The following is a 137,356-nucleotide window of genomic DNA, read 5'->3' as shown; positions in this document are numbered from 1 at the left end:
CACAGAAAGGAACATCTCAGAGGTGGAAGAGGGGTTTATTTCTCCTCTCTTAACTTTTTTTTCTTTTTACCTTCCTCCCCTCCCCTTCTTTCCTCCTCTCCCCTCTTTTCCCCTCCTCTCCCCTCTTTTCCCCTCCCCTCCTCTCCCCTCTTTTCCCCTCCCCTCCCCTCCCCTCCCCTCCCCTCTCCTCTCCTCTCCTCTCCTCTCCTCTCCTCTCCTCTCCTCTCCTCTCCTCTCCTCTCCTCTCCTCTCCTCTCCTCTCCTCTCCTCTCCTCTCCTCTCCTCTCCTCTCCTCTCCTCTCCTCTCCTCTCCTCTCCTCTCCTCTCCTCTCCTCTCCTCTCCTCTCCTCTCCTCTCCTCTCCTCTCCTCTCCTCTCCTCTCCTCTCCTCTCATCTCCTCCTTTCTTTTCGAGCCACGCAGGCAATGCTCAGGGGTTACTCCTGGCTCTGCACTCAGGAATTACTCCTGGTGGTGCTCGGGGACCCTATGGGATGCTGGTCACAAGCGCCCTACCCTCTGCACGGTCTCTCTAAGCCCCATTCTCCCAAGGTTTTCTTGACAGTGAAGTCGCTCGCCGCTCAGGGCAGCTAGAAAGATCTCTCTCCTACCTAGGAAGCACTTTGATATTTAGAAAGAGCAAAAGACTGGTATTGATGTTAGGGCCTTTGACTAATTGCCAGGCCGCCTGCCACCCTTCCTAGGATGCCTGGGAGTGGCGGAGTCGCGTGGAGTGCTCACGCCCTCTAGTGGTGTTTTCGAGAAATGCTGGAAAGGGGGAGGAGAAGGCTGGCAGGACAGTGCCCCTCAGGCTGCTGAGAGAGAACTGTCCACAGGCTCCCTCCCTGGGAGAGCAGCCCACCCTCCCTGCCAGGCGCCTGTGGGTGAAGGGCTTCAAACAGGAACCTCTGGGACTCCTCTGGGGAGAGGGGGACGGGAGCCAGCCATCACTGCCATCAGGAACGGAGAAACGCCTGGTGTTGGAGCTGATGGGGCCCTACTTGCTGGAGAGGCGCTGGCTGACCCTACTGGACTTGTCTTGTGGCCACGAGGACGTTTCCAGGTTGTATGTAGACACACTAATAACATGCTTCGGGTCTCTGGGCTTGATGGATCGTAGAAAGAAGCTCCACAAGTAAAGGTCACTCAGAACATCTATGAGAGGGCCCAGAGATAGCCAGGGGTCAAGGTGCTGGCTCTGTGCAGTGATTCCCCAGCTTGGAGCCAGGAGTAGCCCCTGAGCAACACTGGGTGTGGGCCCTCCCCGCCTCCCCCATCCTATGAGAGTAAGAGGCAGCTGCGGAATGTCTCTTTCTTTGATTTGGAATCTATTCTGTTTCCCTTACTGGAATTTGTCCTGTACTCCCTGGCTAGAGACTCTCTTGCCTGCGCTCCTGGCTATCTTCCCCAGGGACCCTCAGAGGGGGTGGGCTCCAGCTTCCCTCCCAGCCCCAAGCAGTGCTCCCATGGCCGAAGACCTCCAGAGCCTAACCACAGCAATGCTCAAGGCCCCTCTCCACACATTCGGACAAACCTCATGCGTGAGGTCAGAGGAACCCAGCTGTGTGGGACCCGAGGCTGAGACCTCCAAGCCTGCTCAGATTGGGACTGGGCCTCTTCTGCACAGATTTCCCATTTTCCAGTAGCTAGGCAGTCACACCCAGGGATTGCCCCCGGTGCAGTGTAATCCCACCAATGGACCGCAGACTTAAAACCAAGCTCCTGGAAGCATGTGGCTGCGAAGTTTATAACCTCGTTATCCCTCTGGTAGTAACTCACTAGCTACTGAGAGTTTCCTGCCCACATGGGAGAGCCTCACAAACTCCCCATGGTGTATTCATATGCCTAAACCAGAAACAATGCTGGGTCTCATTCCCCTGAACCTGAAAGAGTCTCCAATGCGGTTCGGCATTGTTGGGAAGGACGAGTAAAGAGAAGCTTCTGAAATCTCAGGGCTAGGACGAAAGCAGACATTACTGAGACCGCTCGAGGAATTTGAGGATCAATGGGATGATGATGATGATGATGATGATGATGATGATGATGATGACGATGATGACTCCCTGGCTAGTTCACAGGGCCCTGGTCAAAGCCCTAGGCACTCCGCAGGCAGGGGGTCAGCTGGCTTTGGAAGCCATCAGAATACTCAGGGAGGGGGTGTTGGAAAGGCTCCTCCCCACCCCGGGGTCACGGCATCTCCAGGGTTTGGACTCAGACCTTCAGGGGACTGGACCTCGGTGCTTACTTATTGGCCCTGGAGAGTGGCTTGGTTTCCCTAAGTCTTTGTAAAAATGGGTTATGAGAGTCAGAGAGATAGTCCAGGGGGGAGGATGCTTGTCTCACACACACTCGACCTGAGTTTGACTCCCAGCACTGCTTATGGTCCACCAGGAGTGATCCCTGGACACAAAGCCAGGAGTAACCCCTGATAACCGCCAGGTGTGGCCTCAAACTGCAGAACAAGCCAGCGAAAAGCACATACACAAAGAAAACAACAACAGTTGTGATTTTTTAAAATTGAATCACGTGAATTACAGTTACAAGGGTATTTATGATCGGGGTTCAGGCATATGTTGTTCCAGCTCCACTCTTTTCACCAGTGCCCGCTACCCTCCGCCAGAGTCCCCAGTTTCCCTCCTCCACTTGTACTTGTTAACCAAGACAGTATGAAACTGGGGCTGAGAGTTAGTCCACGGGGTAGGGCACTAGTCTTGCATGTGGCCGATCCTGCCTTGATCCCCGGAACTGCATATGGTGCTCTGAGCACTACCATGAGTGGCCGCTGACCACTGAGCTAGGAGTAAGCTCTGAGCAGTACCTGTGTGAACCCCCTCCAGACACAAGTTTTACAATGATCCTGGTAGTACTAAGAGCAGCAAAAGTAGTGGCAGAAGTAGTAATAGTGGAGGTGATATGATGGTGCTTGTGGTGGTGGTACTGATGGTAATGACAGTGGTGATGACAGTGCTATTGGCGCTGATGATGGTTATAGTGGCGGTGAGGATGGTGAGGATGGTGGTGGTGGTGGTAAGGATGGAGGTGATGGCGATGGTGGTGAGGATGTTGGTGGTGGTGCTGGAATGATGGTGATGGTGGTGAGGTTGGTGGTGCTGGTACTAGTGGTGATGTTGGTGATGGTGGTGAGGGTGGTGGTGGTGGAACTGATGGGGAGGGTTGGGGGTGAGGAACTGATGGTTGTGGCCTTGGCCTTGACTTTGCCATGGGCGCCAGTGGCCCTGGTCTCAGGTCTGTTGGCTTCCTGAGGGTGTCTGAAGAAGGCAAAACCCTACTGGCTCCAAACTATGAAAGAAAACTTTGGAATCGACATTAAGAAATATTTGAGTGCCTAAGAAACTTAATGTCACTGTCATCCTGTTGCTCATCGATTTGTTCGAGTGGGCACCAGTAACGGCTCTCATTGAGAGACTTATTGTTACTGCTTTTGGCATGTCCAATACGCACGGGTAGCTTGCCAGGCTCTGCTACGCGGGCTCCATACTCTCGGAAGCTTGCTGGGCTCTCCGAGAGGGGCGGAGGAATATTGTCATGTCAGCTTCATTAACCATTAAATGTGGGCTCATAAAGATTTCATTCTATTTGAGACAATTGTCAGCTTTCCTCACTTGGCAGGAAATTCAGCCCATGCACGGTTGCTCAGAAATAAATAAATAAATAAATTGCTCAGAAATAAAGTTGTAAATTCAATGAGTTCCTTGTAGTCCAATGAGTCTGAAAGCCAAATTAGTAAAATTCCTTTCAAAATGTTTAAGGCAAAAAACTTAGGATTCATGTGGGCTGTGATTCTACGTTAGTTATTTTGAACTGAGAGCATCAGGCTCCAAAAATGCACTGTCCCCTCCTGTGCTACCTCCCAGTGTGACTCGGCCTGCTTGGTGCCAGCCCATCAGCGGGGGTGCCCAGAGCCAGTGGGCAGCAGGCACGTCCCTCAGAGGAGGACAACGTACAGGTAGTTCCGGGCGGGTGCACACGGGCAGTGGAAGGCCACCACGGAGAAGAGCTCCTGGCTGCCCACGGTGCCCAGGGCCACCAGCCCATTGTAGATCATCACATCCTTGCTCTTGAAGAAGAGCGACAGGAAGCGGAAGATCTCAGCGAGGAGGGCGGCCATGGTGTCGGGCAGGGGCTGCACTAGGAGGAAGTGTGGGCTGGTGGGCGCCTGGCGGCTGTGCCAGGCTGGACCATCACTGTCACTGTGGTGGCTGCTGGGCACCTCCTGTGGGACAGCAGGAGGTAGAAAGGTGTCTGCTCTGAACCCGACCCCAGGGCCAGCTCCTGGGGTCAGGCGGACCAGGAAGCAGCCCCAGGGCCTGGGGGCAGTGATGGTGGCCCGCATCCTACTCAGCCATCATTCCTCATCCTCGGGACCCCTCGGTGGGCTGTCAGCCCCCAGACTCGCGGAGAAGGGGCAGTGGCCCCAGGGTGGCCTCTCAGGGGCAGAGCTGTGGGTCCTCCTCCTCGGATGCTCAGACCTCCTGGCTTCCACCAGCTTCTTCCTGGGGGCTGAGGAGGGCCCCGTGGCCTGCCAGCAGCGACAGGACGCTCACTTCCCTTCAGACTGCGGGTTGGGTCCGGGCAGTGGTCTGTTGGGCCAGTGTCCTGATGTGGGAGGGGACCTGCGCCCCCAATGGGGGGAGGTGACCCTGTGCTCTCTGCCCACTCGGGCATCTCCTCTGGGCCCCTGTCCTCTCAGCGTGGCTGGAGGGCCAGGGAGGGAGTGCAGAGGCCTGGCCATGGCCCTCTATATCTGTCACCTGCTGTGCCCATGGTGATACGCAGAGAGGAACACAAAGGGGTCATGCTCCCTTTGTGAAGAGTAGGAAATATTCCCAGGGAGTTCTGGAGCCTGGGGTGGTGGATGTGGCCCAAGGCAGAGCTCAGGCCTCTTCCCTGTGAAGACTGGGTTCAGACCCTCCCCTGCAAACTGCAAACATGGAGGTGCCCAGCAGGACTTTTGAGCAGGATCTCAGGAGGCCTGGGCGGAGTGAATTTCCATCTTGCCACTTGTTGCTGCCCTTGCTCTCTGCTCACCCACAGGTCCTGGAGAACCTTCTCTCCCCTGATTTCCTCTTCCCGACTCGGCAGCCCTGACCACCAGACCCTGGAGCTAGGCCCCCTAGATGCCAGCGACAGGAAGTCTGGGCCCCAGGACACAGGGTACTCTGAGGTTCACTTCCCACACAGCTGAGCCGGGCCCAGGGTGTGGCCTGTCTCCCCATCATTCTCTCCATCTCTGTGAGTTAAAGCCACAGTCCTCAGGCAGGGGCTGGGTTGGCGTGAGGGGTGCGGGCAGCAGACAGGTGGGGCATCTGCCCAGTATCACCCCAGGGGCCTCCTCTCTACATGTGCCCCTTCTGCTAGCTGCCAAAACTTCCAGGCCAAGGTTTCTGGGTGCCAGAACCTAGGGGTCGGGGCGAGCGGGGGAGAGGAGAGGAGAGGCGAGGGGAGATATCTGACCCCCACCTGGAGGGATCCTGGCTCATTCCTGCTCCCCAGGAAGGGAGTTTGTGGGGACGCGGGAGCAGGCGCCAGCCCTCTCTCTGCCTCTGCCCTTCTTGGCTTTAAGGTTCCCGTGAGCGCAGACTCTGGGTGCAAAGTGCCCAAATAGGGCTCCAGAGTCCTGGCCATGATGGGGGTGACCAGGCCGCCTTCTGAGACTACAGCCGGTCCAGGGAGGGGCACCCCAGACTCTGCCAACAACTACAGGAGGGATGGGAGACTGGGAGACGGGAGTGGGGACCAGCCCCACTCTGCCCGGGGAAAACTCACACCCAGGGCTGGCGCCTTGCTTACCCAGAGCAGCTGGGGGGCTCAGGCGAGCGGCTTTGTCCTCTCTGGGCTCCCGGACAAGAGGCTCCCTGGGGTGGGGGCTGCAGGTGCTGCCCTCCGCCTTCCTGCTTTGCTTCTGTGCTGGAGCCTGATCACTTCAGAAAGTTTCAGTCCCGAAAGAGGATGTCAGCCCCGCAGTGGGAAGCTGCAGGGCAGGGGGCGGGAGGAGCTGGGAGCAGGGGGGTAGGAGGGAGGGAATGGGCCCTCTGCTGCCTGCAGGGCTGACTCTCAGGTCACCTTCCCAAGGCTTGACCCCCACCTTGCACAGCTGCCCCAGCTGGCAAGGGAGGGAGAAGGCAGGATCCCCTCTCCCCTCCTGCCCGCCCTGGCTGGAACATCTTCCTGGGCAGCCCCACCCCCGTGTCAGCTAACTCGGGTGCTGCTTCAGACCTCGGTGGAGGGGGCTGTACAGCGGGTAGGACACTTGTCTTGCATGGGGCCAACCTGCCAGGAGTCATCCCGGAACACAGAGCCAGGATACGCCCTGGGCCATGCTAGGTGAAGCCCGAAGATGAAAAACAAACAAACAAAAAAACTGGGGTGGAGGGAAAACAAAAAAAAGCCAGCACCCCGGGGCCTGGGAGCTGTGTGATGGCTGGAAGAAATGGAGCACAGGTTCTGCAGGAGTCCTGGGGTCCGGTCCTCAGTGCTGCTCACCCTGCAGGATTCCACAAGCATCTCCTGGAGCCACCCCTGAGCACCAAGCCAGAAGTAAACCCTGAGCACCACTGGTGCAGCCTCTTCCCCCCTCCAAGTAACCAAAGGAAAAGTAGAGCCCAGATCTCAGGAGTGCTGGGAGGGGAACTTCAGCATGTGGGACCCTGAGCTCTGAAGGCGTCAGAGAAAGAAGTTGGAGCAGGGTGTTATCTTTTGTTTTCTTGCCCACACCCAGCTGACTCCGTGCCTTTTTTTTGGCTCAGGGTTCACCCCTGGGATATGGGGTCCAGGGTGTCAAACCCCAGTTAGCCACATGCTAATCTCAGATCCCTGCCCTCTGGACTATCTCTCCAGCCAGTGTTTGCTTGTTTATTTATTTATCTTACAATTTTTAGATGTTTTATTTTCATAAACTAGTTCACAATATTTTATTGCAGATAATATTCAAAGACCAATCCCACCACCGAGTTACCTTCCCACCACAAGAAGAGTGTGTATGAAGTTTGTTGTATTTCATTCTGGAGCCATTTAAGCACGAATATAAAAGAACACAAGCAAGTATGTTAAAACCAAACAAACGTGTGCTACTTTTGGTATATAAGTGAGTTAGAGTATAAGAGGTCTTGGACCACATTAGGAAATTCGGCGACTCTCTCTTCCAGGAGCTTTAGTCTGTAGTCTCTGGGTCTGGGCCATTGATGAGATTACATGGCGCATGGAGGGGGCGGGGCAGTTCAGTTTGTGGGTGTCACTGCCAAGCTACTGGAAAACTGGGGAGCTGGGGGGAGGAGTCCCATTTCCAATTCGAGCACGCTTAGAGATCTTCATCACGGGTTCCCGCATACCTGGGTTTTCCTGCCAGTTCCCACTAGGATTAGGCTCGTCCCAGTGTGTGGAGAGTGACCGTGATCATGGCGGCAGTTGGGTTCTGGAGGTTTTTGGCTGCCGGGGTTCTGCTTGGGGCTGTGCTCGGGAGTCACTCCCAGGTGATCTTTGGGCAAACTTGGGGCTGGGGTTGCATCCAGGGCTCCTGCCTGCGAAGCCTGAGCTCAGCCTGGCGAGCCATTGCCCCATACTGCAGGTGTTCCATCAGGTCCACAGGCCTGTCCTTCAGGGGCGGCCAGGTCCGCTGCCCTGTCTTCCACACCCCATACCTCTGAACCTCATTCTTTCTCCAGAGCCACTGGTTGGGGAGAAAGGATGGTGCTTCAATGGTCGGAGGTTGGGCTGGCAGCACCATGGGGCTGAGGATAGAGAAGTGGGGTCATATTGAACTCTGGGTTGATGCCAGACTGCTCGATGGCCCACTTGTGCAGGCGGCTGTAGGGGGGGATTTCAGGCTTCTCCTGATACTTGGAGCTGTCAGTGATTTTGTCCCAAGGTAGACTCCGCTGTGTGCCTTGCTGGGGGTTCTTGTCCATCAGTCCCTCGTTCCTCTTGTTGAGCTCCATGAAGCCGAAGAACTGCTTCACGTTATTGGCTGCCAGCGTGAGCGAGTGCGCCTCGGCCGTGAGTCGGAAGAGCTGCTTTTCGTTGGCGAGGTAGCGGGCCCTGTAGGCCTCCTGTTGGTAGCCGAGCTTCAGGCAGCAGGCCTTGAGACACTTAACCAGGAACACCACCACGGCCACTGTGCAGATGAGCAGCCACCCAAAAAACTGAGACACAGAGGGCCGGTCAGGGAAAGGGGCAGCTGAGGGGGTCCGGAAGGTCGGGGTGGAGCTGGCCCTAAGCACCCCCAGCCAGCCGGCTCTGCATCGCCCGGCTGCAAATTCTGCCCCTGAAGGAGAAACCAGCATTCCCAGCGGGATTCCATCCCTCTGCCCTCACTCTGGCACCTGCTGTGTGCTTAGACTTTGCAGACCCCTGCTGCCTTCCTCTCCCCACACCCCAGGGCCTCCTTCCACATCTCAGCCTCCAAGTCTGGCTCAGACAGAGAGACTCAGTCCCATGCCACCTCGGGGAAGCCTTCAGAGACCCTCTGGGAGCCCCTACATGCCTGCTGCCTCCTCACCCTCATTATCTTATAGGAAAATTACCTCATGCTTGTCTCAAAGGCTCCCTGGGGTGGGTGTCCCTCCATTTGGCCCTGTACAGCTCTGAGCAACGGAATCCCATTCCTGTGTCTCCACACCCATCTCTTGGGATGCCCACACTCCTCTCTCTGTAGCTTCATATGTGTGTGTGTGTGTGTGTGTGTGTGTGTGTGTGTGTGTGTTGAACCTGGGTCACTGGTGATACTTCAGCAAACCTGGCTCATAGTTTAGCCTTAAGGCCTGAGGGATGTGGTGCTGCCCGAACCCTGCAGGGTAGGGGATGACCAAGTTTCCCCAGTGACGCCTGGGACACACCCAGTGATGCTTGGGAGCCTCTAGGGCTGTCCCTGGCTGTGCTCAGGGACCGTGTGGTGCCAGATTGATCGAGAATAGGCTGGGTGCACACCAGGCTTGCACCCTGGCCCTCTACTGTCCCCAGCCACAACTGGTGTTTGCCATGTCCCGACACTAGGTCAGTGCCTCCTTGCTGCTCCCTAGCCTCCTCTCTGCCCCTTCAGGCTCGAACCAGGCACCTTCCTTTACTCTGCCCTTCATTCATTCATTTATTTATTCTTCTGCTGCCTTGGAGCAAAGCCAAGGTGAAGGTAGGAGGGAGCAGGAGACGAATTTCTCAGAGGCAATAGGACCAAGATGGGATCTAAAGCAGCGGTTTCTGCCACAGACAGACCTGTCCGTGTCGGCACGGGGGTCAGATGCCTCACTTCTCACTGCCCGACTGGGGCCCGCGTGCAGGGGAGACTGTGGGCGGGCATGAGAGGCTGGAGAGCTGCTCCAAAGCTGCAGCATCACCGGCCCTACCAGAGCCCAGGGCCCGGGAAAGGGCCCCTTTGTGGTGCAGACACAGGCCCCGTGAGACCCGGCTGGCACAGGTGGTGGCCCAGGAGAGAGGTGCCAGCAGGAACTAGGGCTGTGATGAGCTGCAAGAAGACTCCCCCAAACTCTGCCCTTGACAAGACCCTAACCACAGACTAATTTGTTCTGTTTTCTCTTTTGCTTTTTGGGTCACACCCGCGGTGCTCTGGGGACCATACGGGATGCCCAATTCAGGTCTGCCGTGTGCAAGGCCAGCACCCTCACCGCTGTACTAACACTCTGGCCCCCACTACAGATTCTTATCTGCATGGAAAACCTCAAGCCGGGCAGTTTGGGGCACTTTGTGAGCCAACGGGGAGCCTCCTCGACTGGGTAGCCGCATCCCAGCCTGAGTGTGTAAATCCGCTTTTACCTTGGGGCATCCCCCACTCTCTCCCCTCTGCTCCTGTTCCCTTTGAAACTCTGGCTGATTCCCTCCCTCTTCCTCTCTCCCTTCCCTAACTAAAACGATTGGAGTTAAGTTTTAAGCATTCATGGGGTCTGCTGGGTTTCACCAAAACCCAATACATCAAAGTTCTTATCTGGAGGGGCTGGGAAAAGACTTTGGCAATAGAGCACTTTCTTTGCATGTGTGAGTCCGGGTTCCACCCCCAGCACTGCAAAAATGAACAAAACTCTCTTATTTGAAATGGGACAATGATTATTTTTTTTTTTTGGTTTTTGGCGTCACACCTGGTGATACACAGGGGTTACTCCTGGCTCATGCACTCAGGAATTATTCCTGGCAGGACTCGGGGGACCATATGGGATGCTGGGATTCGAACTTGCATGCCGTATGCAATGCTAATGCCTACCCTCTGTGCTATTGCTCCAGCCCCAAGAAAATGATTCTTATCACACTAAGAATCTTGCTTAATGGCTGCCACTGATTACGGGAACCCAGGATCTGGATGGGCACTGAGCACCGCACCAACTCCCAGGGAAGGGATGAGCATCCCTCAGCACAGCCTTACCTGAGACTCAAACTTGAGCCTGCGGCTCACCTCCTCCCGGAACCCAGACAGGTTGTCAGGGCTCTCCCCGCAAGGGAACCTGGCCAGGATCTGCGTGGCGTGGGAGAGAGGGAAGCTCTCTTTCTCAGCCGTGAGCGAGGACGGGTCCACAAACTCGCTGAATGCACAGACGTAGGCGTCCCCGCGAAGCAGGGAGATGACCAACCAGGTGAGGGGGGCCACGAGAGCGCGACCCCCGATAGAATATAGGATGCCTGGGCATTGCTTGATCCTGAAACACCGGCACCCGTCCACCAGGTTCCTGGTTTGGTTGTTGAGGATGATGCTGATGAAGAAGAGCAACAAGGCGGGCCCCAAGGTGGCCATCAGCCCGTACCAGAAATTCTGAACTGGTGCGCAAGGGCACTGGAAGGCCAACAAGGAGAAGACCTCCTGGCCACCTGTGGTGCCTAGAGCAACCAGCCCATTTAATATCACCAAATCGTTGCTCCTGAAAATGCGCGACAGGAAGCGGACGATGGGGTTAGCCATGGTGTTGGGCAGGGGCTGCACGAGGAGGAAGTGCCGGCTGGCAGGAACCTTGCAGCAGGGCCAGGCTGGTCACTCCAGTGGCAGCTGGGCATCTCCTGTAGGACAGCAGGAGACAGAAGAATGTCTGCTCTGAACCTGACCCCCAGGGGCAGCCCCTGCAGTCAGGATGACAAGGGGGTAGTGATGGTGGCCCGCAACCTACTCAGCCATCATTCCTCATCTTCGGGACCCCTCAGTGGGCTGTCAGCCCCCAGACTCGCGGAGAAGGGGCAGTGGCCCCAGGGTGGCCTCTCAGGGGCAGAGCTGTGGGCCCTCCTCCTGGATGCTCAGACCTCCTGGCTTCCACCAGCTTCTTCCTGGGGGCTGAGGAGGGCCCCATGGCCTGCCAGCAGCGACAGGACGCTCACTTCCCTTCGGACTGCGGATTGGGTCCGGGCAGTGGTCTGTTGGGCCAGTGTCCTGATGTGGGAGGGGACCTGCGCCCCGATGGGGGGAGGTGACCCTGTGCTGTGGAGTGGCGCTGGGGAGAGTCCCGGGAACCATCGCCCACCTGAGGGCCTCAGGTGGGCTCCCGGCTCCCGCCCACTCGGGCATCTCCTCTGGGCCCCTGTCTTCTCAGGGAGGCGGGAGGGCCAGGGAGGGAGTGCAGAGGCCTGGCCATGGCCCCCGCATCTCTCTCCTGCCGGGGCTCCAGAGAAACTGTCAGAGTGGGCAGAAGGGGTCATGCTCCCCTTTATGAGGAGCAGGAAATGCCCCCAGGAAGTTCTGGAGCCCTCGGTGGGGGATGTGGCCCAAGGCAGAGCTCAGGCCTCTTCCCTGTGAAGACCTGGGTTCAGCACCCTCCCCTGCAAACTGCAAACATGGAGGTGCCCGGTAGGACTTTGGAGCAGCATCTCAGGAGCCTTGGGTGGTTGGGTGAAGTGAATTTTCCATATCGCAGACTCTGCTGACCTTACTCTTTGCTCACCCTTAGGCCCTAAGGAACCTTCTTTCCCCCAATTTATCTTTCCAACTCGGAAGCCCTGAGCACCAGACCCTGGGCCCAGGCCCCCCAGCCTGCCAGCTACAGGAAATCTGGGCCCCTGGACCCAAGGTTCTCTGGGGTTCACTCCCCTGGCACCACCCACACGGCTGAGACGGGGCCTGGGTGTGGCCTGTCTCCCCATCTGTCTCTCCAACTCTGTGAGCTAAAGCCTAAGTCCTCAGGTTGTGGGGTGGGGAGAGCAGACAGGTGGGGCATCGCCCAGAGGTGCCCCACGCGGCCCCCTCTCTACACCTGTGCCCCATCTGCTAACCGCCAAGACTTCCCCATGGGTCAGGGCTGAACTCGATCACTGCAGGGGAGAGATCTGACCCCCACCCAGAGGGAGAGTGAATTGGTCTCTCTCCCAGAGAAAGGAGTTTGAGGGGACTCTGGGGCTGGTGCCCGCATGGCCCCTCGCTCTGCCTCGGCCCTTCTTGGCTTTTAGGCTCCCGTGAGTGCAGACCCTGGGTGCAAAGTTCCCAAGTAGGGTTCCAGAGGCCTGGCCACCAGTGGGGGTCACTGAAGATGGACCAGGTCCTCTTCTGAGAGCGAGGCCCAGGCCAGTGAGGGGCATCCCCAGATTTCTCCTACAAAACCGGGAGGGGTGGGAGTGAAGACCGGCCCGACTCCGCTCTGGGTCAAGTCACACACCGCAGGGCAGGCGCCTTGCTTACCCAGAGCTCCAGATCAGGCGGCCCGGGGTGTGGAGGCCTCCCGCGACGCCCTTCGCCTTCCTGCTTTGCTTCTGTGCCCGAACTGGGTGGCTTCAGAAAGTTTTGCTCCAGAAAAGAGGAGGGTCAGCTGATCAATGTCTCGCATGTCAGCCCCAACTTGGGAAATGGGCAGGGCAGAGGGTGGGGAGCAGGGGTGCAGGAGGGAGGGGATGGACTCTGCAGATTACACTGTAAGATCTCAGCAGGTCAGGGCCAGGCCCAGCCACCCTGAGAGGCTCCCCCCACCGTGCAGAGCTGCCTGGCTGGGGAGGGAGGGATCACCTCTCCCCCTCCTGCCCTGCCTGACTCATATTCCCAGAAGGTCGCACCCCTGTTCCAGCTAACTCTGATATGGCTTCAGACCTCAGGTGGAGGGACCCATGAGATAATACAGCAGGTGGGCACTTGTCTTGCACAGGGGCACTGAGGTGCCCAATCCCTGGCATCATATATAGTCCCTTGAGCCTCCGCAGAAGTCAGCCCTGAGCACAGACCCAGGAGTAAGTCTTTAGCAAAACTAGGTGTGATCAGGTCTCATAACTAAGAAAAAAAAAAGCAAAATCTTTTTTTGTTTGTTTGTTTTGTACTTTTTGGTTCATACCCAGCAATGATCAGGGGTTATTCCTGGCTCTGCATTCAGGAATCACTCCTGGCAGTGCTTAGGGGACCATATGGGATGTTGGGAATTGAACCCGGGTCAGCCGTGTGCAAGGCAAACACCTTACCCACTGTGCAATTGCTCCTGCCTCCAAAAAGCAAAATCTTAGGTGGAGGGAAACAAACAAAAACAAACACCTAAGGGTCTGGGAGACGTGTTTTCTGGATGAACTCGGGGGCAGGTTCTGCAGGAGTCCTGCGGTCCGGTCCTCAGCGCTATTCGCTCTGCCTGGTCCTACGGCATCTCCCGGAGCCACCCCTCAGCACCAAGCTGCATGCACACCCTGAGTATCACTGGCGCAGCCTTTACCCCCCCAAACTGATGAAACCAGAGTAGAGCCCAAATCTCAGGAGTGTTGGGTGGGAACTTCAGAATGTGGGAACCCTGGGCCAGGAGGGCGTCAGTGGGTGGATTTGGAGCAAGGTGTTGTTTTTTGTTTTTTTTGCCAAACCCAGCTGAATCCTTACATTTTTTTTTTTTCTCAAGGATCATCCCTGGGGTATGTGGTGCCCGGTCAATGTGCCCCAGGTCAGTCACTTACAAGGCAAGAGCCCTTCAGCCAGTGCTTATTTATTTATTTTACAATTTTTATATATTTTATTTTCATAAAGTAGTTTATAATAGTTCATTGCAGATAATATTCAAAGACCAATTCCACCACCGAGCACCTTCCCACCACAATAGGATAGTGTATGAAGGCCGTTGTATTTCATTCTGGAGCCATTTAAGCTCGAATATAAAAGAACATATGCAAGTATGTTAAAACCAAACAAATGTGTGCTACTTTTGGTATATAAGTGAGTTAGAGTATAAGAGGTCTTGAGGCCAAATTAGGAAATTCGGCGACTCTCTCTTCCAGGAGCTTTAGTCTGTAGTCTCTGGGTCTGGGCCATTGATGAGATTACATGGAGAAGGGGGGGGTGGGGGAGTTCAGTTTGTGGGTGTCACTGCCAAGCTACTGGAAGACTGGGGAGCTGGGGGGAGGAGTCCCATTTCCAATTCGAGCACGCTTAGAGATCTTCATCACGGGTTCCCGCATACCTGGGTTTTCCTGCCAGTTCCCACTAGGATTAGGTTCGTCCCAGTGTGTGGAGAGCGACCGAGATCATGGCGGCAGTTGGGTTCTGGAGGTTTTTGGCTGCCGGGGTTCTGCTTGGGGCTGTGCTCGGGAGTCACTCCCGGGTGATGCTTGGGCAAACTTGGGGCTGGGGTTGTATCCAGAGCTCCTGCTTGCGAAGCCTAAGCTCAGCCTGGTGAGCCATTGCCCCACACTGCGGGCGTTCCATCAGGCCCACAGGCCTGTCCTTCAGGGGCGGCCCGTTCCGCTGCCCTCTCCTCCACACCCCATACCGCTGAACCTCATTCTTTCTCCAGAGCCGGTGGTTTGAGAGAAAGGGTGGTGCTTCAATGGTCAGAGGTTGGGCTGGCAGCAAGTTGGGGCTGAGGGTATGGAAGTAGGGTCATATTGAACTCCTTGTCGATGCTAGACCGCCTGTTGGCCCACTTGTGCAGGCGGCTGTAGAGGGGGATGCCCAGCATCTCCTGGTACTCGGATATACCAGTGATGTTGTCCCACGGTAGACTCAGCTGTGTGCCTTGCTTTGGGAACTTGGCCATCAGTGCCTGGTCCCTCTGGCTGAGCGCCACAAAGCCGAAGAACTGCTTCACGTTGTTGGCGGCCAGAGCGAGTGAGTGCGCCTCGGCTGTGCGTTGGAAGAGCTGCTCCTCGTTGGCGAGGTAGCGGGCCCAGTAGGCCTCCTGTTGGTAGCCGAGCCTTGAAGAGCAGGCCTTGAGGCACTTGGTCAGGAACACCACCACGGCCACTGTGCAGATGAGCAGCCACCCTAATAGCTGAGACACAGAGGGCCGGTCAGGAAAAGGGGCAGCTGAGGGGGTCCGGAGCGGTTGGGGTGGATTGGCCCTCAGCATCCCCCAGCCAGCTGGCTCTGCATCACTTGGCTGCAAATTCTGCCCCTGAAGGAGAAACCAGCATTCCCAGCGGGATTTCCATCCCTCTGCCCTCACTCTGGCACCTGCTCTGTGCTTAGACTTTGCAGACCCCTGCTGCCTTCCTCTCCCCCCACCCCAGGGCCTCCTTCCACATCTCAGCCTCCAAGTCTGGCTCAGACAGAGAGGCTCAGTCCCATGCCACCTCGGGGAAGCCTTCAGAAACCCTTTGGGAGGCCCTACATGCCTGCTTCCTCCTCACCCTCACTATCTTATAGGAAAATTACCTCATGCTTGTCTCAAAGGCTCCCTGGGGTGTGTATCCCTCCATTTGGCCCTGTACAGCTCTGAGCAACAGAATCCCATTCCTGTGTCTCCACACCCATCTCCTGGGCTGCCCACACTCCTCTTTACTGTAGCTTCGCGCGTGTGTGTGTGTGTGTGTGTGTGTGTGTGTGTGTGTGTGTTGTACTGTACCCAGGTCACTGGTGATACTTCAGCTAACCTGGCTCATAGTTTAGCCTTAAGGCCTGAGGGATGTGGTGCTGCCCGAACCCTGCAGGGTAGGGGATGACCAAGTTTCCCCAGTGACGCCTGGGACACACCCAGTGATGCTTGGGAGCCTCCAGGGCTGTCCCTGGCTTTGCTCAGGGACCGTGTGGTGCCAGATTGATCGAGAATGGGCTGGGTGCACACCAGGCTTGCACCCTGGCCCCTGTACTATCCCCAGCCCCAACTGGTGTTTCCCATGGCCCGAGACTAGGTCAGTGCCTTCTTGTCCCTCCCCAGCCTCTTCTCTGACCCTTCAGGCTCCACCAGTCATCTTCCTTTACTCAGCCCTTCATTCATTTATTTATTTATCCCTCTGCTGCCTAGGAGCAAAGCCAAGGTGAAGGTAGGAGGGAGCAGGAGACGAATTTCTCAGAGGCAATAGGACCAAGATGGGATCTAAAGCAGCGGTTTCTGCCACAGACAGACCTGTCCGTGTCAGCAGGTGGGGTCAGATGCCTCACTTCTCACTGCCCGACTGGGGCCCGCGTGCTGGGGAGACTGTGGGCGGGCATGAGAGGCTGGAGAGCTGCTCCAAAGCTGCAGCATCACCGGCCCTACCAGAGCCCAGGGCCCGGGAAAGGGCCCCTTTGTGGTGCAGACACAGGCCCCGTGAGACCCGGCTGGCACAGGTGGTGGCCCAGGAGAGAGGTGCCAGCAGGAACTAGGGCTGTGATGAGCTGCAAGAAGACTCCCCCAAACTCTGCCCTTGACAAGACCCTAACCACAGACTAATTTGTTCTGTTTTCTCTTTTGCTTTTTGAGTCACACCCGCGGTGCTCTGGGGACCATACGGGATGCCCAATTCAGGTCTGCCGTGTGCAAGGCCAGCACCCTCACCGCTGTACTAACACTCTGGCCCCCACTACAGACTCTTATCTGCATGGAAAGCCTCAAGCTGGGGCAGTTTGGGGCACTTTGTGAGCCAACGGGGAGCCTCCCCGACTGGGCACCGGCATCCCAGCCTGAGTGTGTAAATCCACTTTTACCTTGGGGCATCGCAGCTCTCTCCCCTCTGCTCCTGTTCCCTTTGAAACCCTGGCTATTTCCCTCCCTCTTCCTCTCTCCCCCTTCCCTAACTAAAATGAATGGAGCATTCATAGTGTCTGCTGGATTTCACCAAAACCCAATACATCAAAATTCTTATCTGGAGGGGCTGGGAAAAAACTTGGCAATGGAGCACTTTCCTTGCATGTGTGAGTCCGGGTTCCACCCCCAGCACTGCAAAAATGAACAAAACTCTCTTATTTGAAATGGGAAAATGATTCTTTTCTTTTTCTTTTTGGTATCACACCTGGCGATACACAGGGGTCACTCTTGGCTCTGCACTCAGGAATTACACAGGTGGTGCTCAGGGGACCATACAGGATGCTGGGAATCAAACCCGGGTCGGCTGCATGCAAGGCAAACACCCTATCCACTGTGCTATCTCTCCAGCCCCGATTCTGGTGTTTTTTTTTTTTTTTGGGTCAATCTGGCGATGCACAGGGGTTACTGCTGGCTCATGCACTCAGGAATTATTCCTGGCAGGGCTCGGGGACCATATGGGATGCTGGGATTCGACCCCGGTCCGCTGTGTGCAAGGCAAACGCCCTATCTCTGTGCTATTGCTCCAGCCCCAAGAAAATGATTCTTATCACACTAAGAATCTTGCTTAATGGCTGCCATATATTACGGGAACCCAGGATCTGGATGGGCACTGAGCCGCCCGCCACCTCCCAGGGAAGGGATGAGCATCCCTCAGCACAGCCTTACCTGAGACTCATACTTGAGCCTGCGGCTCACCTCCTCCCGGAACCCAGACAGGTTGTCAGGGCTCTCCCCGCAAGGGAACCTGGCCAGGATCTGCGTGGCGTGGGAGAGAGGGAAGCTCTCGTTCCCAGCCGTGAGCGAGGACGGGTCCACAAACTCGCTGAATGCGCAGACGTAGGCGTCCCCGCGCAGCAGGGAGATGACCAACCAGGTAAGCGGGGCCACGAGAGCCCGACCCATGATAGAATATAGGATGCATGGGCATTGCTTGATCCTGAAACACCGGCACCCGTCCACCAGGTTCCTGGTTTGGTTGTTGAGGATGATGCTGATGAAGAAGAGCAACAAGGCGGGCCCCAAAGTGGCCGTTAACCCATACCGGAAGTTCCGAACTGGAGAGCACGGGCACTGGAAGGCCAACAAGGAGAAGAGCTCCTGGCCCCCCATGGTGCCCAGAGCCACCAGCACATTTAATGTTACCAAATCCTTGCTCCTGAAAATGTGTGACAGGAAGCGGACGATGGGGTTAGCCATGGTGTCGGGCAGGGGCTGCACGAGGAGGAAGTGCGGGCTGGCAGGACCTTGTAGCAGGGCCGGGCTGGTCACTCCGGTGGCAGCTGGGCACCTCCTGTAGGACAGTAGGAGACAGAAGAATGCTGCTCTGAACTCAGACCCCAGGGACAGCCCCTGGGGTCAGGCTGACAAGGGGCAGTGATGGAGGCCCACATCCTACTCAGCCACCATTCCTCATCCTCGGGACCCCTCAGTGGGCTGTCAGCCCCCAGACTCGCGAAGAAGGGGCAGTTGCCCCAGGTTGACCTCTCAGGGGCAGAGTTGTGGGCCCTCCTCCTCGGATGCACAGACCTCCTGGCTTCCACCAGCTTCTTCCTGGGGGCTGAGGAGGGCCCCGTGGCCTGCCAGCAGCGACAGGACGCTCACTTCCCTTCGGACTGCGGATTGGGTCCGGGCAGTGGTCTGTTGAGGCAGTGTCCTGATGTGGGAGGGGACCTGCGCCCCCGATGGGGGAAGGTGACCCTGTGCTGTGGAGTGGCGCTGGGGAGAGTCCGGGGCACCTTCGCCCACCTGGGGGCCTCAGGTGGGCTCCCAGCTCCCGCCCACTCGGGCATCTCCTCTGGGCCCCTGTCTTCTCAGGGAGGCGGGAGGGCCAGGGAGGGAGTGCAGAGGCCTGGCCATGGCCCCGCATCTCTCTCCTGCCGGGGCTCCAGAGAAACTGTCAGAGTGGGCGGAAGGGGTCATGCTCCCCTTTATGAGGAGCAGGAAATCCCCCCAGGAAGTTCTGGAGCCCTCGGTGGGGGATGTGGCCCAAGGCAGAGCTCAGGCCTCTTCCCTGTGAAGACCTGGGTTCAGCACCCTCCCCTGCAAACTGCAAACATGGAGGTGCCCGGCTGGACTTTGGAGCTTCATCTCAGGAGCCTTGGGTGGTGGGATGAAGTGAATTTTCCATCTCTCCAGTCTGCTGACCTTATTTTTTGCTCACCCGTAGGCCCTAAGGAACCTTCTCTCCCCCAATTTCTCTTTCCAACTCGGAAGCCCTGAGCACCAGACCCTGGGCCCAGGCCCCCCAGCCTGCCAGCTACAGTAAATCTGGGCCCCTGGACCCAGGGTTCTCTGGGGTTCACTCCCCTGGCACCGTCCACACAGCTGAGACGGGGCCTAGGTGTGGCCTGTCTCCCCATCTGTCTCTCCAACTCTGTGAGCTAAAGCCGAAGTCCTCAGGTTGTGGGGTGGGGAGAGCAGACAGGTGGGGCATCGCCCAGAGGTGCCCCACGCGGCCCCCTCTCTACACCTGTGCCCCATCTGCTTACCGCCAAGACTTCCCCATGGGTCAGGGCTGAACTCGCTTGCTGCAGGGGAGAGATCTGACCCCCACCCAGAGGGAGAGTGGATTGGTGTCTCTCCCAGAGAAAGGAGTTTGAGGGGACTCTGGGGCTGGTGCCCGCATGGCCCCTCGCTCTACCTCGGCCCTTCTTGGCTTTTAGGCTCCCGTGAGTGCAGACCCTGGGTGCAAAGTTCCCAAGTAGGGTTCCAGAGGCCTGGCCACCAGTGGGGGTCACTGCGGAGGGACCAGGTCCTCTTCTGAGAGCGAGGCCCAGGCCAGTGAGGGGCATCCCCAGATTTCTCCTACAAAACCGGGAGGGGTGGGAGTGAAGACCGGCCCGACTCCGCTCTGGGTCAAGTCACACACCGCAGGGCAGGCGCCTTGCTTACCCAGAGCTCCAGATCAGGCGGCCCGGGGTGTGGAGGCCTCCCGCGACGCCCTTCGCCTTCCTGCTTTGCTTCTGTGCCCGAACTGGGTGGCTTCAGAAAGTTTTGCTCCAGAAAAGAGGAGGGTCAGCTGATCAATGACGCGCATGTCAGCCCCAACTTGGGAAATGGGCAGGGAAGAGGGTGGGGAGCATGGGTGCGGGGTGGGGGGGGACTCTGCAGATTACACTGTAAGATCTCAACAGGTCAGGGCCAGGCCCAGCCACCCTGAGAGGCTCCCCCACCGTGCAGAGCTGCCTGGCTGGGGAGGGAGGGATCACCTCTCCCCCTCCTGCCCTGCCTGACTCATATTCCCAGCAGGTCGCACCCCTGTTCCAGCTAACTCTGATATGGCTTCAGACCTCAGGTGGAGGGACCCATGAGATAATACAGCAGGTGGGCACTTGTCTTGCACAGGGGCACTGAGGGGCCCAACCCCTGGCATCGTATAGAGTCCCCTGAGCCTCAGCAGAAGTCAGCCCGGAGCACAGAGCCAGGAGTAAGTCTTTAGCAGAACTAGGTGTGATCAGGTCTCATAACTAAGAAGAAAAAAACAGCAAAATCTTTTTTTGTTTGTTAGTTTTTTCCTTTTTTTGGTCATATCCAGTAATGATCAGTTGTTACTCCTGGCTCTGCATTCAGGAATCACTCCTGGCAGTGCTTAGGGGACCATATGGGATGCTGGGAATTGAACCCAGCATCTAGTTGAACCAGCAACTAAGGATCTGGGAGATGTGTTTTCTGGATGAACTGGGGGGCAGGTTCTGCAGGAGTCCTGGGGTCTGGTCCTCAGAGCTACTCACCCTGCAGGATTCCAGAAGCATCTCCCAGAGTCACCCCTGAGCACCACTGGTGCAGCCTCTTCCCCCCTCAAAGTAACCAAGCCAAAAGTAGAGCCCAGATCTCAGGAGTGCTGGGAGGGGAACTTCAGCATGTGGGGACCCTGAGCTCTGAGGGCGTCAGTGAAAGAAGTTGGAGCAGGGTGTGTTTTTTGTTTTTTTTTTTTTACCACACCCAGCTGATTCCGTGCCTTTTTTGACTCAGAGATCACCCCTGGCATATGTGATTCAGAGTGTCAAACCCAGGTCAGACACATGCCAAGGTAAGAGCCCTGCCCGCTGTACTATCGCTTTAGCCAGTGCTTATTTATTGATTGATTGATTGATTGATTTTTAAATTTTTATATATTTTATTTTCATAAAGTAGTTCACAATAGTTCATTGCAGATAAGAGAGAGGGGGACTCTGCAGATTACACTGTAAGATCTCAGCAGGTCAGGGCCAGGCCCAGCCACCCTGAGAGGCTCCCCCCACCGTGCAGAGCTGCCCTGGCTGGGGAGGGAGGGATCACCTCTCCCCCTCCTGCCCTGCCTGACTCATATTCCCAGCAGGTCGCACCCCTGTTCCAGCTAACTCTGATATGGCTTCAGACCTCAGGTGGAGGGACCCATGAGATAATACAGCAGGTGGGCACTTGTCTTGCACAGGGGCACTGAGGGGCCCAACCCCTGGCATCGTATAGAGTTCCCTGAGCCTCCGCAGAAGTCAGCTCTGAGCACAGAGCCAGGAGTAAGTCTTTAGCAGAACTAGGTGTCCTCAGGTCTCATAACTAAGGAAAAAAAAAAGCAAAATCTTTTTTTGTTTGTTTGTTTTTTACTTTTTGGGTCATACCCGGCAGTGATCTGGGGTTATTCCTGGCTCTGCACTCAGGAATCACTCCTGGCAGTGCTTAGGGGACCAAATGGGATGCTGGAATTGAACCCGGGTCAGCCGCGTGCAACGCAAACGCCTTACCCACTGTGCAATTGCTCCAGCCTCCAAAAAGCAAAATCTTAGGTGGAGGGAAAACAAACAAAACCCAGCACCTAAGGGTCTGGGAGACATGATTTCTGGATGAACTCGGGGGGCAGGTTCTGCTGGAGTCCTGGGGTCCGGTCCTCAGCACTATTCGGTCTTCCTGGTACTACGGCATCTCCCGGAGCCAACTCTGAGCACCAAGCTGGTTGCAAAGCCTGAGCATCACTGGTGCAGCCTTTCTCCCCACCCCAAACTAATGAAACCAGAAGTAGAGCCCAAATCTCAGGAGTGTTGGGTGGGAACTTCAGAATGTGGGAACCCTGGGCGAGGAGGACGTCAGTGCGTGGATTTGGAGCAGGGTGTTGTTTTTTGTTTTTTTTTGCCAAACCCAGCTGAATCCTTACTTTTTTTTTTTTTCTCAAGGATCATCGCTTGCGTATGTGGTGCCCGGATCAAAGTGCCCAGGTCAGCCACTTGCAAGGCAAGAGCCCTACCCACTGTAATATCTCTCCAGCCAGTGTTCATGTTTTTTTACTCCACAACTCACAGGGGTTTCTCCTGGCTTATGCACTCAGGAATTACTCCTTCTCAGGAGACCATATGGGGTGCTGGGAATCGAACCCGGGTTGGCCACGTGCAAGGCAAACACCTTAACCCTAACCCGGTGTTTATTTTTAAGATCCTACCAACACCCTTCCAGATTCTTTCTCCTTCCACTTCGGCATGATGCTGAGGGGCAGAGCAGACCTCTAGTCCCCACTTCCAGAGACGCCTCAGGGGGGCTCGTCCATCTCTGCAAGTCTTGGGGCTCTGGGGCTTGGCCTCGGCTCTCTCTGACGCCATGTGCCCATCCATACTTTGTGGACCCAATTCCAGGAGGATGGCTTTTTCCCCTGGGGTCTCCCACCCCTCTCCCACACACCAACAGGCTCCCGACTTCTCTTTGTTTCTCCCTTTGAGTGGGAGTGTCGGCGCTGCCAGGGATCGAGCCCAGGGTCTCCTGGTACCCGCTCCTGGTCTTTCTGTGCTTTGATTCTTATTTCTGGGCTCTAAGGGCAACACCAGCAGTGTTCCAGGACATGCTCCAGCTCACGCTTGGGAGACGGGGTGCTGGGATGGGCCCCTGGCCCCCCACTCGTCAAGCCTGTGCTCCGGCCTCTAAACTGCTTCCTCAGTCTTCTGAACCCTTCCCTGAGCAGGGCCTCAAGCCCCCCTCCTGGCAGAGCCCTCCTCACTCCTTCCCACCCCACATCAGGTAATAAGGATCCCCCTTTTCCCAATTATTACGGGAGGGAGTTGTGGGTCTCAGATGGGGAAAGGTGGGATGGGGGCGGGGACACAGATGGAAGCACGGGCACCGTCAAACTAACCTGCATGTATGGGGTTCCGGGTTCTACCCCAACACACCAAAAGACAACCACAATGCTACCACAGAGCGATTCGGGTTCATTGATGAGCGAGACTGGGGTTCGAGGACATTGGAATGGGCGGGGGAGGCCCTTCTTCTCCTTGCATTTATTCCTTATGAGCTGAGCTCCTGGGTCCTCCACGTAGGTGAGGGGAGAGGAGTGAATGATACCCCTCAGAGAGGAGTGACCTCGAACCTCTGACTGGAGGGTAAACTGAGGCTCAGGAAACATCCTGGGGACACGGTTTGAAGCCACGGAGCCTGCGCTGAATCTTTCGGCTCATCCTGGCACTGGAGCTACCTTGGCAACCGCCCTCCACACACCCCCAACTCAGGGCCTCTGAGCCAGAGCCCCCTTTCCCCCGAGGGATCTTGAGGAAAGGGGCATATTTCACTTCTGATTCTTTTGTTTGCTTGGTTTTGGGGTCACACCAGGCTGTGCTTAGGGATCACCCCTGGCAGGACTCAGAGGAGACTCCGTGGTGCCGGGGCTTTAACCCGGATTGACAGTGTGGAGGGCAAGTGTCCTACCTGACCTACTATCTCCCGGCCCGCAGCTTCTGTGTCTATGGGGCCAAGTCCTGGGCCCAGATACGAGGAGTGGGGGTGTTAGGGGGGCTTCGAAGGAACCCCCATGAGTGGTCTGAATGTGCGCCCTATTCGTAGTTTAACTCTGACCCCCCCAACGGTGTTTGAGCTGTTATGAGGGCAGGACCTGCACCCCTCAAACCCCAGAGTACCCTCATGACACATGGGGACCAGCACAGGTGTTGCTGGGTGCCGGGATACAGCCTGACTGCCACCGGGCAACACCGAGACAGAGCCTGCGGCCTCCGGCCTGGAAGGGACAGGAGGTCAGGTCAGGGGCCCTGGGGCGAAGGCTCTCTGGGTCTGGAGCTGGGGCCCGGCGTGCCTCCCTGGGGCACACTTTGGCTTCTCCCGAGTGCCCTGGATCGGGCACCTTGTCTCACCACCTGTCACCCAGGCGGGGCTCTGAGTCGGTCCAACGGGTCTGCTGAGGGCCAGCAGCTTCCCTCCGAGGCGCAGCAGAGCGCGGGGTTCCTGCTGCCAGATACACCCCCAGCTGCCTGAGTCAGAGCCGAGGGAATGGGCCCCCCGACACTGGGGTGGTGTGGACGCTGCGGCCAGCAGGTCTGTGAGACGGAGAGCCGGGAGTTAGGGCCTGGGAGCCGGGCAGTGCACACGGTGTCCTCTCAGCCGTGTCTGGGCCTTTCCTGCAGATACTGCTGCTGGCAGTAACAGTAAGTCTCACAGTGAGAGTCACTGGTGCCCGCTCGCACAAGTGGATGAGCAACGGGATGACAGTGATGGACGCTCCTGGCCCCAGTGGCCCGGCCCCAGAAGCCTCCTCCGTGGGGGCCTGGACAGGTCCTTTCAGGGACATGGGGGCCCCCCAATGCCCACGCCAGGGGGTCTGGGGAGCCTGCACTCCCATGCCCGGCTCTTCCCCCCCGGCCGGGCTCACACCTTGCTGATGTAGGTGGCCACCTCCCTGCGGGGAGCCCGGGGGCGCCCCCAGCCCAGCCGTTGCCCATCAGGGGCTCGTCCTGGCCCAGGCGCAGCGGCGGTTTGCACTGGTGCCAGCTGGTGAGCAGCCGGTTGACGGCGCCCTGGTCTGTGATGCCCCTCAGCTTCTCCCACTCCTCCTCGGCCCCTTCGGGGCCGGCCGCGGGGGTTGCCGCCACTGCCGGGCTGGGGGGCGCCAGCGCCCCGTGGGAGTGGCCCAGCTCCAGGTCGTGGGTCATGGCCTCGAAGAACTGCTGGATGCAGACCTTGGCGAAGGCCTTGGCGTGCTCCGTGCACGTCTCGTCGAAGAGCCTGTGCTCGATGTCGATGTAGTGGGACCAGTACTTGCTCTTGAGGAAGGCCGCCTGCGTGAAGCAGGGCCGCACGGAGCGCACGGCGAAGGCCAGCAGCGTGGTCAGCAGCACGAAGGACCACCCAGGGCCTGCGGGAGGGCACAGTCAGTGGGCCTGGCTCTGGGCCACCCCCGCCCCTGGTCTGTGCAGACGTGGGCCCCTGGGCCAAGGGCACTGGGCGGGCCCGAACAGACCCACATTTTCTTGTCAGCTGGGAATCTGATTTGTATGTAAACATTTCTAGAGTTCACACGGAAGTTTGTAAATCTGCAACTGCATCTCACGGTGATTCATTAAAAAAAATCATAAATAGAAAATTAAATGAAATTAATTTAAAAAAATTTTTAGAGTTCGGATGAAACCCACTAATGTCAAGTAGAAATTGTTTTTTATGTCTTTGGGTCACACCCGGCGGTGCTCAGGGCTTGCTCCTATTCTGCACTCAGGGATCACTCCTGGCAGGCTCCGGGGACCATGTGGGGATTTGGGGATTGAGCCTGGGTCAGCTGTGAGCAAGACAATTGCCCGGCCTGCTGTGCAGTCGTCCCCACCCCCTCAGATGGAATTTGGAAGCCAACTCACCGCAATGCGTGAGGGGCCTGGCAGCCTTCCGGGCACTGTTCAGAGGGGCTGTCTGGGTCTAAGGCCAGGAGGTCAGTGAGGCTGCCTGGGGGATCCCGTGGGAGAGGATGATCCGTGGCTGCTCCAGAAAGCAAAGTTTGGGGTGCACCCTCAGACTGTGGGATTCATGCGGCCTGTCTGGGTGCTGGTGCAGCACCACAGGAGAGAGAGGGGTGCCTGGCCCTGCCTCTCATCGTGCAAACATCCAGCTCCTGCAGCCAGGTCAGCCCCCCTCCTGCACTGACACCCCCAGCTTCCTGTCCTCCCATTCCTGGGGGGCTGCAAGGAATGGGGGCCCAGACCAACAGGATGCTGAGCCTGGATTTCCTCTCAAACCGCCGCCCCCCGCCCCTGCACTGATGGTGCCACCTCATATAGTTCTTCCCTGGAGGGGCCCCCAGGCCCTCAGTGCCCACCCCCCAAGCAGCGCAGCGAGGAACCAGCTGGGGGCATTTGCCAGGGAAATGTACCCAAACAGCCCAGCCACCCATGTGCCTCCCCAACAGGCCCGGGAGAGGAAAGAATGCAAATCCCCGGCTCGAGAGTTGGGAAGTGCAGTGGGCTGAGCTGCGCCCAGGACAGACAGACAGCACGCCTTGGACAGAAGCCGCCTGGCACGTGTCCCGGGGGACACAAGCCCAGGGGAGTCACCTTGCTCTCAGAAGCTGGACTCTGGGCTGGGCAAGTGGTGCAGAAAAGTTACCTTGGGCAGAGAGATAGCACAGCAGCTAGGGCGCCTGCCTTGCACATAGCCAGCCCAGGTTCTATCCCCGGCATCCATATAGACCCCTGAGCAGCGCCAGGAGTGACCCCTGAGTGCAGAGTCAGGAGTAACTTCTGAGCATTGTCAGGGGTGGCCCCAAACAAACAAAGAAACAAAAAAAAAAAAAGAAGGAAAAAGGAAGAAAGAAAAAGAAAACAAGGAGCTGGAGCAATAGCACAGCGGGTAGGGCGTTTGCCTTGCACGCAGAGGACCTGGCTTTGATTCCCAGCATCACATATGGTCCCCTGAGCACCGCCAGGAGTGATTCCTGAGTGCATGAGCCAGGAGTAGCCCCTGTGCATCGCCAGGTGTGACCCAAAAAAATAGTAAAAAAAAAAAAAAGAAAACAAAAATGAAAACAAAATTACCTTGCATGCGTGAGATCCCTAACAACACACACACACACACACACACACACACACACACACACACACACACAGAGCCTTAGCTGGGAAAATGAGCCCCTGTGCCCCTCAGAGCTTCATCTGTGGGAAACGATGCCCGAGGAGGCCCTGCAGACGTACATAGGACAGATGTCCATGTTCTGTGGGGGTCCTATGCAATGCTCAGGACCCCGGGAGCCTTTCTCATTAGCACTTGGCCCACCTGGCCTGAACGTTGGATGCTCTGGGCCCAGGGATGCTGCTCAGCCCGGGGGTTCCCAGCCCCCCCCAGAAGTGCTTGGGGAGACTAGGCAGAGTTGAAATTCCAACTCAGGTCCCCTGCATGTGGAAGCTCACGGCCTTGACCCCGGGGCTCCCTCCCTGCACTGGGCACGGCGGGGCATCCGAGCCCTCCAGAGCCCAGGGGGACCCAGGCCCCGGCGCCTCCTCACCTGGGAGATGCAACGCAAATAGCGCACGGCCACCTCACGCGCCAGCAGCCAGTCCCCGTCATAGATCTCGGGGCAGGGCACCCGCGCCAGCAGGCGGGCGAGCTCAGGGCCTGGCAGGCCGGGGGCCAGGCTGCCGTTGCCCAGCGCGGTCACGGGCACGGCGGTGCAGAAGGCGCAGAGGAAGCACTTGCCGTCGAGCAGGGTGACGGCCACCCAGATGACGGGCGCGATGAGGGCGCGCTGGGCCATGGAGCAGAACATGTAGCGCAGCACGGCGGGGTCCTTGGCAAGGCAGCCCGGCGGCCGCTTCCACTCCTCGGCCAGCATGGACACGTTGTTGTTGAGCACCAGGCCCAGCAGGAAGAGCAGCAGCGCCGGGGCCAGCAGGATGCCCGCGCTGTAGGCCGCGTTGTAGCCGGGCAGGCAGGGGCAGTTGAAGTCGAAGGCCGAGTACATCTGGGCGCTGGCCAGGGCCAGGATGCCGCAGATGCCGTTCATGAAGGACTCCTGGTTGGACTGCAGGAACTGGAAGATCATCCGGAACTTGTCCATCGTGCTGCCCCGCCGCCTGCCTCGGCCCTGGCCCCACCAGCAGCCCGCTCTATCCCCTAGGCGCCCACCGCATGGCGGGGACGGGCAGCTCGGGGCCTGGGCTCGAGTGTCTGTGAGACTCTGGAGGGCAGGTGCTGGGGCGGGGGGTGCACAGGGCGTGGCCCTCCCTGTTCCAGCCTCCAGCTTCTTTCCCTCCTTCTGCAGCTGCCTCCGGCCAGGAATCCCCAGACCACACCTGGTGGGGAGCAGTTCGGGGAGGGGGGGTGGCAGGGGCGGGTGTGGAAGGACAGGCTCGGCACAGGGGAAGCAGCCTGCTCTGCTGTCCGTCCCCTGGGTCTCAGAGGCTCCTGCGAGGTCACACAGTGGTGGTGTGCTGGTGGGGTGCTGGCTGTGAGGGTGGCTGGGCTGGGAGTGGTGATGGGGGTACGGGTGGGACTGATGGTGGGAGGATTGTGAGGACCGCGGGGATGGAGGTGATGGTGGGGCTGCTGGTGTGGTGGGATGGTGCTGTTGCTGCTGGGGATGGAGCTGGAGGTGATGGGATGGAGCTGGAGGTGATGGGGATGAAGTTGGAGGTAATGGGGATGGAGCTGGAGGTGAGGATGGAGCTGGAGGTGATGGGGACCGAGCTGGAGGTGGGGATGGAGCTGGAGGTGATGGGATGGAGCTGAAGGTGATGGAGATGGACCTGGAGGTGATGGGGATGGAGTTTTAGGTGGGGATGGAGCTGGAAGTGGTGAAGATGGATCTGGAGGTGATGGGGATGGAGCTGGAGGTGATGGGGATGGAGCTGGAGGTGATGGGATGGAGCTGGAGGTGATGGGATGGAGCTGAAGTTGATGGGATAGAGCTGGATGTGGTGGGGATGGAGCTGGAGGTGGGGATGGAGCTGGAGGTGATGGGATAGAGCTAGAGGTGGTGGGGAAGGAGCTGGAGGTGATGGGGATGAGTTGGAGGTGATGGGGATGGAGCAGGAGGTGGTAGGGATGGAGCTGGAGGTGATGGGGATGGAGCTCGAGGTGATGGAGATGGACCTGGAGGTAGTGGGGATGGTCCCCTTGGCGGTAGGGAAGGTGGTGACGGGGACGGAGACGTGGAGAAGGTAATAGTGGTGGTCACGGTGGTGGCCCTGAGCAGAGTAAGGATCGAGGTGGAGGCTGAGACAGACAGAGACATGACAGAGGAAAAGCCCAGACTCGCGTCAGAGGACTCGCACTTGGGAGGAGCCTTGTGCCCACACAGCCCTGCTGGCTCCACCTCTCGCCTCCAGGGCCCCAGACCAAAAGCTAACTCGGTGGGCCCGTGGGGTTCCAGGCCTGGACTCTGGGCCTCGGCGTCTCTACAGACGCAGACCGGGACCCGGGTTGGGGTGAAGGGCAGATCAAAGAGGGGAGAGCTGAAAGGGCTGCGGGGCTGGGGGTGGAGGGCCAGCATGCCTGAAGAGCAGGTCAGATCTGCCTATCTGGGCCGCCCTGGACAGGATCCCAGGCGAGATCCCAGACGAGATCCCAGATGAGATCCCGGATGAGATCACAGACCAGGTCCTGGTCGAAGCCTCCCACGTGGGGCTGTGTGGGGACTTGCAGTGTGTGTTTCGGGCTCGTGCCCACCTTGGGGTCGAGTCTGTGCTGCTGAGGAATTAGTAAGGGGCTGGGTGCCTGTGTCGGGCCAGCGCCAGCCCTGGCTGGGCGTCACTGTGTGTGGAAGTCGATGTGGAGGTCTCGTTCTGTTCAGCAGGGAGAACCCTTCGTAGGGCGCAGCCGAAAGAACAGACGCAGAGCCCGGAGGAGGGAGAAAAGGCATTTATTCTATGGCAGTTACAGTATTTTATACCTCCCTGTTGGGAGGAGGTGGTGCCAGGACCCCCAACAGAAATGCAGGGTGTGGCACGGGATTTAGCTAGTAATAAACAAATGTTGATAGGATAAGATCAGTAAGATTAGGAGTGGCAACCTTTGCTAGGTGTGGCATGGGGTTAGCTAGTGATTAAACAAATAGTGACAGGATAAGATCAGTAAGGTAAAATGGCTCCCTACATCTCCCCCTGTTTTGTTTTAAATTAAATGTGGTCAGGGGAGGCATTGTCCGGTATCCCTTGTGACATAAAGACTCCATTTTTGCAGGGAGAGGAAGGAAAGGATGATCGGGTCTATGCAGGGGGCTCCTCATAGGCCCCATCAATCCTTGGTTTTGGAGTAACCTCTAAGCTATACCGGAATACCTCACAGGGAGCCGGGCCAGGGTATCAGCCCTCCCTTGCAGTGCTTTGCCTGGCAACCTGATCCACAAGAATAAATCCTTGGGAGCCCGGCATCCTCAAGGTAAAGAACTGGGGGAAGATGAGGTCCTACAAATCAAGCCAAAGATCCTTAAACACTCGAAAATCTCATTTGTTACTCTAAAATATTAACCCAGCCCTGGACCCAAAGTAGCATTTGCTGTAGAGTGTCCAATTGTTGCTCAACATCATGGTTGACAGTAGCCTGCATTGTCCCAAGGTGGTAAGAGTCATTTTGTCATGTTTAGACGAAGTTGTGTGTCTGGACCGAGGCTTGAAGAACTATTCCTGCAACAGCATCAGTGGTGGTTACAGCAATGAGTCCAGGATAGCTGTGATCAGAGGCCCAAGGAATCATCAGGAGCGCCGGAGCAGTTGTGTCAGATCTTCAGTCAGGAGCCCTTTATCGGGGGAGCGTTGCCATTCTCTGGTCAGGTTCACTGGTAACCATATGCGATCCGGCCCTTAATAAAATTATACTGTGGGGAGAATCTTGGATTGAGAGGGAAGAATTGAGACTGGTAGATAATGCACAATCACCAGAAAAGAAAAATCTTTTTGTGAGTGATCAGAGGTAGTATGAATTTGGGACTTGGTATGAATCCAAGTCTGAAAGTGAAGAGGGAGACAGGGAGGCACTCCAATGCAGACAGGATCAAGTGAGTATCCTAGAGAAAAAATTAAAAGGTGTTTCTTCTTTATTTGGCAGCTGAGGCATCTGTGAATCCCATGGAGGGGGTAAAAGAAAGGAATTGTTAGCCCAGATACTGGGTCCTGGCATGGTCCAATCTACAACCTGTAAAAGTGGAGGGTGAGGAATGTAAGTCCAATAGATATGTTTAGCTTACTAGAATTCAAGAGGATTTCAACTGTTAATAACTATTAATGTTCTCCCAATATGAAATCTGGATTGAAAATTTCAATTTCTTTGTAGGCGCCACATTCTGATTAGAAATCTTTGTTTAGACCTGAATCTAGCAAGCTCCAAAGATACTTAGATCTTTTAAATTGCTGGGCTCCATATCACTCTGACCTCCCTTGATTTTGTTTGCCCAGATCTAAGAATTACTGACTTTAAACTAGCTCTAATACTCGAGTGTTCCACAGACAGAGAGACAGACAGTCAGACAATAAACATCACACATGTGCACAAATATATACTTGATCGATCAATCTGACCCTTCAAGAATGGCAGGAAAAAACTGATAGACTGAGAAAGGAAAGAGCAGTCCCCAGGGCAAAGTGAGCCCTGTCGGCCGATTGGGAACATTGCTCCTCGTTTCTCTGCCTGAGCAGCCAGTTTCCTTCTTGTTGAAAAAACGGGTCAAGAAAGCACTTTTGTTGATATAAGCTGGCAAAATCTTCTCAAAGTTGTTGAAAAGTAAGCAGAACTAAGAAAGATAATGAGACAATTGCACACACACTAGGAGCACACGCACAAATCTTACTCCTGCACACGCTCGGACCGGTCCTTCTTTCACGCGGGTGCGCACCCCACTCACCACATTCACACTGAGACTCCCGATCCTGCCCTACGGGCATCATCTTCGGTCTTGAAGTAATGCTGGTTCCTGCTCCAGCCAGGCCAAGTCTGAATAACTGTTCTGTGAGCGAGACCACTAGTTGGTCACTCCCGACGTGGCTGACTGAGCAGAAGCAAGTTCCTGGGCAGTGGCAGAAGGGACACTGTCCTCAGAGGATTCATTTATTCTCTGGGTGGAAGTCGGTTCAGCCTGAGCAGGTGTGTCGACCTGCCTTATCAGTCGTTCGGGGAGCCAGCGGGCTACACTATCAGCAGCATCAAATATGCAGGCTGATCCTCGGCCCCATATAAGGACTGGATCAGGGCCCTTCCATAGACCACTCAGAGGGTCTTTCCACCTTACTTTTGCATAAGTGTGGCTGGTGGAAGTATGCCAAAAACGGTCCGCTGCGCTGCGACCTTCTTTGTCCAGTATAAGAAAGTTCATGACAAACAAAGCATGAGATAGTAACGTCTTAGGGGAAAGTGAGGCTGGGTACAGTTCCTTTTCTGTCTGGAGCTTTTGAATATATGTTTTAAGAGTGAGATGGGCTCGCTCCACTATCCCCTGCCCTTGAGGGTTATAGGGGATCCCTGTATGATGGGAAATCTGCAGCTTCTTACAAAAATGCTCAAACTTTTTTCCAGTGTATCCTGGACCATTGTCTGTTTTTATTAGCTGTGGTTTGCCCAGTACAGAAAAGCAGTGCAAGACATGAGCAATGACATTTTTTGAGGCCTCTCCAGTCTGGGCTGAGGCGCAAATAAACCCACTAAAGGTATCAATAGTCACATGCACATATTTAAGCTGCCCAAAGGAATGAATATGAGTGACATCCATTTGCCAGATGGCATTAGGGACTAGTCCTCGGGGATTGACCCCTAAGTGAGGCACGGGTAGAAGGGATACACAGGAAGGGCACTGGCGCACAATCTGCCGTGCCTGCTCACGCGTGATTTTAAACATAAGGCGGAGAGTTTGAGCATTCAGATGGTGAAGGGCATGTGCAGTTGTGGCCTCCTGCAGCGGATCTGCTTGTAGAGTTAGCGCTGTGAAAGATCGGGTGGCCAAATCTGCCAAGTGATTACCTGCCGCCAGTGGCCCAGGGAGGTTAGTGTGGGCACGAAGATGACCTATGAAAAATGGAGCTCGCCGGGAGCGAATATATTGTTGGATTTGCAAAAACAATGACGTTGCGGGGGAGGAGGGTTTTATGTAACTAATAGTCTCCAGTAATGGTATAGAGAAGGCCACATAGGCACTATCCGTGTATAAATTGAAAGGAAGAAGGGAAAAATTTTTAAAAACCATTAGAACAGCTGTGAGTTCAACCAGCTGAGCAGAGGACTCCTTTGTGGAAAAAGAAACGGTCTCACCCTCACAGGCATAGGCGGCCTGGCCATTAGAAGATCCATCAGTGAAAATCACTTTAGCCCCAGGGATAGGGCTGGTCTTAGTGACAACAGGAAAAACCCATTGATGTAAAGCCATAAATTGTATCAACTTATTGGGGGGATAATGATTATCTAAAATTCCTGAAAAGGAAGCGCAGGCGATGGGCCAATCATCAGTATTTTGAAGAAGCCAATCTATCTGTTCCTTATTGTAGGGTTGAATAACAGAAGCCGGTTCAAGACCAAAGTGTCTGCGAGAGAAACTCCTTCCTTCAATAATTAAGGATGCCACTAAGAGATAGTAGGGTACAAGAACTTTCTTTGGTGTGGCAGGAAGGTGAATCCAAGAAACAGGGTTTTCCTGCCAAATTAAGCCCGTGGGAGAATGAGGAGTAGCGAAGATAAGGAGGTGAAAAGGGCGCTGATAATCTAGAGAGCAAACAAAGTGACCTTCAATCGCTTTTTCTATGAGAACTAGGGATTCTCGGGCTGCTGGTGTCAGACTCCGAGGGGAAGAAGGGTCAGCATCACCGCGCAAAAGGTCATAAAGGGGCATAAGGTCTCCTTTGGTAAGTTTCAGATAGGGACTGAGCCATGTAATATGCCCAAGCAGTTGTTGAAAATCATGTAGTGTCTTTAATGAAGTAAGCTTCAGCTGCGTTTTTTGCAAAAGTACACGGGACCCCTGAAGACGAAATCCAAGAAAGGTATAAGGGTCAGCGATCTGAATTTTTTCGGGGGCAATTTGAAAGCCAGACTGAGTAAACGCACGGATCACCTGATTGCAACAGAGCATAGTGGTCTGTGGGTCAGATCCAGCAAGCAGTATATCATCCATATAATGGATCATATAGATGTCGGGCCATTGTGCCCTAATGGGAGCAAGAATTTGAGCCACAAATTTTTGACACAGTGTGGGGCTATTTGCCATTCCCTGGGGTAAAACCTTCCATTGAAAACGTTGCATGGGATCTTTATAATTAATAGCTGGCAAACTAAAGGCAAAACGGGGACGATCATCAGGATGCAAGGGAATTGAGAAGAAGCAGTCTTTTAAATCGAGTACTATCTTATACATTTCTGAAGGAATGGCTGCTGGGGACGGCAGTCCAGGTTGAAGCGCCCCGAAAATGACCATGGTTTTATTTACTGCTCGTAGATCCTGCAGCAGTCGCCAACTGCCGTTTTTCTTTTTTATAACAAAAATGGGTGTGTTCCAGGGGGAAGAGGTGGGTTCTACGTGTCCCGCTGCGAGTTGTTCCTGCACTAACAACCTGGCGGCCTGTAATTTTTCAGTGGGAAGCGGCCACTGGTCCACCCATACAGGCTCATTGGACTTCCATATGATCTTATCCGTATGGGGTGCAGGAGGAGCCGTGGCAGTTACTGAGAATAAACCTAAGCCTGCGCGGTCATTTTTCACTGGGTCGAGGGCTAGCGGCGCAGGCGTGCCCTGGAGGTATTTTCCTAGAACCTTTCCGGGAGAATAACCTGCTGAAAGGAGCATGTCTAGGCCCTTGGCATCAATTAGTATAAGGTCCATCTGTGAAAGAATATCCCTGCCCCAGAGATTGAGTGGGAGCCCGGGCAGAACATAGGGGCGTACCATCCCGGATTTTCCCTCCTTGGTGCGCCAATCAAGCATAAATGAGCTTAACATAGGGTTTTGGGATTGACCTATACCCTGAAGGTGAGTCAGTGAGGGGGTGAGGGGCCACCTTTTTGGCCAGTCTTTTTCAGCAATGACCGTTACATCCGCACCAGTGTCAATCAGACCTAAAAATTCCTTCCCGTTGATCTCTAAAGTCATCAAGCCCTTGTGATTAAGAATGCGTTGGGCAAAAAATGCAAAAGTCTCTGACATTGGGGGTGGTTTTTGTACTGTTGTTATTGGAATGAGTATTAGCTGTGCTAGCCGCGCGCCAGCGTCCAAGACTGAAAATGGGGATAGTGATTCAACTACTACTCCAATCTGCCCTTGAAAATCAGCATCTATAATCCCGGGGAGTACTTGCACGCCCTGAGGAAGCATATTGCCTTGCCCAATAATTAGGCCAAAAGTTCCAGATGGCAAAGGGCCACAGGCGTTGACATACACTATCTGGGGACCCTGTTCTTTGACTAATATTGTGCGGGAGGTGGCACAGAGATCCAATCCGGCTGAGTATGGGATGGCTCTGCAGAGGGGTTGGGTGCCGATGGGTTGAACAGCCCATGATTTTGAGGTGCCCCGGTCATGGGAGAGGGAGCGAATTGGGGGCTGGACGCCGATGGGTTGAACGGCCCATGATTCTGAGGTGCCCCAGACACGGGAGAGGGAGTGGACTGGGGGCCCTGGGGCTGGCCCTGTGCCCAGTTTCCCGGCCTGGCCTTCTGGCGGCACTCTGACGCCCAGTGGAAACCCTGTTTGCACTTAGGGCAAGGACTTCTAGGTCTGGGCCGCGATTTTTTATTGGGACAGTTTCTTAAGAAATGTCCAGGCTGCCGACAGCCAAAGCACAGCTTGTTCTGACTGCTCGATGGTTGAATAGAGAACTGTTTGAAGGCAGCCCCTATAGCATGCCCTATTTTTTGGGTGGTGGGATCAACCTCGGAGCATAGCCGAATGTATTCTGAGAGGGTCTTCCCACGCTTATAGGGGCGGAGTGTGGCCTGGCAGATGGGATTAGCATTCTCATAGGCCAAATGGCGGATCAGCTCATTATCTGTCTCTTCGTTTCCCATGAGTTTTTCAGCCGCCTCCGTGAGGCGCCCTATGAAATCACTATAGGGCTCGTTAGCTCCCTGACGAACCTTGGCTAAGGATGTTACCACCGACCCTTTAGAGGGAAGTGCCTTCCAGGCCCGGAGGGCAGCCACATGTATTTGGGCAAGTAGCCCTGGGGGAAATTGAGCCTGCACCTCATTAGAATCAAAGGGTGCCTGACCCTGAAATTTAGCAAAGATCCAGGATGAGGAAGAGCCTCCTGCCTCGATGTTGCGGCGCGCCATTTCTTGGCATCGTTCTAAATAATCTGCTTTCCACAAGAGATAGTCTCCCCTACTCAGGACAGCCTTAGCGACTGAGAACCAGTCGTTCGGCGTGAGCCATCCCTCACAAAAGGAGTCCAAAAGGCCAAGCGTAAAAGGAGCAGTGGGGCCGCAAGAAGAGACAGCGGCCTTTAAATCTTTCAGGTCTTCGAATTTCAATCTACGGTAGCTTTGGCGGATTGGTGCCTGCGGAGCTACGTCCTGAGGGGAATTTTCCTCTTGGGAATGTGCCCCTTCCTCAGGCTGATCGGCCTCCTCAACTTCTCTGTCTGAGGGATCATCATCAGGTGGAGCCGTGGCAGAGGTGAGGTATTTGGGGGCCCGAGAATGGGACCTGGTAACTGGGAAGGCAGCCATAGGTTTTGAAGCTAGAGTGTGGCAGGGCGGAGGAGAGAGCAAATTTGCACTAGATTCTTGGGAGAGGGTAGAAGGCTGCAGGGCACTCACTAGTTCCTGAACCACCTGCCTTATTAAGGCAGCAGTGTCCTGGGCAAGCTGGCGGGGTGCCTCACTGGCGTATGGGGGATTAAAAAAGGCAGTGTCATGGGACAGATAATGGAGTGGTGGAGCTGACGGCTGACACCTCTCCTCCTCATCTACCTGGGTAGCCTTGTCCTCCAGCTTACACCTCTCCTCCTCATCTACCTGGGTAGCCTTGTCCTCCAGGGGCAAGGATTTAAGTTCCGGAGGAGAGGGATCGGGGATATCAGAAGTCACAGGATAAAGTCTCAGAGGTGCCTCTGCGCGGGAGAAGTCAGTCCCCTGCATGGGGGGTGCCTCATCCCCAAAGACTGAGGAAGCCTCTGAACTCTCATACTTTTTCCTCAAAAAAATCTCAATTTCGGAAACACGGTGCTGAATCTCTGAAAATGGCTGACTTTTTCTCGCCTTAAAAATCTCATTTAAGATCCAAATAAAATTAGCGATACAAAGGATGCAAATAACACAAAGGATGCAAATAACTGGGGATTCCCAGGAGTAGGTAGGGATGGAGGAATCAGAGGGTAAGTAGGCCATTCCCGCACCACGGTGTGTGCCGAGAGAAAGGCGACCCTCAGAAATACTCACTTTTTCCGTGAATTCGACAGCCCCACGTTGGGCGCCAGGTGTGGAAGTCGATGTGGAGGTCTCGTTCTGTTCAGCAGGGAGAACCCTTCGTAGGGCGCAGCCGAAAGAACAGACGCAGAGCCCGGAGGAGGGAGAAAAGGCATTTATTCTATGGCAGTTACAGTATTTTATACCTCCCTGTTGGGAGGAGGTGGTGCCAGGACCCCCAACAGAAATGCAGGGTGTGGCACGGGATTTAGCTAGTAATAAACAAATGTTGATAGGATAAGATCAGTAAGATTAGGAGTGGCAACCTTTGCTAGGTGTGGCATGGGGTTAGCTAGTGATTAAACAAATAGTGACAGGATAAGATCAGTAAGGTAAAATGGCTCCCTACATCATGGCTCCCTACAACTGTGGACAGTGCCGTTGTCCCATTTGAGAGGGGTGACGGACTCAGGGAGAGATACACAAGGCGGGAGGTGGAGAAACGGGTTTGGACCTGGCTAGGTGGGAGAGGGCGCAGGGGCGGGGTAGGGAGCGGTTCTGCTCTTTCTCTCCTGTCCTGGTCCGGGTGGAAAGCTCGGGGCGGGCTGGGAGGACAGTTGTCCCCCTCGGCTGCAACAGAACGAAGGCTCCGGGGTCCTAAGGCTGGTGACTGCTGGAGGACTTTGTTGGGGGCTCCCCAGGAGAGGGGGAGAAGGATCCTGCCACAGGGATGGCCGCCTTGGACTGACACGGGACTGAACCACAGGGGGAAGCTGGCACTCGGGGAGGGGGCAGTGCTCAGGAGGAAGCTGGACGCAGAGACACCCACCTGGGCTAAGGGCGCCAGCACGGGCCTCAGAGACGTTTGCTGCGAATTCTAATGTCAGCATTATTTGTCAATAATAGCAACAGGGCCAGGGAGATGGTACAGGGGTTAGACACTTGCTCTGCATCTGGCTGACCCAGGTTCAATCACTGTCACCCAGCATGGTCTGCTAAGCACTACCAGGGAGCACTCCTGAGCAGCTGGGAATAGCTCCTGAGCACTGTCCCTGATCACCCCCCCACACACACACAGACACACACAAATCAATAAAGTAAAATAATACAAGTTGTTGGATTGCATTATTCTCAGGTTCCCAAGGACTTTATTACAGTTATTGAATGAAAAGGGGGAGCCCTAGAACTGTGTGTGTGTGTGTGTGTGTGTGTGTGTGTGTGTGTGGTGTGTGTTGCTGGGGTTTGAACTCCAGGCTTCATACCAGGGAGCCCTGAGTTCTGCTTCTGAGTCTATCACACCTGCCTGTTATCCTTCATGCTGTTGTTTCCCTTCCTTCCTTCCTTCCTTCCTTCCTTCCTTCCTTCCTTCCTTCCTTCCTTCCTTCCTTCCTTCCTTCCTTCCTTCCTTCCTTCCTTCCTTCCTTCCTTCCTTCCTTCCTTCCTTCCTTCCTTCCTTCCTTCCTTCCTTCTCTCTTTCTCTCTTTCTCTCTTTCTCTCTTTCTTTCTCTCTTTCTCTCTTTCTTTCTCTCTCTCTCTTTCTTTCTTTCTTCCTTCCTTCCTTTCTTTCTTTCTTTCTTTCTTTCTTTCTTTCTTTCTTTCTTTCTTTCTTTCTTTCTTTCTTTCTTTCTTTCTTTCTTTCTCTCTCTTTCTCTTTCTTTCTTTCTTTCTTTCTTTCTCTCTCTCTTTCTCTTTCTTTCTTTCTTTCTTTCTTTCTTTCTTTCTTTCTTTCTTTCTTTCTTTCTTTCTTTCTTTCTTTCTTTCTTTCTTTCTTTCTTTCTGTCCTTCCTTCCTTCTTTCTGTCTTTCTTTCTTTATTTCTTTCTGTCCTACTTCTTTCTTTCTTTCATTCTTTCTTTCTTTCTTTCTTTCTTTTCTTTCTTTCTTTCTTCTTTCTTTCTTTCTTTCTTTCTTTCCTCTCTCTCTCTCTCTCTCTCTCTCTCTCCTCTCTTTCTTTCTTTCTTTCTTTCTTTCTTTCTTTCTTTCTTTCTTTCTTTCTTTCTTTCTTTCTTTCTTTCTTTCTTTCTTTCTTTCTTTCTCTCTTTCTTTCCTTCTTTCTTTCTTGTGGTGAGGGGGCGCACACCCAGTGATGCTCAGGGCTTACTCCTGCTCTGCACTCAGGAATCCCTCCTGGCAGTGCCTGGAGCACCATATCTGGTGCCCATGGCCTGTGGGAGGGCAAGCGAGACAGGGCGAGTGGGCAGCACCGAGTGTCCGCAGCCTCTCCTTTAGGGATCCCGCCTGCCCTTCCGCAGATTGACGCATCTGCCCATGCGTCATCCCTCCTGTTAGCCACCTCCGCCCACCCTCCCGTCCACCCCCATCCTCCCATTCCTTCATCTATTCAACCATCCCTCCCCGATCTGTCCATCAGACGTCCTCTCCAGTCTGCCCTCCCCCAACCATTGTCTCAACACCAGTCCCTGACTGTAGGAGAACATGGGGCTTGTCCTTTTAGCCTTACCACAGGGAGCTTAAGCTTAGACTCTCCCGGAGACACTCCCATTCCTTTGTTTATCTGTAAACTCTTCTCTGCACCCTCTTTCCCAACCAGTTAATCACCTTTTCCCTAATCAGATTCTGTTACCTTGGAAGATCAGATCCTTCTAAGGACTCTGAACTTGTACTGTAACTTAGTGTCTTTTGCTTAGTTTACCTTAAAGCAATGGCCTCTCTGTATGGACACAGAAGGACAGTTAATATGATGCTTTTAACTTGGGAGTTGATTGACTCCGATAATATTTACCCCTGGGCATTGCTTTCTCGACTCAGTTGCCCTTAGTTCCAGCACTCCAAAAGCAGGGTCCTGACGAGGGACGGTATGGACCCAGGGCAAGCTGTAAGCTACCCTGGCATCAAAATGGGCCAGGCCAAAGTGCCACAGTACTCAACTCTAAGTTGAGAGCATGGTCATGACAAATGCTGTCATGATCCAAAGGTAACGATGAGACTAGGACCCTGCTGGGGTTAGGAAGACTAACCTGACCTGAGGACTGTGATCTGGAATCTATAGTGAGATGTCCTCAGGAAAAACCAAACTTTATATCTCTTACTGTGCTCATGCAGAATGACATTGCTAGAAATATTAGAAGTAGATTTTCTATAACTATTTAAGCAGATTATTAGCTCACACCCTGATACACCCATGTTTGGACCTCCACCCTTGAGTGGATCTCCTTAGATAAGATTTCCTTAGATGAGGTTTTGTTAATATCCTCGAGAAATGGTTTTACCACTCTTTATTGATTTATTAATGTTCAACCCACCTTTGTGTCACCACCCTATGTAATTTGCTATATAAACTAAGACTGTGGGGCACTGAGGGGAGACAGAAGAAGACAACAGGAGACAGAGGAAGAAGACAGAGGAGACAGAGGAAGAAGACAGGAGAGACAGAAGAAGACAGATGAAGACAGAGGAGACAGAGGAAGAAGACAGAAGAGACAGAAGAAGACGACACAAGAGAAGACACAGAAGATGCACGGGAAGACACAGAAGCGAAGGAGACAATAGACAGATTAGAAGACAGGAGAGACAGAAAAAGGGGATAGAGGAAGATTCAGAGAGATATCTAGAACCGGGAGAGAAGCAGAGAAAGAGAACGAAATAAACTGATCGAGCAACCAGTTTGGCCTTCTTTCTTCCGTTGCCTGCCCTTGACCAACAGCCACACACGGTGGTTCCAGAGCACCATCGCGGGCAGTGAGACAGAGCCACCGAAAGAGCCTGCGAGTGCACACTCCCCTCAGTGAGCTTTAGTTTTTTACACCTGACCATCCCCCATCCCCATCCCCAACCTTGACCATTCATCATCCCATCCCCCAAGTATCATCCCACCCCCACCATCAACCATCCCTCAAACATCCTCCATCCCCCAGCCATCCTCCCATCCCCAAACCATCTCCCACCCCCCAACCATCACCCCATCCCTCAACCATCGCTCCATTACAACCATGGCTCCATCCCCCAAACATCTCCCCGTCCTTCTATTCAGACATTTTTGTTCTCTCAACCTTCACATCTCTGTTCTTTCATCCTTCCTTCCGCATCTCTATTCAGCCCTCCATCTTCCCACCATTTACCTCCCCGTCTCCCCCAACAGGAAACCAGAATGTTACCCCCAAATATTCCTATTTGTCATAAAACTGATGGGAAGGGGCCAGAGGGAGCTGAATGGGCTGGAACAAATGCCTTGCAATGGGATCCTGGGTGGGACCCCGGCATGCCCACCAGGCACACTGGGAGTGACCCCCGCACTGAGCTGTAAAGAGCCCCTGAACACCTCTAGGTGGGGTCCCCAAACGAAAACCAGAACCCAAATCCAGGCAAAGTATTTCAAACATGGTTAGAAGCAGCAAACACTGAAACAGTTCTACCTTTCCCCCTTTCACCTCGAGTCAGGTTGTAAATTCTCCCGGAGATTCTTAGTGAAGCAGCAGCTCATGGGGCGGGAGTGACGCTCAGGGGTGCTGCCTTGCCTGTGGCTAACTTGAGACTGATCTTTAGCATCACCTCTTGTCCCCTGAGCACCACCCAGGGTTGCTCCTGAGCACAGAGCGAGGAATGGCCCCGGCGCACTGCACGGTGTGACCCTAAACCCCCACTACTCTGCAAGCAACAGAGAAACCACCCCGCTAGTTTTCTAATGCGTTTACCTCTGCGCAGTTTCTGCCTTTCAAAACCCAGAGCTGCTCTTGTTTGTCTCGTCTTTTCTCTAAAGGTGCCACTCTTTGTTGAAGACACTACAGACGTCAGCATATTAAGCCTTTGCTTTTAGTTACATTCCTAGCTTTACGTTTCTCTTGCTTAGTTTTACTCTTGTTAGTCATTTTATTTGCGGCTCAGCTGAAAGCCTGAGTTTTGTCTTTCCTGCACTACTGCCCATCCATCCATCTATCTACCCACTCATCCATCCATCCCTCCGTCTACCCACCCATCCAACCAACCATCACACACCCATCCACCTGCCCCACCTATATGTCCACCCAGCTTTTGGGTCCTATGTATCACCCCCTCTGAGCATGCCCTGTTCTGTATTTTGATGGAGATAATGGACCCCAGTCTTTGCCCACAGAGGTCACACATTAGCAGCAGAAATATGGGCATGTCAAAGTGTCTTGTGGATGGATATAATATACAAGGGACATGGGAGTTCAGAGAAAGGAACCCCTAACCTGAACTTGGGGGCCCTGGAAACTGAGGTTCTGGCTGGGAGCTGAGGTGACGGTCGCACGGGAGACAGCCAGGGGAGCAGCCATCCGGTGGCAGGGTGAGGGGAATTCTGAGGAACTGAGGCTGGAGCTGATGCCGTGTGGCCTCCCCTCCCTCACACGTACCCTCCCGCCCGGAGTGATGGTCACGAGCTGGCAGCTCCCGGACCCTCCACAAGCACAGAGCTGTGTCTCTGCAGTGTCCTGGAGCATGGCCGAGGGGGTGGACACCTGCTGTCCACATGCACGGCAGAGAGCCTGCACCTCCAACCCCGCCCTGAACAAGGACCCTCAGGACCCTCCCACTCCTCGCCTGCATGTCTCCGGCGTGAAGCCCCCCAGGACATAACTGTCCCTCCTCAGCCCACCCCAGGCCCGGGAGGGCAGGCTGAATTACCTGTGACAGGCACCGCAGGTAGCGGGACACGGCCTTTCGGGCAGGGCTGTCCCTGACCAGCTCATCTTCCTTGCAGGGCACCTTGGCCAGGAAGAGCTGCACCTGGCTGGAGGTCATGTTGGCCAGGTCCAGAATCTTCTCAGGGTCCACAGAGCAGCTGAAGGCACACACCAGGCACTTGCCGTCCAGAAGGGCCAGCAGGATCCAGAGGAGCGGGGCGGCCAGCGCTCTCTGCAGCATGGAGGAGCACATGTACCTGGCCGGAGAGGAGTGGGGAGCTGACGCCACGCGAGACCCCGGCCCCAGGCCCGAGCACCCACAGGAGTGACCCTGGAGCACCCAGAACTGCCCAAACACCAAACCAAAGTCAGGAGACCCCAGCAGCGAGGAGATCTGCAGTGCCGGGTGGGCTGCAGGGCTGGGGGAGGGGGCGGCAGGGCTGGGTGTGTCCTGGCGGGCAGGAGGTTCCACACTTGGGGGGTGCCAAGGGATGGATGCAGGGCCTAGAACAATCATGGAGCAGGGAGGGAGGGCGCTTTCCTTGCATGTTCTGATCCAGGTTCAGTCCCCGGCACCCCGTACGGTTCCCTGAGGCCTGCCAGGAGTGACCTCTGAGAACAGAGCCAGGAGCAAGCCCTGAGCACTAATGGGGTCCCCCCCGACAAACAAGCAGGTAGGGCGCTTGCTTTGCCGCACCAGACCCGGGTTTGATTCCCGCACCCCATATGACCTCCTGAGAACCAGTGGGGGTGATCCCCGATCGCAGTCAGGAGTCAGCCCTGAGCACTGCCGGGTGGGCACCCCCATAAGAAGAGGGCTGCAGCATCCTCTGCAGAGTGCGGGGGGACCTCGGAGACTTAGGGGGGTGCCCTGGCCGTGTTTGTGAGGGTGAGTAGGTGGGGGAGCCCCTACTAGAGCTACAGGGCGGTGGTGTTGGGGGTTTGGGAGCCCGTGCAGTTGGTGGGGGGTGCGGACTAGGGCCCTGGAACTTGGGTGTGGGGGGTCGCACCTGATCATGCCGGGGTCCTTCCGGCGGCGCCCCACGGGCCGGCGCCACTCCTCCACCATGAGCACCGACTGCCGGTTGGCGAGGAGGCCACAGAGGAAGAGCGCCAGGGGCGGTGCCAGCAGCAGGCCCAGGCCGTAGGCCGCGTTGTAGCGCGCCAGGCAGGGGCAGTGGACGTCCAGGGAGGCGTAGAGCTTGGCGGTGCCGGCGGCCAGCAGCAGGCAGACGCCGTTCATCACCGACTCCGAGCTGGCCTGGAAGTGCTGGAAGAGCAGGCGGAGCTTGTCCATGGCCGCGGGAGTCTGGGCCCGCAGGGGCCTTGCGGGTCTTCCAAGCAAGGGCCCGAGGTGCAAGAGGAGCCCCCGCCCCCAGTCCGGGTGCCCAGGCCGGCCAAGGCGGGTCTCCCACCCAGGCTGCCCAAGGCGGCTCCTCTCTGGCCCTGAGTGAGGCGCGGCTCCACCACCACCAAAGCCCCTCCAGGCAAATGGGCCCTGCCCTGTCCTGGAGGAGGCCGGGGAGGGGGGGACAGGCAAATTCAGGGTGTGGGAAGGCCCAGGTGCTCACGGAGTGGACTTCTGCTCTCTGCCCTGGTCAGCACCATCTGGCTCTGCTGAGTCTCGATTTCAGCATCTGTCAAGCTGGAGGAGGCAGGAGGGGCTCCTGGATTAGAGGGTCTGGGGGAGACGTCAGACCCAGTGCCAGCACTGGCAGCGAAGGCCAGGGGCCAGGCCCGGGTGCCAGCGCAGACGAAGACATGGAGGGGAGGCAGTGTAGCAGGGGGCCAGACACTCGGGGTCCTGGGTCATGGGGTGGGGTGTATGTATGTGCGTGCGTGTGTGGGGGTGTATGTGCACGTGTGTGTGTGTGTGTGTGTGTGTGTGTGTGTGTTTGAGTGTGTGTGGAGGAAGTTAGCGTTCTCAGTGGCTGCCTGCAATTCTCACCCTGAGCACCACCAGTTTGGCCCCAGGAGAAACAGGTGGACAGGCTCTCAGACCCCACCCCTCCCTCTCTGGGGCAAGCTGCAGGCACCTGGGTTTTACTGCTCTTCTGTATGTTCCCCAATTCTGAGATACTCTGCGTGTGTGTGTGTGTGTGTGTGTGTGTGTGTGTGTGTGTGTGTGTGTGTTTGTGTGAGGGGCACAGGGAAGGGAGAGGCCCGTGTGAGGGGACATGGAGAGGGAGCTAAAGAGAGCTGGGACACTTCCAGGGCCTGAAGGCTGATGGGCCCAGGGGACTCGGGCCTCGGGAGAAACCCTCCCAGCCCAGATCCCCTGTCCTGAGTTCCTTGGAGGGCTGGGCCGCGAGAGGCGGGGTGCGGCCATGCAGAGAGGAGGGGAGAGGAGGGGCTTTGCTCTCTTGAGCACCACCTCAGCTGGGGTGGGGGCCCCAGAGGACCGAGGCCCGCGTCAGAAGGAGTCGGGCTGGCTGACACTGAGGGTTGTTTTCCTTCTGCCTAGATGCCCAGTCGGGGTGATTTGCCCGTAGAGCCAGGAGGCCTCCGAGGCCCCCCCTGGGCCAGAGGCGTTAGGAGTGTGAGGGAGATGCCGACTGAGGGGGTGTCCAGCTGCGAGGCCCGTTTGAGTGTGTGCGGGCCATGCTGGGGACTGACTGCCTTAGTGGCCTTGTAGCGACAAGGCTGCCCTGCGCCCCTGTGCTGTGCTGAGGGTGTTGTTCCCGTGAAATGCAGTGCTCTGAGTAACCCCCTGAGACTGAGTTTGGGGGGTCCTCTCTGTCCCCGGAGTGAGTTTGGGAAGGTGAGTATGACCCTTCTTTGGAGGGTCTGGCTAATGAGGGCGGGAGCAGGGGGCTGGGGCGGGGAGAGGACCCTGACCTTGTCACAGGCCCTGTCTCAGGTGCAGTGTAGAAAAGTGGTTCCAGTCACATAGACACAGAAAGGAACATCTCAGAGGTGGAAGAGGGGTTTATTCTCCTCTCTTAACTTTATTTTCTTTTTACCTTCCTCCCCTCTTCTCTTCTCTTCTCTTCTCTTCTCTTCTCTTCTCTTCTCTTCTCTTCTCTTCTCTTCTCTTCTCTTCTCTTCTCTTCTCTTCTCTTCTCTTCTCTTCTCTTCTCTTCTCTTCTCTTCTCTTCTCTTCTCTTCTCTTCTCTTCTCTTCTCTTCTCTTCTCTTCTCTTCTCTTCTCTTCTCTTCTCTTCTCTTCTCTTCTCTTCTCTTCTCTTCTCTTCTCTTCTCCTCTCCTCTCCTCTCCTCTCCTCTCCTCTCCTCTCCTCTCCTCTCCTCTCCTCTCCTCTCCTCTCCTCTCCTCTCCTCTCCTCTCCTCTCCTCTCCTCTCCTCTCCTCTCCTCTCCTCTCCTCTCCTCTCCTCTCCTTTCTTTTCGGGCCACGCAGGCAATGCTCAGGGGTTACTCCTGGCTCTGCACTCAGGAATTACTCCTGGTGGTGCTCGGGGACCCTATGCTCGGGGATGCTGGTCACAAGCGCCCTACCCTCTGCACGGTCTCTCTAGCCCCATTCTCTCAAGGTTTTCTTGACAGTGAAGTCGCTCGCCGCTCAGGGCAGCTAGAAAGATCTCTCTCCTACCTAGGAAGCTCTTTGATATTTCGAAAGAGCAAAAGACTGGTATTGATGTTAGGGCCTTGACTAACTGCCAGGCCGCCCGCCACCCTTCCTAGTTTGCCTGGGTAGTGGCCGAGTCGCATAGAGTGCTCACGCCCCCAAGTGGTGATTTTTGAGAAATGCAGGAAAGGGGGAGGAGAAGGCTGGCAGGACAGTGCCCCTCAAGCTGCTGAGAGAGAACTGTCCACAGGCTCCCCTCCCTAGGAGAGCAGCCCACCCTCCCTGCCAGGCGCCTGTGGGTGAAGGGTGGAACACACAGGAACCTCTGGGACTCCTCTGGGGAGAGGGGGACGGGAGCCAGCCATCACTGCCAGCAGGAACGGAGAAACGCCTGGTGTTGGAGCTGATGGGGCCCTACTTGCTGGAGAGGCGCTGGCTGACCCTACTGGCCTTTGCATTGTGGCCACAAGGACGTTTCCAGGTTGTATGTAGACACACTAATCACACGCTTGGGGTCTCTGGGCTTGATGGATCCGTAGAAAGACTCTCCACAAGTAACGGTCACTCAGAACATCTATGAGAGGGCCCAGAGATAGCCAGGGGTCAAGGTGCTGGCTCTGTGCAGTGATTCCCCAGCTCGGAGCCAGGAGTAGCCCCTGAGCAACACTGGGTGTGGGCCCTCCCCTCCCCGCCCCATTCTATGAGAGAAAGAGGCGGCTGGGGAATGTCTCTTTGATTTGGAATCTATTCTGTTTCCCTTACTGGAATTTATCCTGTACTCCCTGGCTAGAGACTCTCTTGCCTGTGCTCCTGGCTGTCTTCCCCGGGGCCCCTCAGAGGGAGTGGGCTCCAGCTTCCCTCCCCGCCCCTAGCAGTGCTCCCACGACCGAAGACCTCCAGAGCCTAGCCACAGCCATGCTCAAGGCCCCTCTCCACACATTCAGATGAACCTCATGCATGAAGGTACCGGCAGAGGAACCCAGGTGTGTGGGACCCGAGGCTGAGACCTCCAAGCCTGCTCAGATTTGGACTGGGCCTCTTCTGCCCAGATTTCCCATTTTCCAGTAGCTAGGCAGTCACACCCAGGGACTGCCCCCGGTGCATTGTAATCCCACCAACGGACCTCAGACTTAAAACCAAGCTCCTGGAAGCATGCGGTCTAGAAGCTTATAATCTAGTTCTCCCTCTGGGAGAACCTCGCTAGCTACTGAGAGTTTCCTGTCCACATGGGAGAGCCTCGCAAACTCCCCATGGTGTATTCATATGCCCAATGCAGTAACAATGCTGGGTCTCATTCCCCTGACCCTGAAAGAGCCTCCAATGTGGCATCGGCATCGTTGGGAAGGACGAGTAAGGAGAAGCTTTAAAATCTCAGGGCTAGGACGAAAGCAGACATTACTGAGACCGCTCGAGGAATTTGACGATCAATGGGATGATGATGATGATGATGATGATGATGATGATGATGATGATGATGATGATGATGATGGTGATGATGATGACTCCCAGGCTAGTTCACGGGGCCCTGGGTCAAAGTCCCAGGCAGTTCTCAGACAGGGGGGCAGCTGGCTTTGGAAGCCATCAGAATACTCAGGGAGGGGTTGTTGAAAGGCTCCTCCCCACCCCGGGGTCACGGCATCTCCAGGGTTTGGACTCAGACCTTCAGGGGACTGGACCTCGGTGCTTACTTATTGGCCCTGGAGAGTGGCTTGGTTTCCCTAAGTCTTTGTAAAAATGGGTTATGAGAGTCAGAGAGATAGTCCAGGGGGGAAGATGCTTGTCTCACACACACTCGACCTGAGTTTGACTCCCAGCACTGCTTATGGTCCACCAGGAGTGATCCCTGGACACAAAGCCAGGAGTAACCCCTGATAACCGCCAGGTGTGGCCTCAAACTGCAGAACAAGCCAATCAGTGCTCTTGAGGCAAGCGCCTCCTCCTGCCCTGCCATGGGTCCCGCCGAGGGCGTCTTTAATGCTGACATAGTAGGAGTGGCCACAGGAGGGCCTGGTGCCCAGAGCCTGGAGGCCAACAGTGCCCGCCCTTCCCCACAGGGACATCTTCGAGCGGGTCATTCACCTGAGCCTGGCCCCCAAGCGCATGAAATTCTTCTTCAAGCGCTACCTGGACTACGAGAAGCAGCCCGGCACCGAGACGGCCGTGCAGGCCGTGAAGGCCAAGGCGCTGGAGTACGTGGAGGCCCGGAGCCCCGTGCCAGAGGACTGAGCCGGGGGCCGGCGGACTTAAGGGGGCTTCCTGGAGGCACCCCGGGGAGACCCCGGCGGGGTCAGAATGAATTCTGTCTTTTTTGCACACGCGTCAGTTCGTTGTTGTTCCCTCTCCGAGGCCGCCCCGTGCTCCCGGAGCAGCTGCCTGTGTCCCGGGCGGAGGCGCAGGTTGGGGCCTGAACCCCGACTGGGATCTGAGTCGTGCCAGGGGCCATCCCTGGCGGTGCCTCAGCCCAGCATGGTCCTGGGCCCTTGTGTCGGGGCTATAAGGTGGGGCCAGGACGGGCATCCTGAAGGGGACATGGGGAGCAGGGCCTAGGTGTGGTTGTTTCACAACAGCTGGACACGTCTCCCCTGGGGACCCTCCCCGAAGAGCAGCCTGGGGCCAGTCTCCCTGCTGGGGGCTGCAGGGCGTGGGTCCATGGTATAGCCCCAGTTTTGTCTTTGGGCAGGGCTGCCAGCTCTGCGGGAGGGGACAGGAGAGGGGACAGGGCCTCTGCCACGCCCACACATCCCTGCTCCCCGCAATCCTCTAGGGTCCTGCCCACTGGGGTTCCCTGCGGGTTCCCTGCTCAGGCCGGGTCAGTCACAGCTGAGGCCAGCCAGCAGCCCGGGCCTTCAGGAATAAAACATTCCATTCCCTGGTACCAGGTCCAAGCTTTCGGGACACTCGCTCTGGGAGTGACCAGGGACTTCCTGGTGGTGGAGGAGGCCACACCCTGGGCCTCTCGCCTCACTCTACCCCGAGACGCAGTGCAGGGGGTGGTGGGGCCTCAGGGGGCCAGCAGGGCCACCTCCATGTCGGGGGCCGTGCCTTTCCCACTCAGACCCTGGGCCCACTTGTGCAGGCGGCTGTGGAGGGGGAGGCCCAGGTTCTCCCGGTACAGGTAGACGCCGGTGATGGCGTTCCACTGTGGCCGCGGCTGTGTGCCCTGGACGGGGAACTTGGCCACCAGCTCCTCATCCTCCTTGTTGAGCGCCACGAAGCCGAAGAAGCGCTGCACGTTGCTGGCCGCCAGCACGCGTGAGTGCACCTCGGCCGTGTGCTGGAAGAGCTGGTCCTCGTTGGCGCGGTAGCGGGCCCAGTATGCCTCCTGGCGGTAGCGGAGCGGGGAGCAGCAGTGCTTGAGGCACTTGGTCAGGAACACCAGGATGGCCACCGAGCCGATGAGCAGCCACCCGAAGAGCTGGTCAGAGAAAGGGCGGCTGAGGAGGGCTGCAGCGGCCAGGGTGGGGCTGACCCTCCGCACCCCAGCCGGCTGGCCCGGACTCCCCGGCTGAAGGAGAAGCTGGCATGCCCAGCGCCACTCGGTCCCTCTGCCCTCTCTCCCGGGCACAGGCGCTTGCTTCGACTCTGCAGATTCCTGCTGCCTCCCCACGGCTTCCTGCATCTCAGCCACCAAGTCTGGCTCAGACTGCCAGGCTCGGTCCCGTGCCACCTCCCGAGACCCTCTGGGCGCTCCCCCATGCCTGCGTCCTCCTCACCCTCACGACCCTGTTGGAAAATCGCCTCAGTTTGTCTCAAAGGCTCCCTGGGGCGGGTGTCCCTCCATTCGGCCCTGTGCAGATCTGAGTATTTGACCAGGGTCTGAGGGATGTGGTGCTGCCTGAACCCTGTGGAGCTGGGGGTGGCCAGGCTTCCCGGTGACGCCTGGACCCCACCCAGCGATGCTCGAAGTGCCTCCAGTGCTCTTCCTGGCAGTGCTCAGGGGAGACTGTGGGCGGGCATGAGAGGCTGGAGAGCTGCTCCAAAGCTGCAGCATCACCGGCCCTACCGGAGCCCAGGGCCCGGGAAAGGGCCCCTTTGTGGTGCAGACACAGGCCCCGTGAGACCCGGCTGGCACAGGTGGTGGCCCAGGAGAGAGGTGCCAGCAGGAACTAGTCCTGTGATGAGCTGCAAGAAGACTCCCCCAACCTCTGCCCTTGACAAAACCCTAACCACAGACTAATTTGTTCTGTTTTCTTTTTTGCTTTTTGGGTCACACCCGCAGTGCTCTGGGGACCATATGGGATGCCCAATTCAGGTCTGCCGTGTGCAAGGCCAGCACCCTCACCGCTGTACTAACACTCTGGCCCCCACTACAGACTCTTATCTGCATGGAAAACCTCAAGCCGGGGCAGTTTGGGGCACTTTGTGAGCCAACGGGGAGACTCCCCGACTGGGCAGCCGCATCCCAGCCTGAGCTGAGTGTGTAAATCCGCTTTTACCTTGGGGCATGCCCCACTCTCTCCCCTCTGCTCCTGTTCCCTTTGAAACCCTGGCTTTTTCCCTCCCTCTTCTTCTCTCCCCCTTCCCTAACTAAAACTATTGGAGTTAAGTTTTAAGCATTCATGGGGTCTGCTGGGTTTCACCAAAACTCAATACATCAAAATTCTTATCTGGAGGGGCTGGGAAAGACTTGGCAATAGAGCACTTTCCTTGCATGTGTGAGTCTGGGTTCCACCCCCAGCACTGCAAAAATGAACAAAACTCTCTTATTTGAAATGGGAAAATGATTCTTTTTTTTTTTTCTTTTTGGCATCACACCTGGTGATACAAAGGTGTCACTCTAGACTATGCGCTCATGAATTAACCTGGTGGTGCTCCGGGGACCATACGGAATGCTGGGAATCAAACCTGGGTCGGCTGCATGCAAGGCAAACGCCCTACCCGCTGTGCTATCTCTCCAGCCCCGATTCTGTTTGCTTTTTTTTTTGGGGGGGGGGTCACATCCGGCGATGCACAGGGGTTACTCCTGGCTCATGCACTCAGGAATTTTTCCTGACAGGGCTCGGGGATCATATGGGATGCTGGGATTCGAACCCCCATCGGCTGTGTGCAAGGCAAACGCCCTATCTCTGTGCTATTGCTCCAGCCCCAAGAAAATGATTCTTACCACACTAAGAATCTTGTTTAATGATTGCCACTGATTACGGGAACCCAGGAACTGGATGGGCACTGAGCCGCCCGCCACCTCCCAGGGAAGGGATGAGCATCCCTCAGCACAGCCTTACCTGAGACTCAAACTTGAGCCTGCGGCTCACCTCCTCCCGGAACCCAGACAGGTTCTCAGGGCTCTCCCCGCAAGGGAACATGGCCAGGATCTGCGTGGTGTGGGAGAGAGGGAAGCTCTCGTTCTCAGCCGTGAGCGAGGACGGGTCCACAAACTCGCTGAATGCGCAGACGTAGGCGTCCCCTCGCAGCAGGGAGATGAAAGACCAGGTGAGGGGGGCCACGGCTGCGCGGCCCACGATGGAATATAGGATGCATGGGAATTTCTTGGTCCTGAAACACCTGCACCCATCCACCAAGTTCCTGGTTTGGTTGTTGAGGATGATGCTGATGAAGAAGAGCAACAAGGCGGGCCCCAAGCTGGCCATTAACCCATACCGGAAGTTCCGAACTGGTGAGCACGGGCACTGGAAGGCCAACAAGGAGAAGAGCTCCTGGCCCCCCGTGGTGCCCAGAGCCACCAACACATTTAATGTCACCAAATCCTTGCTCCTGAAAATGCGCGACAGGAAGTGGGTGATGGGGTTAGCCATGGTGTCAGGGCAGGGGCTGCACGAGGAGGAAGTGCGGGCTGGCAGGCACCTTGCAGCAGGGCCGGGCTGGTCACTCCGGTGGCAGCTGGGCACCTCCTGTAGGACAGCAGGAGACAGAAGAATGTTGCTCTTAACCGAATCCCCAGGGGAAGCCCCTGGGGTCAGGCTGACAAGGGGCAGTGATGGTGGCCCGCATCCTACTCAGCCATCATCATCATCCTCGGGACCCCTCGGTGGGCTGTCAGCCCTAAGACTCGCGGAGAAGGGGCAGTGGCCCCAGGGTGGCCTCTCAGGGGCAGAGCTGTGGGCCCTCCTCCTCGGATGCTCAGACCTCCTGGCTTTTTCCACCTTCTTCCTGGGGGCTGAGGAGGGCCCCGTGGCCTGCCAGCAGCGACAGGACGCTCACTTCCCTTCGGACTGCGGGTTGGGTCCGGGCAGTGGTCTGTTGAGCCAGTGTCCTGATGTGGGAGGGGACCTGTGCCCCCGATGGGGGGAGGTGACCCCGTGCTGTGGAGTGGCGCTGGGGAGAGTCCTGGGCACCATTGCCCTCCTGGGGGCCTCAGGTGGCTCCGGGCTCCCGCCCACTGGGGCATCTCCTCTGGGCCCCTGTCCTCTGAGGGAGGCGGGAGGGCCAGGGAGGGAGTGCGGAGGCCTGGCCATGGCCCCCGCATCTCTCTCCTGCCTGGGCTCCAGATGATTGTCAGTGTGGGCGGAAGGGGTCATGCTCCCCATTGTGAAGAGCAGGAAATGCTCCCAGGAAGTTCTGGAGCCTGTGGTGGGGGATGTGGCCCAGGGCAGAGCTCAGGCCTCTTCCCTGTGAAGACCTGGGTTCAGCACCCTCCCCTGCAAACTGCAAACATGGAGGTGCTGGGCAGGAACTTTGGAGCAGCATCTCAGGAGCCTTGCGTGGAGGGGTGAAGTGAATTTTCCATCTCGCCAGTCTCTGCTGACCTTATTCTTTGTGCACCCGTAGGCCCTAAGGAACCTTCTCTCCTCCAATTTCTCTTCCCAACTCTGCAGCCCTGAGCACTGGACCCTGAGCACAGGCCCCCCAGCCTGCCAGTGACAGGAAGTCTGGGCCCCAGGACACAGGGTTCTATGAGGTTCATTCCCACACAGCTGAGCCGGGCCCAGGGTGTGGCCTGTCTCCCCATCATTCTCTCCATCTCTGTGAGTTAAAGCCACAGTCCTCAGGCAGGGGCTGGGTTGGCGTGAGGGTTGCGGGCAGCAGACAGGTGGGGCATCTGCCCAGTATCACCCCAGGGCCCCCCCTCTACATGTGCCCCTTCTGCTAGCTGTCAAGAATTCCAGGCCAAGGTTGCTGGGTACCAGGAGCTAGGGGTCAGGGCGAGCGGGGGAGAGGAGAGGAGAGGCGAGGGGAGAGATCTGACCCCCACCTGGAGGGATACTGGCTCGTTCCTGCTCCCCAGTAAGGGAGTTTGTGGGGACGCGGGAACAGGCGCCAGCCTTCTCTCTCCTCTGCCCTTCTTGGCTTTAAGTTTCCCGTGAGCGCAGACTCTGGGTGCAAAGTGCCCAAATAGGGCTCCAGAGTCCTGGCCATGGTGGGGGTGACCAGGCCGCCTTCTGAGACTACAGCAGGGCCAGGGAGGGGCATCCCCAGACTCTGCCAACAACGACCGGAGGGATCGGAGACTGGGAGACGGGAGTGGGGACCAGCCCCAATCTGCCCGGGGGCAACTCACACCCAGGGCTGGCGCCTTGCTTACCCAGAGCAGCTGCGGGGCTCAGGCGAGCGGCTTTGTCCTCTCTGGGCTCCTGGACAAGAGGCTCGCTGGGCTGGGGGCTGCAGGCGCTGCCTTCCTGCTTTGCTTCTGTGCTGGAGCCTGATGACTTCAGAAAGTTTCAGTCCGGAAAGAGGATGTCAGCCCCCGCAGTGGGAATCTGCAGGTCAAGGGGCAGGGAGGAGCTGGGAGCAGAGGGGCAGGAGGGAGGGATTGGGCACTCTGCTGCCTGCAGGGCTGACTCTCAGGTCAGCTAACTCGGGTCAGCTAATTCGGGTGCTGCTTCAGACCTCGGTGGAAGGGGCTGTACAGCGGGTAGGACACTTGTCTTGCATGGGGCCAACCCAGGGTTCAATCCCTGGCACCACAGATGATCCCCTGAGCCTGCCAGGAGTCATCCCTGAACACAGAGCCAGGGTAAGCCCTGGGCCATGCTCGGTAAAGCCCGAAGATGAAAAACTAAACAAAAAAAAATCTAGGGTGGAGAAAAAACAAAGAAAAACGAGCATCCCGGGGCCTGGGAGCTGTGTGATGGCTGGAAATAATGGAGCACAGGTTCTGCAGGAGTCCTGGGGTCCGGTCCTCAGCGCTGCTCACCCTGCAGGATTCCACAAGCATCTCCTGGAGCCACCCCTGAGCACCAAGCCAGAAGTAAACCCTGAGCACCACTGGTGCAGCCTCTTCCCCCGTCAAAGTAACCAAAGGAAAAGTAGAGCCCAGATCTCAGGAGTGCTGGGAGGGGAACTTCAGCATGTGGGACCCTGAGCTCTGAGGTTGTCAGTGAAAGAAGTTGGAGCAGGGTGTTATCTTTTGGTTTTTTGCCCACACCCAGCTGACTCCTTGCCTTTTTTTTGGTTCAGGGTCACCCCTGGCATATGTGGTCCAGGGTGTCAAAGCCCGGTGAGCCACACGCTAATCTTAGAGCCCTGCCCGCTGTACTATCTCTCCAGCCAGTGTTTGCTTATTTATTTATTTATTTTACAATTTTTAGATATTTTATTTTCATAAACTAGTTCACAATAGTTTATTGCAGATAATATTCAAAGATCAATCCCACCACCGAGTTACCTTCCCACCACAAGAAGAGTGTGTATGAAGTTTGTTGTATTTCATTCTGGAGCCATTTAAGCCCGAATATAAAAGAATACAAGCAAGTATGTTAAAACCAAACAAACGTGTGCTACTTTTGGTATATAAGTGAGTTAGAGTATAAGAGGTCTTGTACCACATTAGGAAATTCGGCGACTCTCTTCCAGGAGCTTTAGTCTGTAGTCTCTGGGTCTCGGCCATTGATGAGATTACATGGCACGTGGCGGGGATGGGGGCAGTTCAGTTTGTGGGTGTCACTGCCAAGCTACTGGAAAACTGGGGAGCTGGGGGAGGAGTCCCATTTCCGATTGGAGCACGCTTAGAGATCTGTGTCACAGGTTCCCGCATACCTGGGTTTTCCTGCCAGTTCCCACTAGGGTTAGGCTCATCCGAGTGTGTGGAGAGGGGCCCTGAGCATGGCTGCAGTTGGGTTCTGGAGGTTTTTGGCTACCGGGGTTCTGCTTGGGGCTGTGCTCGGGAGTCACTCCCAGGTGATCTTTGGACAAACTTGGGGCTGGGGTTGCATCCAGGGCTCCTGCTTGCGAAGCCTGAGCTCAGCCTGGCGAGCCATTGCCCCATACTGCAGGTGTTCCATCAGGCCCACAGGCCTGTCCTTCAGGGGCGGCCATGTCCGCTGCCCTCTCCTCCACACCCCACAGCGCTGAACCTCATTCTTCCTCCAGAGCCGGTGGTTTGGGAGAAAGGGTGGTGTTTCAATGGTCGGAGGTTGGGCTGTCAGCAAGTTGGGGCTGAGGGTGGGGAAGTAGGGTCATATTGAAATCCTTGTCGATGAGAAACTGCCTGTTGGCCCACTTGTGCAGGAGGCTGTAGAGGGGGATGCCCTGCATCTCCTGGTACTGGGAACTGCCAGTGATTTTTTCCCATGGTAAAATCAACTGTGTGCCTTGCTTTGGAAACTTGGCCATCAGCTCCTTTTCCCTCTCGTCGAACGCCACGAAGCCGAAGAACTGCTTCACGTTGTTGGCCGCCAGTGCGAGCGAGTGCGCCTCGGCCGTGCGTCGCAAGAGCTGCTCCTCATTGGCGAGGTAGCGGGCCCTGTAGTCCTCCTGGTGGTAGCCGAGCATCGAGCAGCAGGCCTTGAGGCACTTGATCAGGAACACCACCACGGCCACTGTGCAGATGAGCAGCCACCCTAATAGCTGAGACAGAGGGCCGGTCAGGGAAAGGGGCAGCTGAGGGGGTCTGGAGCGGTTGGGTTGGATTGGCCCTCAGCACCCCCCAGCCAGCCGGCTCTGCATCGCCCGGCTGCAAATTCTGCCCCTGAAGGAGAAACCAGCATTCCCAGCGGGAATCCATCCCTCTGCCCTCACTCTAGCACCTGCTCTGTGCTTAGACTTTGCAGACCCCTGCTGCCTTCCTCTCCCCCCACCCAAGGGCCTCCTTCCACATCTCAGCCTCCAAGTCTGGCTCAGACAGAGAGACTCAGTCCCATGCCACCTCGGGGAAGCCTCCAGAGACCCACTGGGAGCCCCTACATGCCTGCTTCCTCCTCACCCTCATTATCTTATAGAAAAATTACCTCATGCTTGTCTCAAAGACTCCTGGGGTGGGTGTCCCTCCATTTGGCCCTGTACAGCTCTGAGCAACGGAATCCCATTCCTGTGTCTCCACACCCATCTCTTGGGCTGCTCACGCTCCACTTTACTGTAGCTTCGTGTGTGTGTGCGTGTGTGTGTGTGTGTGTGTGTGTGTGTGTGTGTGTTTGTTCAATCTGGGTCACTGGTGATACTTCAGCTAACCTGGCTCACAGTTTAGCCTTAAGGCCTGAGGGTTGTGGTGCTGCCCGAACCCTGCAGGGTAGGTGATAACCAACTTTCCCCAGTGACACCTGGGACACACCCAGTGATGCTTGGGAGCCTCCATGGCTGTCCCTGGCTGTGCTTAGGGACCGTGTGGTGCCAGATTGAACCAGATCGGGCTGGGTGCACACCAGGCTTGCACCCTGGCCCCTCTACTGTCCCCAGCCACAACTGGCGTTTGCCATGTCCCCACACTAGGTCAGTGCCTCCTTGTCACTCCCCGGCCTCCTCTCTGTCCCTTCAGGCCCCACCAGGCACCCTCCTTTACTCTGCCGTTCATTCATTCATTTATTTATCCCTCTGCTGCCTCGGAGCAAAGCCAAGGTGAAGGTAGGAGGGAGCAGGAGACGAATTTCTCAGAGACAATAGGACCAAGATGGGATCTAAAGCAGCGGCTTCTGCCACAGACAGACCTGTCCGTGTCGGCAGGTGGGGTCAGATGCCTCAATTCTCACTGCCCGACTGGGGCCCGCGTGCAGGGGAGACTGTGGGCGGGCATGAGAGGCTGGAGAGCTGCTCCAAAGCTGCAGCATCACCAGCCCTACCGGAGCCCTGGGCCCGGGAAAGGGCCCCTTTGTGGTGCAGACACAGGCCCCGTGAGACAAGGCTGGCACAGGTGGTGGCCCAGGAGAGAGGTGCCAGCAGGAACTAGGGCTGTGATGAGCTGCAAGAAGACTCCCCCAACCTCTGCCCTTGACAAGACCCTAACCACAGACTAATTTGTTCTGCTTTCGTTTTTGCTTTTTGGGTCACACCCGCGGTGCTCTGGGGATCATATGGGATGCCCAATTCAGGTCTGCCGTGTGCAAGGCAAGCACCCTCACCGCTGTACTAACACTCTGGTCCCCACTACAGACTCTTATCTGCATGGAAAACCTCAAGCCGGGGCAGTTTGGGGCACTTTGTGAGCCAACGGGGAGCCTCCCAACTGGGCAGCCGCATGCCAGCCTGAGTGTGTAAATCAGCTTTTTCCTTGGGGCATCCCCTACTCTCTCCCCTCTGCTCCTGTTCCCTTTGAATCCCTGGCTTTTTCCCTCCCTCTTCTTCTCACTCCCTTCCCTAACTTAAACGATTGGAGTTAAGTTTTAAGCATTCATGGGGTCTGCTGAGGTTCACCAAGACCCAATACATCAAAATTCTTATCTGGAGGAGCTGGGAAAAGACTTGGCAATAGAGCACCGTCCTTGCATGTGTGTGTCTGGGTTCCACCCCCAGCACTGCAAAAATGAACAAAACTCTCTTATTTGAAATGGGAAAATGATTCTTTTTTTTTTCTTTTTGGCGTCACACCTGGCGATACACAGGGGTCACTCTTGGCTATGCACTCATGAATTAACCTGGTGGTGCTCAGGGGACCATACAGGATGCTGGGAATCAAACCCTGGTCGGCTGCATGGAAGGCCAATACCCTACCCACTGTGCTATCACTCCAGTCCCAATTCTGTTTGCTTTTTTTTGGGGGGGTCACATCCGGCGATGCACAGGGGTTACTCCTGGCTCATGCACTCAGGAATTATTCCTGGCAGGGCTCGGGGACCATATGGGATGCAGGGATTCGAACCCCCATCGGCCGTGTGCAAGGCAAACGCCCTATCTCTGTGCTATTGCTCCAGCCCCAAGAAAATGATTCTTACCACACTAAGAATCTTGCTTAACGGTTGCCACTGATTACGGGAACCCAGGAACTGGATTGGCACTGAGCCGCCCGCCACCTCCCAGGGAAGGGATGAGCATCCCTCAGCACAGCCTTACCTGAGACTCAAACTTGAGCCTGCGGCTCACCTCCTCCCGGAAGCCCGACAGGTTGTCAGGGCTCTCCCCGCAAGGGAACCTGGCCAGGATCTGCGTGGCGTGGGAGAGAGGGAAACTCTCGTTCTCAGCCGTGAGCGAGGACGGGTCCACAAACTCGCTGAATGCACAGACGTAGGCGTCCCCGCGCAGCAGGGAGATGAAAGACCAGGTGAGGGGGGCCACGGCTGCGCGGCCCACGATCGAATATAGGATGCCTGGGCATTTCTTGGTCCTGAAGCACCGGCACCAGTCTACCAGGTTCCTGGTTTGGTTGTTGAGGATGATGCTGATGAAGAAGAGCAACAAGGCGGGCCCCAAGGTGGCCGTTAACCCATACCAGAAGTTCTGAACTGGTGAGCACGGGCACTGGAAGGCCAACAAGGAGAAGAGCTCCTGGCCCCCCGTGGTGCCCAGGGCCACCAGCCCATTTAATGTCACCAAATCCTTGCTCCTGAAAATGCGCGAAAGGAAGTGGGTGATGGGGTTAGCCATGGTGTCAGGGCAGGGGCTGCACGAGGAGGAAGTGCGGGCTGGCAGGCACCTTGCAGCAGGTCCGGGCTGGTCACTCCGGTGGCAGCTGGGCACCTCCTGTAGGACAGCAGGAAGCAGAAGAATGTTGCTCTGAACCCAACCCCCAGGGACAGCCCCTGGGGTCAGGCTGACAAGGGGGCAGTGATGGTGGCCCACATCCTACTCAGCCATCATTCCTCATCCTCGGGACCCCTTGGTGAGCTGTCAGCCCCCAGACTCGAGGACAAGGGGCAGTGTCCTCAGGGTGACCTCTCAGGGGCAGAGCTGTGGGCCCTCACCTCGGATGCTCAGACCTCCTGGCTTTTTCCACCTTCTTCCTGGGGGCTGAGGAGGGCCCCGTGGCCTGCCAGCAGCAACAGGACGCTCATTTCCCTTCGGACTGCGGGTTGGGTCCGGGCAGTGGTCTGTTGGGCCAGTTTCCTGATGGGGGAGGGGACCTGCGCCCTGATGGGGGGAGGTGACCCTGTGCTGTGGAGTGGCGCTGGGGAGAGTCCTGGGCACCATTGCCCTCCTGGGGGCCTCAGGTGGCTCCGGGCTCCCGCCCACTGGGGCATCTCCTCTGGGCCCCTGTCCTCTGAGGGAGGCGGGAGGGCCAGGGAGGGAGTGCAGAGGCGTGGTCATGGCCCCCGCATCTCTCTCCTGCCTGGGCTCCAGATGATTGTCAGAGTGGGCGGAAGGGGTCATGTTCCCCATTGTGAAGAACAGGAAATACTCCCAGGAAGTTCTGGAGCCTGTGGTGGGGGATGTGGCCCAAGGCAGAGCTCAGGCCTCTTCCCTGTAAAGACCAGGGTTCAGCGCCCACCCCTGCAAACTGCAAACATGGAGGTGCCCGGCAGGACCTTTGAGCAGCATCTCAGGAGCCTTGAGTGGTGAGGTGAAGTGAATTTTCCATCTCGCCAGTCTCTGCTCACCCGTAGACCCTAAGGAACCTTCTCTCCTCCAATTTCTCTTCCCAACTCGGCAGCCCTGAGCACTGGACCCTGAGCACAGGCCCGCCAGCCTGCCAGTGACAAGAAGTCTGGGCCCAGGACACAGGGTTCTCTGGGGTTCACTCCCCAGGCACCACCCACAGGGCTGAGCCGGGCCCAGGGTGTGGCCTATCTCCCCATCATTCTCTCTATCTCTGTGAGTTAAAGCCACAGTCCTCAGGCAGGAGCTGGGTTTGCGTGAGGGGTGCGGGCAGCAGACAGGTGGGACATCTGCCCAGTATCACCCCAGGGGGCCCCCCTCTACATGTGCCCCTTCTGCAAGCTGTCAAGACTTCCAGGCCAAGGTTGCTGGGTACCAGGAGCTAGGGGTCGGGGTGAGCGGGGGAGAGGAGAGGAGAGGCGAGGGGAGAGATCTGACCCTCACCTGGAGGGATCCTGGCATGTTCCTGCTCCCCAGGAAGGGAGTTTGTGGGGACGTGGGAGCAGGCGCCCAGCCCTCTCTCTGCCTCTGCCCTTCTTGGCTTTAAGGTTCCCGAGAGCGCAGACTCTGGGTGCAAAGTGCCCAAATAGGGCTCCAGAGTTCTGGCCATGATGGGGGTGACCATGCCGCCTTCTGAGCCTACAGCCGGGCCAGGGAGGGGCACCCCCAGACTCTGCCAACAACTACAGGAGGGATGGGAGACTGGGAGACGGGAGTGGGGACCAGCCCCACTCTGCCCGGGGGAAACTCACACCCAGGGCTGGCGCCTTGCTTACCCAGAGCAGCTGTGGGCCTCAGGCGTGCGGCTTTGTCCTCTCTGGGCTCCTGGACAAGAGGCTTGCTGGGGTGGGGGCTGGAGGCGCTGTCCTCCGCCTTCCTGCTTTGCTTCTGTGCTGGAGCCTGATCACTTCAGAAAGTTTCAGTCCGGAAAGAGGATGTCAGCCCCCACAGTGGGAATCTGCAGGGCAAGGGGCGGGGAGGAGCTGGGAGCAGGGGGCAGGAGGGAGGGATTGGGGACTCTGCTGCCTGCAGGGTGACTCTCAGGTCAGCTAACTCGGGTCAGCTAACTCGGGTGCTGCTTCAGACCTCGGTGGAGGGGGCTGTACAGCGGTTAGGACACTTGTCTTGCATGGGGCCAACCTGCCAGGAGTCATCCCTGAACACAGAGCCAGGATACGCCCTGGGCCATGCTAGGTGAAACCCGAAGATGAAAAACAAACAAACAAAAATATCTAGGTTGGAGGGAAAACAAACAAAAGCCAGCACTCTGGGGCCTGGGAACTGTGTGATGGCTGGAAGAGATGGAGCACAGGTTCTGCAGGAGTCCTGGGGTCCGGTCCTCAGTGCTGCTCACCCTGCAGGATTCCACAAGCATCTCCCGGAGCCACCCCTGAGCACCAAGCCAGAAGTAAACCCTGAGCACCACTGGTGCAGCCTCTTCCCCCCTCAAAGAAACCAAAGGAGAAGTAGAGCCCAGATCTCAGGAGTGCTGGGAGGGGAACTTCAGCATGTGGGACCCTGAGCTCTGAGGGCGTCAGTGAAAGAAGTTGGAGCAGGGTGTTATCTTTTGGTTTTTTGCCCACACCCAGCTGACTCCTTGCCTTTTTTTGGCTCAGGGGTCACCCCTGGCATATGTGATCCAGGGTGTCAAACCCCGGCCAGCCACACGCTAATCTTAGAGCCCTGCCCGCTGTACTATCTCTCCAGCCAGTGTTTGCTTATTTATTTATTTATTTTACAATTTTTAGATATTTTATTTTCATAAACTAGTTCATAATATTTTATTGCAGGTAATATTCAAAGACCAATCCCACCACCGAGTTACCTTCCCACCACAAGAAGAGTGTGTATGAAGTTTGTTGTATTTCATTCTGGAGCCATTTAAGTCCGAATATAAAAGAATACAATCAAGTATGTTAAAACCAAACAAATATGTGCTACTTTTGGTATATAAGTGAGTTAGAGTATAAGAGGTCTTGTACCACATTAGGAAATTCGGCGACTCTCTCTTCCAGGAGCTTTAGTCTGTAGTCTCTGGATCTTGGCCATTGATGAGATTACATGGCACGTGGTGGGTTCGGGGGCAGTTCAGTTTGTGGGTGTCACTGCCAAGCTACTGGAAAACTCGGGAGCTGGGGGAGGAGTCCCATTTCCGATTGGAGCACGCTTAGAGATCTTCGTCACGGGTTCCCGCATACCTGGGTTTCCCTGCCAGTTCCCACTAGGGTTAGGCTTGTCCGAGTGTGTGGAGAGGGGCCCTGAGCATGGCTGCAGTTGGGTTCTGGAGGTTTTTGGCTACCGGGGTTCTTCTTGGGGCTGTGCTCGGGAGTCACTCCCAGGTGATCTTTGGGCAAACTTGGGGCTGGGGTTGCATCCAGGGCTCCTGCTTGCGAAGCCTGAGCTCAGCCTGGCGAGCCATTGCCCCATACTGCAGGTGTTCCATCAGGCCCACAGGCCTGTCCTTCAGGGGCGGCCAGGTCCGCTGCCCTCTCCTCCACACCCCATACCGCTGAACCTCATTCTTCCTCCAGAGCCGGTGGTTTGGGAGAAAGGGTGGTGCTTCAATGGTCGGAGGTTGGGCTGGCCGCAAGTTGGGGCTGAGGGTGGGGAAGTAGGGTCATATTGAAATCCTTGTCGATGAGAAACTGCCTGTTGGCCCACTTGTGCAGGAGGCTGTAGAGGGGGATTCCCAGCAACTCCTGGTACTGGGAGCTGCCAGAGATTTTTTTCCACGGTACAATCAACTGTGTGCCTTGCTTTGGAAACTTGGCCATCAGCTCCTTTTCCCTCTCGTCGAACGCCACGAAGCCGAGGAACTGCTTCACGTTGTTGGCCGCCAGTGCGAGCGAGTGCGCCTCGGCTGTGCGTCGCAAGAGCTGCTCCTTGTTGGCGAGGTATTGGGCCCTGTAGTCCTCCTGGTGGTAGCCGAGCTTGGAGCAGCAGGCCTTGAGGCACTTGATCAGGAACACCACCACGGCCACTGTGCAGATGAGCAGTCACCCTAATAGCTGAGACACAGTGGGCCAGTCAGGGAAAGCTGAGCGGGTCCGAAGTGGCTGGGGTGGAGTTGGCCCTCAGCACCCCCAGCCAGACAGCTCTGCATCGCCCGGCTGCAAACTGTGCCCTTGAAGGAGAAACCAGCATTCCCAGCGGGATTCCATCCCTCTGCCCTCACTCTAGCACCTGCTCTGTGCTTAGACTTTGCAGACCCCTGCTGCCTTCCTCTCCCCCCACCCCAGGGCCTCCTTCCACATCTCAGCCTCCAAGTCTGGCTCAGACAGAGAGACTCAGTCCCATGCCACCTCAGGGAAGCCTTCAGAGACCTACTGGGAGCCCCTACATGCCTGTTTCCTTCTCACCCTCATTATCTTATAGGAAAATTACCTCATGCTTGTCTCAAAGACTCCTGGGGTGGGTGTCCCTCCATTTGGCGCTGTACAGCTCTGAGCAATGGAATCCATTCCTGTGTCTCCACACCCATCTCTTGGGCTGCTCACGCTCCCCTCTACTATAGCTTCATGTGTGTGTGTGTGTGTGTGTGTGTGTGTGTGTGTGTGTGTGTGTGTGTATTTGTGTGTGTGTTTGTGTGTGTGTGTGTTGAACCCGGGTCACTGTGATACTTCAGCTAACCTGGCTCACAGTTTAGCCTTAAGGTCTGAGGGATGTGGTGCTGCACGAACCCTGCAGGGTAGGGGATGACCAAGTTTCCCCAGTGACGCCTGGGACACACCCAGTGATGCTTGCAGAGCCTCCAGGGCTGTCCCTGGCTGTGCTCAGGGACCGTGTGGTTTCAGATTGAATGAGATTGGGCTGGGTACATGCCAGGCTTGCACCCTGGCCCCTCTACTGTCCCCAGCCACAACTGGCGTTTGCCATGTCCCCACACTAGGTCAGTGCCTCCTTGTCACTCCCCGGCCTCCTCTCTGTCCCTTCAGGCTCCACCAGGCACCCTCCTTTACTCTGCCCTTCATTCATTCATTTATTTATCCCTCTGCTGCCTCGGAGCAAAGCCAAGGTGAAGGTAGGAGGGAGCAGGAGATGAATTTCTCAGAGGCAATAGGACCAAGATGGGATCTAAAGCAGCGGTTTCTGCCACAGACAGACCTGTCCGTGTCGGCAGGTGGGGTCAGATGCCTCACTTCTCACTGCCCGACTGGGGCCCGCGTGCAGGGGAGACTGTGGGCGGGCATGAGAGGCTGGAGAGCTGCTTCCAAGCTGCAGCATCACCAGCCCTACCGGAGCCCAGGGCCTGGGAAAGGGCCCCTTTGTGGTGCAGACACAGGCCCCGTGAGACAAGGCTGGCACAGGTGGTGGCCCAGGAGAGAGGTGCCAGCAGGAACTAGGGCTGTGATGAGCTGCAAGAAGACTCCCCCAACCTCTGCCATTGACAAGACCCTAACCACAGACTAATTTTTTCTGTTTTCGTTTTTGCTTTTTGGGTCACACCCGCGGTGCTCTGGGGACCATATGGGATGCCCAATTCAGGTCTGCCGTGTGCAAGGCCAGCACCCTCACCGCTGTACTAACACTCTGGCCCCCACTACAGACTCTTATCTGCATGGAAAACCTCAAGCCGGGGAAGTTTGGGGAACTTTGCCGCATCCCAGCCTGAGTGTGTAAATCCGCTTTTACCTTGGGGCATCGCCCGCTCTCTCCCCTCTGCTCCTGTTCCCTTTGAAGCCCTGGCTGTTTCCCTCCCTTTTCCTCTCTCCCCCTTCCCGAACTTAAATAATTTGAGTTAAGCTTAAAGCATTCATGGGGTCTGCTGGGTTTCACCAAGACCCAATACATGAAAATTCTTATCTGGAGGGGCTGGAAAAGACTTGGCAATGGAGCAATGTCCTTGCATGTGTGAGTCCCGGTTCCACCCCCAGCACTGCAAAAATGAACAAAACTCTCTTATTTGAAATGGGAAAATGATTCTTTTTTTTTTCTTTTTGGCGTCACACCTGGCGATACACAGGCTCTGCACTCAGGAATTACACAGGTGGTGCTCAGGGGACCATACGGAATGCTGGGAATTGAACCCGGGTTGGCCGCGTGCAAGGCAAACGCCGTACCCGCTGTGCTATCTCTCCAGCCCCGATTCTGTTTGCTTTTTTTGGGGGGCAGGTCACATCCGTCGATGCACAGGGGTTACTCCTGGCTCATGCAATCAGGAATTATTCCTGGCAGGGCTCGGGGACCATATGGGATGCTGGGATTCGAACCCGGGTTGGCCGTGTGCATGGCAAACGCCCTACCCGCTGTGCTATTGTTCCAGCCCCGAGAAAATGATTCTTACCACACTAAGAATCTTGCTTAATGGTTGCCACTTATTACGGGAACCCAGGATCTGGATGGGCACTGAGCACCCCACCACCTCCCAGGGAAGGGATGAGCATCCCTCAGCACAGCCTTACCTGAGACTCAAACTTGAGCCTGCGGCTCACCTCCTCCCGGATGCCCGACAGGTTGTCAGGGCTCTCCCCGCAAGGGAACCTGGCCAGGATCTGCGTGGCGTGGGAGAGAGGGAAGCTCTCGTTCTCAGCCGTGAGCGAGGACGGGTCCACAAACTCGCTGAATGCGCAGATGTAGGCGTCCCCGCGCAGCAGGGAGATGAAAGACCAGGTGAGGGGGGCCACGGCTGCGCGGCCCACGATCGAATATAGGATGCCTGGGCATTTCTTGGTCCTGAAGCACCGGCTCTCGATCCTGCTTTGGTTGTTGAGGGGCTGCACGAAAAGTAAGTGCGGCCTGGCAGGCACCTTGCAGCAGGGCCGGGCTGGTCACTCCGGTGGCAGCTGGGCAACTCTTGTAGGGCAGCAGGAGAGAGAAAAATGCTGCTCTGAACCCAACCCCCAGGGACAGCCCCTGGGGTCAGGCTGACAAGGGGGAAGTGATGGTGGCCCACATCCTACCCAGCCATCATTCCTCATCCCCGGGACCCCTCAGTGGGCTGTCAGCCCCCAGACTCGAGGACAAGGGGCAGTGGCCCCAGGGTGGCCTCTCAGGGGCAGAGCTGTGGGCCCTCCTCCTCGGATGCTCAGACCTCCTGGCTTCCACCAGCTTCTTCCTGGGGGCTGAGGAGGGCCCAGTGGCCTGCCAGCAGCGACAGGACGCTCACTTCCCTTCGGACTGCGGGTTGGGTCCGGGCAGTGGTCTGTTGGGCCAGTGTCCTGATGTGGGAGGGGACCTGCGCCCCCGATGGTGGAAAGTATCCCTGTGCTGTGGAGTGGCGCTGGGGAGAGTCCCGGGCACCATCACCCTCCTGGGGGCCTCAGGTGGGCTCCGGGCTCCCGCCCACTGGGGCATCTCCTCTGGGCCCCTGTCCTCTCAGGGAGGCGGGAGGGCCAGGGACGGAGTGCAGAGGCCTGGCCATGGCCCCCACATCTCTCTCCTGCCGGGGCTCCTGAGTGACTGTCAGAGTGGGCGAAGGGGTCATGCTCCCCATTGTGAAGAGCAGGAAATGCCCCCAGGAAGTTCTGGAGCCTGGGGTGGGGGATGTGGCCCAAGGCAGAGCTCAGGCCTCTTCCCTGTGAAGACTGGGTTCAGCGCCCTTCCCTGCAAAGTGCAAACATGGAGGTGCCCGGCAGGACTTTGGAGCAGCATCTCAGGAGCCTTGGGTGGTGGGGTGAAGTGAATTTTCCATCTCACCAGTCTCTGCTGAACTTACTTTTTGCTCACCCTTAGGCCATAAGGAACCTTCTCTCCCCCAATTTCTCTTTCCAACTTGGCAGCCCTGAGCACCGGACCCTGAGCCCAGGCCCCCCAGCCTGCCAGCGACAGGAAATCTGGGCCCCAGGACACAGGGTTCTCTGGGGTTCACTCCCCTGGCACCGTCCACACAGCTGAGAAGGGGCCTGGGTGTGGCCTGTCTCCACATCTGTCTCTCCAACTCTGTGAGCTAAAGCCGAAGTCCTCAGGTTGTGGGGTGGGGAGAGCAGACAGGTGGGGCATCGCCCAGAGGTGCCCCACGCGGACCCCTCTCTACACCTGTGCCCTGTCTGCTTACCGCCAAGACTACCCGATGGGTCAGGGCTGAACTCGCTTGCTGCAGGGGAGAGATCTGACCCCCACCCAGGGGGAGCGTGAATTGGTCTCTCTCCCAGAGAAAGGAGTTGAGGGGATGCTGGGCTGGTACCCGCATGGCCCCTCGCTCCACCTCAGCCCTTCTTGGCTTGAAGGCTCCCGTGAGTGCAGACTCTGGGTGCAAAGTTCCCAAGTACGGTTCCAGAGGCCTGGCCACCGGTGTGGGTCACTGCGAAGGGACCAGGTCCTCTTCTGAGAGCGAGGCCCAGGCCAGTGAGGGGTATCCCCAGATTTCTCCAACAAAACCGGGAGGAGTGGGAGTGAAGACCGGCCCGACTCTGCTCTGCTTCAAGTCACACACCGCAGGGCAGGCGCCTTACTTACCGAGAGCTCTAGGACAGGCGGCCCGGAGTGTGGAGGCCTCCCTCAACACCCTTCGCCTTCCTGCTTTGCTTCTGTGCCCGAGCTGGGTGGCTTCAGAAAGTTTTGCTCCAGAAAAGATGAGGCTCAGCTGATTGATGACGCGCATGTCAGCCCCAAATTGGGTAATTGGCAGGAGAGAGGGTGGGGAGCAGGGGTGGTGGGGGGGACTCTGCAGATTACACTGTAAGATCTCAGCAGGTCAGGGCCAGGCCCAGCCACCCTGAGAGGCTCCCCCCACGGTGCAGAGGTGCCCGGCTGGGGAGGGAGGGATCACCTCTCCCCCTCCTGCCCTGCCTGACTCATCTTCCCAGCAGGCCGCATCTTGGTTGTGTTCCCTCAGTCTTTCCAGCCTGCCAAGGCCTCATTACCCTGCTGGGCCCCAGGAATGAAAGCTCCTCAGGTCCTTGTCCCAGTTGGGGTCCCTGGGCAGGTGGGGGCCCTGGGCTGGGTCAGGACTACTGTCTTTATGGCCTCGGGTCTCTCTGCTGTCAGCCTGGGGCCGTCCGTGGTGGGTTTGGCCCAGCACCCACACGTCACCCAGCACAGCCCGTCGCACACGGAACTGTATCACCAACACCTTCCGGAAGGGAAGCTGCTCACAGCCAGGGTCCTGAGGTAGGTGGCGGTCTCGCCCTCCCCCACCACCTTCCTTGGGAGTGTGGCGGGGGCTGGAGGGAACAGCCTGGGTGGAGGTGGGCGTCCTGTCCGGGTGAGCAGGGCCCCACCTGACTGGTGCCTCTGCCTCAGCCCCTAAAGCAGCCGGCGAGACTCTCCTCCCTGCAGATCTCAGCAGGTCAGGGCCAGGCCCAGCCACCCTGAGAGGCTCCCCCCACCGTGCAGAGCTGCCCCGGCTGGGGAGGGAGGGATCACCTCTCCCCCTCCTGCCCTGCCTGACTCATCTTCCCAGCAGGTCGCACCCCTGTTCCAGCTAACTCTGGGGTTGCTTTAGAGCTCAGGTGTAAGCACCCAATAGATAATATAGCAGGTGGGCACTTGTCTTGCACAGGGGCACTGAGGGGCCCAAACCGCTGGCATCATATAGAGTTCCCTGAGCCTCAGCAGAAGTCAGCACTGAGCACAGAGCCAGGAGTAAGTCTTTAGCAGAACTGGGTGTGATCAGGTCTCATAACTAAGAAAAAAAAAAGCAAAATCTTTTATTGTTCGTTTGTTTTTTACTTTTTGCGTCATACAAAGCAATGATCAGGGGATATTCAGGGGTTACTCTTGGCTCTGCATTCAGGAATCACTCCTGACAGTGCTCAGGAGACAATATCTGATGCTGGGAATTGAACCCGGGTCAGTCGAGCGCAAGGCAAACGCCCTACCCACCGTGTAATTGCTCCAGCCTCCAAAAAGCAAAATCTTAGGTGGAGGGAAAACAAACATAAACCAGCACCTAAGGGTCTGGGAGACGTGATTTCTGGATGAACTGGGGGCAGGTTCTGCAGGAGTCCTGGGGTCTGGTCCTCAGAGCTTCTCACCTTGCAGGATTCCAGAAGCATCTCCCAGAGTCACCCCTGAGCACCACTGGTGCAGCCTCTTCCCCCCTCGAAGTAACCAAGCCAAAAGTAGAGCCCAGATCTCAGGAGTGCTTAGATGGGAACTTCAGCATGTGGGGACCCTGAGCTCTGAGGGTGTCAGTGAAAGAAGTTGGAGCAGGGTGTTGTTTTTTGTTTTTTCGCCCACACGCAGCTGACTCCTTGCCTTTTTTTGAACTCAGGGATCACCCCTGGCATATGTGATTCAGAGTGTCAAACCCAGGTCAGCCACATGCTAAGGTAAGAGCCCTGCCCGCTATACTATCTTTCCAGCCACTGCTTATTGATTGGTTGATTGATTGATTGATTGATTTTACTATTTTTATATATTTAATTGTCATAAAGTAGTTCACAATAGTTCATTGCAGATAAGAGAGAGGGGGACTCTGCAGATTGCACTGTAAGATCTCAGCAGGTCAGGGCCAGGCCCAGCCACCCTGAGAGGCTCCCCCCAAGGTTCAGAGCTGCCCCGGCTGGGGAGGGAGGGATCACCTCTCCCCCTCCTGCCCTGCCTGACTCATATTCCCAGCAGGTCGCACCCCTGTTCCAGCTAACTCTGATATGGCTTCAGACTTCAGGTGGAGGGACCCATGAGATAATACAGCAGGTGGGCACTTGTCTTGCACAGGGGCACTGAGGGGCCCAACCCCTGGCATCATATAGAGTTCCCTGAGCCTCAGCAGAAGGCAGCTCTGAGCACAGAGCCAGGAGTAAGGCTTTAGCAGAACTAGGTGTGATCAGGTCTCATAACTAAGAAAAAAAAAAGCAAAATCATTTTTATTTGTTTGTTTTTTACTTTTTGGGTCATACCCGGCAATGATCAGGGGTTACTCAGGGGTTAGTTCTGGCTATGCATTCAGAAATAACTCCTGGCAGTGCTCGGGGGACCATATGGGATGCTGGGAATCGAACCCGGGTTGGCCACGTGCAAGGCAAACGCCCTAACCCAAACCTGCTGTTTATTTTTAAGATCCTACCAACACCCTTCAGATTCTTTCTCCTTCCTCTTCGGCATGATGCTGAGGGGCAGAGCAGACCTTTAGTCCCCACTTCCAGAGACGCGTCAGGGGAGCTCGTCCATCTCTGCAAGTCTTGGGGCTCTGGGGCTTGGTCTCGGCTCTCTCTGACGCCATGTGCCCATCCGTACTTCGTGGCCCCAATTCCACGAGGATGGCTTTTTCCCCTGGGGTCTCCTTGGCCCACCCCTTCCCACACACCAACAGGGTCCCGACTTCTCTTTGCTTGTCTCTTTGAGTGGGAGTGTAGGCGCTGCCAGGGATCGAGCCCAGGGTCTCCTGGTACCCGCTCCTGGTCTTTCTGTGCTTTGATTCTTATTTCTGGGCTCTAAGGGTGACCCCAGTACAGTGTTCCAGGACATGCTCCAGCTCGAGCTCGGGAGACGGGGTGCTGGGATGGGCCCCTGGTCCCCCACTGGTCAAGCCTGTTCTCCGGCCTCTAAACTGCTTCCTCAGTCTTCTGAACCCTCCCCTGAGCAGGGCCTCAAGCCCCCCTCCTGGCAGAGCCCTCCTCACTCCTTCCCACCCCACATCAGCTAATAAGGATCCCCCTTTTCCGAGTTATTAAGGGAGGGAGTTGTGGGTCTCAGATGGGAAAAGGTGGGATGGGGGCGGGGACACAGATGGAAGCATGGGCACCATCAAACTAACCTGCATGTATGGGGTTCCGGGTTCGACCCCAACACACCAAAAGACAACCAAAATGCTGCCACAGAGCGACTCGGGTTCATTGATGAGCGAGACTGGGGTTCGAGGACATTGGAAGGGGTGGGGGAGGCCCTTCTTCTCCTTGCATTTCCTCCTTATGAGCTTGAGCTCCTGGGTCCTCCCCGTAGGTGAGGGGAGAGGAGTGAATGGTGCCCCTCAGAGGGGAGTGCCCTCGGTGCTCTGACCGGAGGGGAAACTGAGGCTCAGGAAATATCCTGGGGACACGGTTTGAAGCCACGGAGCCTGCGCTGAATCTATCGGCTCATCCTGGCACTGGAGCTACCTTTGGCAACCGCCCTCCACACACCCCCCAACTCAGGGCCTCTGAGCCAGAGCCCCCTTTCCCCCGAGGGATCTTGAGGAAAGGGGCATATTTCACTTCTGATTCTTTTGTTTGTTTGGTTTTGGGGTCACACCAGGCTGTGCTTAGGGATCACCCCTGGCAGGACTCAGAGTAGACTCCGTGGTGCCAGGGCTTTAACCCGGATTGACAGTGTGGAGGGCAAGTGTCCTACCTGACCTACTATCTCCCGGCCCGCAGCTTCTCTGTCTATGGGGCCTAGTCCTGGGCCCAGATACGAGGAGTGGGGGTGTTAGGGGGGCTTCGAAAGAACCCCCATGAGTGGTCTGAATGTGCGCCCTATTTGTAATTTAACTCTGACCACCCCCAACGGTGCTTGAGCTGTTATGAGGGCAGGACCTGCACCCCTCAAACCCCAGAGTACCCTCATGACACATGGGGACCAGCACAGGTGTTGCTAGGTGCCGGGACACAGCCTGACTGCCACCGGGCGACACCGAGACAAGAGCATGCGGCCTCCGGCCTGGACGGGACAGGAGGTCAGGGTCAGGGGCCCTGGGGCGAAGGCTCTCTGGGTCTGGAGCTGGGGCCCGGCGTGCCTCCCTGGGGCACACTTTGGCTTCTCCCGAGTGCCTTGGATTGGGCACCTTGTCTCACCACCTGTCACCCAGGCGGGGCTCTGAGTCGGTCCAACGGGGCTGCTGAGGGCCAGCAGCTTCCCTCCGAGGCGCAGCAGAGCGCGGGGTTCCTGCTGCCAGATACACCCCCAGCTGCCTGAGTCAGAGCCGAGGGAAAGGGGCCCCCCGACACTGGGGTGGTGTGGACGCTGCGGCCAGCAGGTCTGTGAGATGGACAGCCGGGAGTTAGGGTCTGGGAGCCGGGCAGTGCACACTGTGTCCTCTCAGCCGCGTCTGGGCCTTTCCTGCCGATACTGCTGCTGGCAGTAACAGTCAGTCTCACAGTGAGAGTCACTGGTGCCCGCTCGCACAAATGGATGAGCAACGGGGTGCCAGTGATGGCCGCTCCTGGCCCCAGTGGCCCGGCCCCAGAAGCCTCCTCCGTGGGGGCCTGGACAGGTCCTTTCAGGGACATGGGGGCCCCCCAATGCCCACGCCAGGGGGTCTGGGGAGCCTGCACTCCCATGCCCGGCTCTTCCCCCGCCCCGGCCGGGCTCACAGGGCCGCACGGAGCGCGCGGCGAAGGCCAGCAGCGTGGTCACCAGCACGAAGGACCAGCCCAGGGCCTGCGGGAGGGCACAGTCACCGGGCCTGGCTCTGGGCCACCCCCGCCCCTGGTCTGTGCAGACATGGCCCCCTGGGCCAAGGGCACTGGGCGGGCCCGAACAGACCCACATTTTCTTATCAGCTGGGAATTTGATTTGTATGTAAACATTTCAGGAGTTCACATGGAAGTTTGTAAATCTGCAACTGCATCTCACAGTGATTCATTACAAATAATTTAAATATAAAATTAAATGAAATTGAATTTAAAAAAAAAAGAAAGAAAATTTCTAGAGTTCAGATGAAGCCCACTCATGTCAAGTCGAATTTGTTTTCATGTCTTTGGGTCACACCCGGCGGTGCTCAGGGCTTGCTCCTGATTCTGCACTCAGGGATCACTCCTGGCAGGCTCCGGGGACCACGTGGGGAGTTGGGGATTGAGCCTGGGTCAGCTGTGAGCAAGACAAGTGTCCAGCCTGCTGTGCAGTCGTCCCCACCCCCTCAGATGGAATTTGGAAGGCAACTCACTGCAATGTGTGAGGGTCCAGGCAGCCTTCCAGGCACTGTTCAGCGGGGCTGTCTGGGTCAAAGGCCAGGAGGTCAGTGAGGCTGCCCAGGGGACCATGTGGGAGAGGAAGTGCTGGCTTCTTCGGAAAGCAGAGTTTTCTCGGAAAGCAGAGTTTGGCGTGCACCCTCAGACTGTGGGATTCACGCGGGCTGTCTGGGTGCTGATGCAGCACCACAGGAGAGAGAGGGGTGCCTGGCCCTGCCTCTCATCGTGCAAACACCTAGCTCCTGCAGCCAGGTCCGCCCCCCTCGCCCCCTCCACTGATACCCCCAGCTTCCTGTCCTCCCATTCCTGGGGGGCTGCAAGGAATGGGGGCCCAGACTGACAGGATGCTGAGCCCGGATTTCCTCTCAACCCGCCGCCCCCCGCCCCTGCACTGATGGTGCCACCTCATCTAGTCCTTCCCTGGAGGGGCACCCAGGCCCTCAGTGCCCACCCCCCAAGCAGCGCAGCGAGGCACCAGCTGGGGGCATTTGCCAGGGAAATGTACCCAAACAGCCCAGCCACCCAAGTGCCTCCCCACCAGGCCCGGGAGAGGAAAGAATGCAAATCCCCGGCTCGAGAGTTGGGATGTGCAGTGGGCTGAGCTGCGCCCAGGACAGACAGACAGCACGCCTTGGACAGAAGCCGCCTGGCACGTGTCCCGGGGGACACAAGCCCAGGGGAGTCACCTGGCTCTCAGAAGCTGGACTCTGGGCTGGGCAAGTGGTGCAGAAAAGTTACCTTGGGCAGAGAGATAGCACAGCAGCTAGGGCGCCTGCCTTGCACATGGCCAGCCCAGGTTCTATCCCCGGCACACCTGAACAGCGCCAGGAGTGACCCCTGAGTGCAGAGTCAGGAGTAACTTCTGAGCATTGTCAGGAGTGGCCCCAAAACAAACAATCGAACAAACAAAACAAAAAAAAAAGAAGGAAAAAGGAAGAAAGAAGAAGAAAACAAGGAGCTGGAGCAATAGCACAGTGGGTAGGGCGTTTGCCTTGCACGCAGAGGACCTGGGTTTGATTCCCAGCATCCCATATGGTCCCCTGAACACCGCCAGGAGTGATTCCTGAGTGCAGAGCCAGGAGTAGCCCCTGTGCATCGATCGCCAGGTGAGACCCCAAGAAAAAGTAAAAAAAAAAAAAAGAAAACAAAAATTAAAACAAAATTACCTTGCATGCGTGAGATCCCTAAGCACACACACACACACACACACACACACACACACACACACAGAGCCTTAGCTGGGAAAATGAGCCCCTGTGCCCCTCAGAGCTTCATCTGTGGGAAACGATGCCCGAGGAGGCCCTGCAGACGTACATAGGACAGATGTCCATGTTCTGTGGGGGTCCTATGCAATGCTCAGGACCCCGGGAGCCTTTCTCATTAGCACTTGGCCCACCTGGCCTGAACGTTGGATGCTCTGGGCCCAGGGATGCTGCTCAGCCCGGGGGTTCCCAGCTCCCCCCAGAAGTGCTTGGGGAGACCAGGCGGAGTTGAAATTCCAACTCAGGTCCCCTGCATGTGGAAGCTCACGGCCTTGACCCCGGGGCTCCCTCCCTGCACTGGGCACGGCGGGGCATCCGAGCCCTCCAGAGCCCAGGGGGACCTCGGCCCCGGCGCCTCCTCACCTGGGAGATGCAACGCAAATAGCGCACGGCCACCTCACGCGCCAGCAGCCAGTCCCCGTCGTAGATCTCGGGGCAGGGCACCCGCGCCAGCAGGCGGGCGAGCTCAGGGCCGGGCAGGCCGGGGGCCAGGCTGCCGTTGCCCAGCGCGGTCACGGGCACGGCGGTGCAGAAGGCGCAGAGGAAGCACTTGCCGTCGAGCAGGGTGACGGCCACCCAGACGACGGGCGCGATGAGGGCGCGCTGGGCCATGGAGCAGAACATGTAGCGCAGCACAGCGGGGTCCTTGGCGCGGCGGCCCGGCGGCCGCTTCCACTCCTCGGCCAGCATGGACACGTTGTTGTTGAGCACCAGGCCCAGCAGGAAGAGCACCAGCGGCGGGGCCAGCAGGATGCCCGCGCTGTAGGCCGCGTTGTAGCCGGGCAGGCAGGGGCAGTTGAAGTCGAAGGCCGAGTACATCTGGGCGCTGGCCAGGGCCAGGATGCCGCAGATGCCGTTCATGAAGGACTCCTGATTGGACTGCAGGAACTGGAAGATCATTCGGAACTTGTCCATCGTGCTCCCCTGCCAGCAGCCCGCTCAGTCCCCTGGGCGCCGACCGCATGGCGGGGACGGGCAGCTCGGGGCCTGTGCTCGAGTGTCTGTGAGACTCTGGCGGGCAGGTGCTGGGGCGGGGGGTGCACAGGGCGTGGCCCTCCCTGTTCCAGCCTCCAGCTTCTTTCCCTCCTTCTGCAGCTGCCTCCGGCCAGGAATCCCCAGACCACACCTGGTGGGGAGCAGTTCGGGGAGGGGGGGTGGCAGGGGCGGGTATGGAAGGACAGGCTCGGCACAGGGGAAGCAGCCTGCTCTGCTGTCCGTCCCCTGGGTCTCAGAGGCTCCTGCGAGGTCACACAGTGGTGGTGTGCTGGTGGGGTGCTGACTGGGATGGTGGCTGGGCTGGGAGTGGTGATGGGGGTACGGGTGGGACTGATGGTGGGAGGATTGTGAGGACCGCGGGGATGGAGGTGATGGTGGGGCTGCTGGTGTGGTGGGATGATGCTGTTGCTGCTGGGGATGAAGTTGGAGGTAATGGGGATGGAGCTGGAGGTGAGGATGGAGCTGGAGGTGATGGGGACCGAGCTGGAGGTGGGGATGGAGCTGGAGGTGATGGGATGGAGCTGAAGGTGATGGAGATGGACCTGGAGGTGATGGGGATGGAGTTTTAGGTGGGGATGGAGCTGGAAGTGGTGAAGATGGATCTGGAGGTGATGGGGATGGAGCTGGAGGTGATGGGGATGGAGCTGGAGGTGATGGGATGGAGCTGGAGGTGATGGGATGGAGCTGAAGTTGATGGGATAGAGCTGGATGTGGTGGGGATAGAGCTAGAGGTGGTGGGGAAGGAGCTGGAGGTGATGGGGATGAGTTGGAGGTGATGGGGATGGAGCAGGAGGTGGTAGGGATGGAGCTGGAGGTGATGGGGATGGAGCTCGAGGTGATGGAGATGGACCTGGAGGTAGTGGGGATGGTCCCCTTGGCGGTAGGGAAGGTGGTGACGGGGACGGAGACGTGGAGAAGGTAATAGTGGTGGTCACGGTGGTGGCCCTGAGCAGAGTAAGGATCGAGGTGGAGGCTGAGACAGACAGAGACATGACAGAGGAAAAGCCCACACTCGCGTCAGAGGACTCGCACCTGGGAGGAGCCTTGTGCCCACACAGCCCTGCTGGTTCCACCTCTCGCCTCCAGGGCCCCTGACCAAAAGCTAACTCGGTGGGCCCGTGGGGTTCCAGGCCTGGACTCTGGGCCTCGGCGTCTCTACAGACGCAGACCAGGACCCGGGTTGGGGAGAAGGGCAGATCAAAGAGGGGAGAGCAGAAAGGGCTGCGGGGCTGGGGGTGGAGGGCCAGCATGCCTGAAGAGCAGGTCAGATCTGCCTATCTGGGCCGCCCTGGACAGGATCCCAGGCGAGATCCCAGATGAGATCCCAGATGAGATCCCGGATGAGATCACAGACGAGGTCCTGGTCGGAGCCTCCCACGTGGGGCTGTGTGGGGACTTGCAGTGTGTGTTTCGGGCTCGTGCCCACCTTGGGGTCGAGTCTGTGCTGCTGAGGAATTAGTAAGGGGCTGGGTGCCCGTGTTAGGCCAGCGCCAGCCCTTGCTGGGCGTCACTGTGGACAGTGCCGTTGTCCCATTTGAGAGGGGTGACGGACTCGGGGAGAGATACACAAGGCGGGAGGTGGAGAAACGGGTTTGGACCTGGCTAGGTGGGAGCAGGGCGCAGGGGCGGGGCAGGGAGCGGTTCTGCTCTTTCTCTCCTGTCCTGGTCAGGGTGGAAAGCTCGGGGCGGGGCTGGGAGGACTATTGTCCCCCTTGGCTGCAACAGACCGAAGGCTCCGGGGTCCTAAGGCTGGTGACTGCTGGAGGACTTTGTTGGGGGCTCCCCAGGAGAGGGGGAGAAGGATCCTGCCACAGGGATGGCCGCCTTGGACTGACACGGGACTGAACCACAGGGGGAAGCTGGCACTCGGGGAGGGGGCAGTGCTCAGGAGGAAGCTGGACACAGAGACACCCACCTGGGCTAAGGGCGCCAGCACAGGCCTCAGAGACGTTTGCTGCGAATTCTAATGTCAGCATTATTTGTCAATAATAGCAACAGGGCCAGGGAGATGGTACAGGGGTTAGACACTTGCTCTGCATCTGGTTGACCCAGGTTCAATCACTGTCACCCAACATGGTCTGCTAAGCACTACCAGGGAGCACTCCTGAGCAGCTGGGAATAGCTCCTGAGCACTGTCCCTGATCACCCCCACACACACACAGACACACACAAATCAATAAAGTAAAATAATACAAGTTGTTGGATTGCATTATTCTCAGGTTCCCAAGGACTTTATTACAGTTATTGAATGAAAAGGGGGAGCCCTAGAACTCTGTGTGTGTGTGTGTGTGTGTGTGTGTGTGTGTTGCTGGGGTTTGAACTCCAGGCTTCATACCAGCGAGTCCTGAGTTCTGCTTCTGAGTCTATCACACCTGCCTGTTATCCTTCATGCTGTTGTTTTCCTTCCTTCCTTCCTTCCTTCCTTCCTTCCTTCCTTCCTTCCTTCCTTCCTTCCTTCCTTCCTTCCTTCCTTCCTTCCTTCCTTCCTTCCTTCCTTCCTTCTTTCCTTCCTTCCTTCCTTCCTTCCTTCCTTCCTTCCTTCCTTCCTTCCTTCCTTCCTTCCTTCCTTCCTTCCTTCCTTCCTTCCTTCTCTCTTTCTCTCTTTCTCTCTTTCTCTTTCTCTCTTTCTTTCTCTCTTTCTCTCTTTCTCTCTCTCTTTCTTTCTTTCTTTCTTTCTTTCTTTCTTTCTTTCTTTCTTTCTTTCTTTCTTTCTTTCTTTCTTTCTTTCTTTCATTCTTTCTTTCCTTCTTTCTTTCTTGTGGTGAGGGGGCGCACACCCAGTGATGCTCAGGGCTTACTCCTGGCTCTGCACTCAGGAATCCCTCCTGGCAGTGCCTGGGGCACCATATCTGGTGCAGGGGATCATAACGGTGCCAGGACCAGACCCAGATCTGCCATGTGGCAGGCAAGTGTCCTACTCACTCTACTATCACTCCGCTCCAACCCTTCAGGCTGTTGTAAATCTTGAATCAGTGGTAAAGAATAGCTTCAAGTGTCTCACTGACTTGGGCTTCACACTGAATAGCAGAAGAACTTTTCTTCCCCCCCAGAATGCCCTCCGCATTGTTCTGTGGGGTGTGGGGGATGGTCTGATGGGGGCCTGAAGATCAGGGAGTTGGGGGTTGACCCTCTGGGGCCTGAGCAGGGCACCCATGTGCCTGGCCAGCCTCCAGAGGACCCCGGCTCTGGCCCGAGGCTCTGCTCTGCTCCAGCCTCTGCTCCAGTGCCACAGCTCTGAGTCTGCCTCCCACCTGCCTTTGCATGTGCTTTGGGGGAAACCATACCTGGTGGTGCTCTGGGGCTCTTCCCGGCTCTGTGTTCAGGAGCGACCCCTGCCATGCTTGGGGCACCACAGCTGGCGCAGGGGACCAAACGGGTCAGTTGCATGCAAGGTGACTAAGTGCCTTAACCCCTGAGCGAGCTCTCCAGAGCCCTCAAGGTTCTCTTTAGGACACTTGAGGTTCCTGGGGGTCCCCCAGGAACAGCCAGGAGTGACTCCCCACTGCCAGGGCCTTAATCAAATCATAAAAGTGGAGAGCTGCTGTTGCAGGTAAGAGTCACAAGGTCTGGTTCTGGGGATCAGGAGGATTCGGGGCCCCCTTCCCCCTTCTCCAGGGGGTCTTGCCTGACTCTGTCCTCTCCAGTGTCCCCGAGGCCCTGCTGCATGTGGGCAGAAAATAGGGACCCACACGGTCACCTGGGTGCTGGACCCCCAAACACCCCTCCCCACACCCCCCATCTCCCAGAAGTCAAGCAAGGCAGGAAAAGCAGTATGCAAAGGGGGCCCGGGGAGCGGCCAGACCTGCAGGGAATTGCCCTATTTGCCTAGGGGAGCCTGGCGGGCGGCCCACCTGCAGCTGTGGGCGCACCCCCGGAGCCTCATGGTGGCAGAGGTAGCGGTCATCAGCAAGATGGGCTGCCAGGCTGCGTGAACCTTTGCCTCAGCAGGACCCGTGGCTGCCCTCTGTTCTCTGGACAACTGGGGGGGGGGGGTTACAGGGGCACCACGCAGCAATGTCCCTAATATCCCCCACACCCCCTACCACTCCAGCCTCTGGTGCAGGCACAGTGGGACAAGGGCTGAAGCCACGCCCCCTTCTCGCTGAAGCCACGCCCCCTGTCGCAGCATCCCCTGCTCTTTCTCTGGTGCCCACCATCGGGTCAGCTCGCACCTCCACTCCAGCCACGGCCAGGAGCACATGCGTGCAGGAAGGGCAAATGGCCGAAAGTGGGAACAAACCCTCTTGGCCCCAGCTCTGGACGGCGCCTCGGGGTTCCTGAGCCACCCATGGACTTGGCTCCCCTCCCCACGTCCCCTCTAGGCCTCCCACTTCCCCCACAAATCCATTCTCTCCTGGGGCTTCCTGCAGCCACTTCCTTATATCTGGGGGGCCCGCACTTCCTGTCTGAGCATCGGGACTCTGCCCAGGATGGGGGCGCCTCTCTCTGTGTGGCTGCCCGGGTCACTGCTGTCCCTCACTCGCAGGTACAGTGACTTGGTTCCCCTCATGGACTGGGCAGTAGAGGTGGACGGAGGGATGAGGGCCGAGAGACCCGGGGTTCTAGCATGTCCTTTGGGGTGTGCAGAGGGTGGGATGCCTTAGCTGTCCAGGGCAGGGGGTCTGCTGTCACAGAGCTCTGTGCTCTTTCCGTGGGTGCTGGAGTGGCACCTCAGCCCCGGGGCAGGACCTTGCACTGGTGTCCGGTGGGCCTGCACCCTCCTGTCTGACCTGGCTCCCCTCTCAGCTGTGAGGGGCAGTGAGGGCCCCCCACCCAGGCGGGCCGGCAGTCCTCTGGGCGCACAATGGGAATCTGTGCTGCCCCTCGGTGGCCTGTCCCCTCCGTGCCTGTGGTCGACTGGCCCTGCCCCCTCCCCTCCGTCTCTCTCCACTTGCCCAAACTCTGTCCCGGACCCGGGACGAGCTCAGTGGGAGGACTGCGGGTGTGAGGCCTTGAGTTCAGGCCCCGGCACGGGCCCCAGAGGCGGCCGCTCTATGGTGTGGGCTCCCCGAGGACACAGCCCTGGGGGCCGTCTCGGCACAGCGCACACAAGCGCCTCCAGCTCTGCCACTGGAGTGTGTGGCCGCCACGAGGTGTGCAAACCCCAGGGAGCTCATGTTCTCACGCCTCTGGTGAACAGGGTGCAGGACCACGGCCAAGCGGAGGGGTCCCCAGGCATCGCAACAACACCCCCAACTTGGAGAGATAGTCCAGCGGGGAGGGCGTTTGCTTTGCATGCAGCCGACCCGGGTTCGATTCCCAGCATCCCATATGGTCCCCCTGAGCACTGCCAGGAGTTATTCCTGAGTGCAGGGCCAGGAGTAACCTCTGAGTATAGCCGGGTATGGCCCAAAACCCAAACCCTTCCCACCACCAAAAACAAACAATCAACCTCCAAAAAAACCCCAAGTCCAACATCCTCAACCAAAATAGATGGGGACATGTTAAGAAATGACTGGGCCGGGGAGATAACTCAAGGGAAGACAGCGCAGAGAAGCCCCAGGTGTGATCTCTGATGCCCCTGGGAACAAGCCCGGAACACTGAGCTGGGAGCAGGTCCTGAGCACTGCTAAGAGTGGTCCAAAACAAAACTTAAAACACTATTAAGGGGGCTGGAGCGATAGCACAGCAGGTAGGGCATTTGCCTTGTACACGGCCGAGCTGTATTTGATTCCCAGCATCCCATATAGTCCCCCGAGCACCACCAGGAGTAATTCCTGAGTGCAGAGCCAGGAGTAACCCCTGTGCCTCACCAGGTGTGACCCAGAAACAAAAAACAAAAAAACAAAACCAAACCCAAAAACCGCTATTAAAAACAAATAAACAAAAAACCCTCTCTCCTTTTTTCAAAACTTTTTCAAATTCAAATCAACCCTCCCCGGAGTCCCCAGAACAAATTTTTTTCCCCCTGATTTGGGGGCCACACCGATAGTGCTTGAGGACTAGTCCTGTTTCTGCTCTGGTATTCCTCCTGGTGGTGCTCGGGGAACGTGAACCATGCAATGCCAGGGTGGGTCTGGGGTCTGCTCTCCGCCCAGATGTGACTCTGTTGCTGAACGCCCATGATCCAGAGGCTAACTAACTACTTTCAGCACCCAGCGGCTTCTTGCAGAAATGCCTCTAGACTGTGAACTAAACTACGGCCCCATGCTGCCCCGGGAGGGGAAAGGTTTTTCTCTCTTGGCCTTTCCTTTCCCCGGCGGCGGGGGTGGCGACTGCCATCTTATAAGGCCCACGAAACAGAGGTACAAACTTGCAATGATGTGACTTCTGGCAGAAATTTCTCTGGACTTAATTACTAAAATACCAGAAATCCAAAACCTCATATGCTCTTTATTCTCAGCAACGGAAAACAAACTATCAAATGATGCCTTTTGGGCAGGTCTGATTATTGGGGGGAAATTCCAAATAATAATAGTGAGTTTTTGCTGACATACTGAATGTAATCAAAGAGAAAGTAAAGTGAAAATCATCAGCCACAGAGGCAGGGGTTGGGGGTGGGGTGGGAGGCATACTGGGGTTCTTGGTGGTGGAACATGGGCACTGGTGAAGGGCCAGGCGTTTCATCATTGCATGACTGAGACTTAAGCCTGAAAGCTTTGTAACTTTTCACATGGTGATTCAATAAAAAAATTTTAAAAAATAAAACGAAACCTGGAGCCCATCAGAAGACTCAGCTCGAAGGCGGGGCAGCCACGGAGCTGGCGCCACCCCCCCCCCCCCCGATGGCACCCACAGAGGCTGGCTGCCGGAGAGGCGCCCCTGAGGGTGTTCGGAGGGAGTGTTCCTCACCAGGACCCATATCTGAGAAACCCACAGTTCTGAAATGCGTCAGGACTCAGAAGGACTCAGCCTGGCGCCCCATACACACGAGCATCATGGACGCGTGTGCCAGTGTCAATTTTACTATAATTATGACACATGAAAAACTGGCCCCACCGACCCAGAACCCAAGGCTGATCAACTCAGTCTACTCAGACTCTTTTTTTTTTCTTTTTGAGTCACACCCGGCGATGTACAGGGGTTACTCCTGGCTCTGCACTCAGGAATTACTCCTGGCGGTGCTCAGGGGACGATATGGGATGCTGGGAATCAAACCCGGGTTGACCACGTGCAAGGCAAATGCCAACCGCTCCAGCCCTCTACTCAGACTCTTGCTCCTCTGTTTGTCCCCCCATGAACACAGCACCAGGGTTTGCAGGGGCGAGGGGGGTGGGAGGCCCCACTCAGCCCCAGCCCGGGACTTGCTTTCCCAGCAGCGGCTGGGAGGAGCTGAACCCACACAGCCCAGAGGGCAGCGCCTTAGTGTACACGAGATCACGCCCAGAAACGTGACTGGGGTGTCAGCTCTTGCGGGGCAGCGGGCCGGCCTTGGCATGCCCCCAGTAGAGAAAGTGGGGATCTCAGCTCTGGGGCGGCTAAGGGGCCCTGGGGTACCCCCCGTTAGCCAGCTCGCTGCTCCTTTCACGTGGCTTCAGGTGACGGGGTCTCTACACTTGTGTGTGTTTGGGCTGGCGGGGGTCAGGGGCCGCCGGGGGGGCGCGGTGGCTGAGGCCACCCCCCCAGTGTGCCGCGGGGCCCACAAGGCCGAGGGGCGGTTTGCTGGAGCACCAGGTGCTCAGGAGGCGGTCCACTTGCTCGCGGCTGGAGACTGCGCGCAGGTGCACCGGGCCGTCGGGGGGCTCGGGCAGGGCCGGGGGCTGGGCCGCCGGGTGGGCAGCGGGCCGGCGCAGGCCCCGCGCCCGCATCTCGCTCTGCACGCTCTGGAAGAAGTGCAGCACGCAGCGGTGCGCCAAGTCCCGCGCATGCTCGCAGCACGTCTCGTCGAAGAGCTTCTGCTCCAGGTCCACGTAGTTGCTCCAGTAGCGGTGCTGCAGGAAGAGCGTCTGGTCGAAGCAGGGCCGCAGGCAGCGCGCCAGGAAGGCCAGGGTGATGAGCAGCAGGGTGATGGCCCAGCCCATGGCCTGTGGGAGGGCAAGCGAGACAGGGCGAGTGGGCAGCACCGAGTGTCCGCGGCCTCTCCTTTAGGGATCCCGCCTGCCCTTCCGCAGATTGACGCATCTGCCCATGCGTCATCCCTCCTGTTAGCCACCTCCGTCCACCCTCCCGTCCACCCCCATCCTCCCATTCCTTCATCTATTCAACCATCCCTCCCTGATCTGTCCATCAGACGTCCTCTCCAGTCCGCCCTCCCCCAACCATTGTCTCAACACCACCGACCAGTCCCTGACTGTAGGAGAACATGGGGTTTGTCCTTTTAGCCTTACCACAGGGAGCTTTAGTTTAGACTCTCCGGAAGACACTCCCATTCCTTCATCTGTAAACTCTTCTCTGCACCCTCTTTCCCAACCAGTTAATCACCTTTTCCCTAATCAGATTCTGTTATCTTGGAAGATCAGATCCTTCTAAGGACTCTGAACTTGTACTGTAACTTAGTGTCTTTTGCATAGTTTACCTTAAAGCAATGGCCTCTCTGTATGGACACAGGAAGACAGTTAATATGATGCTTGTAACTTGGCAGTTGATTGACTCCAATAATATTTACCCCTGGGCATCTGCTTTCTCGACTCAGTTGCCCTTAATTCCAGCACTCCAAAAGCAGGGTCCTGACGAGGGACGGTATGGACCCAGGGCAAGCTGTCAGCTACCCTGGCATCAAAATGGGCCAGGCCAAAGTGCCACAGTACTCAACTCTAAGTTGAGAGCATGGTCATGGACAAATGCTGTCATGATCCAAAGGTAACGATGAGACGAGGACCCTGCTGGGGTTAGGAAGACTAACCTGACCTGAGGACTGTGATCTGGAATCTATAGTGAGATGTCCTCAGGAAAAACCAAACTTTATATCTCTTACTGTGCTCATGCAGAATGACATTGCTAGAAATATTAGAAGTAGATTTGCTATAACTTTTTCAGCAGAGTATTAGCTCACACCCTGATACACCCATGTTTGGACCCCCACCCTTGAGTGGATCTCCTTAGATAAGATTTCCTTACATGAGGTTTCGTTAATCTCCTCGAGAAATGGTTTTACCCCTCTTTATTGATTTATTAATGTTCAACCCACCTTTGTGTCACCACCCTATGTAATTTGCTATATAAACTAAGACTGTGAGGCACTGAGGGGAGACAGAAGAAGACAACAGGAGACAGAGGAAGAAGACAGAGGAGACAGAGGAAGAAGACAGGAGAGACAGAAGAAGACAGAGGAGACAGAGGAAGACAGAAGAGACAGAAGAGACAGAAGAAGACGACACAAGAGAAGACACAGAAGATGCACGGGAAGACACAGAAGCGAAGGAGACAATAGAGAGATTAGAAGACAGGAGAGACAGAAAGAGGGGATTGAGGAAGATTCAGAGAGATATCTAGAACCGGGAGAGAAGCAGAGAAAGAGAACGAAATAAACTGATGAAGCAACCAGTTTGGCCTTCTTCCTTCCCTTGCCTGCCCTTGACCAACAGCCACACACGGTGGTTCCAGAGCACCATCGCGGGCAGTGAGACAGAGCCACCCAAAGAGCCTGCGAGTGCACACTCCCCTCAGTGAGCTTTAGTTTTTTATACCTGACCATCCCCCATCCCCATTCCCAACCTTGACCATCCATCATCCCATCCCCCAAGTATCATCCCACCCCCACCATCAACCATCCCTCAAACATCCTCCATCCCCCAAACATCCTCCCATCCCCAAACCATCTCCCACCCCCAACCATCACCCCATCCCTCAACCATCGCTCCATTACAACCATGGCCCCATCCCCCAACCATCTCCCCGTCCTTCAATTCAGACATTTTTGTTCTCTACCTTCACATCTCTGTTCTTTCATCCTTCCTTCCGCATCTCTACTCAGCCCTCCATCTTCCCACCATTTACCTCCCCGTCTCCCCCAACAGGAAAACAGAATGTTACCCCCAAATATTCCTATTTGTATAAAACTGATGGGAAGGGGACAGAGGGAGCTGAATGGGCTGGAACAAAGGCCTTGCAGTGGGAGCCTGGGTCGGACCCTGGCATGCCCACCAGGCACACTGGGAGTGACCCCGCACTGAGCTGTAAAGAGCCCCTGAACACCTCTAGGTGGGGTCCCCAAACGAAAACAAGAACCCAAATCCAGGCAAAGTATTTCAAACATGGTTAGAAGCAGCAAACACTGAAACAGTTCTACCTTTCCCCTTTCACCTCGAGTCAGGTTGTAAATTCTCCCGGAGATTCTTAGTGAAGCAGCAGCTCATGGGGCAGGAGTGACGCTCAGGGGTGCTGCCTTGCGTGAGGCTAAGTTGAGCCTGATCTTTAGCACCACCACTTGTCCCCTGAGCACCACCCAAGGTTGCTCCTGAGCACAGAACGAGGAATGGCCCCGGCGCACTGCCAGGTGTGACCCTAAACACCCACTACTCTGCAAGCAAGAGAGAAACCACCCCGCTAGTTTTCTAATGCGTTTACCTCTGCGCAGTTTCTGCCTTTCAAAACCCAGAGCTGCTCTCGTTTGTCTCGTCTTTCCTCTAAAGGTGCCACTCTTTGTTGAAGACACTACAGACGTCAGCATTTTAAGCCTTTGCTTTTAGTTACATTCCTAGCTTTACGTTTCTCTTGCTTGGTTTCACTCTTGTTAGTCGTTTTTTGTTAGCGGAACAGCTGAAAGCCTGAGTTTTGCCTTTCCTGCACTCCTGCCCATCCATCCATCTATCCACTCACTCATCCATCCCTCCATCTACCCACCCATCCAACCAACCGTCACACACCCATCCACCCGCCCCACCTATGTGTCCACCCAGCTTTTGGGTCCTATGTATCACCCCATCTGAGCATGCCCTGTTCTGTATTTTGATGGAGATAATGGACCCCAGTCTTTGCCCTCAGAGGTCACACTTTAGCAGGAGTAATATGGGCATGTCGAAGTGTCTTGTGGATGGATATACAAGGGACATGGGAGTTCAGAGAAAGGAACCCCTAACCTGAACTTGGGGGCCCTGGAAACTGAGGTTCTGGCTGGGAGCTGAGGTGACGGTCACACGGGAGACAGCCAGGGGAGCAGCCATCCGGCGGCAGGGTGAGGGGAACTCTGAGGAACTGAGGCTGGAGCTGATGCCGTGTGGCCTCCCCTCCCTCACACGCGCCCTCCTGCCCGGAGTGATGGTCACGACCTGGCAGCTCCCGGACCCTCCACAAGCACAGAGCTGCGTCTCTGCAGTGTCCTGGAGCATGGCCAGGGGGTGGACACCTGCTGTCCACATGCACGGCAGAGAGCCTGCACCTCCAACCCGCCCTGAACAAGTACCCCCAGGACTCTCCCACTCCTCACCTGCGTGTCTCCGGCGGGAAGCCCCCCAGGACATCACTGTCCCTCCTCAGCCCACCCCAGGCCCGGGAGGGCAGGCTGAATTACCTGTGACAGGCACCGCAGGTAGCGGGACACGGCCTTTCGGGCAGGGCTGTCCCTGACCAGCTCATCTTCCTTGCAGGGCACCTTGGCCAGGAAGAGCTGCACCTGGCTGGAGGTCATGTTGGCCAGGTCCAGAAACTTCTCAGGGTCCACAGAGCAGCTGAAGGCACACACCAGGCACTTGCCGTCCAGAAGGGCCAGCAGGATCCAGACGAGCGGGGCGGCCAGCGCTCTCTGCAGCACGGAGGAGCACATGTACCTGGCCGGAGAGCAGTGGGGAGCTGACGCCAACGAGACCCCGGCCCCAGGCCCGAGCACCCACAGGAGTGACCGTGGAGCACCGAGCTAGGAGCAGAACTGCCCAAACACCAAACCAAAGTCAGGAGACCCCAGCAGCGAGGAGATCTGCAGTGCCGGGTGGGCTGCAGGGCTGGGGGAGAGGGCGGCAGGGCTGGGTGTGTTCCACATTTGGAGGGTGCCAAGGGATGGATGCAGGGCCCGGAACAATCATGGAGCAGGGAGGGAGGGCGCTTTCCTTGCATTTTCTGATCCAGGTTCAGTCCCCAGCACCCCGTACGGTTCCCTGAGGCCTGACAGGAGTGACCTCTGAGAACAGAGCCAGGAGCAAGCCCTGAGCACTAACGGGGTCCCCCCCCCCGACAAACAAGCAGGTAGGGCGCTTGCTTTGCACGCGGCAGACCCGGGTTTGATCCCCGCACCCCATATGACCTCCTGAGAACCAGCGGGGGTGATCCCCAATCGCAGTCAGGAGTCAGCCCTGAGCACTGCCGGGTGGGCACCCCCATAAGAAGAGGGCTGCAGCATCCTCTGCAGAGTGCGGGGGGACCTCGGAGACTTAGGGGGTGCCCTGGCCGTGTTTTGGGAGGGTGAGTAGGTGGGAGAGCCCCTACTAAAGCTACAGGGTGCTGGTGTTGGGGGTTTGGGAGCCCGTGCAGTTGGTGGGGGGTGCGGACTAGGGCCCTGGGACTTGGGTGTGGGGGGTCGCACCTGATCATGCCGGGGTCCTTCCGGCGGCGCCCCGCGGGCCGGCGCCACTCCTCCACCATGAGCACCGACTGCCGGTTGGCGAGGAGGCCACAGAGGAAGAGCGCCAGGGGCGGTGCCAGCAGCAGGCCCAGGCCGTAGGCCGCGTTGTAGCGCGCCAGGCAGGGGCAGTGGACGTCCAGGGAGGCGTAGAGCTTGGCGGTGCCGGCGGCCAGCAGCAGGCAGACGCCGTTCATCACCGACTCCGAGCTGGCCTGGAAGTGCTGGAAGAGCAGGCGGAGCTTGTCCATGGCCGCGGGAGTCTGGGCCCGCAGGGGCCTTGCGGGTCTTCCAAGCAAGGGCCCGAGGTGCAGGAGGAGCCCCCACCCCCAGCCCGAGTGCCCAGGCGGCCAAGGCGGGTCTCCCACCCAGGCTGCCCAAGGCGGCTCCTCTCTGGGCCTGAGTGAGGCGGGGCTCCACCACCACCAAAGCCCCTCCAGGCAAATGGGCCCTGCCCTGTCCTGGAGGGGGCGGGGGGGGGGGAACAGGCAAATTCAGGGTGTGGGAAGGCCCAGGTGCTCACGGAGTGGACTTCCGCTCTCTGGCCTCGGTCAGCACCATCTGGCTCTGCTGAGTCTCGATTTCAGCATCTGTCAAGCTGGAGGAGGCAGGAGGGGCTCCTGGATTAGAGGGTCTGGGGGAGACGTCAGACCCAGTGCCAGCACTGGCAGCGAAGGGCAGGGGCCAGGCCCGGGGGCCAGCACAGACGAAGACATGGAGGGGAGGCAGTGTAGCAGGGGGCCAGACACTCGGGGTCCTGGACCATGGGGTGGGGTGTATGTATGTGCGTGCCTGTGTGGGGGTGTATGTGCATGTGTGTGTGTGTGTGTGTGTGTGTGTGTGTGTGTGTGTGTGTGTGTTTGAGTGTGTGTGGAAGGAGTTAGCGTTCTCAGTGGCTGCCTGCAATTCTCACCCTGAGCACCACCAGGTGGGTCCCAGGAGAAACAGGCGGACAGGCTCTCAGACCCCACCCCTCCCTCTCTGGGGCAAGCGGAAGGCACCTGGGTTTTACTGCTCTTCTGTATGTTCCCCAATTCTGAGGTACTCTGTGTGTGTGTCTGTGTGTGTGTGTGTGTGTGTGTGTGTGTGTGTGTGTGGCACAGGGAAGGGAGAGGCCCGTGTGAGGGGCCTGGAGAGGGAGCTAAAGAGAGCTGGGACACCTCTAGGGCCTGAAGGCTGATGGGTCCAGGGGACTCGGGCCTCGGGAGAAACCCTCCCAGCCCAGATCCCCTGTCCTGAGTTCCTCGGAGGGCTGGGCCGCGAGAGGTGGGGTGCGGCCATGCAGAGAGGAGGGGAGAGGAGGGGCTTTGCTCTCTTGAGCACCACCTCAGCTGGGGTGGGGGCCCCAGAGAACTGAGGCCCGCGTCAGAAGGAGTCGGGCTGGCTGACACTGAGGCTGTTTTCCTTCTGCCTAGATGCCCAGTCGGGGTGATCTGCCCGCAGAGCCAGGAGACCTCCGACGCCCCCCCTGGGCCAGAGGCGTTAGGAGTGTGAGGGAGATGCTGACTGAGGGGGTGTCCAGCTCTGAGGCCCGTCTGAGTGTGTGCGGGCCATGCTGGGGACTGACTGCCTTAGTGGCCTTGTAGCGACAAGGCTGCCCTGCGCCCCTGTGCTGTGCTGAGGGTGTCGCTCGCGTGAAATGCAGTGCTCTGAGTACACCCCCTGAGACTGAGTTTGGGGGGTCCTCTCTGTCCTCCGAGTGAGTTTGGGAAGGTGAGTATGACCCTTCTTTGGAGGGTCTGGCCAACGAGGGTGGGAGCAGGGGGCAGGGGTGCGGGGAGAGGGAGAGGACCCTGACCTTGTCACAGGTCCTGTCTCAGGTGCAGTGTAGAAAAGTGGTTCCAGTCACGCAAACAGACACAGAAAGGAACATCTCAGAGGTGGAAGAGGGGTTTATTTCTCCTCTCTTAACTTTATTTTCTTTTTACCTTCCTCTTCTCTTCTCTTCTCTTCTCTTCTCTTCTCTTCTCTTCTCTTCTCTTCTCTTCTCTTCTCTTCTCTTCTCTTCTCTTCTCTTCTCTTCTCTTCTCTTCTCTTCTCTTCTCTTCTCTTCTCTTCTCTTCTCTTCTTTCTTTTTGAGCCACACAGGCAATGCTCAGGCGTTACTCCTGGCTCTGCACTCAGGAATTACTCCTGGTGGTGCTCGGGGACCCTATGGGATGCTGGTCACAAGCGCCCTACCCTCTGCACGGTCTCTCTAGCCCCATTCTCCCAAGGTTTTCTTGACAGTGAAGTCGCTCGCCGCTCAGGGCTGCTAGAAAGATCTCTCTCCTACCTAGGAAGCTCTTTGATATTTAGAAAGAGCAAAAGACTGGTATTGATGTTAGGGCCTTTGACTAACTGCCAGGCCGCCCGCCACCCTTCCTAGTTTGCCTGGGTAGTGGCGGAGTCGAATAGAGTACTCACGCCCCCAAGTGGTGATTTTCGAGAAATGCAGGAAAGGGGGAGGAGAAGGCTGGCAGGACAGTGCCCCTCAAGCTGCTGAGAGAGAACTGTCCACAGGCTCCCTCCCTGGGAGAGCACCCACCCTCCCTGCCAGGCGCCTGTGGGTGAAGGGCGGAACAAACAGGAGCCTCTGGCCTCCTCTGGGGAGAGGTGGACGGGACCAGACATCACTGCCAGCAGGAACGGAGAAACGCCTGGTGTTGGAGCTGATGGGGCACTACTTGCTGGAGAGGCGCTGGCCGACCCTACTGGCCTTGTCTTGTGGCCACGAGGACGTTTCCAGTTGTATGTAGACACACTAATCACACGCTTCGGTTCTCTGGGCTTGATGGATCCGTAGAAAGACTCTCCACAAGTAAAGGTCACTCAGAACATCTATGAGAGGGCCCAGAGATAGCCAGGGGTCAAAGGTGCTGGCTCTTTGCAGCGATTCCCCAGCTTGGAGCCAGGAGTAGCCCCTGAGCACCACTGGGTGTGGGCCCTCCCCACCCCATCCTATGAGAGTAAGAGGTGGCTGGGGAATGTCTCTTTGATTTGGAATCTATTCTGTTTCCATTACTGGAATTTGTCCTGTTCTCCCTGGCTAGTTCACGGGGCCCTGGGTCAAAGCCCAGGCAGTTCTCAGGCAGGTGGCAGCTGGCTTTGGAAGCCATCAGAATACTCAGGGAGGGGGTGTTGAAAGGCTCCTCCCCACCCCGGGGTCACGGCATCTCCAGGGTTTGGACTCAGACCTTCAGGGGACTGGACCTCGGTGCTTACTTATTGGCCCTGGAGAGTGGCTTGGTTTCCCTAAGTCTTTGTAAAAATGGGTTATGAGAGTCGGAGAGATAGTCCAGGGGGGAGGATGCTTGTCTCACACACACTCGACCTGAGTTTGACTCCCAGCACTGCTTATGGTCCACCAGGAGTGATCCCTGGACACAAAGCCAGGAGTAACCCCTGATAACCACCAGGTGTGGCCTCGAACTGCAGAACAAGCCAGTCAGTGCTCTCGAGGCAAGCGCCTCCTCCTGCCCTGCCATGGGTCCCGCTGAGGGCGTCTTTAATGCTGACATAGTAGGAGTGGCCACAGCGCGGCCTGGTGCCCAGAGCCTTGAGACCAACAGTGCCCGCCCTTCCCCACAGGGACATCTTCGAGCGGGTCATTCACCTGAGCCTGGCCCCCAAGCGCATGAAATTCTTCTTCAAGCGCTACCTGGACTACGAGAAGCAGCAGGGCACCGAGGCGGCCGTGCAGGCGGTGAAGGCCAAGGCGCTGGAGTACGTGGAGGCCCGGAGCCCCGTGCCAGAGGACTGTGCCGGGGGCCGGCGGACTTAAGGGGGCTTCCTGGAGGCACCCCGGGGAGACCCCGGCGGGGTCAGAATGAATTCTGTCTTTTTTGCACACGCGTCAGTTCGCTGTTGTTCCCTCTCCGAGGCCGCCCCGTGCTCCCGGAGCAGCTGCCTGTGTCCCGGGCGGAGGCGCAGGTTGGGGTCCTGAACCCCGACTGGGATCTGAGTCGTGCCAGGGGCAATCCCTGGCGGTGCCTCAGCCCAGCGTGGTCCTGGGCCCTTGTGTCAGGGCCATAAGGTGGGGCCAGGACGGGCATCCTGAAGGGGAAACTGGGAGCAGCCCCTGGGAGCAGGGCCAGGGTGTGGTTGTTTCAGAACAGCTGGACACGTATCCCCTGGGGACCCTCCCCGAAGAGCAGCCTGGGGCCAGTCTCCCTGCCGGGGGCTGCAGGGCGTGGGCCCGTGGTATAGCCCCAGTTTTGTCTTCGGGCAGGGCTGCCAGCTCTGGGGAAGTGGACAGGAGAGGGGACAGGGCCTCTGTCACGCCCACACCTCCCTGCTCCCCGCAATCCTCTAGGGTCCTGCCCACTGGGGTTCCCTGCGGGTTCCCTGCTCAGGCCGGGTCAGTCACAGCTGAGGCCAGCCAGCAGCCCAGGGCTTCAGGAATAAAACATTCCATTCCCTGGTGCCAGGTCCAAGCTTTCGGGACACTCAATCTGGGAGTGACCAGGGACTTCCTGGTGGTGGAGGAGGCCACACCCTGGGCCTCTCACCTCACTCTACCCCCAGACGCAGTGCAGGGGGTGGTGGGGCCTCAGGGGGCCAGCAGGGCCACCTCCATGTCGGGGGCCGCGCCTTTCCCACTCAGACCCTGGGCCCACTTGTGCAGGCGGCTGTAGAGGGGGAGGCCCAGGTTCTCCCGGTACAGGTAGACGCCGGTGATGGCCTTCCACTGTGGCCGCGGCTGTGTGCCCTGCACGGGGAACTTGGCCACCAGCTCCTCGTCCTCCTTGTTGAGCGCCACGAAGCCGAAGAAGCGCTGCACGTTGCTGGCCGCCAGCACGCGTGAGTGCGCCTCGGCCGTGTGCTGGAAGAGCTGGTCCTCGTTGGCGCGGTAGCGGGCCCAGTAGGCCTCCTGGCGGTAGCTGAGCGGCGAGCAGTAGTGCTTGAGGCACTTGGTCAGGAACACCAGGATGGTCACCGAGCCGATGAGCAGCCACCCGAAGAGCTGGTCAGAGAAAGGGCGGCTGAGGAGGGCTGCAGCGGCCAGGGTGGGGCTGACCCTCCGCACCCCAGCTGGCTGGCCCGGACTCCCCGGCTGAAGGAGAAGCTGGCATGGCCAGCGCCACTCGGTCCCTCTGCCCTCTCTCCCGGGCACAGGCGCTTGCTTCGACTCTGCAGATTCCTGCTGCCTCCCCAGGGCTTCCTGCATCTCAGCCTCCAAGTCTGGCTCAGACTGCCAGGCTCGGTCCCGTGCCACCTCCCGAGACCCTCTGGGCACTCCCCCATGCCTGCGTCCTCCTCACCCTCACGACCCTGTTGGAAAATCGCCTCAGACTTGTCTCAAAGGCTCCCTGGGGCGGGTGTCCCTCCATTCGGCCCTGTGCAGATCTGAGTATTTGACCAGGGTCCGAGGGATGTGGTGCTGCCCGAACCCTGTGGAGCTGGGGGTGGCCAGGCTTCCCGGTGACGCCTGGACCCCACCCAGCGATGCTCGAGGTGCCTCCAGTGCTCTACCTGGCAGTGCTCAGGGACCGTGTGGTGCCAGGTTGAACCAGATTGGGCTGGGTGCACGCCAGGCTTGCGCCTTAGCCTGTACCATCCCCAACCCGAACTGGTGTTTGCCATGTCCCGAGACTAGGTCAGTGCCTCCTTGCCGCTCCTCGGCCTCCTCTCTGCCCCTTCAGCCTCCACCCGGCTGCTTCCTTTCCGGGATCCCTCTGCTGCTCAGATAGAATCTGAAGGTAGGAGGGAGCAGGCGTGAATTTCTCAGAAGCAGCAGGACCAAGATGGGATCTAACGCAGCAGATTTCTTGGGGCCAGAGCAACAGCACAGCAGGTAGAGCATTTGCCTTGCACGTGGCCGACCCGGGTTCAATCCCCAGCATCCCATATGGTCCCCCAAGCACTGCCAGGAGTGATTCCTGAGTGTAAAGTCAGGAGTAACCCCTGAGCATCGCTGGGTGTGACCCAAAAAGCGAAAGAAAGAAAGAAAGAAAGAAAGAAAGAAAGAAAGAAAGAAAGAAAGAAAGAAAGAAAGAAAGAAAGAAAGAAAGAAAGAAAGAAAGAAAGAAAGAAAGAAAGAAAGCAAGCAGAGGGTCTCTGCCACAGCTGTGTGGGTTGGCAGGTGGAGAGAGCTGGAAGCCTGGGTTCTTAATGCTCAGCCTGGGCCCATGAGCAGGGAAGACTGTGGGCGGGCATGAGAGGCTGGTGAGCTGCTGCAAAGCTGCACCATCACCGGCCCTACCGGAGCCCAGGGCCCGGGAAAGCGCCCCTTTGTGGTGCAGACACAGGCCCCGTGAGACCCGGCTAGCACAACTGGTGGCCCAGGAGAGAGGTGCCAGCAGGAACTAGGGCTGTGATGAGCTGCAAGAAGACTCCCCCAAACTCTTCCCTTGACAACACCCTAGCAACAGACTCTTATCTGCATGGGAAACCTCAAGGCAGGGCTGTTCGGGGAACTTTGCGGGAGCAAGGGGGGACCTCCCCGCCAGGGGCAGCTGCACCCAATTGGAGTGTGCGTTCCTTTCTTTTACCTCTGGGATTCCTCAGCTCTCTCCCCTCTGCTCATGTTCCCTTCTGAATGCCTGACACTGTTTGTCTCTCCCTCTTTCTTACTCCCTCCCCCTCCCCTAACTAAAACTATCATACTTAAGGTCAAGGGAGAGGACTGGACTGCAAGGACTTAGTTGGGAAAATGACTCAGCAACAGAATACCTTCCTGCATGGCTGAGCCTTGGGTCATACTCCCCAGCAATGCAAATTGAACAAAACTTGAAACTTGAAATGATTCTTGTCCCACTAAGAATCTTGCTTATTGGTTGCCGCTAATACGTGACTCAGAGTCTGGAGTCTTCCTGAGGATCAGTTCCCGCATGGGCACTGAGCTCCCCGCCCTCTCCCAGGGAAGGGAGGAAGATCCCTCAGAACAGCCTTACCTGATACTCATACCTGAGCCTGCGGCTCACCTCCTCCTGGAAGCCCGACAGATTGGCAGGGCTCTCCCCACAAGGAAACCTGGCCAGGATCTGTGTGGCGTGAAAGCGAGGGAAGCTCTCGTTCCCAGCCGTGAGCGAGGTCGGGTCCACAAACTCGCTGAATGCGCAGACGTAGGCCTCCCCGCGCAGCAGGGAGATGACCGACCAGGTGACGGGGGCCAAGGCAGCTCGGCCCAGGATGGAGCTCAGGAGCAGGAAGGTGGGGGCGGCCGAGCAGTTCTTGGCCCTGCGGTATTGGCACTCGGTCACCAGGTCCCAGGTTTGGTTGTTGAGGATGACGCTGATGAGGAAGAGCACCAAGGCGGGCACCCCGATGGCCGTCAGCCCATACAGGTAGTTCCGGGCGGGTGCACACGGGCAGTGGAAGGCCACCACGGAGAAGAGCTCCTGGCTGCCCACGGTGCCCAGGGCCACCAGCCCATTAAAGATAATCACATCCTTGCTCTTGAAGAAGAGCGACAGGAAGCGGATACTGGGGTTAGCCATGGTGTCAGGGCAGGGGCTGCACTAGGAGGAAGTGCGGCCTGGCAGGCACCTTGCAGCAGGGCCGGGCTGGTCACTGTGGTGGCTGCTGGGCACCTCCTGTAAGACAACAGGAGGTAGAAGAATATCTGCTCTGAACCCAACCCCCAGGGACAGCTCCTGGGGTTACACTGATAAGGGGGCAGTGATGGTGGCCCGCGTCCTACTCAGCCATCATTCCTCATCCTCGGGACCCCTCAGTGGGCTGTCAGCCCCCAGACTCGCAGAGAAGGGGCAGTGGCCCCAGGGTGGCCTCTCAGGGGCAGAGCTGTGGGTCCTCCTCCTCGGATGCTCAGACCTCCTGGCTTCCACCAGCTTCTTCCTGGGGGCTGAGGAGGGCCCTGTGGCCTGCCAGCAGCGACAGGACGCTCACTTCCCTTCGGACTGCAGGTTGGGTCCAGGCAGTGGTCTGTTGGGCCAGTGTCCTGATGTGGGAGGGGACCTGCGCCCCGATGGGGGGAGGTGACCCTGTGCTGTGGAGTGGCGCTGGGGAGAGTCGTGGGCACCATCGCCCTCCTGGGGGCCTCAGATGGGCTCCTGGCTCCCGCCCACTCGGGCATCTCCTCTGGGCCCCTGTCCTCTCAGGGAGGAGGGAGGGCCAGGGAGGGAGTGCAGAGGCCTGGCCGTGGCCCCCGCATCTCTCTCCTGCCGGGGCTGCAGAGTGACTGTCAGAGAGGGCGGAAGGGGTCAAGCTCCCCATTGTGAAGAGCAGGAAATACTCCCAGGAAGTTCTGGAGCCTGGGGTGGGGGATGTGGTCCAAGGCAGAGCTCAGGCCTCTTCCCTGTGAAGTCCTGGGTTCAGCACCCTGCCCCGCAAACTGCAAATATGGAGGTGCCCGGCAGGACTCTTGAGCAGGATCTCAGGAGGCCTGGGCGGAGTGAATTTCCGTCTTGCTACTCTTGCTGGCCTTGCTCTCTGCTCACCCACAGGCCCTGGAGAACCTTCTCTCCCCTGATTTCCTCTTCCTGACTCGGCAGCCCTGCCCACCAGACCCTGGAGCTAGGCCCCCTAGATGCCAGTGACAGGAAGTCTGGGCCCCAGGACACAGGGTTCTGTGAGGTTCACTTCCCACACAGCTGACCCGGGCCCAGGGTGTGGCCTGTCTCCCCATCATTCTCTCCATCTCTGTGAGTTAAAGCCACAGTCCTCAGGCAGGGGCTGGGTTGGCGTGAGGGGTGCGGGCAGCAGACAGGTGGGGCATCTGCCCAGCATCACCCCAGGCCCCCCCCCCAACATGCGCCCCTTCTGCTAGCTGTCAAGATTTCCAGGCCAAGGTTGCTGGGTGCCAGGAGTGGGGATTGGGGGCGAGTGGGGGAGAGGAGAGGAGAGGCGAGGGGAGAGATCTGACCCCCACCTGGAGGGATCCTGGCACGTTCCTGTTCCCCAGGAAGGGAGATTGTGGGGACGCGGGAGCAGGCGCCAGCCCTCTCTCTGCCTCTGCCCTTCTTGGCTTTAAGGTTCCCGTGAGCGCAGACTCTGGGTGCAAAGTGCCCAAATAGGGCTCCAGAGTCCTGGCCATGATGGGGGTGACCAGGCCGTCTTCTGAGACTGCAGCTGGGCCAGGGAGGGGCACCCCCAGACTCTGCCAACAACTACAGGAAGGATGGGAGACTGGGAGACAGGAGTGGGGACCAGCCCCACTCTGCCCGGGGGAAACTCACACCCAGGGCTGGCGCCTTGCTTACCGGGAGCAGCTGCGGGGCTCAGGCAAGCGGCTTTGTCCTCTCTGGGCTCAGGGACAAGAGGCTCGCTGGGGTGGGGGCTGCAGGCACTGCCCTCCGCCTTCCTGCTTTGCTTCTGTGCTGGAGCCTGATGACTTCAGAAAGTTTCAGTCCTGAAAGAGGATGTCAGCCCCGCAGTGGGAAGCTGCAGGGCAGGGGGCGGGAGGAGCTGGGAGCAGGGGGGCAGGAGGGAGGGATTGGGCACCCTGCTGCCTGCAGGGCTGACTCTCAGGTCACCTTCCCAAGGCTTGACCCCCACCTTGCAGAGCTGCCCCAGCTGGGGAGGGAGGGAGAAGGCAGGATCCCCTCTCTCCTCCCTCTGGCCCTGGCTGGCTCATCTTCCAGGGCAGCACCCCCCCCTTCCAGTGCTGCTTCAGACCTCGGTGGAGGGGGCTGTACAGCTGGTAGGACACTTGTCTTGCATGGGGCCAACCCAGGGTTCAATCCCTGGCACCACAGATGATCCCCTGAGCCTGCCAGGAGTCATCCCTGAACACAGAGCCAGGATACACCCTCGGCCATTCTCGGTAAAGCCCAAAGATGAAAAACAAAACAAAATAAAATCTAGGGTGGAGGGAAAACAAACAAAAAACAGCACCCCGGGGCCTGGGAGCTGTGTGATGGCTGGAAGAAATGGAGCACAGGTTCTGCAGGAGTCCTGGGGTCCGGTCCTCAGCGCTGCTCACCCTGCAGGATTCCACAAGCATCTCCTGGAGCCACCCCTGAGCACCAAGCCAGAAGCCACCCCTGAGCACCACTGGTGCAGCCTCCCCCTCCAGCCGCCCCCCCCCCTTGGCCAAAGTAACCAAAGGAAAAGTAGAGCCCAGATCTCAGGAGTGCTGGGAGGGGAACTTCAGCATGTGGGGACCCTGAGCTCTGAGGGCGTCAGTGAAAGAAGTTGGAGCAGGATGTTATCTTTTGTTTTCTTGCCCACACCCAGCTGACTCCTTGCCTTTTTTTGGCTTAGGGATCACCCCTGGCATATGTGGTCCAGGGTGTCAAACCCAGGTCAGCCACATGCTAAGGTAAGAGCCCTGCCCTCTGGACTATCTCTCCAACCACTGCTTATTTATTTTACCATTTTTATATATTTTATTTTCATAAAGTATTTCACAGTAGTTCATTGCAGATAATACTCAAACACCAATCTCACCACTGAGCACCTTCCCACCACGAGAGGAAAGTGTATGAAGGTTGTTGTATTTCATTCTGGAGTCATTGAAGCCTGAATATAAAAGAATACAAGCAACGATGTTAAAAACTAAACAAATGTGTGCTACTTTTGGTACATAAGTGGGTTAGAGTATAAGAGGTCGTGCGGTCACATTAGGAAATTCCGCGATACTCTCTTCTAGGAGTTTTAGTTTGTTGTGGTGAGGGCCTTCGGCATGTAGCTTGCGGTCAAACATTCGCACAAACAGGTTGAGAAAGCCATTTTACAAGAACCGGAGGACTGGGACACTTTTACAAGAGCAGGATAGTTAGCCAACAGGAACAGACAGATCAGCCTTCTGGATATCTACTGTTATCTCCCCTAGTTGCCCCGGGTGCCATTAGTTACTTCTAGTTTTACCTTAAGGCCATGAGGAAAGTAGATTGAAGCCTAAGCATACATAAGCGCTGTGGAGTCACAGTCAAGTAGCTTTTGCTCACGTGTGTGTGTGTGTGTGTGTGTGTGTGTGTGTGTGTGTGTGTGTGTGTGTCTGTCTGTCTGTCTGTCTGTCTCCCGTCTCCCTATCACTCTGGCACCCTCTCCTCATGAACCCTGTTATCTGGTTTTGCAGGTCAGGACAGGTGGTGCCTAAAGTGGGCCGAGGCACGAGGGACCCCTGTGAAGAGCACCGCTGGAGGAGTGGCCACGTTCATAGAAGTCAGCCCTGTAGGAGTGGGCGAGGACTTCGGGAAAGGTAAGCGGTGATTATCCCTGTGTGTTTCAACCTAGATCTGGAATAGACTAGGTGGTCAGAGGACCGCTCTAAGAGAAAAGGTAAGGCAATTCCTTCCTTTTCCATCTTCATTTCTCCACCGCCTTTGGGGTGCTTGACATCTATTCCTTTCGTTTGTGTTTCACCACAAGACCTTGGCATTTTTGTTATACTGCTTTTAACTTTCTTCATTACCCTCGGAGTGTGCCTTTTCGAATGCTGTTTTCACTAGTCACCAAATCCATGATCTTCCCTGCGGGCATGGGATCGGGCATTTAAATGCCATGAGGGTGCCCGCCACTGGAAATCTCCTGTGACAGGATTAGGGGGTCACAGCCACAAATCCCAGATAAATTCGAGTCCCCTGCAGAAGAAAAACTGTGTATCGAATAAGTACTTGTTATTAAGCATCTCATTTGTCACTTTGTATTTGGACATTGGTGACTCTTCTCGCTCTTACTTTCTTTGCTCTTACCTTTGTGTGTCTGCCATGGGACAAGGATTATCAGTCAGAGAAAACTTCGTAATTGATCTAAAAACAGCATTAAAAACTAGAGGAGTAAAAGTTAAAAAGAAAGTCTTGGTCCAAGTTTTTACATTTCTTGACCATGTCTGCCCTTGGTTCCCTCAAGAGGGCACCATCAATGAGAGGCGTTGGTAAAGGGTAGGAGACGCCCTTCAGGACTTCTATAAGATGTTTGGGCCTGACTAGGTTCCCATCACCAGCTATAATTATTGGTCACTGATTAATGAGATCCTAAGTGTTAGGGAGTGGTACCCTGATATAGAGAGGGCAGTAACAACTTGTCTAGGCCTTCCTCATCCTTAGAATGCCCTCAAATAAAATCAAGTCCTCAAATAAAATCAAGTCCTAAACTTAAGTCCCTCCACTCTAATGCCCCTGATGCCGAAGACTCTGTTTCTATCACCATGCCGCCCATTCACAATCCTGTAATTAAATCCAAGACTTTGAGTCAGGAACCAGCAGCATTCCATTCCATATCTCATATTCCTCCTGATCAGCTTCCCTCTGATGAAGAGGCAGAATTGGAGGGGGAGGCCGCCTGTTATAGTGATCCTGACCGCCCTCCCTTCTTCCAACAACCTCCTCCATAGAACTTCCCTGCCTTTTCGTCTTCCCAAGCCTATGTTGGGCCATACACACCCACAGGGAGTCATGGAATCTGCCCCCTCAGCTCCTATCCCCTCCAATGAGCCACGCCCTGGTCCTTTTCTTCCTCCCCTCCCTGACTTTCGGCAAGCCAAAAAAGCCCTCGTCTCACATACAAAGGTGCTACGAGAGGCGATTCAGTTAATAAAGGAGCATAACTCTTTAGTGGCAGAACTTCGGGCCCTCGATCTCGAGCTCACAGAGCCGTCACAGGCTCTGCCCAAGTCTGACTCTTCAAAACCCGCCCGGGAGTCACCGGGAAAGAACATGGTGGGACCTTTCCCTGAACAGCCAAGTGTTAAGCAATCTAGTACTCCCACTTTGCAGGTCTTTCCTGTGAAAGAAATTAAACAAGAAGGTGAGGGAGAAGACAGACATGAGATAGCCCAAAAGGAATGTCATCACTTGGGCTTGACTACTCTTAAGGAGCTGAAGGCCCTGTAGCCCCTTCTACTCTCTCCAGCCTGAGACCCTGGGAGATCTGTGGCTCAGCCCTAATGACTGGCATTAAATGGCCAGAGCCATCTGTTCTTTATTCTTTGGAAATCTGAATTTTATGAGAATTGTAGAGACACTGCCCGCCGTAATGCAGCTGCCGATGGGGAAGGCGCTGGTTGGACCTAGATATGATGGTAGGTAATCAGCCTTTTGATACTAATGAACAGCAAAAAGCCTATGCTCCCTCCCGTGCTGTTTGCCCAGACACAAAATGCAGGAGTTAAGGCCTGGCTAGGTTACCCCAGAAGGGAACTGCGACTACTTCCCTAGCCAACCTGCAACAGGGCCCCGATAAACCATATTCTGAATTTGTTAGCCGCCTCACCACAACGGCAGGAAAGCTTTTTGGTCAGAATGAGGGAGAAACTGATTTTGTCCTGCACCTTGCCTATGAGAATGCTAACCCTGCCTGCCTGGCAGCGTTGAGACCTCACAGACATGGGAAGACACTGGCGGATTATACTCCCGATGTTCAGGCATCGGTTCGGCTCACAGCATGGACTTAGCTATTGGAGTGGCACTTAAACAGGCAGGAATTACAGACCATAAGACATGCTTTAGTTGCACACAGAAAGGACACTTTACTAAAAACTACCCAGAAAATAAGTGAAAACCTAAACCTGCCCCGCCTGGCCTCTGCCCGGGATGCAAAAGAAGCGAACATTGGGCATTTGAATATAGATCACAAACAGATATTCAGGGAAACCCTTTGGCCAAGCACAGGGGCAGGGAAACTTGAAGCAGGGCCAGCCCCAGGCCCCCATTCACTTCACGGAACCTTGGGGCAGTGGGGACCGTGTCTCAACAAGCCTCCCTCCAAAACCCATCTCTAGCCTCTGCAGAGCCACCCCGGGTAGCGCAGGACTGGACCTCTGTGTCGCCGCCCGCAAAATATATTGACAAACACCTCTGGGCCCCCAATTATTGCCATCTCAGCCTGTGGTCCCCTACCGCCTGATACTTACGGGCTAATCACTGGGCGAGGCGGCTGCCTTTGCAAAGGTTTGCAAATTATACCAGGTGTGCTCGACAACAACTACACAGGCCAAATCCAAGTAGTCACTGCATCCTCTATCCCTTTCCTAGTCATAGAACAGGGGCAGCGCGTTGCTCAGCTGCTGCTCCTTCCGTTTCAGGCCCCTTCCAACCCCCGCCTAAAAGACACCAGAGGCGATAGCAATTTTGGGTCCTCAGACATTTATTGGATTCAGAAACTCAACAAGGACCAAATGTCGCTCTCTTAAACCCTTACCAAGGAGGTGAGGATTTTGATGGCATCTTAGATACGGGTGCTGATGTCAGTATTATCAGACAGGAGGATTGGCCCTCAAGCTGGCCTTCAATAGCCTCCCTTCCTCATCTTAGGGGCGTTGGGCAATCTCCCTATTATAATCCCTCTATTAGTGCCTCCTTCCTACCTTGCAGGGATGCCTCTGGGAAGTCTGGCAATACACGCCCCTATGCACTCCCCAGACTCCTGGTGAATTTATGGGGCAGAGACCTTCTAAGCCAGAAGGATATATTTCTCTGTGGGCCTGGTAGCCTCGTAACCCACCAAATATTAAACAGTTTAATATTAAAAGGCTTCATACGGGAGCAGGCTTGGGAAGAGAATTGCAGGGAATAACGGATCCTATTGACTCCAGGCCCAACAACGGCAGAAGTGGATCGGGAAATTTTTAATAAAGGCCACCGACATTCCTGCACCCCATGCGGACAAAATGATCTGGAAATCTGATGATCCGGTATGGGCTGATCAGTGGCCTTTGACCAGCCATAAACTGGCAGCGGCAGGGCAGTTAGTGCAGGAACAAGTCTCCGCCAGCCATATAGAACCCACTACTTCTCCTTGGAACACCCCTATTTTTGTAATAAAAAAGAAACCAGGCAATTGGCGGTGGCTTCAAGATTTGAGAGAAGTAGGGCCTGGAGCAATAGCACAGCGGGTAGGGCGTTTACCTTGCACTCGGCCAACCCGGGTTCGATTCCCAGCATCCCATATGGTCCCCTGAGCACCGCCAGGAGTGGTTCCTGAGTGCAGAGCCAGGAGTAACCCCTGTGCATCGCCAGGTGTGACCCAAAAAGCAAAAAAAAAAAAAAAAAAAAAAAAAAGATTTGAGAGAAGTAGACAGAACCACGGTGATCTTTGGAGCCCTGCAGCCTGGCTTGCCTTCCCCGGCAGCTGTCCCCAGCGCTTATAAAAAGATTGCTATTGATTGAAAAGACTGCGTTTCTCTATCCCCTTACATCCCACAGACAGGAAAAGATTTGCTCTTAGTGTTCCTGTAATTAATTTTAGAGGACCCATGTAAAGATACCAGTGGAAAGTTCTGCCTCAAGGAATGGCCAATAGCCCGACCCGCTGCCAGAAATTTGTCTCCCAAGTTATTGACCCTATTCAGGTGCATTGGCCACAGATCTATATCATTCGTTATATGGATGATATCTTACTGGGAGGGGAAGATGAAGACACCCTCCTTCAATGCTGCCATCAATTGGCACAGGACCTCTCACGGGAAGGTCTACACATTGCCCCCAAGAAAGAACAGACCACTGAGCCCTTTTCTTTCCTAGGATTTGACTTAAAAGGGGGCCAGGTCCTGGTCCAGAAAACTCAAATAAGAACCACACATTTAAAATCTCTTAATGATTTTCAAAAATTGTTAGGAAATATAAATTGGCTTAGACCTTATTTGCATATTATTACTGGGGATCTTAAACCTCTGATTTCACCTCTGTATACTAAAGGGTTATCCTAACCCTGTGTCTCCAAGAGATTGATGCCAGAGGCTCGGCTGGCACTGACTCAAGCGGAATTGGCTATATCACAGCAGTTTGTGCCATCAATTATGAGAAACCGTTTTGTCTTATCATATTGGCCACCTCATTTGGAAAGATAACCCTGTTTCTTGGTCCTGCTTCTCCCCAAAAGATTGGTTCCATACTATGTTTGTTGAAATAGCATAAATAATTATGCAGGGATGTGACTATAGCAAAAAGCACTTTGGCAGAGATCCTGATAAATTGATTCAACCTTATTTTAAAAATCAGCTTGATTGGCTTTTTCAAAATGAAGATATGTGGCCTCTTGCTTGCGCTTCCTTTTTGGTGTCATAGATAACCGTTATCCTGCTAACAGATTATTGCAATTTTTTAAAACTACTCCCTTCATTTTTCCCTCAGCCTGTGCAGCCCTGCCTATTCCCGAGGCCGTTACAATTTTTACTGATGGGCCTTCCCCAGGACAAGCTGTGTTTGTAATAAATGAGCAAACATACACCTTTTCAACTGCACATAATTCAGCTCAGCTTGTAGAATTATGCGCAGTCCTTGCTGTTTTCTCCCACTGTAATAATATTCCCTGTAATCTGTATACTGATAGTGCTTATGTTGTCTACTTTATTCCTTGATTAGAAACTATAAGTTATCTTAAACCTTCCTCCAAGGCTGTAAGTTTGTTTATACAGATTCAGGGTTTCTCCCTTTTTTATAGGACACCTCAGGGCTCATTCTGGTCTCCCTGGGCCCCTTGCACAAGGAAATGCCTTGGCCAATTGGGCAACTAGATTTGCAGGACTGATTGTCTCCACCAGAGTTGAAGTGGCCCAACAGGATCACTCATTGCACCACCTTAATGCCAATACTCTGAGGCAAATGTTTTCCCTAAACCTCGAGCAAGCCAGAAAAATAGTGAAACTATTGTCCTGCTTGTGTGACCACTCTACCCACTCTACACCTCGGTGCTAATCCCTGGGGACTGGTACCCAACGATATATGGCAAATGGATGTCACCCACATCGCCGAGTTTGGCAAATTAAAATAGTTGCATGTTACAAGAGACACCGTTAGTGGGTTCCTTCATGGGACCTTACAAGCAGGGGAAGCGGGAAAGAATGTTCTCGCCCACACCCTCTCCTGCCTAGCTGTTATGGGGAAACCTAAAATCATTAAAACTCATAATGGGCCTGGCTATACAGGAAAAGTCTTTCAGGAGTTCTGCTCCTCTTTTGGAATCACTCATCACATGGGTATTCCGTACAATCCTCAAGGACAAGGTATTGTTGAAAGAGCCCATCTCACCCTCAAAACTTCTCTTCATCGACTAAAAGGGGGAGAACTTTACCTTATTTGAGGTGCGCCCCGTAATATTCTGGCGCACGCTCTTTTTATCCTGAATTTCTTAAATTTAGACTATCACGGGAAATCTTCCTCTGGCACCCCACCACAAAAGAACAATGTGCCTCAGCCCTGTGGAAAGATCCCTTGACTGCCCAGTGGAACGGCCCGATCCTACGCTCATATGGGGTCGAGGCTCTGCGTGCATCTTTGACATCAAGGAGGGAGCCGCACGATGGCTTCCTGAGAGGCTAGTAAAACTTTTTGTGACCCGGCGATGCACAGGGGTTACTCCTGGTTCTTCTCAAGAATTACTACTGGCAGTGCTCAGGAGACCATATAGGATTCTGGGATTTGAACCCGGGTCAGCCGTGTGCAAGGCAAATGCCCTATCCGCTGTGCTATCGCTCCAGCCCCTGAGGCCAGTAAAACATTTTGATAACATAACTACCTCCCGAGATTTGCTCTTCTTCTCTTCTAGATGAGACTACCAAAAACATTAATGAAGAAATTGCCGACCCTGGTCCTGGTGGCTCCGTCCAGTGATCCTCCTGATCCTGATTCATCCCCTGAGGACAACACAAAGATCCAACCCGCATCTACTTCTTAATCGTACCTGGGTGACATCTAATCCTGATACTGGGAATTTGTTTGTATTAGCCGCCCAAATTTCCCCTAGGACCCCGCAAGGAACTCAGAGAAGGAGCCAACATCAGAGGGCCTGCAGCAAAGGCCTCTGTCTCCTTTAACGATAGCATGAGGTTACATTAGGAGCATTCCTCATACCCTTCTTTTACAGGCTGTGGAATGGAAAACACCAGGACCCCATATTTTGGATGAACAATTCCTTCCTTTTACCCTCTCCTTGAAATTCACAGGTGCCTCAGTCTCCAAAGGAGGAAGAAATGACATTTAATAGGAACACCTTTTTTTTTTTTTCTTTTTGGGTCACACCTGGCGATGCACAGGGGTTACTCCTGGCTCTGCACTCAGGAATTACCCCTGGCCGTGCTCAGGGGACCATATGGGATGCTGGGATTTGAACCCGGGTCGGCCGTGTGCAAGGCAAACGCCCTACCCGCTGTGCTATCTCTCCAGCCCCAGGAACACCTTTTCATTCCTCTCTCTAGGACATCCGTTTGTATTGGAGCTCCCCCTGTCACTTTCTCTACTGCTAGGCATGGAGCTGTACCAAACACCGATGGTCGAAGTCTCTGATAACTTTAAAAAGCTTTATAAACATGGGGCTGGAGTGATAGCACAGCAGGTCGGCGTTTGCCTTGCATGCGGCCGACCCGGGTTCGAATCCCAGCATCCCATATGGTCCCCTGAGCACTGCCAGGGCTAATTCCTGAGTGCATGAGCCAGGAATGACCCCTGTGCATTGCCGGGTGTGACCCAAAAAGCAAAAAAAAAAAAAAAAGCTTTATAATCAATGAGATATCATTTCACATCACAGAGACTGGCACACATTTCAAAAGAACAAAATCAAGCAGTGCTGGTGTGGATGTGGGGAAAAAGGGACGTTCCTTCACTGTTGGTAGGAATGCAAACTGGTCCAGCCTTTCTGGAAAACAATATGGACAGTCCTTCAAAAACTAGAAATTGAGCTTCCATATGACCCTGCAATAAAACTTCTGGGAATATATCCCAAGGATGCAAAAGAGCACAGTAGAAATGACATTTGTACCTATATATTCATTGCAGCACTGTTCACAATAGCCAAAATATGGAAACAACCCGAGTGCCCCAAAACAGATGACTGGTTAAAGAAACTTTGGTACATCTACATAATGGAATAGTATGTAGCTGTTGGGAGAGATGAAGTCATTAAATTTGCTTATAAATGGATAAACATAGAGAGTATCATGCTAAGTGAAATGAGTCAGAAAGAGAGGGACAGACATAGAGGGACTGCACTCATTTGTGTGGTGTATAGAATAACATCACATGAGGCTGACACCCAAGGACAGTAGATACAAGGGCCAGGGGGATTGCCCCATAGCTGGAAGACTGCTTCATGAGTGGAGGGAAGAAGGCAGGTGGAATAGAGAAAGGATCACTAAGAAAGTGATGACTGGAGGAACCCGTTGGGATGGGAGATGCATGCTGAAAGTAGATAATGAACCAAACATGATGACCTCTCAGTGCTGTGCTGCAAGTTAGAATGCCCAAAAATAGAGAGACAATATGGGGAATATTGTCTGCCATAGAGGCAGGGGGACAGTGGGAAAGGGGATGTATATTTGGAATATTGGTGGTGGGGAATGTGCACTGGTGGAGGGATGGGTGTTTGATCATTGTGAGATTGTAACCCAAACATGAAATTTGAAATTATCTCATGGTGATTCAATAAAATTTTAAAAATTTAAAAAAATAAATAAAAAGGTGTTTTTTCCAAACATAAACTAGGTCGCACATACGACTACCAGTAAACTGACCAGAGAATGGCTCCATTCCCCTGCTGAAGAACTCCTGACAGAAGCTGTGATACTCCTGATCCAGTGCTCCCTGCCTGATCCAGTGCTTCATGAAGTTCATCAGTCTCCTATAGCTGCTTCCCTGGGACTCATTGCTGTGACCACTACTGCTACTGTTGCAGAAACAACTCTTCAAATTTTGATCCGGGACACTTCATTTCTTCAAAATGTGACTAAATGACTCTGATCACCCCTTGTGAAGGACAATCGAACACTTTACAACAAGGACTGGTCAGGGTTCACGGATGGACTGAAGTTTTACTACAACTAATGAGACTTTTGTGTTTGGAATTGTTCTTCTACTTCAAATTTTTGTGATTTTGTAAGCAGAAAAGGAGAAGATGGGAGTAGGATATCATCAGTATGTCCTGTTCCCCTTGCCACAGGAAGCTTAGGTTTATCACAGTGCTCCTGAGGCACTTCCATTCCACTGCGTTTATCTGTAAACTCCTCTCTATGCTCTCTTCCCCAACCGGTCTATCACCTTTTACCCTAATCAGACTCTGTTAACTTGTAAGGTCAGATTCCCCAGAAATCTATGATTTTATATGTCTGAGTGAAATACTGCCTTTCTCCTCCCCTTTGTCTTTTGAATAGTTTACTTGAAAGCAATGTCCTTTTTGTACGGACAAAGGAAGACAGTTAATATTATGCTTTTGCAATTTGGGATTTAATTGGCTTTAAATATTATTCATTCCCGGGCATCTGCTTTCTCGATTTAAGCCTCATTTGCCCTTAGTTCCTAGCACCCCAAAAGCAGGGTCCCAAGGAGGGCCTGGAGCGTTGAAAAAGACAGCGAGAGCAGGAACAAAGTTGGTTTCAAACCTGGTTCTCCACTTCCCTTGGCTAACTACTCTGTTACCCACCGTCCTCAGCCCTTTAATGGAGTACTGCTATTAATTTCCTTTGGGCCATGGGCCTTTAGACACCTGACTACCTTTGTTAAAAAAACAATTAGACTCTTTGCAAGCTAAGCCCATACAAACTCACTACCATCGGCTAGATCTAGCGGATAGGGGATATGTGGAGGACCCTGGTGCCTTGACAGATGCCCTATAAGCTTGAAAAGTCCTGCCACCTGGCGCCCGCTGGCATTTGGGGCCAGCACTCGTCCTCTGGGCCGGGCACCTTCAAAGTGCAGAATGGTGGTATCTGTGGGCAAGGGAGTCACCTGGTACTATTAGGAACTGGTCCCAAACCCTTGCCGAAGAGCACGCCTATCTGCATGGAGGTTAGGCCCCAAGAACACCTTCCCCCTACAAAAGTGGGTCCAATTTTATTTGGTTCTGACCGCGACCCTGGAGGGGGTAGGCCTCTACTCTCCTTTGCTGGTTAATGCCCTATTGGAGCGACACTGGCTCTAAGGAAAAGGAAGGGAGGAGATGTGGTGAGGGCCTTCGGCATGTAGCTTGCGGTCAAACATTCGCACAAACAGGTTGAGAAAGCCATTTTACAAGAACCGGAGGACTGGGACAATTTTACAAGAGCAGGATAGTTAGCCAACAGGAACAGACAGATCAGCCTTCTGGATATCCATTGTTATCTCCCCTAGTTGCCCCGGGTGCCATTAGTTACTTTTAGTTTTACCTTAAGTCAATGAGGAAAGTAGATTGAAGCCTAAGCATACATAAGCGCTGTGGAGTCACAATCAAGTAGCTTTTGCTCACGTGTGTGTGTGTGTGTGTGTGTGTGTGTGTGTCTCCCGTCTCCCTATCACTCTCGAACCCTCTCCTTGTGAACCCCGTTATCCGGTTCCGAGGGACCTAGCCAGAGTAATCCTGAGCACAGAGCCAAGAGGAAGCCCTGAGCACCACTGGGTGTGGCCCCAAGCCCAGAAACATGGGCCAGGAGTGGGGAGGCTCGGGGTGGGGGTGAGGGGGTGGGGGAAGCAGAAAATGCCCAGGACCAGAAGTCAAGAACTTCACGTGCACTGGTCAGCAAGGGGCCCGGATCAGTCCTTCCACTTCCCAGAGGAGCCCAGGGCACAGCTTGCTGGGCTCCCTCAGAGCCGGGGCGGAGCTGCAGGGGTCCGACCAGAGCACTGAGAATGAGCACGAGAACAGAACAGCCTGGGGGTGAGCACCGAGCCAGAGCTCCTGTTCCAGCTCTTATTGTTTATTATTTGTCGGGGGTGGGGAGCAGACCCAGAGCTGTTCAGGCAGACTCCTGGCTCTGTGCTCAGGGGTCACTCCCGGGGAGGGGAATGAACCCAAGTTGGCCTCCTGCCTTAGCCGCTGTCCTATTGCTCCAGCCCCCGATTCCAGTTCTTCCAAGACCTCAGGAAACACAACTTCCTGCGGCCTCAGTTTTCTCATCTGAAAAATGGTGCTGGGGTTGGCAGACAGCCTGTATTACAGCCCGGCACCACCCTGACAGGGACCCCAAGCACTGTGCCATGGGTAGCCCTGAGAACTGCCACCAGGTGTGACCCCTAAAGCAAATCAAACCACAAATGCTGGGCCGTAGAGCACCTGTCCTGCGTGTGCGTGAGGGCCTGAGCCCGAGCGCAGAAAAAACAAAACCCAAACAGATTTAAAACGAAACCTGGAGCCCATAGAAGACTCAGCTCGAAGGCGGGGCAGCCACGGAGCTGGCGCCATCCCCCCCCCCCGGACGGCACCCACAGAGGCTCTCTGCCAGAGAGGCGCCCCTGAGGGTGTTTGGAGGGAGTGTCCCTCACTAGGACCCATCTCTGAGAAACCCACAGTGCGGAAACGCGTCAGGACTCAGAAGGACTCAGCCTGGCGCCCCCCACACACGAGCATCATGGACGCGTGTGCCAGTGTCAATTTTACTATAATTATGAGACATGAAACACTGGCCCCGCCGACCCAGACCCCAAGGCAGATCTACTCAGACTCTTGTTCCTCGGTTTGTCCCCAGAAACAGAGCACCAGGGTTTCGGGGGGAGGCCCCACTCGGCCCCAGCCCAGGACTTGCTCTCCCAGCAGTTGCTGGGAGGAGCTGAACCCACACAGCCCAGAGGGCAGCGCCTTAGTGTACACGAGATCACGCCCAGAAACGTGAGTGGGGTGTCAGCTCTTGCGGGGCAGCGGGCCGGCCTTGGCATGCCCCCAGTAGAGAAAGTGGGGATCTCAGCTCTCGGGGGGCTAAGGGGCCTGGGGTACCCTCTGCTAGCCAGCTCAGAGTTCCTTTCACGTGGCTTCAGGTGCTGGGGTCTCTACACTTGTGTGTGTTCAGGCCGGCGGGGGTCGGGGGCAGCCGGGGGGTGGGTGGCGCGTTGGCTGAGGCCACCCCCTCAGTGTGCCACAGGGCCCACAAGGCCGAGGGGCTGGAACAAATGCCTTGCAGTGGGAGCCTGGGTCGGACCCCGGCATGCCCAGCAGGCACACTGGGAGTGACCCCACACTGAGCTGTAAAGAGCCCCTGAACACCTCCAGGTGGGGTCCCCAAACGAAAACCAGAACCCAAATCCAGGCAAAGTATTTGAAACATGGTTAAAAGCAGCAAACACTGAAACAGTTCTACCTTTTCCCCTTTCACCTCGAGTCAGGTTGTAAATTCTCCCGGAGATTCTTAGTGAAGCAGCAGCTCATGGGGCGGGAGTGATGCTCAGGGGTGCTGCCTTGCGTGTGGCTAACTTGAGCCTGATCTTTAGCACCACCTCTTGTCCCCTGAGCACCATCCAGGGTTGCTCCTGAGCACAGAGCGAGGAATGGCCCCGGCGCACTGCACGGTGTGACCCTAAACACCCACTACTCTGCAAGCAAGAGAGAAACCACCCCGCTAGTTTTCTAATGCGTTTACCTCTGCGCAGTTTCTGCCTTTCAAAACCCAGAGCTGCTCTCGTTTGTCGCGTTTTTCCTCTAAAGGTGCCACTCTTTGTTGAAGACACTACAGAGGCCAGCATTTTAAGCCTTTGCTTTTAGTTACATTCTTAGCTTTATGTTTCTCTTGCTTGGTTTCACTCTTGTTAGTCGTTTTTTATTAGCGGCTCAGCTGAAAGCCTGAGTTTTTCCTTTCCTGCACTCCTGCCCATCCATCCATCTATCTACCCACTCATCCATCCATCCCTCCATCTACCCACCCATCCAACCAACCATCACACACCCATCCACCCACCCCACCTATATGTCCACCCAGCTTTTGGGTCCTATGTATCACCCCATCTGAGCATGCCCTGTTCTGTATTTTGATGGAGATAATGGACCCCAGTCTATGCCCTCAGAGGTCACACTTTAGCAGCAGAAATATGGGCATGTCTCAGGGCCAGAGGCGTTAGGAGTGTGAGGGAGATGCCAACTGAGGGGGTGTCCAGCTCTGAGGCCCGTTTGAGTGTGTGCGGGCCATGCAAGGGACTGACTGCCTTAGTGGCCTTGTAGCGACAAGGCTGCCCTGTGCCCCTGTGCTGTGCTGAGGGTGTCGCTCGAGTGAAATGCAGTGCTCTGAGTACACCCCGTGAGACTGAGTTTGGGGGGTCCTCTCTGTCCCCGGAGTGAGTTTGTGAAGGGGAGTATGACCCTTCTTTGGAGGTCTGGCCAACGAGGGCGGGAGCAGGGGGCTGGGGTGGGAGAGAGGACCCTGACCTTGTCACAGGCCCTGTCTCAGGTGCAGTGTAGAAAAGTGGTTCCAGTCACGCAAACGACACAGAAAGGAACATCTCAGAGGTGGAAGAGGGGTTTATTTCTCCTCTCTTAACTTTTTTTTCTTTTTACCTTCCTCCCCTCCCCTTCTTTCCTCCCCTCCTCTTCCCTTCCCTCCCCTCCCCTCCCCTCCCCTCCCCTCCCCTCTCACCTAGAGTCAGGTTGTCAATTCTCCCGGAGGTGAATTTACAACAAAGCCAGCAAAGGTGCTGGCTCAGGTTGTAAATTCTCCTCCTTTTCGGGCCACGCAGGCAATGCTCAGGGGTTACTCCTGGCTCTGCACTCAGGAATTACTCCTGGTGGTGCTCAGGGACCCTATGGGATGCTGGTCACAAGCGCCCTACCCTCTGCACGGTCTCTCTAGCCCCATTTTCTCACAGGTTTTCTTGACAGTGAAGTCGCTCGCCGCTCAGGGCGGCTAGAAAGATCTCTCTCCTACCTAGGAAGCTCTTTGATATTTTGAAAGAGCAAAAGACTGGTATTGATGTTAGGGCCTTTGACTAACTGCCAGGCCGCCCCCCACCCTTCCCAGTTTGCCTGGGTAGTGGCCGAGTCGCGTGGAGTGCTAGCCCCCCCAAGTGGTGATTTTCGAGAAATGTCAGGAAAGGGAGAGGAGAAGGCTGGCGGGACAGTGCCCCTCAAGCTGCTGAGAGAGAACTGTCCACAGGCTCCCTCCCTGGGAGAGCACCCACCCTCCCTGCCAGGCGCCTGTGGGTGAAGGGTGGAACAAACAGGAGCCTCTGGGACTCCTCTGGGGAGAGGGGGACGGGAGCCAGCCATCACTGCCAGCAGGAACGGAGAAACCCCTGGTGTTGGAGCTGATGGGGCCCTACTTGCTGGAGAGGCGCTGGCTGACCCTACTGGCCTTTGCATTGTGGCCACGAGGACGTTTCCAGGTTGTATGTAGACACACTAATCACACGCTTTGGGTCTCTGGGCTTGATGGATCCGTAGAAAGACTCTCCACAAGTAAAGGTCACTCAGAACATCTATGAGAGGGCCCAGAGATAGCCAGGGGTCAAGGTGCTGGCTCTGTGCAGTGATTCCCCAGCTCGGAGCCAGGAGTAGTCCCTGAGCAACACTGGGTGTGCCCCCCCCAATCTATGAGAGAAAGAGGCGGCTGGGGAATGTCTCTTTGATTTGGAATCTATTCTGTTTCCATTACTGGAATTTGTCCTGTTCTCCCTGTCTAGTTCACGGGGCCCTGGGTCAAAGTCCCAGGCAGTTCTCAGACAGGGGGGCAGCTGGCTTTGGAAGCCATCAGAATACTCAGGGAGGGGGTGTTGGAAAGGCTCCTCCCCACCCCGGGGTCACGGCATCTCCAGGGTTTGGACTCAGACCTTCAGGGGACTGGACCTCGGTGCTTACTTATTGGCCCTGGAGAGTGGCTTGGTTTCCCTAAGTCTTTGTAAAAATGGGTTATGAGAGTCAGAGAGATAGTCCAGGGGGGAGGATGCTTGTCTCACACACACTCGACCTGAGTTTGACTCCCAGCACTGCTTATGGTCCACCAGGAGTGATCCCTGGACACAAAGCCAGGAGTAACCCCTGATAACCGCCAGGTGTGGCCTCAAACTGCAGAACATGCCAGCGAAAAGCACATACACAAGGAAAACAACAACAGTTGTGATTTTTTAAAACTGAATCACGTGAATTACAGTTACAAGGGTATTTATGATCGGGGTTCAGGCATATGCTGTTCCAGCTCCACTCTTTTCACCAGTGCCCGCTACCCTCCGCCAGAGTCCCCAGTTTCCCTCCTCCACTTGTACTTGTTAACCAAGACAGTATGAAACTGGGGCTGAGAGTTAGTCCACGGGGTAGGGCACTAGTCTTGCATGTGGCTGATCCTGCCTTGATCCCTGGAACTGCGTATGGTGCTCTGAGCACTACCATGAGTGGCCGCTGACCAATTAGCTAGGAGTAAGCCCTGAGCAGTACCTGTGTGAACCCCCTCCAGACACAAGTTTTACAATGATCCTGGTAGTACTAAGAGCAGCAAAAGTAGTGGTAGAAGTAGTAATAGTGGAGGTGATAGTGATGGTGCTTGTGGTGGTGGTACTGATGGTAATGACAGCGGTGAGGGTGGTGGTGATGACAGTGCTAGTGGCGCTGATGACGGTGATAGTGGCGGTGAGGATGGTGAGGATGGTGAGGATGGTGGTGGTGGTAAGGGTGGAGGTGATGGCGATGAGGATGATGGTGGTGGTGGTGCTGGAACTGATAGCGATGGTGGTGAGGGTGGTGGTGTTGGTGCTGCAATGATGGTGATGGTGGTGAGGGTGGTGGTGGTGGAACTGATGGGGAGGGTTCGGGGGGGGGGAACTGATGGTTGTGGCCTTGGCCTTGACTTTGCCATGGGCGCCAGTGGCCCTGGTCTCAGGTCTGTTGCCTTCCGGAGGGTATCTGAAGAAGGCAAAACCCTACTGGCTCCGAGCTATGAAACAAAACTTCGGAATCAACATTAAGAAATATTTGAGTGCTTAAGAAACTTAATGTCACTGTCATCCCGTTGCTCATCGATTTGTTCGAGCGGGCACCAGTAACATCTCTCATTGAGAGACTTATTGTTACTGTTTTTGGCATATCCAATACTCACGGGTAGCTTGCCAGGCTCTGTCGTGCGGGCTCGATTCTCTCCGTAGCTTGCTGGGCTTTCTGAGAGGGGCGGAGGAATATTGTCATGTCAACTTCATTAATCATTAAATGTGGGCTCATAAAGATTTCATTCTATTTGAGACAATTGTCAGCTTTCCTCACTTGGCAGGAAATTCTGCAAATGCACGGTTGCTCAGAAATAAATAAATAAATTGCTCAGAAATAAAGTTGTAAATTCAATGAGTTCCTTGTAGTCCAATGAGTCTGAAAGCCAAATTAGTAAAATTCCTTTCAAAATGTTTAAGGCAAAAAACTTAGGATTCATGTGGGCTGTGATTCTACGTTAGTTATTTTGAACTTAGAGCATCAGGCTCCAAAAATGCACTGTCCCCTCCTGTGCTACCTCCCAGTGTGACCCGGCCTGCTTGGTGCCAGCCCACCAGCGAGGGTGCCCAGAGCCAGGGGGCAGCAGGCACATCCCTCAGAGGAGGACAACGTACAGGTAGTTCCGGGCGGGTGCACACGGGCAGTGAAAGGCCACCACAGAGAAGAGCTCCTGGCTGCCCACGGTGCCCAGGGCCACCAGCCCATTGAAGATCATCACATCCTTGCTCTTGAAGAAGAGCGACAAGAAGCGGAAGATCTCGGAGAGGAGGGCGGCCATGGTGACGGGGCAGGGGCTGCACTAGGAGGAAGCGTGGGCTGGCGGGCGCCTGGCGCTGGGCCCGACTGGGCCATCATGGTCACTGAGGAGGCTGCTGGGCACCTCCTGTGGGACAGCAGGAGGTAGAAGGGTGTCTGCTCTGAACCCGACCCCCAGAGCCAGCTGCTGGGGTCAGGAGGACCAGGAAGCAGCCCCAGGGCCTGGGGGCAGTAATGGTGGTCCGCATCCTACTCAGCCACCATTCCTCATCCTCGGGACCCTTTGGTGGGCTGTCAGCCCCCAGGCTCGAGGACAAGGGGCAGTGGACCCAGGGTGGCCTCTCAGGGGCAGAGCTGTGGGCCCTCCTCCTCGGATGCTCAGACCTCCTGGCTTCCACCAGCTTCTTCCTGGAGGCTGAGGAAGGCCCCGTGGCCTGCCAGCAGCGAAAGGACGCTCACTTCCCTTCGGACTGTGGGTTGGGTCCGGGCAGTGGTCTGTTGGGCCAGTGTCCTGATGTGGGAGGGGACCTGCGCCCCCGATGGGGGGAGGTGACCCTCTGCTGTGGAGTGGCGCTGGGGAGAGTCCCGGGCACCATTGCCCTCCTAGGGGCCTCAGGTGGGCTCCCGGCTCCCACCCACTCAGGCATCTCCTCTGGGCCCCTGTCAATCAGGGAGGCAGGAGGGCCAGGGAGGGAGTGCAGAGGCCTGGCCATGGCCCCCGCATCTCTCTCCTGCCGGGGATCCAGAGAGACTGTCAGAGAGGGCGGAAGGGGTCATGCTCCCCATTGTGAAGAGCAGGAAATGCCCCCAGGAAGTTCTGGAGCCTGGGCTGGGGGACGTGGCCCAAGGCAGAGCTCAGGCCTCTTCCCTGTGAAGACTGGGTTCACCCCCGACCCCTGCAAATTGCAAACATGGAGGTGCCCGGCAGGACTCTTGAGCAGCATCTCAGGCCTGGGCCAATCGAATTTCCATCTTGCCACTTCTTGCTGGCCTTGCTCTCTGCTCACCCACAGGCCCTGGAGAACCTTCTCTCCCCTGATTTCCTCTTCCCGACTCGGCAGCCCTGACCACCAGACCCTGGAGCTAGGCCCCCTAGATGCCAGCGACAGGAAGTCTGGGCCCCAGGACACAGGGTTCTGTGAGGGTCACTTCCCACACAGCTGAGCCAGGCCCAGGGTGTGTCCTGTCTCCCCATCATTCTCTCCATCTCTGTGAGTTAAAGCCACAGTCCTCAGGCAGGGGCTGGGTTGGTGTGAGGGTTGCGGGCAGCAGACAGGTGGTGCATCTGCCCAGTATCACCCCAGGGCCCCCCCCCCCTCTACATGTGCCCCTTTTGCTAGCTGTCAAGACTTCCAGGTCAAGGTTGCTGGGTGCCAGGACCTAGGGGTCCGGGCGAGCGGGGGAGAGGAGAGGAGAGGGGAGGGGAGAGATCTGACCCCCACCTGGAGGGATCCTGGCTCGTTCCTGCTCCCCAGGAAGGGAGTTTGTGGGGACACGGGAACAGGCACCAGCCCTCTCTCTGCCTCTGCCCTTCTTGGCTTTAAGATTCCCGTGAGCGCAGACTCTGGGTACAAAGTGCCCAAATAGGGCTCCAGAGTCCTGGCCATGATGGGGGTGACCAGGCCGCCTTCTGAGACTGCAGCCGGGCCAGGGAGGGGCACCCCAGACTCTGCCAACAACTACAGGAGGGATGGGAGACTGGGAGACGGGTGTGGGGACCAGCCCCACTCTGCCCGGGGAAAACTCACACCCAGGGCTGGAGCCTTGCTTACCCAGAGCAGCTGGGGGGCTCAGGTGAGCGGCTTTGTCCTCTCTGGGCTCAGGTACAAGAGGCTCGCTGGGGTGAGGGCTGCAGGTGCTGCCCTCCGCCTTCCTGCTTTGCTTCTGTGCTGGAGCCTGATGACTTCAGAAAGTTTCAGTCCCGAAAGAGGATGTCAGCCCCGCAGTGGGAAGCTGCAGGGCAGGGGGCAGGAGGAGCTGGGAGCAGGGGGCAGGAGGGAGGGATTGGGCACTCTGCTGCCTGCATGGCTGACTCTCAGGTCACCTTCCCAAGGCTTGACCCCCACCTCACAGAGCTGCCCCAGCTGGGGAGGGAGGGAGAAGGCAGGATCCCCTCTCCCCTCCCGCCCGCCCTGGCTGGCTCATCTTCCTGGGCAGCGCCACCCCCGGGTGTTGCTTCAGACCTCGGTGGAGGGGGCTGTACATTGGGTAGGACACTTGTCTTGCATGGGACCGACCCAGGGTTCAATCCCTGGCACCACAGATGATCCCCTGAGCCTGCCAGGAGTCGTCCCTGAACACAGAGCCAGGGTAAGCCCTGGGCCATGCTCAGTAAAGCCCAAAGATGAAAAACAAAACAAAAAAAAATCGAGGGTGGAGGGAAAACAAACAAAAAGCAGCACCCCGGGGCCTGGGAGCTGTGTGATGGCTGGAAGAAATGGAGCACAGGTTCTGCAGGAGTCCTGGCGTCCGGTCCTCAGAGCTGCTCACCCTGCAGGATTCCACAAGCATCTCCCGGAGCCTCCCCTGAGCACCAAGCCAGAAGTAAACCCTGAGCACCACTGGTGCAGCCTCTTCCCCCCTCAAAGTAACCAAAGGAAAAGTAGAGCCCAGATCTCAGGAGTGCTGGGAGGGGAACTTCAGCATGTGGGACCCTGAGCTCTGAGGGCGTCAGTGAAAGAAGTTGGAGCAGGGTGTTATCTTTTGGTTTTTTGCCCACACCCAGCTGACTCCTTGCCTTTTTTTGGCTCAGGGATCACCCGTGGCATATGTCGTCCAGGGTGTAAAACCCCGGTCAGACACATGCTAAGGTAAGAGCCCTGCCTGCTGTATTATCTATCCAGCCAGTGTTTGCTACTTATTTATTTATTTTACAATTTTTAGATATTTTATTTTCATAAGGTAGTTCACAATAGTTTATTGCAGATAATATTCAAAGACCAATCCCACCACCGAGTACCTTCCCACCACAAGAGGAAAGTGTATGAAGGCTGTTGTATTTCATTCTTGAGCCATTTAAGTTCGAACATAAAAGAATACAAGCAAGTATGTTAAAACCAAACAAATGTGTGCTACTTTTGGTTCATAAGTGAGTTAGAGTATAAGAGTTCTTGCGGCCAAATTAGAAAATTCGGCGACTCTCTCTTCCAGGAGCTTTAGTCTGTAGTCTCTGGGTCTTGGCCATTGATGAGATTACATGGCGCATGGGGGGGCGGGGGGGTTCAGTTTGTGGGTGTCACTGCCAAGCTACTGGAAGACTGAGGAGCTGGGGGAGGAGTCCCATTTCCGATTGGAGCACGCTTAGAGATCTTCGTCACGGGTTCCCGCATACCTGGGTTTTCCTGCCAGTTCCCACTAGGATTAGGCTTGTCTGACTGTGAGGAGAGCGACCTTGAGCATGGCGGCAGTTGGGTTCTGGAGGTTTTTGGCTGCCGGGGTTCTGCTTGGGGCTGTGCTCGGGAGTCACTCCCAGGTAATCTTTGGGCAAACCTGGGGCTGGGGTTGCATCCAGGGCTCCTGCCTGCGAAGCCTGAGCTCAGCCTGGCGAGCCATTGCCCCATACTGCGGGTTTTCCATCAGGCCCACAGGCCTTTCCTTCAGGGGCCACCAGGTCCGCTGCCCTGTCCTCCACACCCCACACCGCTGAACCTCATTCTTCCCCCAGAGCCGATGGTTTGGGAGAAAGGGTGGTGCTTCAAGGGTCGGGATTTCGGCTGGCAGCAAGATGGGGCTGAGGGTGGGGAAGTAGGCTCATATTGAATTCCTCGTCGATGCCAGACTGCTCGATGGCCCACTTATGCAGGCGGCTGTAGGGGGGGATTTCAGGCTTCTCCTGATACTTGGAGCTGTCATTGATTTTGTCCCACGGTAAACTCCGCTCTGTACCTTGCTTTGGGAACTTGTCCATCAGTGCCTGGTCCCTCCTGCTGAGCGCCACGAAGCCGAAGAACTGCTTCACGTTGTTGGCCGCCAGCGCGAGCGAGTGCGCCTCGGCCGTGAGTCGGAAGAGCTGCTTTTCGTTGGCGAGGTAGCGGGCCCTGTAGTCCTCTTGGTGGTAGCTGAGCTTCGAGCAGCAGGCCTTGAGACACTTGATCAGGAACACCACCACGGCCACTGTGCAGATGAGCAGCCACCCTAATAGCTGAGACACAGAGGGCCGGTCAGGGAAAGGGGCAGCTGAGGGGGTCCGGAGTGGCCGGGGTGGAGCTGGCCCTCAGCACCCCCCAGCCAGCCGGCTCTGCATCGCCCGCTGCAAATTCTGCCCCTGAAGGAGAAACCAGCATTCCCAGCGGGATTCCATCCCTCTGCCCTCACTCTGGCACCTGCTCTGTGCTTAGACTTTGCAGAGCCCTGCTGCCTTCCTCTCCCCCCCACCCCAGGGCCTCCTTCCACATCTCAGCCTCCAAGTCTGGGTCAGACAGAGAGGCTCAGTCCCATGCCACCTCGGGGAAGCCTTCAGAGACCCTCTGGGAGCCCCTACATGCCTGCTTCCTCCTCACCCTCACTATCTTATAGGAAAATTACCTCATGCTTGTCTCAAAGGCTCCCTGGGGTGGGTGTCCCTCCATTTGGCCCTGTACAGCTCTGAGCAACAGAATCCCATTCCTGTGTCTCCACACCCATCTCCTGGGATGCCCACACTCCCCTCTACTGTACCTTCGTGTGTGTGTGTGTGTGTGTGTTTGTGTGTGTGTGTGTGTGTGTGTGTGTGTGTGTGTTGAACACGGGTCACTGTGATACTTCAGCTAACCTGGCTCACAGTTTAGCCTTAGGGCCTGAGGGATGTGGTGCTGCCCGAACCCTGCAGGGCAGGGGATGACCAAGTTTCCCCAGTGACGCCTGGGTCACACCCAGTGATGCTTGGGGAGCCTCCAGGGCTGTCCCTGGCTGTGCTCAGGGACCGTGTGGTGCCAGATTGAACCAGATCGGGCTGGGTGCACACCAGGCTTGCACCCTGGCCCCTGTACTGTCCCCAGCCACAACTGGCTTTTGCCATGTCCCGAGACTAGGTCAGTGCCTCCTTGCTGCTCCCCGGCCTCCTCTCTATCCCTTCAGGCTCCACCAGGCACCTTCCTTTACTCTCCCTTCATTCATTCATTTATTTATCCCTCTGCTGCCTCTGAGCAAAGCCAAGGTGAAGGTAGGAGGGAGCAGGAGACGAATTTCTCAGAGGCAATAGGACCAAGATGGGATCTAAAGCAGCGGTTTCTGCCACAGACAGAACTGTCCGTGTCGGCAGGTGGGGTCAGATGCCTCACTTCTCACTGCCCGACTGGGGCCCGCGTGCAGGGGAGACTGTGGGCGGGTATGAGAGGCTGGAGAGCTGCTCCAAAGCTGCAGCATCACCAGCCCTACCGGAGCCCAGGGCCCGGGAAAGGAACCCTTTGTGGTGCAGACACAGGCCCCGTGAGACCCGGCTGGCACAGGTGGTGGCCCAGGAGAGAGGTGCCAGCAGGAACTAGGGCTGTGATGAGCTGCAAGAAGACTCCCCCAACCTCTGCCCTTGACAAGACCCTAACCACAGACTAATTTGTTCTGTTTTCTCTTTTGCTTTTTGGGTCACACCCGCGGTGCTCTGGGGACCATAGGGGATGCCCAATTCAGGTCTGCCGTGTGCAAGGCCAGCACCCTCACCGCTGTACTACCACTCTGGCCCCCACTACAGACTCTTATCTGCATGGAAAACCTCAAGCCGGGGCAGTTTGGGGCACTTTGTGAGCCACCGGGGAGCCTCCCTGACTGGGCTGCCTCATCCCAGCCTGAGTGTGTAAATCTGCTTTTACCTTGGGGCATCGCAGCTCTCTCCCCTCTGCTCCTGTTCCCTTTGAACCCCTGGCTGTTTCCCTCCCTCTTCCTCTCTCCCCCTTCCCTAACTAAAACGATTGGAGTTAAGTTTTAAGCATTCTTGGGGTCTGCTGGGTTTCACCAAAGCTCAATACATCAAAATTCTTATCTGGAGGGGCTGGGAAAAGACTTTGGCAATAGAGCACTTTCCTTGCAGTGTGAGTCCGGGTTCCACCCCCAGCACTGCAAAAATGAACAAAACTCTCTTATTTGAAATGGGAAAATAATTCTTTTTTCTTTTTTTTTGCTTTTTGGCGTCACACCTGGTGATACACAGGGATCACTCTTGGCTCTGCACTCAGGAATTACACTGGTGGTGCTCAGGGGACCATATGGGATGCTGGTAATCGAACCCGGGTTGGCCGTTTGCAAGGCAAACACCTACCCACTGTCCTATCTCTCCAGCCCAGATTCTTTATTTTTTTTTGGGGGGGGGGTCATCCGGTGATGCACAGGGGTTACTCCTGGCTCATGCACTCAGGAATTATTCCTGGCAGGGCTTGGGGAACCATATGGGATGCTGGGATTCGAACTTGCATGCCGTATGCAATGCTAATGCCCTACCTGATGTGCTATTGGTCCAGCCCCAAGAAAATGATTCTTATCACACTAAGAATCTTGCTTAATGGTTGCCACTGATTACGGGAACCCAGGATCTGGATGGGCACTGAGCACCCCGCCACCTCCCAGGGAAAGGATGAGTGTCCCTCAGCACAGCCTTACCTGAGACTCAAACTTGAGCCTGCGGCTCACCTCCTCCCGGATGCCCGACAGGTTGTCAGGGCTCTCCCCGCAAGGGAACCTGGCCAGGATCTGTGTGGCGTGGGAGAGAGGGAAGCTCTCGTTCTCAGCCGTGAGCGAGGACGGGTCCACAAACTCGCTGAATGCGCAGACGTAGGCGTCCCCGCGCAGCAGGGAGATGACCGACCAGGTGAGGGGGGCCACGGCTGCATGGCCCACGATAGAATATAGGATGCCTGGGCATTGCTTGATCCTGAAGCACCGGCACCCGTCCACCAGGTTCCTGGTTTGGTTGTTGAGGATGATGCTGATGAAGAAGAGCAAAAAGACGGGCGCCCAGGTGGCCATCAGCCCATACCAGAAGTTCTGAACTGGTGAGCACGGGCACTGGAAGGCCAACAAGGAGAAGAGTTCCTGGCCCCCCGTGGTGCCCAGAGCCACCAGCCCATTTAATGTCACGAAATCCTTGCTCCTGAAAATGCGCGACAGGAAGTTAACGATGTGGTTAGCCATGGTGTCGGGCAGGGGCTGCACGAGGAGAAAGTGCGGGCTGGCAGGTACCTTGCAGCAGGGCCGGGCTGGTCACTCTGGTGGAAGCTGGGCACCTCCTGTAGGACAGTAGGAGACAGAAGAATGCTGGTCTGAATCCAACCCCCAGGGGCAGCCCCTGGGGTCAGACTGACAAGGGAGCAGTGATGGTGGCCCACATCCTACTCAGCCATCATTCCTCATCCTCAGGACCCCTCAGTGGGCTGTCAGCCCCCAGACTCTCGGAGAAGGGGCAATGGCCCAGGGTGGCCTCTCAGGGGCAGAGCTGTGAGCCCTCCTCCTCGGATGCTCAGACCTCCTGGCTTCCACCAGCTTCTTCCTGGGTGCTGAGGAGGGCCCCGTGGCCTGCCAGCAGCGACAGGACGCTCACTTCCCTTCGGACTGCGGGTTGGGTCCGTGCACGGGTCTGTTGGGCCAGTGTCCTGATGTGGGAGGGGACCTGCGCCCCCGATGGGGGGAGGTGACCCTGTGCTGTGGAGTGGCGCTGGGGAGAGTCCCGGGCACATTTGCCCTCCTGGGGGCCTCAGGTGGGCTCCCGGCTCCCTGCCCACTCGGGCATCTCCTCTGGGCCCCTGTCCTCTCAGGGAGGCGGGAGGGCCAGGGAGGGAGTGCAGAGGCCTGGCCATGGCCCTGGCTTCTCTCTCCTGCCGGGACTCCAGAGTGACTGTCAGAGAGGGCTGAAGGGGTCATGCTCATCTTTGTGAAGAGCAGGAAATACTCCCAGGAAGTTCTAGAGCCTGGGGTGGGGAATGAGACCCAAGGCAGAGCTCAGGCCTCGTCCCTTTGAAGACTGGGTTCAGCACTCTCCCCTGCACTGCAAATATGGAGGTGCCCGGCATGACTCTTGAGCAGCATCTCAGGAGCCTTGGGTGGTGGGGTGAAGTGAATTTTCCATCTCGCCAGTCTCTGCTGACCTTATTCTTTGCTCACCCGTAGGCCCTAAGGAACCTTCTCTCCCCGATTTCTCTTCCCAACTTGGCAGTCCTGAGCACCAGACCCTGGTCCAGGCCCCCCAGCCTGCCAGTGACAGGAAGTCTGGGCCCCTGGACACAGGGTTCTCTGGGGTTCACTCCCCTGGCACTGCCCACACGGCTGAGACGGGGCCTGGGTGTGGCCTCTCTCCCCATCTGTCTCTCCACCTCTGTGAGCTAAAGCCGAAGTCCTCAGGTTGTGGGGTGGGGAGAGCAGACAGGTGGGGCATCGCCCAGAGGTGCCCCACGCGGTCCCGTCTCTACACCTGTGCTCCGTCTGCTTACTGCCAAGACTTCCCGATGGGTCAGGGCTGAACTCGCTTGCTGCAGGGGAGAGATCTGACCCCCACCCAGGGGGAGCGTGGATTGGTCTCTCTCCCAGAGAAAGGAGTTGAGGGGATGCTGGGCTGGTGCCCGCATGGCGCCTCGCTCCACCTCGGCACTTCTTGGCTTGAAGGCTCCCGTGAGTGCAGACTCTGGGTGCAAAGTTCCCAAGTAGGGTTCCAGAGGCCTGGCCATTGGTGGGGGTCACTGCGGAGGGACCAGGTCCTCTTCTGAGAGCACAGCCCACACCAGTGAGGGTATCCCCAGATTTCTCCAACAAAACCGGGAGGGGTGGGAGTGAAGACCGGCCCGACTCCGCTCTGGGTCAAGTCACACCGCAGGGCAGGCGCCTTGCTTACCCAGAGCTCCAGGACAGGCGGCCCGGGGTGTGGAGGCCTCCCGCGACGCCCTTCGCCTTCCTGCTTTGCTTCTGTGCCCGAGCTGGGTGGCTTCAGAAAGTTTTTCCCCAGAAAAGAGGAAGGTCAGCTGATCAATGACGCGCATGTCAGCCCCAAGTTGGGTAATTGGCAGGAGAGAGGGTGGGGAGCAGGGGTGGGGGGGGGGCGAACTCTGCAGATTACACTGTAAGATCTCAGCAGGTCAGGGCCAGGCCCAGCCACCCTGAGAGGCTCCCCCCACCGTGCAGAGCTGCCCCGGCTGGGGAGGGAGGGATCACCTCTCCCCCTCCTGTCCTGCCTGACTCATCTTCCCAGCAGGTCGCACCCCTGTTCCAGCTAACTCTGAAATGGCTTCAGATCTCAGGTGGAGGGACCCAATAGATAATACAGCAGGTGGGCACTTGTATTGCACAGGGGCACTGAGGGGTCCAACCCCTGGCATCATGTAGAGCCCCCTGAGCCTCAGCAGAAGTCAGCCCTGAGCACAGACCCAGGAGTAAGTCTTTCGCAGAACTAGGTGTCCTCAGGTCTCATAACTAAGAAAAAAAATAGCAAAAGTTTTTTGTTTTTCACTTTTTGGATCATACCCGGCAATGATCAGAGGTTACTCCTGGCTCTGTGTTCAGGAATCACTCCTGACAGTGCTCAGGGGATCATATGTGATGCTGGGAATTGAACCGGGTCAGCCGTGTGCAAGGCAAATGCCCTAAACACTGTGCAATTGCTCCAGCCTCCAAAAAGCAAAATCTTAGGTGGAGGGAAAACAAACAAAAACCAGCACCTAAGGGTCTCGAGATGTGTTTTCTGGATGAACTGGGGGGCAGGTTCTACAGGAGTCCTGGGGTCCGGTCCTAAGCGCTATTCGCTCTGCCTGGTCCTACGGCATCTCCCGGAGCCACCCCTCAGCACCAAGCTGCATGCAAACCCTGAGTGTCACTGGTGCAGCCTCTCCCCCCCCCAAACTGATGAAACCAGAAGTAGAGCCCAAATCTCAGGAGTGTTGGGTGGGAACTTCAGCATGTGGGAACCCTGGGCCAGCAGGGCATCAGTGGGTGGATTTGGAGCAAGGTGTTGTTTTTTGTTTTTTTGCCCCCACACAGCTGACTCCTTACCTTTTTTATTTTTTCTCAAGGATCATCCCTGGGGAATGTGGTGCCTGGATCAGAGTGCCCCAGGTAAGTCACTTGCAAGGCATGAGCCCTACCTGTTGTAGTATTTCTTCTGCCAGTGCTTATTTATTTATTTTACAATTTTTTATATTATATTTTCATAAAGTACTTTACAATAGTTCATTGCAGATCATATTGAAAGACCAATTCCACTATCGAGCACCTTCCCACCACAATAGGAAAGTGTATGAAGGCCGTTGTATTTCATTCTGGAGCCATTTAAGCTCGAATATAAAAGAACACAAGCAAGTATGTTATAACCAAGCATATGTGTGCTACTTTGGTATATAAGTGGATTAGAGTATAAGAGGTCGTGCGACCGCATTAGGAAGTTCAGTGATACTCTCTTCCAGGAGCTTTAGTCTGTAGTCTCTGGGTCTTGGGCATTGATGAGATTACATGGCTCATGGCGCGGGTGGGGGCGGGTTGCAGTTTGCGGGTGTCACTGCCAAGCTACTGGAAAACCGAGGAGCTGGGGGGAGGAGTCCCATTTCTGATTCAAGCACACTTAGAGATCTTTGTCACGGGTTCCCGCATACCTGGGTTTCCCTGCCAGTTCCCACAAGGGTTAGGCTCTTCCGAGTGTGTGGAGAGGGGCGCTGAGCATGGCGCCACTTGGTTTCTGTGGTTTTCAGCTGCCAGGGTTCTGATTGGGGCTGTGCTCAGGAGCCACTCCCGGGTGATGCTCAGGAAAACTCGGGGCTGGGGTTGCATCCAGGGCTCCTGCCGGTGAGCTGAGCTCAGCCTGGCGAGCCATTGCACCATACTGAGGGCGTTTCTTCAGGTCCACAGGCCTGTCCTTCAGGGGCGGCCAGGTGCGCTGCCCTTTCCTCCACACCCCATACCGCTGAACCTCATTATTCCTCCAGAGCCAGTGGTTTGGGAGAAAGGTTGGTGCTGCAAGGGTCGGGGGGTGGGCTGGCAGCAAGATGAGGCTACGTGTCGGGAAGTAGGGTCATATTGAACTCCTTGTCGATGTCAGGCTGACAGAAGGCCCACTTGTGCAGGCGGCTGTAGAGGGGGATGCCCAGCATCTCCTGGTACTCGGAGCTGCCAGTGATTTTGTCCCACTGTAGACAACGCTGTGTACCTTGCTTTGGGAACTTGGCCATTAGTGCCTGGTCCCTCTGGCTGAGCGCCACGTAGCCGAAGAACTGCTTCACGTTGTTGGCCGCCAGCGTGAGCGAGTGCACCTCGGCCGTGCGTCGCAGAGCTGTTCCTCCTTGGCGAGGTAGCGGGCCCTGTAGGCCTCCTGTTGGTAGCCGAGCTTCAAGCAGCAGGCCTTGAGGCACTTGCTCAGGAACACCACCATGGCCACTATGCAGATGAGCAGCCAACATAATAGCTGAGACACAGAGGGCCGGTCAAGGAAAGGGGCAGCTGAGGGGGTCCGGAGCGGCCAGGGTGGAGCTGGCCCTCAGCACCCCCCAGCCAGCCGGCTCTGCATCGCCCAGCTGCAAATTCTGCCCCTGAAGGAGAAACCAGCATTCCCAGCGGGATTCGGTCCCTCTGCCCTCACTCTGGCACCTGCTCTGTGCTTAGACTTTGCAGACCCCTGCTGCCTTCCTCTCCCCCCACCCCAGGGCCTCTTCCACATCTCAGCCTCCAAGTCTGGGTCAGACAGAGAGGCTCAGTCCCATGCCACCTCGGGGAAGCCTTCAGAGACCCTCTGGGAGCCCCTACATGCCTGCTTCCTCCTCACCCTCACTATCTTATAGGAAAATTGCCTCATGCTTATCTCAAAGACTCCTGGGGTGGGTGTCCCTCCATTTGGCCCTGTACAGCTCTGAGCAATGGAATCCCATTCCTGTGTCTCCACACCCATCTCTTGGGCTGCTCACGCTCCCCTCTACTGTAGCTTCGTGTGTGTGTGTGTGTGTGTGTGTGTGTGTGTGTGTGTGAGAGTGTGTGTGTGTGTGTGTGTTTGTGTGTGTGTGAGTGTGTATCTGTGTGTGTGTTGAACCCGGGTCACTGGTGATACTTCAGCGAACCTGGCTCACAATTTAGCCTTAAAGCCTGAGGGATGTGGTGCTGCTCAAACCAGGCAGGGCAGGGCATGACCAAGTTTCCCCAGTGACGCCTGGGACGCACCCAGTGATGCTTGGGAGCCTCCAGGTCTGTCGCTGGCTGTTCTCAGGGACCGTGTGGTGCCAGATTGATCGAGATTGGGCTGGGTGCACACCAGGCTTGCACCCTGGCCCCTGTACTATCCCCAGCCCCAACTGGTGTTTCCCATGGCCCGAGACTAGGTCAGTGCCTTCTTGTCCCTCCCCAGCCTCTTCTCTGACCCTTCAGGCTCCACCAGTCATCTTCCTTTACTCTGCCCTTCATTCATTTATTTATTTATCCCTCTGCTGCCTTGGAGCAAAGCCAAGGTGAAGGTAGGAGGGAGCAGGAGACGAATTTCTCAGAGGCAATAGGACCAAGATGGGATCTAAAGCATTAGTTTCTGCCACAGACAGAACTGTCTGTGTGGGCAGGTGGGGTCAGATGCCTCACTTCTCACTGCCCGACTGGGGCCCGGGTGCAGGGGAGACTGTGGGCGGGCATGAGAGGCTGGAGAGCTGCTCCAAACCTGCAGCATCACCGGCCCTACCAGAGCCCAGGGCCCTGGAAAGGGCCCCTTTGTGGTGCAGACACAGGCCCCGTGAGACCAGGCTGGCACAGGTGGTGGCCCAGGAGAGAGGTGCCAGCAGGAACTAGGGCTGTGATGAGCTGCAAGAAGACTCCCCCAACCTCTGCCCTTGACAAGACCCTAACCACAGACTAATTTGTTCTGTTTTCTCTTTTGCTTTTTGAGTCACACCCGCGGTGCTCTGGGGTGTTGGGGCTGGACTGAGTCATCAGGGCGAGCCCATGTATACTGTACCGTACTACGGACAGTAACATAGGGACCCATGAAAATGGGCGAGATTTCTCGTGTGTCCTGTCTGGTTTGGATGAAGCTGAACATTTTCCCCCTTTCAAGCAACCTTCAGAAAAATAATTTCAGAATACTGAAAAGAGCAGTTTTTATTTCTCTCACAGAAGCCTGGCTGGTCTTTGACATGCAGATGGCGTTAGCCAGGCCTGACCTTTGATATTGTAAATTGTAGATTTCAGGTGCAGGCCCAGGTTTGTCTTTGGGATGTAAATCAAGGTGCCTGAAGAAGGTTTCAGTTTCGGTTTTGTATCTTTCCCTTCTCAGTTCTGTATTCTTTTCCGAGGCTAGAGGCCTACCCATACAAGGAAACAATATGTTCCATTGTCTCAATGTTCTCCCTGTACCATTTTTTGATGCCTTTGGTGACATCACTATATTGCGCCCTTTAGAGGTACCATGATCAATAAAAGGAGGTCCACGAGGCCATCTGCCTTTGCTAAGAGCCAGAGCGAGCCTTAGTCCTCCAATCAGTGCATTTCTTCCGCGTTCCTATCTCAGCGCCTCCGATTGCAGAACGTTCACGCAACACTGGGGACCATATGGGATGCCCAATTCAAGTCAGCTGTGTGCAAGGCCAGCACCCTCACCGCTGTACTATCACTCTGGCCCCCACTACAGACTCTGATCTGATGGAAAACCTCAAGCCAGGGCAGTTTGGGGAGCTTTGCCGCATCCCAGCCTGAGTGTGTAAATCCACTTTTACCTTGGGGCATCGCCCGCTCTCTCCCCTCTGCTCCTGTTCCCTTTGAAGCCCTGGCTGTTTCCCTCCCTCTTCCTCTCTCCCCCTTCCCGAACTTAAATGATTGGAGTTAAGCTTAAAGCATTCATGGGGTCTGCTGGGTTTCACAAAGACCCAATACATCAAAATTCTTATCTGGAGGGGCTGGGAAAAGACTTTGGCAATAGAGCACTGTCCTTGCATGTGTGAGTCTGGGTTCCACCCCCAGCACTGCAAAAATGAACAAAACTCTCTTATTTGAAATGGGAAATGATTCTTTTTTTTTCTTTTTGGCGTCACACCTGGCGATACACAGGGGTCACTCTTGGCTCTGCACTCAGGAATTAACTTGGTGGTGCTCAGGGGACCATACGGAATGCTGGGAATCAAACCGGGTTGGCCGCGTGCAAGGCAAACGCCCTACCCCCTGTGCTATCTCTCCAGTCTTTGTTCTGTTTATTTTTTTTTTTGGGTCATATCCGGCCATGCACAGGGGTTACTCCTGGATCATGCAGTCAGGAATTATTCCTGGCAGGGCTTGGGGAACCATATGGGATGCTGGGATTCCAACACAGGTTGGCCGTGTGCAAGGCAAATGCCCTACCCGCTGTGCTATTGATCTAGCCCGAGAAAATCATTCTTATCACACTAAGAATCTTGCTTAATGGTTGCCACTGACTACGGGAACCCAGTATCTGGATGGGCACTGAGCTGCCCGCCACCTCCCAGGGAAGGGATGAGCATCCCTCAGCACAGCCTTACCTGAGACTCAAACTTGAGCCTGCGGCTCACCTCCTCCCGGATGCCCGACAGGTTGTCAGGGCTCTCCCCAAAAGGGAACCTGGCCAGGATCTGTGTGGCGTGGGAGAGAGGGAAGCTCTCGTTCTCAGCCGTGAGCGAGGACGGGTCCACAAACTCGCTGAATGCGCAGACGTAGGCGTCCCCGCGCAGCAGGGAGATGAAAGACCAGGTGAGGGGGGCCACGGCTGCGCGGCCCACGATGGAATATAGGATACATGGGCATTTCTTGGTCCTGAAGCACCGGCACTCGAATCTGCTTTGGTTGTTGAGGATGATGCTGATGAAGAAGAGCAACAAGGCGGGCCACAGGTGGCCGTCAGCCCATAATAGCAGTATGGAACTGGTGAGCACGAGCACTGGAAGGCCAACAAGTAGAAGAGCTCCTGGCCACCCGTGGTGCCCAAAGCCACCAGCCCATTTAATGTCACCAAATCCTTGCTCCTGAAAATGAGCGACAGGAAGCCGGAGATGGGGTTAGCCATGGTGTCGGGCAGGGGCTGCACGAGGAGGAAGTGCGGGCTGGCAGGCACCTTGCAGCAGGGCCGGGCTGGTCACTCCAGTGGCAGCTGGGCATCTCCTGTAGGACAGCAGGAGAGAGAAAAATGCTGCTCTGAACCTGACATCAGGGACAGCCCCTGGGGTCAGGCTGACAAGGGGGCAGTGATAGTGGCCCGCATCCTTCTCAGCCATCAACCTCATTCTCTGGACCCTCAGTGGGCTGTCAGCCCCCAGACTTGTGGAGAAGGGGCAGTGGCCCCAGGTTGGCCTCTCAGGGACAGAAATGTGGCCGTCCTCCTCAGATGCTCAGACCTCCTGGCTTCCACCAGCTTCTTCCTGGGGGCTGAGGAGGGCCCCGTGGCCTGCCAGCAGTGACAGGATGCTCACTTCCCTTCGGACTGTGGGTTGGGTCCGGGCAGTGGTCTGTCGGGGCAGTGTCCTGATGTGGGAGGGGACCTGCGCCCCCGATGGGGGGAGGTGACCCTGTGCTGTGGAGTGGCGCTGGGGAGAGTCCCGGGCACCATCGCCCTCCTGGGGGCCTCAGGTGGGCTCCCGGCTCCCCGCCCACTCGGGCATCTCCTCTGGGCCCCTGTCCTCTCAGGGAGGCGGGAGGGCCAGGGAGGGAGTGCAGAGGCCTGGCCATGGCCCCCGCATCTCTCTCCTGCCGGGGCTCCTGAGTGACTGTCAGAGAGGGCAGAAGGGGTCATGCTCCCCATTGTGAAGAGCAGGAAATACTCCCAGGGAGTTCTGGAGCCTGGGGTGTGGGATGAGGCCCAAGGCAGAGCTCAGGCCTCTTCCCTGTGAAGACCTGGGTTCAGACCCTCCCGTGATCTGCAAACATGGAGGTGCCTGGCAGGACTCTTGAGCAGCATCTCAGGAGCCTTGGCTGATGAGGTGAAGTGAATTTTCCATCTCGCAGTCTCTGCTGACCTTATTCTTTGCTCACCCGTAGGCCCTAAGGAACCTTCTCTCCCCCAATTTCTCTTCTCGACTCGCCAGCCCTGAGCACCAGACCCTGGGCACAGGCCCCCCAGCCTGCCAGCGACAGGAAGTCTGGGCCCCTAGACACAGGGTTCTCTGGGGTTCACTCCCCTGGCACCTCCCACACAGCTGATACTGGGGCCCGGGTGTGGCCAGTCTCCCCATCTGTCTCTCCACCTCTGTGAGCTAAAGCCGAAGTCCTCAGGTTGTGGGGTGGGGAGAGCAGACAGGTGGGGCATCGCCCAGAGGTGCCCCACGCGGCCCCGTCTCTACACCTGTGCCCCGTCTGCTTACCACCAAGACTTCCCGATGGGTCAGGGCTGAACTCGCTCGCTGCAGGGGAGAGATCTGACCCCCACCCAGGGGGAGCATGGATTGGTCTCTCTCCCAGAGAAAGTTGTTTGAGGGGACTCTGGGGCTGGTGCCCGCATGGTCCCTCGCTCCTCCTCGGCCCTTCTTGGCTTTAAGGCTCCCGTGAGCGCAGACTTCCTGCTTTGCTTCTGTGCCCAAGCTGGGTGGTTTCAGAAAGTTTTCCCCAGAAAAGAGGAGGGTCAGCTGGTCAATGACACGCATGTCAGCCCCACGTTGGGAAACTGGCAGGGAAGAGGGTGGGGAGCAGGGATGCGCTGTGGGGGGGACACTGCAGATTACACTGTAAGATCTCAGCAGGTCAGGGCCAAGCATAGCCACCCTGAGAGGCTCCCCCCACCGTGCAGAGCTGCCCTGGCTGGGGAGGGAGGGATCACCTCTCCCCCTCCTGCCCTGCCTGACTTATCTTCCCAGCAGGCCGCATCTTGGTTGTGTTCCCTCAGTCTTTCCAGCCTGCCAAGGCCTCATTACCCTGCTGGGCCCCAAGAATGAAAGCTCCTCAGGTCCTTGCCCCAGTTGGGGTCCCTGGGCAGGTGGGGGCCCTGGGCTGGGTCAGGACTACTGTGTTTATGGCCTCGGGTCTCTCTGCTGTCAGCCTGGGGCCGTCCGTGGTGGGTTTGGCCCAGCACCCACACGTCTCCCAGCACAGCCCGTCGCACACGGAACTGTATCACCAACACCTTCCGGAAGGGAAGCTGCTCACAGCCAGGGTCCTGAGGTAGGTGGCGGTCTCGCCCTCCCCCACCACCTTCCTTGGGAGGCCGGCGGGGGCTGGAGGGAACAGCCTGGGTGGAGGTGGGCGTCCTGTCCGGGTGAGCAGGGCCCCACCTGACTGGTGCCTCTGCCTCAGCCCCTAAAGCAGCCGGCGAGACTCTCCTCCCTGCAGATCTCAGCAGGTCAGTGCCAGGCGCAGCCACCCTGAGAGGCTCCCCCCACCGTGCAGAGCTGCCCCGGCTGGGGAGGGAGGGATCACCTCTCCCCCTCCTGCCCTGCCTGACTCATCTTCCCAGCAGGTCGCACCCCTGTTACAGCTAACTCTGGTGTTGCTTTAGACCTCAGGTAGAGGGACCCAAGAGAAAATACAGCAGGTGGGCACTTGTCTTGCACAGGGGCACTGAGGGGCCCAACAACTGGCATCAGAGAGAGTCCCCTGAGCCTCCGCAGAAGTCAGCTCTGAGCACAGAGCCAGGAGTAAGTTTAGCAGAATTGTTGTCCTCAAGTTTCATAACATTTTGTTTGTTTTTTACTTTTTGCGTCATAGCTAGCAATGATCAGGGGTTACTCAGAAGTTATTCCTGGCTCTGCTTTCAGGAATCACTCCTGGCAGTGCTCAGGGGACCATATGGGATGCTGGGAATTGAACCCGGGTCAGCCGAGTGCAAGGCAAACGCCTTACCCACTGTGCAATTGCTCCAGCCTCCAAAAAGCAAAATCTTAGGTGGATGGAAAACCAACACAAACCAGCACCTAAGGGCCTGGGAGACGTGTTTTCTGGATGAAGTGGGGGGCAGGTTCTGCAGGAGTCCTGGGGTCTGGTCCTCAGTGCTGCTCACCCTGCAGGATTCCACAAGCATCTCCCAGAGTCACCCCTGAGCACCACTGGTGCAGCCTCTTGCCCCCTCAAAGTAACCAAGCCAAAAGTAGAGCCCAGATCTCAGGAGTGCTGGGATGGGAACTTCAGCATGTGGGGACCCTGAGCTCTGAGGGTGTCAGTGAAAGAAGTTGGAGCAGGGTGTTGTTTTTTGTTTTTTTTGACCATACCCAGCTGACTCCTTGCCTTTTTTTGAATCAGAGATAACCCCTGGCATATGAGATTCAGAGTTTCAAACCATGGTCAGCCACATGCTAAGGTAAGAGCCCTGCCCGCTGTCCTATCTCTCCAGCCAGTGCTTATTGACTGATTGATTGATTTTACAATTTTTATATATTTCACTTGCATAAAGTAGTTCACAATAGTTCACTGCAGATGAGAGGGGTTGCAGATTGCACTGTAAGATCTCAGCAGGTCAGGGCCAGGCCCAGCCACCCTGAGAGGCTCCCCACACCGTGCAGAGCTGCCCCGCTGGGGAGGGAGGGATCACCTCTCCCGCTCCTGCCCTGCCTGACTCATCTTCCCAGCAGGTCGCACCCCTGTTCCAGCTAACTCTGGGGTTGCTTCAGACCTCAGGTGGAGGCACCCCAGAGATAATACAGCAGGTGGGCACTTGTCTTGCACAGTGGCACCATGGGGTCCAACCATGGCATCAGAGGCTCAGGGTACTCTATATTATGCCAGGGGTTGGACCTCTCGGTGCCCCTGTGTAAGACAAGTGCCCACCTGCTGTATTATCTACTGGGTCCCTCCACCTGAGGTCTGAAGCCATATCAGAGTTAGCTGGAACAGGGGTGCGACCTGCTGGGAATATGAGTCAGGCAGGACAGGAGGGGGAGAGGTGATCCCTCCCTCCCCAGCTTGGGCAGCTCTGCAGGCTGGGGGGAGCCTCTCAGGGTGTCTGGGCTGGCCCTGACCTGCTGAGATCTTACAGTGTAATCTGCAGAGTCCCCTGCCTCCCTGAACTGAAATGAATTATTGTGAACTACTTTATGAAAATGAAATATATAAAAATTGTAAAATCAATCAATCAATCAATAAGCACTGGCTGGAGAGATAGGACAGTGGGCAGGGCTCTTACCTTAGCATGTGGCTGACCTGGGTTTAAAACTCTGAATCACATATGCCAGGGGTGATCTCTGAGTCAAAAAAAGGCAAGGAGTCAGCTGCGTGTGGGCAAACCCCAGGACTCCTTCAGAACGTGTCCCCCAGTTCATCCAGAAACACGTCTCCCAGACCCTTAGGGACCGGTTGTTGTTGGTTTTCCTCTACCTAAGATTTTGCTTTTTGGAGGCTGGCGCAATTGTACACTGGGTAAGGCGTTTGCCTTGCACGCGGCTGACCCAGGTTCAATTCCCTGCGTCACATATGCTCCCCTGAGCACTGTCAGGAGTGATTCCTGAATGCAGAGCCATAATTAACCCCTGAATAACCCCTGATCATTGGTGGGTATGACGCAAAAGGGAAAAAAACAAATGAACAGAAAAAGATTTTGGTTTTTTACCCTCGCCAAAATGGGGTTTGGAGGAACTTTCCTCAAGATAGTCGAAGCCATCTATCACAAGACTACGGCAAGCATTATCCTCAACGGGGAAAAACTAAGGGCCTTTCCTCTGAGATCAGGCACAAGACAAGGATGCCCACTCTCACCACTCCTCTTCAATATAGTACTGGAAGTACTTGCGATAGCTATTAGACAAGAAAAAGAGATTAAGGGCATCCAGATAGGAAGGGAAGAAATCAAACTCTCACTATTTGCAGACGACATGATACTATATCTAGAGAAGCCTAAAACCTCTACTAAGAAACTCTTAGAAACAATAGACTTATACAGTAAAGTTGCAGGCTACAAAATCAATACCCAAAAATCCATGGCCTTCATATATGCAAACAATTAGGCAGAGGAAAGGGACATGAAAAAAGCAATCCCATTCACAATCGTGCCCCAGAAAATCAGGTACCTCGGAATCAGCTTAACCAAGGAAGTAAAAGACCTTTACAAAGAAAACTACATAACGCTACTCCATGAAATCAAAGAGGACATGAGGAAATGGAAACATATACCCTGCTCGTGGATAGGGAGAATCAATGTTGTCAAAATGGCAATACTCCCTAAAGCATTATACAGATTCAATGCGATCCCTATAAGTATACCCATGACATTCTTCAAAGAAATGGATCAAGCAATCCTAAAATTCATATGGAATAACAAACGTCCAAGGATAGCTAAAACAATTCTTGGGAAAAAGATGATGGGAGGCATCACCATCCCCAACCTCAAACTTTACTACAAAGCAGTAACAATTAAAACAGCATGGTACTGGAACAAAGGCAGAGCCGTAGACCAATGGAACAGGGTGGAATATCCCTACACACAACCCCAAATGTATGACCATCTAATCTTTGATAAGGGAGCAAGAGATGTGAAGTGGAGCAAGGAAAGCCTCTTTAACAAATGGTGCTGGCACAACTGGACAACCACATGCAAAAAAATGGGTTTAGACCTTGACCTGACACCATGCACAAAAGTCAGATCAAAATGGATTAAAGACCTCAACATTAGACCACAAACCATAAGGTACATTGAAGACAAGGTCGGCGAAACCCTCCACGATATTGAAGATAAAGGTATCTTCAAAGGTGACACAGAACTAAGCAATCTAGTAAAAACAGAGATCAACAAATGGGACTACATTAAACTAAAAAGCTTCTGCACCGCAAGAGATACAGTGACCAGAATACAAAGACTATCCACAGAATGGGAAAGGATATTTACACAATACCCATCAGATAAGGGGTTGATATCAATGGTATATAAAGCACTGGTTGAACTCTACAAGAAGAAAACATCCAACCCCATCAAAAAATGGGGCGAAGAAATGAACAGAAACTTTACCAAGGAAGAAATACGAATGGCCAAAAGGCACATGAAAAAGTGCTCTGCATCACTAATCATCAGAGAGATGCAGATCAAAACAACTTTGAGATACCACCTCACACCACAGAGACTAGCACACATCCAAAAGAACAAAAGCAACCGCTGTTGGAGAGGATGTGGGGAGAAAGGGACCCTTCTTCACTGCTGGTGGGAATGCCGACTGGTTCAGCCCTTCTGGAAAACAATTTGGACGACTCTCAAAAAATTAGATATTGAATTCCCATTTGACCCAGCAATACCACTGCTGGGAATATATCCCAGAGAGGCAAAAAAGTACAATCGAAACAACATCTGCACATGTATGTTCATCGCAGCACTGTTTACAATAGCCAGAATCTGGAAAAAACCCGAATGCCCCAGAACGGATGACTGGTTGAGGAAACTTTGGTACATCTATACAATGGAATACTATGCAGCTGTTAGAAAAAAGGAGGTCAAGAATTTTGTAGTCAAGTGGATGGGCATGAAAAGTTTCATGCTGAGTGAAATGAGTCAGAAAGAGAGAGACAGACATAGAAAGATTGCACTCATCTATGGTATATAGAATAACAGAGTGGGAGACTAACACCCAAGAACTGTAGAAATAAGTACCAGGAGGTTGACTCCATGGCTTCGAGGCTGGCCTCACGTTCCGGGGAGAGGTCAACTCAGAGAAGCGATCACCAACTACATTGTAGTCGAAGGCCATGTGGGGGAAGGGAGTTGCGGGCTGAATGAGGGCTAGAGACTGAGCACAGCGGCCACTCAACACCTTTATTGCAAACCACAACAGCTAATTAGAGAGAGAAAACAGAAGGGAATGCCTTGCCACAGTGGCAGGGTGGGGTGGGGGGGAGATTGGATTGGGGAGGGTGGGAGGGACACTGGGTTTACGGGTGGTGGAGAATGGGCACTGGTGAAGGGATGGGTTCCAAACTTTGTATGAGGGAAGTATAAGCACAAAAGTGTATAAATCTGTAACTGTACCCTCACGGTGATTCTCTAATTAAAAATAAATAAATTTATAAAAAAAAAAAGATTTTGGTTTTTTTTTTTCTTAGTTATAAGACCTGATCACACCTAGTTCTGCTAAAGACTTACTCCTGGCTCTGTGCTCAGGGCTGACAACTGCTGAGGATCAGGGGACTCTATATGATGCCAGGGGTTGGGCCCCTCGGTGCCCCTGTGAAAGACAAATGCCCACCTTCTGTATTATCTCTTGGGTTTCTCCACCTGAGATCTAAAGCAACACCAGAGTTAGCTGGAACAGGGGTGCGACCTGCTGGGAAGATGAGTCAGGCAGGGCAGGAGGAGGGGAGGTGATCCCTCCCTCCCCAGCGGGGCAGCTCTGCATGGTGGGGGGAGTCTCTCAGGGTGGCTGGGCCTGGCCCTGACCTGCTGAGATCTTACAGTGTAATCTGCATCCCCTCCCCCCCGCAACCCTGCTCCCCACCTTCTTCCCTGCCCATTTCCCAACTTGGGGCTGACATGCGCGTCATTGATCAAATGACCCTCCTCTTTACTGGAGCAAGATTTTATGAAGCCACCCAGCTCAGGCACAGAAGCAAAGCAGGAAGGCGAAGGCATCGAGGGAGGCCTCCACAATGCGGGGCGCCTGTCCTGGAGCTCTCGGTAAGCACGGCCCCAGCCCTGTGGTGTGTGACTTGACCCAGAGCGGAATCGGGCCGGTCCTCAGTCCCACTCCTCCCAGTTTTGTAGGAGAAATTTGGGGATACCCCTCACTGGCCTGGGAAGAGGACCTGGTCCCTCAGAAGAGGACCTGGTCCCTCGTCAGTGACCCCCACCGGTGGCCAGGCCTCTGGAACCCTACTTGGGAACTTTGCTCCCAGAGTCTGCACTCACGGGAGCCTTCAAGCCAAGAAGGGCTGAGGTGGAGCGAGGGGTCACGCGGGCACCAGCCCCAGAGTCCCCTCAAACTCTTTTATCTGGGAGAGAGGCCAATCCACCCTCCCTGCCCGTTGTACTATCTCTCCAGCCCGTTGTACTACCTCTCCGGCAAGTGCTATTTGTTTATTGATTGATCGATTGATTTTACAATTTTTATATATTTTATTTTCATAAAGTAGTTCACAATAGTTCATTGCAGATGAGAGAGAGGGGACTCTGCAGATTGCACTGTAATATCTCAGCTGGTCAGTGCCAGGCCCAGACACCCTGAGAGGCTCCCCCCACG

General features: G+C 56.0%; 8 protein-coding genes and 2 pseudogenes across 8 annotated transcripts; all 10 read right to left on the bottom strand.

Moving 5' to 3' along the window:
• Positions 1 to 4,127, bottom strand: part of LOC129399422 (calcium homeostasis modulator protein 2-like) — a 27,795-nt pseudogene extending 23,668 nt beyond the window's left edge.
• A 3,583-nt stretch (positions 4,128 to 7,710) lies between these two features.
• On the bottom strand, positions 7,711 to 10,913 carry LOC129399379 (calcium homeostasis modulator protein 2-like). The gene is made up of 2 exons (XM_055119199.1): positions 10,383 to 10,913; positions 7,711 to 8,157 (listed from the first exon to the last, which is right to left on the bottom strand). The coding sequence occupies exons 1-2, from the start codon at positions 10,911 to 10,913 to the stop codon at positions 7,711 to 7,713; spliced, it is 978 nt and encodes a 325-aa protein (XP_054975174.1).
• Positions 10,914 to 14,712: 3,799 nt separating this feature from the next.
• Positions 14,713 to 18,090, bottom strand: LOC129399378 (calcium homeostasis modulator protein 2-like). Its single transcript, XM_055119197.1, has 2 exons — positions 17,560 to 18,090; positions 14,713 to 15,159 (listed from the first exon to the last, which is right to left on the bottom strand). The coding sequence occupies exons 1-2, from the start codon at positions 18,088 to 18,090 to the stop codon at positions 14,713 to 14,715; spliced, it is 978 nt and encodes a 325-aa protein (XP_054975172.1).
• Positions 18,091 to 24,507: 6,417 nt separating this feature from the next.
• LOC129399417 (calcium homeostasis modulator protein 1-like) lies at positions 24,508 to 27,676 on the bottom strand (annotated as a pseudogene).
• Positions 27,677 to 49,063: 21,387 nt separating this feature from the next.
• Positions 49,064 to 51,815, bottom strand: LOC129399377 (calcium homeostasis modulator protein 2-like). The gene is made up of 2 exons (XM_055119196.1): positions 51,285 to 51,815; positions 49,064 to 49,477 (listed from the first exon to the last, which is right to left on the bottom strand). Exons 1-2 carry the CDS (start codon positions 51,813 to 51,815, stop codon positions 49,064 to 49,066), a joined length of 945 nt encoding a protein of 314 aa, XP_054975171.1.
• A 3,544-nt stretch (positions 51,816 to 55,359) lies between these two features.
• On the bottom strand, positions 55,360 to 58,749 carry LOC129399376 (calcium homeostasis modulator protein 2-like). Its single transcript, XM_055119195.1, has 2 exons — positions 58,219 to 58,749; positions 55,360 to 55,806 (listed from the first exon to the last, which is right to left on the bottom strand). Exons 1-2 carry the CDS (start codon positions 58,747 to 58,749, stop codon positions 55,360 to 55,362), a joined length of 978 nt encoding a protein of 325 aa, XP_054975170.1.
• Positions 58,750 to 82,215: 23,466 nt separating this feature from the next.
• LOC129399375 (calcium homeostasis modulator protein 3-like) lies at positions 82,216 to 87,406 on the bottom strand. Its single transcript, XM_055119194.1, has 3 exons — positions 87,120 to 87,406; positions 86,115 to 86,370; positions 82,216 to 82,689 (listed from the first exon to the last, which is right to left on the bottom strand). Exons 1-3 carry the CDS (start codon positions 87,404 to 87,406, stop codon positions 82,216 to 82,218), a joined length of 1,017 nt encoding a protein of 338 aa, XP_054975169.1.
• Positions 87,407 to 91,121: 3,715 nt separating this feature from the next.
• LOC129399421 (calcium homeostasis modulator protein 2-like) lies at positions 91,122 to 114,390 on the bottom strand. Its single transcript, XM_055119460.1, has 3 exons — positions 114,271 to 114,390; positions 94,031 to 94,474; positions 91,122 to 92,100 (listed from the first exon to the last, which is right to left on the bottom strand). The coding sequence occupies exons 1-3, from the start codon at positions 114,388 to 114,390 to the stop codon at positions 91,687 to 91,689; spliced, it is 978 nt and encodes a 325-aa protein (XP_054975435.1). The 3' UTR covers positions 91,122 to 91,686.
• Positions 114,391 to 118,062: 3,672 nt separating this feature from the next.
• Positions 118,063 to 121,466, bottom strand: LOC129399374 (calcium homeostasis modulator protein 2-like). The gene is made up of 2 exons (XM_055119193.1): positions 120,936 to 121,466; positions 118,063 to 118,509 (listed from the first exon to the last, which is right to left on the bottom strand). Exons 1-2 carry the CDS (start codon positions 121,464 to 121,466, stop codon positions 118,063 to 118,065), a joined length of 978 nt encoding a protein of 325 aa, XP_054975168.1.
• A 3,833-nt stretch (positions 121,467 to 125,299) lies between these two features.
• Positions 125,300 to 129,288, bottom strand: LOC129399373 (calcium homeostasis modulator protein 2-like). The gene is made up of 4 exons (XM_055119192.1): positions 129,176 to 129,288; positions 128,768 to 129,083; positions 125,569 to 125,709; positions 125,300 to 125,518 (listed from the first exon to the last, which is right to left on the bottom strand). The coding sequence occupies exons 1-4, from the start codon at positions 129,286 to 129,288 to the stop codon at positions 125,300 to 125,302; spliced, it is 789 nt and encodes a 262-aa protein (XP_054975167.1).
• Positions 129,289 to 137,356: the final 8,068 nt, after the last annotated feature.

Source organism: Sorex araneus, chromosome 11 (genome assembly GCF_027595985.1).
Source record: "Sorex araneus isolate mSorAra2 chromosome 11, mSorAra2.pri, whole genome shotgun sequence".
Classification (NCBI taxonomy): domain Eukaryota; kingdom Metazoa; phylum Chordata; class Mammalia; order Eulipotyphla; family Soricidae; genus Sorex; species Sorex araneus.
Note: the sequence above shows the minus strand (reverse complement) of the source record. Positions and strands in the feature narration are given on the sequence as shown.

Coding starts and splice junctions, on each gene's coding strand:
- LOC129399373 (XM_055119192.1), bottom strand. CDS start 129,288: ATGGCTAACCCCATCTCCGGCTTCCTGTCGCTCATTTTCAGGAGCAAG. Junction 129,084..129,175: donor GGCCAGGAGCTCTTCTACTT/GTTGGCCTTCCA, acceptor CTTCTTCATCAG/CATCATCCTCAACAACCAAA. Junction 125,710..128,767: donor GGCTCAAGTTTGAGTCTCAG/GTAAGGCTGTGC, acceptor TCTGTGTCTCAG/CTATTATGTTGGCTGCTCAT.
- LOC129399375 (XM_055119194.1), bottom strand. CDS start 87,406: ATGGACAAGCTCCGCCTGCTCTTCCAGCACTTCCAGGCCAGCTCGGAG. Junction 86,371..87,119: donor AAGGACCCCGGCATGATCAG/GTGCGACCCCCC, acceptor CTCTCCGGCCAG/GTACATGTGCTCCTCCGTGC. Junction 82,690..86,114: donor ACCTGCGGTGCCTGTCACAG/GTAATTCAGCCT, acceptor GCCCTCCCACAG/GCCATGGGCTGGGCCATCAC.
- LOC129399378 (XM_055119197.1), bottom strand. CDS start 18,090: ATGGCTAACCCCATCGTCCGCTTCCTGTCACACATTTTCAGGAGCAAG. Junction 15,160..17,559: donor GGCTCAAGTATGAGTCTCAG/GTAAGGCTGTGC, acceptor TCTGTGTCTCAG/CTATTAGGGTGGCTGCTCAT.
- LOC129399374 (XM_055119193.1), bottom strand. CDS start 121,466: ATGGCTAACCACATCGTTAACTTCCTGTCGCGCATTTTCAGGAGCAAG. Junction 118,510..120,935: donor GGCTCAAGTTTGAGTCTCAG/GTAAGGCTGTGC, acceptor TCTGTGTCTCAG/CTATTAGGGTGGCTGCTCAT.
- LOC129399377 (XM_055119196.1), bottom strand. CDS start 51,815: ATGGCTAACCCCATCACCCACTTCCTGTCGCGCATTTTCAGGAGCAAG. Junction 49,478..51,284: donor GGCTCAAGTTTGAGTCTCAG/GTAAGGCTGTGC, acceptor TTCTCTGACCAG/CTCTTCGGGTGGCTGCTCAT.
- LOC129399379 (XM_055119199.1), bottom strand. CDS start 10,913: ATGGCTAACCCCATCGTCCGCTTCCTGTCGCGCATTTTCAGGAGCAAC. Junction 8,158..10,382: donor GGCTCAAGTTTGAGTCTCAG/GTAAGGCTGTGC, acceptor TCTGTGTCTCAG/TTTTTTGGGTGGCTGCTCAT.
- LOC129399421 (XM_055119460.1), bottom strand. CDS start 114,390: ATGGCCGCCCTCCTCTCCGAGATCTTCCGCTTCTTGTCGCTCTTCTTC. Junction 94,475..114,270: donor GCAGCCAGGAGCTCTTCTCT/GTGGTGGCCTTT, acceptor GGCAGCCAGGAG/CTCTTCTCCGTGGTGGCCTT. Junction 92,101..94,030: donor GGCTCAGGTATGAGTATCAG/GTAAGGCTGTTC, acceptor TTCTCTGACCAG/CTCTTCGGGTGGCTGCTCAT.
- LOC129399376 (XM_055119195.1), bottom strand. CDS start 58,749: ATGGCTAACCCCATCACCCACTTCCTTTCGCGCATTTTCAGGAGCAAG. Junction 55,807..58,218: donor GGCTCAAGTTTGAGTCTCAG/GTAAGGCTGTGC, acceptor CCTCTGTCTCAG/CTATTAGGGTGGCTGCTCAT.